The sequence below is a fragment of the Saccopteryx leptura genome, chromosome 3 (assembly GCF_036850995.1).
Source record: "Saccopteryx leptura isolate mSacLep1 chromosome 3, mSacLep1_pri_phased_curated, whole genome shotgun sequence".
NCBI lineage: Eukaryota > Metazoa > Chordata > Mammalia > Chiroptera > Emballonuridae > Saccopteryx > Saccopteryx leptura.
The window spans coordinates 270,749,891-270,894,069 of record NC_089505.1 but is presented as its reverse complement, the minus strand read 5'-3'; the positions used below and the strand labels follow the sequence as shown (position 1 = coordinate 270,894,069).

The 144,179-nt window shown below is 40.3% G+C and overlaps 1 protein-coding gene across 9 annotated transcripts; it reads left to right on the top strand.

Moving 5' to 3' along the window:
• Window positions 1-36,779: 36,779 nt before the first annotated feature.
• SOCS5 (suppressor of cytokine signaling 5) lies at window positions 36,780-106,226 on the top strand. Of its 9 annotated transcripts, none has more exons than XM_066378334.1 (4): window positions 36,780-36,952; window positions 55,462-55,537; window positions 67,482-67,561; window positions 102,458-106,226. In XM_066378334.1, exon 4 carries the CDS (start codon window positions 102,470-102,472, stop codon window positions 104,078-104,080), a length of 1,611 nt encoding a protein of 536 aa, XP_066234431.1. In that variant the 5' UTR covers window positions 36,780-36,952; window positions 55,462-55,537; window positions 67,482-67,561; window positions 102,458-102,469; the 3' UTR covers window positions 104,081-106,226. The 9 variants fall into 9 exon arrangements, with proteins under 9 accessions (XP_066234431.1, XP_066234432.1, XP_066234433.1 ...); XM_066378332.1 differs by lacking the exons at window positions 36,780-36,952; window positions 67,482-67,561 and adding exons at window positions 37,079-37,299; window positions 96,709-96,774; XM_066378328.1 differs by lacking the exon at window positions 36,780-36,952 and adding an exon at window positions 37,079-37,299.
• The last annotated feature ends 37,953 nt before the right edge of the window (window positions 106,227-144,179 follow it).

The window sequence follows — 144,179 nt, the reverse complement described above, 5'->3', positions numbered from 1 at the left end:
TGTGTGTGTGTGTGTGTGTGGATGTGCCTAGTACTTGATTTGGAGATGACCACCAGAGGCAGTGTTATAATACTTTCAGTCAAGTTTTCTTTGGCACCCGCCTGCATCTCACAGCTTATTCTCTTTGTTCCCATCCCAGCTCTCCTCGGGCACCTATCCAAGCTGCTCTGTGCAGTTCAACTAGATTTATAGAACACTCCTCCGCTCAGCACTGCGCTGAGGAATCCAGAGTCAGCTGGTACCTGGTCTGTTGCAAGCTCTGTGACCTTGAGCTTCTCAAGTGACTTTGTTCTTGCTCTATCTTAGAGAATCTGAAATGATGCAAGAAAAATGATGAGGAACTCATGCTCAAACAAAAAGCCCAAGCTTCTTATCAAAAGACTGGCAAATAAACTATATCTATATGTTTTAAGTTACGACACTTCAGGTTGGTGTTTCATTGTCTTATCAGCTCTAACCCATTTTTTCAAGTAACTGATCAACAATAGTTCTAATTACATTAGATGAGACCATCTATGATGATATCTTAATTTTTATATTTATGAACGTCCACAATTGGAACAGGTCTAAGAAAACACTGCTGGAGCCAAAGGGAGGCCAATGTGAAGGGGTGGAGTTTGGGTGGGGCTTGAGCCAGGCTGATTGCCACCAGGAAGGACCAGGCTGGGGAAAAACACAGGGCATGGACTCACGTCTGGCCATAGGGCCAGGGTCTGTGTCAGGACGGAGACAGAGTTGGCTAAAGCACAGGACTTGTGAGAGAGTAAACAATAGGACATGGGTTTGTATAGGTAGAATAGAAAAGAGAAAAAAAATTTTACTATGCACCAGTTAATGCATCACATGATTTCACATACTATTTATAAATTTACTTAATCCAAATATGCCTGGGAGTAGGCGGTGCTGGGATTCCGTGGCCTCTAACTAGGTCCATTAAAGAAGCTAACTTATTTGCTTAATCTCAAACAGCTAGTTAGTGGTAAAAGCTAGATTCTAATCCTCCTTTTCTATCTCCAGATCCCATGATGGCTTTTTTTTTATTTTACCTCTCCTACCTAGTTTCTACCATGTTAACTTTCTAAAAATATTATATGAAATGGACTACATTGCAAATGAATAGGAATAATATATGTGCTTTGTTAAGAATAAAATAAGCACTTGTGAACCCACTGCCCACCTTTGGTAATAGAATATTACCAATATTATTGAAGCCCTCATATGTCCTTCCCATCCCGACCCCAGAGATAACCACAATCTTCAAAGGTGTGCCAATAATCCCTTTGCTTCCTAGAATTTCACCACGTGTATTTTCTGTGTAATTTCTATTTGCCCCTCCAGAATCCATTCTCATCTTTTCCATCCTGCCCTGTTCCCCACCAGGGCTCCCCTGGTCCCTGGCTTCCCAATGGGTTTGGCCCAAGTGAAGCATGGACAGGAGATCTGAGGATGAGGAGAATGAGGTCAGGGTGTGTGTTCCCGTGCCCTCTCCCTGCTGGGTCACCCGCTGTAAATTGGTTGCTATCCTCTGTCAAAGGCAGAGCCCCCTCCATGCAGCTGTTCCCTTTCCGCCATCTCCTTGTTCCTTCAGGCCTGGGGATGGTAAAGCTTCTAGAATGTTTTGTTAGCCATAGGACATTGTACCATTCTTTGCTGGTTCCCAAAAATCTAGTATTTCTCAATCTTTTCATGATCACTTCCTACTAAGTAGCCTTTTCAGATTTTTTCCCCTACTCATCTTCCCCACTATGAGATTTTTTTTTTTTTTTTTTTTTTATTTTTCTGAAGCTGGAAATGGGGAGAGACAGTCAGACAGACTCCCGCATGCGCCCGACCGGGATCCACCCGGCACGCCCACCATGGGGCGACGCTCTGCCCACCAGGGGGCGATGCTCTGCCCATCCTGGGCGTCGCCATGTTGCGACCAGAGCCACTCTAGCGCCTGAGGCAGAGGCCACAAAGCCATCCCCAGCGCCCGGGCCATCTTTGCTCCAATGGAGCCTTGGCTGCGGGAGGGGAAGAGAGAGACAGAGAGGAAAGCGCGGCGGAGGGGTGGAGAAGCAAATGGGTGCTTCTCCTGTGTGCCCTGGCCGGGAATCGAACCCGGGTCCTCCACACGCTAGGCCGACGCTCTACCGCTGAGCCAACCGGCCAGGGCCTATGAGATTTTAATACCACAGAAAGACTGCTGTGCAACTTTGTAATGCTTTTTACATGAAAATAATATTTTTGTCCCCAAGAACCAATTTTCACCCCCTTGGGGGTAACACTGCCCTAAATGAGAATGCATGCCCTAACTAAACTCTAAACTCACATTTTTTTTTTGAGAGAGAGAGAGAAAGAGAAGAAGGGAGAAAGAGAGAGAAGCATCAATTTGTTATTCCACTTATACTATTGATTGCTTCTCATATATGCCTTGACTGGGGTTTGAACCAGCCGCCTCAAGGGTCAAGCAGGCAACTCTGGGATCAAGCTGGCGACCCCAGGATAGAACCGATGATCTTGGTCCTCTGGGCCAATGATCCATCTACTGCACCAATTGGCCAAAACTAAACTCACATTTTTGTAAAGCATGTCTTTAATGTAGTCCTCCAGCCCACTGGGAACTACCAATATTGTGTGGAAAAAACTTGCTCAAGACACAAACTGTTGTCAAAAGAAGAGGAGAGGCAGTCAAGAGAGACTAACCTCCTGAGTCTCCTTCTCCCAGAGCTTTTATTGTTCAGGAGCAGAACAAAGGTAACAGGATTGCAGGGGAGGGAGATCAGGTGAGAAGGGGAAAGAATGACTAATGTACTTCTTGTTGAAATGGAAAAAGGGCTAGTTTTGGTCAGTACATTCTTTTTCTTTTGCTAATTAACAAGCACAAAGGAAGGGGCAATCTATAAACCTCTGTGCTAATTTCCTACGGCCCATTTACATACATTCCCTTGCGTTTCACAAAGGTCACTCACTCACACAGTTTCCTGGTGTTTGCATCCAAGAAACCTATTACCCTGTGTTTGCAGCAGGGGATTATATTCACATCACCATTCACACTCAGGGCTTTTTAACTAAAGTTCCTTAACCCAAGTTATAGAGGGTCCAAGATCAGATAGGTGATTCCCTACACTTTAATAAGCTATCATAACAACTCAGTTTATATGTGCCATATCTTTTCTGCCAGAGCACGGTCTAAAATACATCTGTGACCCTGACAATATATTTTTAGTTTTTCTGGGTTTTGATCTTTACATAAATGAAACAGTATATTTTTCTTTGTCTTGTTTTTCTCAGTATTACTTTGTGAGATTCAACCATCTCAATGTGTGTAGCAGTTGTTCATTTTCACTGCTGTATAGCATTGCAGTGAAGCATTATATCAAATTTTTTAAAGACTTTATTTATTTATTTAGAGAGACAAGAAAGAGAGAGAGAGAAGGGAGAAGGATCAGGAAGCATCAACTCCCATGTGTGCCTTGGCCAGGCAAGCCCAGGGTTTCGAACTGGCAACCTCAGCATTCCAGGTCGATGCTTTAGCCACTGCACCACCACAGGTCAGCCCAGCAAAATTTACACGTTCATTTAGTGTTGATAGATATTAGGGTTGGCTATTCTAAACATGTGGTTTGAAACATTCTTATGCATATCTCCAGGTGTGGGTATGAATATGGATATGGATATAGATAATCTAGGGCAGGGGTCCCCAAACTTTTTACACAGGGGGCCAGTTCACTGTCCCTCAGACCTTTGGAGGGCCACCACATACAATGCTCCTCTCATTGACCACCAATGAAAGAGGTGCCCCTTCCGGAAGTGCGGCGGGGGGCCGGATAAATGGCCGTAGTTTGGGGACGCCTGATCTAGGGTATAGAGTAGCTGGGTTATAGGGCGTGCCTACCTTGCCCCTTACCAGGAAATGCTGAATTATTTTCCTGTACCTGCACCAATTTATACTCACACTGATAAGGTATGAGAGTTCTAGTTCCTCCACATTCTTTCCAACATTTGTTATTGTTAGACTTTAAAATTTTTGCTGACCTGATGAGTATGAAATAAGGAAGGATCTCATTGCCAAGCAAATGAAATGTTGAGCATCTTTTCACTCATTCATTGTCTATTGTGTTTCCTTTCTGTGAATGACTGTTTATGTATTTTGTCTGTTTTTATATTGGGGTGATTTTCTTTACTTTTGATTCTTTGGTGTCCTTCATATATTCTGAATGCTAATCCTTTACCAGTTACATATGTGGCAAATATTTTTCTGAAACTGTATTATTGTCTTTTTGCTCTCTTTAAGGTGAATTCTAATGAATATAAGTTTCAGTTTTAATGTAGAAAAATGTATTGATCATTTCCTTTATGGTGTGTGCCTTTTGTGACTTATATGAGATACTCTTTCCTGTCCTGAGTTGATAAACTTATCTTTTAAAAGATTTTTTAACTGTGCCTTTCACATTTAAATTTTTATTCTATGTATTTTTTGTATATGGTAGGGATCCATTTTTTTTCTCCCATATTAATTGAAACCAATTTTCTAGTACCACTTTTTGAATAGACCCTCATCTTCCTTCTCTACCTTTAGTGCCTTCTCTGTCATATAGTTACGTGTGTGTGGGTCTCTTTTTGGATTCCTTCTCATATTCCATTGGTCTATTAATATAGTCCTGCACCAATAACACAGTTAAAATTTCTATGGCTTATTGATGTCTTGATATCTGGTAAGATGTGGTACTTTTCTTTTTAGAAGTGTCTTGTTTATTCTATGCTCTTGGATCTTTCCTGTAAAAAAATTTTAATGGTTCATTGGGTTTCAAAAAGAACCCCCCCCCCCCAGGCAGTGTCATGGATTAAACAGCAGGGAGGGGAGGGGCACCCACTGCAGAGCCGCGAGGGCTGCTCAGGGCGGAGGAGGTGATGAGAGCTGGTGCCAGTGACCAGAGCATGTCTGAAGTCATCGAGCCGAGGCCTCTGGGAGCCAGAAACAGACCACCTGGTATGCGGAAGCTCAGCCGATGTCAGAAAGTGTCATGAGGCTACCTCTGCTTGTTTTTATCAGCTCAGTGGCCCAGGGGCATTACAAAGATACTAAACCTCTATCATAAGCCTGCTTTGGGGAGGTTTATTTAGGAACTGAAATTATTTATTCAGAAAATGAGAAAAATGAGCAGTGACTTCATTGTTGAGCACTGTTCTAGCCTACGTAGATAAGTGAAAATGGAAAATGAGGCCAGAGTTGGGCATTTGGCGCAAGGGCACCCGCTAGTCTCCCAGCGAGGGAAACCCAGACAAACCCACAGCACTCGCCGGCTTTCTCCCAGAGAGAATGGAGCTGGTTCCAGTCAAATCCATGTCCATTGCTAGTAGTTGTGTCTGTTTATTGGATTTGCTGACACTTATTAAGCATTTACTTCGGAGCTGGCTCTCTGCTAGGCACTTCCCAAGTACTAATTCGTTTAAATTCAGCCCTCCCAAACCAAATCAACTCAGAGAATGTATCCAGCTGATGAGTGATCAGTCAAATGGCGGGAAGCCGAAGAATTCCCCTTATGTACATACAGACCTTGGCAATCACTCCTCCAACTGAGCTTTTGAACATTTTCCTGGTTGATCTTGTTTATCTGCTCAAATGGGAAAACGTACAGCCAGCAGTCAGGTTATGCGGTTTAAGAACAAAAGGAAATGGGACCACAGGGACCACATTTTCTCTGTTGGGGGCAGGCAGAAGGAAGGGATGAGCAGGGAGAGAGGTGGTTTTGAAACAGACTGCCCGGAGGACCCTCCACAAAGGCTGTGTGGACAAAACTTGGCCCCTTGTTCCAGGCCAGGAAGTCCACAGTCTCCAATGCCAACTATTGGCATCAGGGGTTTTCCAACAAGAAGGCAGTGCCTCAAATCCTCTGTGGAGCAAGACAGGCTATAAATAGATCTATAATTTTTTTAACTAGAAGGCAACAGGCTTAGCACAGCTATTCTTCCCTTTTGGTTCTCCTCCCTGCGTCTCTTTGCCTATTATATCCCTGCTACCAGGCAGACCCACCTGCCTCGCAGCCAATCCGCTGCAGGAGCCTCAGGAGAGCGAGGATGGAAACTGGCTTCTATTGCAACTCCAGATTGTGACCTTGCTTGTGGAAAAGAGTAAATCTTCCTATCTTCTCTGGCTAATTGGGCAGGAGGTAGGGGAGACAAGAATTTATTATCCAATTTGCCACCTGCTGACTAGAACACTAATGCATCCATTTTAGAGGCAGGCTCTTGTTTTAGTGACAGGCTGAGGAGAAAAAGGACATAGACTGGATTTCTGGGACATGTAGTGAGGACATGCTGTGGGGCTTTTAACAACAAGGTCAAAAGACTGGTATTTTATAGGTGGCCAAGTTATATGTTGCTTGGTGTGTGTGTGTGTGTGTGTGTGTGTGTGTGAGAGAGAGAGAGAGAGAGAGAGAGAGAGAGATATTTCATCTCTTCTGACAGATCTGAAGGCATTTGAGCATACAAGGACTTAGAAATTATTTAGGCCAGTGCTTCTCAGACTTTGCTGTACATCACAATCACCTGGAGGTTTGCCAGCAGAATGTTCGGTCCCACTCCCAGACTTTCTGATTCAGTAGTTTGGGGATGGGGCCTGAGGATTTAAATTTCTCATAACTTACCAAGTGATGCTGATGCTGCCAGTCTGAGGACCACACTTTGAGAACTACTGATTTAAGTCAACCTCCTGATGTCACAGATGAGGAAACTGAAGGCCAACAGTTAGTGAAAGCACACGTCCAAGGCCCCACAACTAGTTACTGGTTAAAGCCAGACTAGAACAGAGATTCCTGATTCCTAATCTGGTGCTTTTTCTACCATTTCAGGTTGGTGCATGGCCAGAGTGCCAGGGAGGTGCTATCCTAATAATAAACATGTTACCCTTTATGGCTGAAGATTACAATCTACATTGTTTTCTCTTCCTCTGCCTTCCCCAGTCCGACATCACTGACCCTGCTGGTTCAGTACATAAATGGCTCAGCCCAGCCCATTACCCCATCATCCAATGGAATTTAGGAGCAGGTCTTCTTCCCATAGCCAGGTGCCCATTCCCAAATGTCAAATGCCTATTTTATATTTCCTTCATATCCTTGCTGATAAATGAACTAAAAGATCTGGGGCCTCTTCAGTGACCACAGGTCATACATATTGGTCCTGAGATATAGCTCTTTCTACCTGGATGTTCACCAGAGCTTTTGACCTTGCTGTCTGATATTTATCCTGCCTAGCACCTAAGTTTTCTTCTGAAGCTGGAGCTCCACCCTGAATGACCATCTAGTGGAGGGGGGACTGTACTTCTGTTGGTCCCATTCCTGGGCCGGAGAGTTGGCCTAAAATCTGGTGGCTGGATCCTGCAGCCCACGGGCAAACCTCCTATACTTATATCTGCCCACCCTGAGGCTTTCTGAGAACTGACTGCCTCTTGAATTCTTTAAGGCTGCACTCTGGTTGCCAAATTGGAAACCCCAAGCTGGACTGGTAAGAAATCAAAACTAAGATTTTCATGGCCCTGGGATGCTCAACTACCCATCACTGGGCATCCAGAGCCAACCTCTGCATTGGATCAGTTCCCCAGCCCCCATTCACCCTGCTCACATTCCCTCATTTGCAGTGAGATCCAGTACAGAGAGATCCTAAATGGGGCAAACACTTTCAGTTTTTCTCCAGAACGGAAGACCCATCCACATAGTACCTTAAAGGCCCCTTTTCATATGAAGGTGATGCGCCAAAGCATAGTCTGGAATGAGACAAAGAATTGGCTAAATTATCTTGCAAAAAGAATTACTAGGTCCTAGAGGTGAGGGAGCAGATACACAGAGGGTCCTAGAGAACGCTGGAGTAGTATGAATGACAAAACAAAAAGCTGGGACTCAGGAGAAAAGTAGCCAGTAAGAGATTCCCTACGTGGTGTGAACTTCTGCTGTTCATTTTTTATTTAGCTGCTGTGCGACCATCTGACCTCCTCTTTGCTCCAAATCTTGCTACACCTGTACAGCTTCTGTGGCAGTGACATGCAGCATGAGAGAGCAGGACAGTGTACAAAAGAATGGCCTGCTCCCCTCCCTTTTGCTGAGTCCTGTGCAGCTAGCAGCATTCTCTCTCAATTCTAGGCTGTCATCTCCTAGTTCCAGGTGGTCAACACCAGAGGGGTGAGCAGCGACTAAGCGTGGGGGTGGGAGAAGCAGGGAGGAGTGTCTGACCCAGAAACAACTGCCAGGCAGACGACTCAGGCAAGGATCTGAAACATTCTCCGTGTTTGGCAAACACACTGGAGGCCTCAAAGGCAACGCTCAGATGATGGTGCTGGGATTCGACGTCACTATACTCTAAGAGAACTAGCATGATATGAGGCACACTAGATTTTCTTTCATTTGGATCCAATTAACTTGGAATCTGTGTTCCCTCGGTCAGAGGGTTGAGCAAAATTCTCTTTTCCTTGCCTATGAAGAAACAAATCAGAAATAGAGACAAGATGGTAGGGAAAATGTTTAGCCTTTGCAAAGGAATAATTTAGTAATTCTTGCCTTCTAAGTGTTTATTGCCCTACAAAAAAAATAATTTGCAATAAAGGTGTTGACAATAAAGGGGTTTATGGTTTTAGAGGAAAATAGTATTTATAATCCTTGATGCTTTTTTTTTTTTTTTACAAATTAGTTTGAGGTGCATTCCAAACCTCTTCTTAACTACTTTTTCCCTTTTATTTCTCTCAAGCAGAACTTGTTTGGTGAGGAGACGATATGGAGAGCCAGGTTGCCATTTTTATAGAGACTTCCCAAAGCATCCTGGAGTGGGACAGCTTCCTTTCTCCTCTCCAAAGACGTGTCAGTCATCAGGGCTGGTGGCGGGCAGGATATTGCAGTGGGAACAGAAAGAAAGGAGAGGACAAGGTTCTCGTTGAAACCATTCCCTTTCTTTTCTTTGTTCTTTGTCCAAGATCTGCTGGAAAGTCTCTCAGAGCACACCTTGGTCCTTTTCTTGAGAAAGCCAAACTTGGGAGTGACTAGAAGGCCTAATTGTGCCTCTGTGGAATCCAAATTCTGGAAGGAGACAAAGAGGTCTGGAGGCCTCTGACTGGAGAGCCTGATGGATTAAATCGAAGCCTAGAGCAGTCCCAAAAAGCTGTCAGGGTGCCCGGGCAATGTGGAGCCGATCTGGACAATGCATACCAGATGGTTCACCTTCCTTCCTTGGGTTTGGGACCGGTTGGAGCTCCCGGGCGGTCTCCCAAGGTAGACCCCCAGAGAGCTCTGGGCAACCGTCCAGTGGGAGGGACGAGGCTCAGGACGCCTGTGGCAGGCTCGGGATTAGAGGAAGGGCCCCCTCCTTTATGTGAAGCATCTGGATATTATTTTTCAGGCTATTAAAAACACTAACTCTACTCTGGTAAATACAGCCAATTCATTAAAAAAGAAGAAGAAGAAGCGCTCAGGGGCAATTCCAGGCCAAGCAGTTGCCCCAAAACAGATCCAAATAATTTGGGGCTATACTATATGGTGAAGCTCAGAGAAGGGTTCCAACATTCTCTAACAGGCGTCCAAACACCACCCCCGTGCCCACCTCCCAACTCCACCAGCTTACGGGCAATGATGTCACCCACTGACCACAAAGACTATTTTGCTTTTTTGTTTTTGTTTTATTTTAGCTTGTGCAAAATGTACAAGACAGATGTAGAAAATCTTCCACATTCAAGGCTTTCCAACTAGTTTACAGAAAAAAAGCATGAGTTAGAGAGAAGGGTAGGGACCAAGAGAAGGAGGAAACTCGATGGATGAGCCACTTGACAGTTCCCAGTGGATTCCATGGTCTGTGAATTAGCTTTGGGTGTGACTGAATTTTTTACTCTGAAGAAAAGGCTTATTTGCCTGTGGTCCTGCTGCAACCATGTGGTTGGATGGTAATCTGAGGCCAGTCAGCTAACAGGAGCTCCTTCTCTCAGAAGCCTGGGGAGAAGACAGGAGGTGAAGAATCCCTGTGTGTGTCCCAGGCTGGATGCGAGGGAAGCAGTCCCTGCTCTGGGGAAACCCTGGCAAACAAGACAGCAGGTCCCAGTGCTGGGGAGCTTCTGGCTTACTAGAAAAGAATTATCACAGGGCAACATATGCTAAACCATTCCAAAGGAAATGAGTCCGACACTGAGGGGACACACACAGCACAGGAGTGAACAGAACATGGGGGTATCTGGAAGAAGAGCTGCTGAAAGGGAGTATCCTTTTCAATCCAATAGTCAGGCACAAAGGAAGCCCAGGGACAGGTCCTGCCCAAGCATTCCAGTGTCTGTGCCGTTGCTTTTGGAACTGTGCTTTACCCAAACTATTTTGAACACATTTCTAGAAGGTTAAGTATTAGAGAACTAAAATCTGACACATCCAATTAATCCTACAAAGTCACCTTGTTTGAGGCGTGGAAATGTCATATATATGAACTACCTCTCATGGTAAAAATGTGCTTCCTAAAATTTTTAGCATAATCTACACTGGGAGAAGATAACATTCAGTACATAAATCTACTGTAAATATATATCATTATACAAAACGTGTTATGATTGATCAAATACATAAATCTATAGATTGTGAGCTTCTGGGGACACAGCCCTACAGAGCATATCCATATGCTCCTCACTACTCTGTCTTACTACAACCTCAGGAGTCAGACAAGAGGATCCTTAGCCATATTACTCAGAGACCTCATTTGACCCTGGTCCACCTGGCTGTCTCAGCATGCAAATCTATAACCTGAGGCTCAGACCCTCACCTGTCCCGACAGGGCTTTTCTGGGCAGCTGAACAACACCCAGCTGTATTCCAGGATGTTGTTAATTATTGTTGGTGTGGCTCACAGAGCTCTGCTGTGAAATCCCAGTCCTGTTAATAGCTCCGCGCTGGGCTCTGTGCTTGTCTTCTTGGAGTTGAACCTCAGGCCTAACTTTATCTTCTTTTACAAAACAAGAACATTGACAGGCTCTCAAATGCCATAAACAATAATTTTCTGAAACTCATCCATCTTGTGGTAGCTGACACATGTCATGAGGACCCAGCCAGTCCTTCTGGAATAATATTGATGTAAGTGACAGGCACACAAGGAAATGACAAGTATTTTTACCTCCAGATTTAAATAGGGGTGTTTGACATTGCTTCCCAGACCAAGAGACTTACATAGTGGAGAACTGCCCTGGGCTGAATGTTTCTTGCTCACTTGAATTATCAGAGAAACTTTCTCAAGGGTCCACAAGTGTTGCTCTAATTCTTCACAGGAAGCAATGTCAGCTTTCATCATGTCCATACCTGGTAACCAGCAGCACTGCTCTTTGGCATGGTGGTAGTTTCCCATTATGGTTGGACTTCTCTCCCCCTTTTTTTTTTTTTTTGTATTTTTCTGAAGCTGGAAACGGGGAGAAACAGTCAGACAGACTCCTGCATGCGCCCGACCAGGATCCACCCGGCATGCCCTCCAGGGGGCGACGCTCTGCCCACCAGGGGGCGATGCTCTGCCCCTCCGGGGCGTCGCTCTGTCACGACCAGAGCCACTCCAGCGCCTGGGGCAGAGGCCAAGGAGCCATCCCCAGCGCCTGGGCCATCCTTGCTCCAATGGAGCCTCGGCTGCAGGAAGGGAAGAGAGAGACAGAGAGGAAGGAAAGGGGGAGGGGTGGAGAAGCAGATGGGCGCTTCTCCTGTGTGCCTTGGCCGGGAATCGAACCCGGGACCTCCACACGCCAGGCTGATGCTCTACCACTGAGCCAACCGGCCAGGGCCTTCTCTCCCTTTTTGACTCACGCTTCTCAATGTCAGCTTGAATGAAGGAGCTCAGGATTTTCCTTACCAGACATACCTGAGACATGCCTCCAATTGGCTTGCCTAAGGAACAGAAGCAATGGGTGCAGGGTATCTCTGCCCAGCTCCAATTGCATGACCACCTAGGCCTCATTTCCTTTCCTAAAACTGCCCATAAGCTCAATTTGAGGTGGAGGTTCCTGTATTTGCTTAGGAGGATGTCTTGGGGACTACTCCACGGTGAAAACCAGAGTCCGTGAAGCTTTGCTCTATAGGGATTTGGTCTAGATGTTCTAGAATAACTCACTGCACAGAGGGAAATGAGCTCATCGGGTCATGGACCTGACAGATGGCAATGACTCTGGTCAGGAGTGCCAAGGAAAACTCCCCAGAAGATTGCTACTCCTCCCTGTGGCGTTGGTGGCAGTGCCGCTTAGGTGGGTCTGTCCACTGGTAGCTTTCTCATACCCACTGAGTGTATACACCAAAAGAAGCCGCATCCCCTGAAATCTGCATAGGGGATGTCTTGGCAGGCATCTGACCTGATCTGAGTCGGCAGAGAAGACTCCGTCAAACCAAACATCACCGGGGAATGTGGGGCTGTTCCTAGACTCTGACTCGGTAGAGTCCACTCTGGGACCAGAGGCTGAGGAAAGTTGGCTGAGAACAGCAAGACTCATCCAAGAAGCAGGATGGAGGCACACCCATCCTGCCCTGGTGGCTGGCTGCCAAAGAAGATTGGCTCCAGGGAAGTCACTGGCAAAGAAAGGAATACTTCTCCCTGCTCTGCATCAGAAACCTGTGCATGGGTCATGAGCTGCTGGGACAAGGGCACGGTGTACAATTGGAAGGACACCAGAGGTTTTTGCAATCTGATGATATTCCTGAGGCTAATGAATTCTTGCGTCTGATCTCCTGCTTCCAGGAGGCTTCCTCCTCTGGCTTCTCTCGGATGTGGTGATGGGAGTTTAATTTGATATTGAGCAGCTATTTCCATATGGTCTGTCCATGCCTCCATCTAAGAGAATTTGTTGGATTCTTACTTGGCCCAGGTGATCACAGTCTAGGCTTCCCCCACTCCCGAGCTTCTTTCACGTGTGAGAAATGAGATCACCCTGCCGTAAGTATTTTAGGAAGAAAGTACACAGATTTCTTGTTACCAAGAGTATCTCAATTTACTTTAATTCATAGCAATTTTTGTTAGGGGGAAAAGGTACAGCAGTTTTCCTTTTCCAAAAGTTTTCCTTCTGATTGTTCATTTCTTGCTTGTAACTGTCAGAACCATGTCTGGACTAAACAAATAACCTTCTTTGGACAACTGAAAACAACACAGCCCTATAGTGATTCAATTAAGGGAGTCTAGAGAATTGGTGACAAAACTGATGTCTGGTCTCCTGATTCCCATTCTGGGGTTCTTTTTACCGGTCTTTCTTATTTCATTTATTCAGTGTAGCAACTAAAATGAAAAAGTGCCTACTACATGCTATGGAAGAAACAGCTTTCTAGCCTTATCTCCCACAGCCCACCAACACAAACCATCTGCCCGCCACACAAGAATAGCTGGTGTTTTCAGCCTCTGCACCCTTGCGCCTGCCATGTGACTTGCTTGAACTGCTTTCCTCCAATTCTCTGCTTAATGAAACTTAATCATCCTTTAAGCCCAAGCACAACTGTCGTCTCCCATCTTTCTCTCCTGATTATTGCAGCAGGAAGTAATTTCTTGCTGGGGATGAAGTTAATTTTTACAAGGCAACTTTGATCTACCATATACTGCTTCGGTTTATAATATTTTGCATGTGAATTTTATCTCCCCAAGTAAACTGTGAGCCTAAAGGAGGGAGAAACTATGTTTCACACATCTTAGTGTTCCCCACGGAGTCTTATTTATCATACGACTCAATATTTATCAACTAAGCAGAGACAGGGGGAGGCTAAGTGGCGTTTCTAAAGTTTCACTGTCCTTAGGTTTTAATTCAGAACTCCAGAATATGATCTCCACCAAGTCATGCTGAAACAATGAGTTTTCACTGTGATTAGCCTCTTCGTAGGTCAGAAATGTTTGAAAATAGGCTTTTTCATAAAGCTCAGTCTAATACAATGCATATTGAGCTGTTCAGAAAAATTAGACTAGTTTAAATGGTTGGGCTTGAAAAACTGAAATTCCTGTGCTGTTGGCTACCGTGAATGAGTAGCCCTCTCCTAGGGATGCTTCCTCCTTTCATAAACATGAATTGATTCTCATCATGAGTCAGTGTAATAACAAAGTGTGGTGGTCATTAAGGTGACTTCATAGGCCAAACAAAGAGAAGAATTAGAAAATGACCCAGTGTTTTCTTCCTTCAATCATCTATGCACTATTTCCATCAGCATTGAGTAAGCACACTCTGTTAGCCCACACTCAGTCAGATAATATTATGGATACAAAAGTAATACAAAATCTCTACCCTCATGGAATGCCAATCTGGTGACTATCTGTGCCTACTGCTATAGTAGTAGCAGCACTCTCCCATTTTGTTTTATCTGGAGAGTTGAATAAAGGGTAGAACTCCAGGCATCATTCTGTACATGAAATGTATACTCAATCTGCATACTGAATAAGTATATTGAAATGTAATGAAATATATACTGAAATATAATGAAAAAATATACCGAAATGTAATGAAATAGAGATGATCATGCTTACTAATACTCTTTCAGGAAGTTTCTTGGGGAGGCTCCAAAGAGAGTTGCTCAAGTAACAACAAAAGTTCACTCACCTGCCTTCAAGGAGGGGTAGAATGTGGTTAACTACCGAGGTCTCCTCCTGAGAAGAGGCACAAGTTTGGGTCAGAACTACATTGTTCAAGCCAACAGGGAAGAGACTGATCCTACCCGCTTTCCCCCATGGTTCACAGGCTGTCTTTAAATAAATATTAAGCACATATTTAAAGAATATGGGTTTGAAGCAATACCAAATTGGCCTATTAATGCAGCTGCCTGTCTTGGTCTAGCCTTGTTCATCTGTGTCATTTTACTTATCAAAGGTAATGAACCATTTCTTGGGCAATAGCAGAAGCCACAGTGGAACTGAGGAGTCTTAACTCAGTCTTACATCCTACACATTAACACCCGATTGCTATTAGCAATACATTCCATTTGTTTATTTATTAATGACAATTATCTGCATTGCTCAAATGACTTCCTCATCCAAATTAAATATTAAGATATTAAGTCAACAACATCAGTTTTCTAGAGACCACACCTCTCTGAAGTGCAAGAAGGATTCAACAAATCAAGCAAAGATCAACAGTCAACTATCTACTAGGTACTGTGCTAGGTGCTGGATGTCACAGTAGGTAAGACCTAGTATGATTCATTCAGAAGATTATTCTGATAGACAAACTAAGAAATGTTTTTGTAAAAGGATAAAAATAAATACATTATCTTTTCTCCCCCCCCCAAGTGAGAAGAGGGGAGATAGAGAGACAGACTTCCACATGCACCTCGACTAGAGTCCACCTGGTAACCCCCATCTGGGGCTGATTCTCTGCCCATCTGGGGCCATGCTCACATGAGATATTTTTAGCACCTGAGGCAGAGGCTCAACAGAACCATCCTCAGTGTCCAGGCCAATGAGCTTGAACCAGTCAAGCCATGGCTGTGGGAGGGGATGGGTGGGAGGAAGGAGGGAAGAAAAACAGATAGATAGTAGCTTCTCCTGTGTGCTCTGACTGAGATTCGAACCCAGGACATCCTCACGCTGGGCTGATACTCTACCACTGAGCCAACCAGCCAAGGTCAATAAATACATCATTTAAAAAAATTATAATAGATATATCTTAAATAGTAGTACTTAAACACCTATAGCATTTATTTTGTCCATGACTTTAGCACATCTTGGTATGACAAATTTATAACCCAAAGAGTAAAGTTGAATTTCCTCTTACATGTTCTAAAATTACTTCTTTCAAAGTATAGGTGCTCCTCCTCCCCTTTAATTGTAGTGTTGGATAATCTGGTGACTCATTCCTGATTACACAGTATACAAACTTCATATTTTCATAAAATTAGTCATGTTTTGGTTCAATTTTCTTTCCAAAGAGCTTTACTCACTACAGTAAGCCACCAGTCCTCGAGTCATTTCTGAGGCCTTTCTGGACATTTTCTAGTTCTTCATGTTTGTTTTGATGTGTGTATGGTTTCCAAAAGAGTAGACAATAAGCATGTAAGGTATAGATTACCATGATTCTTATATATATATCTAGGTTGATATCTACAGAAGTCCTGAATAATAAACAAGTCAGTATTTCATACAATCATTTGTCATCAAGCCATGTTTTTATCTAGACACTTTCATGCCGTTTTGAACTTCCTTACTGCAAAAACAAATGAATGAAACAGCCCTACTATAGCAAATACCTGTCTAGGATATCCCTTTAAAACTCCTTGCCTGCTACTGTGTTCTCTTCCCCAATTTTGGTTTTCTATACACACTTGAGCACTCATCTACGTGCTCAGAATAAAAGAAAAACATGTAAAAACCAAACCAAACAAACAAACATATCCCTCCTTTACTCCTGCAATATTCCAAACAACAAACCCTTTTCTATTCCCTACATACTTCATTTTCTCTTAACTCTGTCTACTCCCTCACTACACTCCGTGTGTTTTTCTGGCCTCTAGGGGCTCTTTCTCATCTTTTTTTCACAAGATAAAATTTAAAAATACAACAAAAAAGGAAAGACTTCTCATTCTCCAGCTAATGTGTAGCCAATGCAGTGAGGAGAAAATAGGTCTCTTGAGCCAAATAAACTTTAGCAATTAACAACACTGTCTTCCATGCACAGAACTTAAAAATACAGTTTTTGATACTTAATACTTCACGACTACCAATTGGGATACTTGCATTTAGGTAATAATTAACTGCTTTAAAACTATACTCCAATGTTGTGCAGTCTAATTTTAAAGTAGTTAATATTTTTGATGGATGGATGGGAATCATGTGATAGACTGATAAGGAATGGATGGAATGGATGGTTGTAATACTCCCTCTGGGACCTTAGAGATAGTCTGTGGGCCAGTATTCTGTGGAATTAATACAACTATGGCAGCAATATACATTTAAATAAATTAATTAATTCTAGAAACTGATGCTTTTTTAATGTTTCCTTGTAATATCTTCAAAATGGCAGCACTGTACTCATTCACTCAGGAAAAGGTGTTTTTGTTTTTAAAACACAGATGAAAATTGGTAGGATAAGTGCTCCAGGGTCTCTTTAATCTTTCCCTAATTGATCCGTTCTGAGTACTTTTCATCTGAGAATCATCATTGGCTTCAGAACTCCCCAAAGAAAGCCTCTACTGAGTTTTCATTCTGAATTTTCTAGTGGCAGGTTCAATGACGCAGGTCTGCATGAAGATGTAGGTGGATCGTCACCTTTACAAGAACAGGCCACTGAGTAGGCGGCATATTTTGGTAAATTGGGAGTGGGTATAAAATTCATAGGGACAAATATTGACTCAAGTATAAGAAAGGAGATTGCTGAGTCTAGTATTTTAAAATATGTAATTATTCAATGACTAGGAACTTTGCCACACATTAGCCTGGAAAGAGAAGTCAAAACAGAATTTTTCTGTTTCTACCTTAAATATCTGTACTAGATGACCAGCGTATGTCTATGTGAGTCGTTCATTTTAGAGGTGTTGGATTCATTTTCACAGTAGAGACATAAGCTAACTAAGATCTCCTAAAAAGCTAGTTTCCTTTGAGAATCTAACTTCAAGTCCTTATCCGAAGCTGCCTGTTGTTAATGAGAAGTCTGTTGAAATAGAAGAATAAAAAACCACTGTCTTTCCCAGCTGCTTTATATTTTGAAGAAACCTGGGGAAAAAAAACCCCAAACACCAGAAATGGGACCTATGGTTTGAGAGATGCCCTAATAAACTCTTCCAATATATTTATATTCAAACTTGACTCTGCAGATCTTCACTTTCTGTTTCAAAGATGCTGTGGTAATGGAAGGACTCATATGCATCTTCTTCCTGATTGGGCTTCTGAAAGTCAGTATGTTCCCCCATCCTCCAGCTGCATTAATCATCTCAGAGCAGCCCATAAACATTTTGTGAAGGTTCTACAGAATTTAAAGTCCCACCAGCTCTTATTTTCAAAGCTCTTTGATACCTAGTCACAGCCATTTGGTTCAGAATAAAAATACATAGGATGCATAGCCTCTTCCTAGAACATTCATTATTTTCCTTTTGCTGTTTAGGAATAGCAATATTTTAATTTAAAGCAAATGTTCACGGTAAGCACCTCATTTTCCAGGTAGTTTGGCAATATATACCAAAATTTTAAATTAGGAAGGGATTCTGGGAAGACAGAAGGGGTGGCAGATAGCTTTGGATCTCTCTGGATCCCTTCATGAAAACAGAGTACATAGTAAAACTGAAAGACCCTTGAAATATTTATAGAAAAAGCTAGGTGACAAAGTGTCATCATGAACTTCAAAATACAAGCAGAACAGAGTAGACATAAGACCCGCATGTTATCAGTACTTATGCAGAAAGAAGTGAAGGGAAGGAATAGTATATCCAAAAGATTTGAGAACAGTAAAGCTCAAAAACATCCACTGAAATATTTAGTGGGACAATGTGATTAACAATAGCTAAATCTGGAGAAATTTTGCTTCCTATAACGGGTCAGTGCATGGAGCTCACAGTATAAAGAAATAAAGGGTTTGAAGCTATGTAAACCCTATTAACTCTTGAGACTGACGAGCTAGGGCATCTTTCCAGGACAGGAATGCCCACTCTGAGGAGAAACTTTGTGTAGTAGCACTAAATATAATCTAGACTAGGACAATAGAGACAAAGGGAGAGAAATTTCAGATAAAAACGGGGAGAACACAGCCAGAAAATCTCAGAAAGCTAGCCCCACTTTTTTGAACACTTCACAAAAAATAACAAAAGAGGGAGACCACTGTGGAGTTAGCTTTTCTTACTCTGAGCCACACCTTTTTACTAAACCATATCTCCTTCTAAAAGTTCAAAAAAAACCTAATATTACATAGACATGAACAACAGAAAAGGCTGAAAGTCCAATCTTGTGCAAACATTACTAGAGAAAAGAGAATAAGGAGCAGAATAACATTCCTACAGTGAAATCACTTCAGTAAGGCAAGTATTCAAATAAGATAAAAACTAACTTACCATTTCAAAAAAAGTTAAAGACATTAAGAAAGTTACACATGGAAGGCTAACATAAATCAAAATTAGAACAATATCAGAAATAAGGCAGAACTGAGAAAAGAATTAGAAATAAAAGAAAATTTATTTTAGAATTAAAAAATTAAATTATAAGGAAAACAAAAGCAAATAAATACCACAATACTTTAACATAAATATAAAGGAAAAAAAGGGGGAAAATGTGAAATCTGTATAAGTGAATGAAAAATAAAAAGGTTGAAGAGAAAGTGACCAATATTGACAATAGGTAAAGAAGATCCAACATATGATAATGGGAGTCCCTAAAGAAGAAACTCAAAACAAGGTACCAGAATAAATATTTCTTTTAAAATGATCAAGAAATATTTGGTAGCAAACCTGGACACTTTGCTCAGTGGTAGAGCGCATGGAAATCCCAGGTTTGATTCCAGTCAGGGCACACAGGAGAAGCGCCCATCTGCTTCTCCACCCTTCCCCCTCTCCTTACTCTCTATCTCTCTCTTCGCCTCCCACAGCCAAGGCTCCATTGGAGCAAAGCTGGCCCCGGCACTGAGGATGGCTCCATGACCTCCGCCCCAGGTGCTAGAGTGGCTCCACTGCAATGGAGCAATGTCCCAGATGGGCAGAGCATTGCCCCCTAGTGGGCATGCCGGTGAATCTCAGTCAGGCACATATGGGAGTCTGTCTCTCTCTTCCTCCCTGATTCTCACTTCAGAAAAATACAAAAAATAAAATAAAATAATCCAGAAACTTTCTTCAAATTAAAAAATTTAAAAAGGTGCACCATGTAACTGAGAATATTGACTCAGAATGATGAACTATGACATATTCTAATAAAATTACTAAATTTTAAGAAAAAGAAAAGTCTTTTGGGCATATAGTTTTTAAAAGACAGTTTTATACGGGGGAAAAAATTAGGCTGGCATCAGCTGTTTCAACAATAACACATGTCTGAAAAAAATGAAGTAACATACTTAAGATTCATAATTAAATGTGAGCTGAGAATTTTTTTATTTAGAAAAACTGGCTCTCAGGTACAAAGAACACAAGTATTATCAGCATGTAAGAACTCACGGAATATTGTTTCTGTGAACAATACTAGAAAACAAGTTTCAGAGTGACTCACCACATCAATAGGAAGATTTGTGAGGGTTAAAAAATTATAGCTACTTGTAGAATCAGGATAAAGTGAGGGATAAAACAGATAAAGTATTGTATGCAATGGCTATATACTCAGACAATGTAGAGATAGTAGAAATTACTTTTTAAAAACAGAGGCAAATATCTAATGCAAATGAAAAAAATGTAGCTCTTAGCAATCATATTGACAGTGGTGGTGGTAGAATTGTTCTGAGCCTATTGTGTTTCTAAACCTGTGATTCCAAATTCAATTTAGAAGTATCAAAATAAACTCATCATGTATTTTCTCTTTAAAAATATATAGATATTTCCTAGCTCTGTTCACTTAATAAGGCCTAGAAACCGTGACTCACATAGAAGTGATTAACATACTTAGTGCCTATGTTGTAGTTTTAAAATACCATGTCTTACCAAAGGAAACCAGGACTTGTTGGAGAAATGGCAGATTCCAGTCTGGGGCATGCGATCTACAAGATGAACCTAGAATATCTTTTCATGTCAGATAGCAAGGAAGCTATCAAAGACCACTAAGGTCATGTCAAAAAGATTCAAAAGCCAATGGACGAGGTTGTCGCTGGCCAAAATGGGACAAATTGAGCCTCACTAAAGGTAATGTTTGCAATGACTTAAAACACGTTAAATATGAAGAATACATGAATTCATGATGACTAAAATAAAAAGTCACCTTTGTAGGATGACAGGAAATACTCATTATCATGAAAATTAGTAAATAAAGGGAAAAAACCAAGCATTTACTTTGCTTTTTCTATCTGAAATGGACCACCAATTAAACAAATAATAGATGAGAGGAAGTACTTTTTATAGAAATATTCCAGCTAATAAATGAAAAATAAATAACTAAACTAGAATATTCAACAGGCTACAATAAATTAATAAATCTAGGTATTGAGAATCAATACATGCTAAAGTCACAGAGAAACAGCCAGACATTGTATACTTCCTGATGTACCACTCATTATCCTGACAAAGGTGAGACTCAAAAAAAATATCCCAAATGAGAAACATGAAGGCCAGAAAGGACTGGTGCAGGAAAAGTATGACAGGGTAGCTGGCAAAAGTAAACCTTTGGTGAATTCAACCCCAAGAAAGTAGATTTCCTACTGTGTGCAATATTTGTTTAGGCTTGGTTTTTAATAAATAATGAGACACAAATTAAGTCATACCATTTAGAGTCTTCAGAATATGGTAATTTAGCTTGAACTTGGAGCCCTTGTGCTGTTGGGTAGACAGAAAATTCAACTTTAGTCGGTCTGAATTATCTTGTGTACACTCACTGAGGGCTCTGGCAGGGACCGGGCATATTAAGGAGCATAAGAACATCTGGAGGCCCTTCCCATCATACCTTTACATGGGCATACCCCAATCTACATGTACCTTTGGGTTCACGCCTCTCCTATTTTCTAGAAAAGAAGGACTATTTGAAAACATGACCTCCCGAGTGAGGTATACATAACAGGAGTACTGCCAAAAAGCAGGGTGACATCTTTGCTGCTTCTGGGAGATCAGATCTTGACAGTCTGGGAAATTCAGCTCTCCTCAAACCATAATTCACTTTGATGGGTTTATTCAGAACTAAAGGCTGGAGTTCAGCCACAAGTCTCTCCTGAGGCAAAGACATAGAACCAGTGGGAATGGGAGAGGGAAAGGGGAAAGAAACTATGGAGAGACAACAGAAATCAATATATTTCCTAAAAGCTTTTCTCACCAAATTCCTTTCATTTTAGAGTTGAGAAAACTGAGACATGGGCATAATGACCAAAGACATACAACTAGTTATCCAGAGAGCTGGCTCTTTCTGCTATAGCACAATGCTTCTTGGCTTTTTCTAATTTCCTACCTCTGTTCTATTCTAAATTGCCCTTGTTAATTGGCACATAAGTTTCTGCACCTAGAGTTTTAGACAGACAGTGTGTTTGGAAACTTCTTTTAAGCCTGTTGATCCACTAAGGGCTGAATTATTTGTGACGGCAATAATGGCTCCACTCTGGGGCACATCCAGCAGGATGAGGGATTCAGGGATAAATCATGTTATGTTCCATTCTTCCTGGCTCTTGTTATTTTCACACAAGAAAAATCAGATTCATGAGAGTGCACAAGCCCCCAAAAGCCATCCTAAGGGTTTCTGTGGAGAAAATCTCCTCCTGTGGAGGAAAAGGCAAAGTCCCATGTGTCCACTACTCTCCACAGACACCCTTAGGATAACATTGAGCACCTGATTTCTCCTGTGGCAATGATGTATGTGGATTGGGTGATTTGGAAGAGGCAAGTGAATGAGCTATATGTACGTAGGTAAGTCTTTGGTCCTTCTTAGCGACAGCTGACAAGGCTATGTCCTTTTCCTACTGCCTCTGAGAGTCACTGTTCACGTACTTGCATCTGGGCAGGAAAGGGAAGAGGAGGTGGTATTACATCTAATTGTGAGAGTAATCATTACTGTATCAGTGTGCAAAGGATGTGTTATCAATGGGCAGTGTAGCAGTGCACAGGATTGTCTAGCTATCTTATATATTATAGGCATGATCTAACACTTTCTCGTATTCTTTCTTCTAATAATAAATTCCAAAAGAACAGGATGTACTGTTGTGTTTTATAATTCAGGCAAACAATGCAGGTATTGGCTAACATGGTTTGACATGCTCTTTTTTGTTTTGTTTTAAGTCAATCTGGCAGAAAAGCTTGGGGAGTTACATTGGCCCTTCCAACATTTTTCTGTCCGGTCCATTAATCAGCAGCAGAATTCCTAAGAGACCACATTACTGCGCTGTAGCTCAAAGAAGTCTGTGGTTATGAATGGGTTGACTGGGAACAAAGTTATATCGTTCCAGTTCTGATTGATTAATGCTGAAGTCCTTGCTAAATGATGATTACCTGTCCCAGTTTCCACAAATCATTCAGTGGGTGAACAAGGACTAAGCCTAACAAGTGAATGCAAATTCTTGCAGTGGAAGCAGAGGTGTGGAGATGTAGGCAAAGGAGGGGAGAAAAACTAGCTATGACAATAAGCAAACAGAAAACAACCAGCGGCTTGGGTTCGTGCGGCGTGTTGGGCACTTCCCCTCTTCGTGTTGTTGCCTCTCCTGTCTGCAGCCCCCTCTCTCTGCAGTGCAGATTGCCTCTGAATGCTGCCACCACAGTCGCTCCCTTCTATCATCACCTCTGGCTCCCCCCGTTACAGATTCCTAGGACTAGCCAGATGGAGTTACTGCCTACTCAAATGATTTTAAACTCACCTCTTTTAAAGCTTTTCTACCCAAATTCTCCAGCTCCCCTCAATTCTTCCCAATTATTTGTTTCTAGCAAAAAAATAATAATTTTATATCATTCCCCCTGACTCTTTCGCTCTGTGTCTCTTTTTGTCAATCCCATATCCAAGTATTACTTGCACGGAAAGATACATTCTTCTACTTAGGTTAGATGACCTTTCAAAATATTTAGCGTATTTCCACTAAGCCTGAACACAGAGTAGGTAGGATATTAGAGTCACAAGAATGTTTTGGACAACAGGGAAATTTAAATCTTGTTTGTGGTTTGTTGAGACATATCTAAACAATTAATGGGGAAATTTTCTTAAGTTTTAAGTTAAGTTCAGGTTGCTTTGGTGTCAGCAACCTCTAATGTTGCTTCTTGACAGCTTTCTACTAGGTAGAAGGTGCTTCTAAAAGATGCACTTTTGGGAAGTCAGAACCAGCATAAACTGAGCGACATTATGATAAAAATTCTTGTTGGCTGCTCCTCTTGCCAGTATAGTTCTATATTTCCACTTGTTGGAAATATATTTGACTGTCAATGTTTGAGAACACCAGTACCTTTTTGAAATTACAAACACACAGTGTTCCCCTTCAAGAATGTCAGCATTCATAATTTTTAAGTCTCAAACTTTCAAGAAATGGAAGCAATTGGATTTCTCTGCAACTTAAAGTAGAAACAGTAACATTATATGGATTGGTAATAATGTTATTTATACTTGTGCCTGTGTCTCAGTAACAAGCTAATGTATTCTTTAACTTCAAACTACTTTCTTCCTTGTCCCAGAAATTCTGAATGATTGCTATAGTATGGAAATTCACAGAAGTTTGACTTGAAATGAAATGTTTCAAAACTCAGGTAGACATAAATTATAATTTATTAATGCGAGGAAAACACTATTGGTTGCAACATCTCTTATAGGAAAGTTTTAAAATATTCTAGATATGGCAAATAAAGATTTATGAGGTGTGATTTCACAAGTAGAAAAAGTATTTTGGTGGAAACTCCTTTTTTGGGGGGTGGTAAAATAAATCACACAAATAACTAGATGAGTCTGTGTGGAAATCATCTGTTAACTTAACTGAGCAAATGATACCATTCTTCTTTAAAAGTCAAACATGCATGTTTATTATTTAGTTTCTGGTATTGAGTTCTTTTTATTTTCTTACAGAGTTATTTGTGGGATATATTATTTTGAAAACACGCTATTATAGTTTAACATGGGTTGTCAATAACTTGATCCTGGTAATACAGTAGAAAGGAATTTGATTAGGAACCATAGGGCCTGGGTGTCATCTTCACTCAGCCATTTATCAGGTTTGTGACTATGGTCATTCCTCTTCTATACTTTGGACTTTCATCTTTTCCTCTGTTAAACGGGAATTAGGAATACCTAATTCCTTTGCCCCTTAATGTTGTTGTGATGATCAAATGAAGTCTTAAATCACTTTGAATCTATAAAGGACTATACAATATATAATATAAGACATTTTACTCATTACCACCTCAGAATTCCTCTCAGATTGCATTGCCTCAAATGCATTATTAGGAAAAGTATAAATTTGAATGCCATATTGAGTCCTTGTTGACACTGCAGATGTTGGTTAATTTTAGATTCTAAAAGAACAAAAGAACAGAAGCACAACCAAGCAAATTATCCTCTTTAGCTTTTTCTTTGAAATTTCCTATTATATGAATACCAAACTAAAAATGGCAGGCTAAATAGTATAGAAAATTACATCATTTGAAGCACTGAAACTCTGAATATCCAAGCCCTTTTGTGGAACATGAGTTTATTCCCTTCAAAACACATCACCAATGAATTTAACACCATAAGATTAATTATAGTTATATCTTCAAGTACCAAGTAAAAGATTTTAATCTTAAACTTTAACTTCAAATAACAGAGCTCGGGGGAAAAGTAAAAGTCTTAGAGGAGTCACAAAAAGATATGCACTTAGTTTTGCTGGTCATAGTCTCTCCTGAACTAATGGAAAACTGAGCTAAGCTCAGCTGGCCTGGGCCTCCAACTCTGAAGAGTCATATATGCGAGTGGGATTTCTTTGCAGAACAGGTGTGACAGACATGCACATACTCATGAGAACTGCTTTTACAGCCCTGTCAGTTTAGGAAGACCTGTCCTGCTCATGTGTGCCATCTGTAAGACATCTCTTTGCATCTTGTCAAATCCAACTTCCTTCTTACACATGCATAAACAAGAGGTGTTTTTGTAAAATATGTACATGGCATCTGTCATTCTATCTCTTGTTTGCATACCACCCACCAACAAAAAATGTCCTAAAACAAGCTGAGCATTTTGTCTTAAAATTATTTATATCGTATATATAAATTACCTAAGTCATAAGTAATATATTTTGATTACATTAGCTATATAAATATTAAATAGGTACATAATCAATATTATAATAAAATAAATGTATAGTTTCATTTATATATGAAGCAATAAAACAAAGGCTATTTCATATCAGAACATATCCATTAGATTACCTGAAGCAATATGAAAATGGTCCAGTGGACTTTCTGAGCCTTGATTTTTAAAATAACATTTTCCAGAGATAATCCTATTTCAAAAGTGCTCACTAAGTCTTGGTGTCTTAAGATATTGACAGAATATCATTCTGATAAGAAATAATTTCCTTGGGTCAGGAATAGGTGAGAAGGGTGAAGGGATTAAGCAAAAGAAAGAAAAGAGAAAGAAAGAAAGAATTAAAGAATTCTCAGAGGCCATAAATGTTTCACCTATGTTTCTCTGAAAGGAAGCAAAAATTTTAAAAGATGTTTCTATCTATATTTTAGAAATTTAGTAGATACTATATAATATATTTCAAAATGTGCTCTCCTGTGGATTATAAATATTAAAAGTAAATCCAAGGGTAGATTGTATGACACTGCTTATTATGGATACAGTCTAGGCTGCTTATTTTAGTATTAACTATACAATTAATCACCTCCCTATCCTGTCCATATGCCACTTTTGTTAACACAAAAGGTCTAATAAGACAGATACAACTTGATTCTGTGTTCCAGTTTGACCCAAATTGGTTCCAAAACTTAAACCCCCCCATAAAATTTCCCATGTGAAGGACTTTGAATTGTTACAGATGATGACAAGCCTGAACCAGAAATGGATTCAAACGACTTTCATTCATTGCCGAAACTGAACTGGAACTGACCCCCAAAATAAGTTGTTTTAATTCCTTGTAAGAGGAATATGAATCAGGTTGCCATCTGTTCCTTTCCTTCTTTAACATAACCAGTGGGCTGGGTTAAACATAAAACTGGAGGAGTTCTTGGAGGAAGGGGAAGAGAACTCTGGCTTGGTGTTGCAGATGGGTATGCTACAATGGTGGAGTCATCCCAAGTGCAGGAAGAAAAGAGTCTGGGAATTATCTGGGGAAATCTTGCAATTTGTCAACCATGGGAACAACATACATTTAATTTGCCTAATTTTGTTTGAAGATAGTGCATCAACTAAAGCTCCTTTGCTTGCCAGAGATAAAAAATGTAATCCGAACTAGCTTAATCAGAAAAGTAGATTTACTGGCTCATGTAACTGAATATTTTAGAGTTTCCGGTTCAGGGTTCAAAACACTGTGACCCAGGACTGATTTTTTTCTCTCCATTTCTCTATTCAGCATCCTCCATATGGGCTCCATCCTTGCGCAAGCTCACTCCTTGTGTAGCCAACATTGATGCAAACCACTCCAGGGAATACTTGCCTCTAGGTTCAAATCCAGTGTCTTTTCTAGTAGGTCTATGATGGATTACTAGGAATAGGATATACTAGATGAGGGAGACCAAGGTCACATGTACCCCTCCACCCCCCAGGAAGGTGGGGGAAAGGGGTGGAGACATCACTCTTCTCTCCAAGCCCATGGACTGAGAATTAGGGTGGACCTAGTTTCCAGAACAAAATGAGAGTGTGGTTAGTAGAACTAATGTTCTCTACGGATACTCAGGGACCAGATTCACAAAGAGTTTTGTCAAGTGTTGTTTTTAACTTAAGAAGGAATTCTGGCTATCACCTAAGGATAGTGACCAAGTCTTACCAGCTGATGGAGAATAAAAGGTAATGGCCAAAAGACAGATTATTGAGTCTTTATATGAGACATCTAAAAAATGAAAGATAGTTTCAACTAGAGCTGGGGCTAGCTACTCTTCAGAGAGATTAGACAGTTCTATAATTTGTAGATGTGTGATTCCTGAGGAAGAAAGCATTAGAGCTATGAAAAGCTTTTTGGATAGCTATTTGCTACAGTTTGTAAACCTCATGGTTTAGTTTAGCATGCTCTCTTTAATGCTAATTTTTTTTAAATCTCCACACACATGGAACAAAACCAAAGAGAAGTACCATGTGGAAAGATAAATTTATTTTCTAATAATGATAGTAATATGGCTGAGTTAGCTTAAGATGTGTATATATGTGTATGTATTTTAAATGACAGCTTTCACTGCCACATCACCTGTACATATTTCTGCATCTTTATATGTTCTTCCAAGTATCTCGTGTAAATTACCTGCTTTGGAATTCTTCCATCTTGCTCTCATGTATCTGGAATCTTATTTATTATCATTAATAATAATAATAATAATGAAAGACTTTGACAGGGGATGGCTAGTGTAAAGATGTAATACTTTACATGACCCAGTTATAAAGCACATTTACCAAAGTCTACCCATTTTACCAAGCCCTTAAACCTATTTTCCAAAAACAACTATGAGATAATAAAGAATTACTAAGAGAAATGAAAAGGGATGCTTATAAAAGGTAGCCAAGGGGTATTTGGCTTTGGGGAAACAGTAGCACTAGAAATGTTGCGGCACTGTACACCTTGCAAGTTCTAAACTCCAAACCCATCATTCTTATCTGAGACATTTTTCTAGAGATGTTTCTATATATTGAATTAAGAGTATTCTCTAGAGCTTGCAATCCATTAACTAGGGCAATGATCAAACTGAATTTTATTCTCTCTTCCTATTCTTTGTCTTCTTCTTTTTAACACAATGCCAACTATTATTCAGCAGTGTCAGATTAAATATAAAAAAATATTCCTCATTTGAAAAAATACAAAGACATAATTTACAGCCCAAGGAATGAGGGACTATTCTTAATGGAATGTGAGCGTTAATCCTAGGAAAGCTGAGGTGGTAATTTGGAAACTCAGTCACATCATGTTAGAACATTTCTTTGGAAGATTGTACTAAAGTGTTTAAGAGACTTCTGGGAATACCTGTAGACATATGTGCCAGGTTATTGTTTGTAATAAATAGCACAGGTTGGAAATGTCCCAAGTGCTCAATAGGGGAATGGTTAGATAAACTATGGCATTGCCTGCTGTGTAATGCTAGGCAGTTATTTAAAAGAACTAGGAAGGTCTCTTAGTATTGATATGAAAGCTCTCCAAGACACATTGTTGGAGGGAAAAGCAAAATACAATCAAGGCATATAATAGGCCACCTCTTGTGTAAGAAGGGGGAAGAGAAGAAATATAATAATTTCTTATTTGCATGAAGAAATGCTGGAAGGGGACATAGAGAAACCAACATAAATAGTTATCTCTACCTATGAGGGTGGGTTGGTGAGAAGAACTGGGTGGAAAGAGCAGGGTGGGCAGAGACTATTTATTCACTATATACCTTTGACTTTGCCTTCATTTTTGAAACATGTGAACATACCAACTGGTCAATAAATAATTAAATAAATACAGAAAGAAAAACGCTTGAAAAAGTTATTCAGGAATCCGAGGGTAATTTTATGGAAGTTACAGCTGCACTTAAAAATAACAAATAGAAAAGGCCTGAATTCATCCAGAGGAAAGGCATATTGTTGTATGGTTTGTGCAAGGGGCTGCAGTAGAAGCCATACCATATCGACTCACGTTTGTAAGCTTGGACCCCTCTCTGTTCAGTATCATCAGCTTCCTGGCTCTTTTTCCATATCTTTCTTTCCATCTGTTTCTTTTTATAACAAACTAGAGATCTTAGAAGATGCTGCTGACAGCTACTAAGATTCATTCATAAAGAATTAAGTTAAAGTTTTACCTAGCATTACTGCATATATTCACAAATGCTGAGGAGCTTCCGTAGTTATCTTCCTAAGACAATGAGACTCCTGATTCACTTAGCTGGACTGGCTAAAGGGCTCCTTCTTGATGTTGTCATTGCAACCTATGCATAGTTCTGTTATTGTACCTAAAACATCCCACAGAAATCACTGGGGCAGTCTTCTCCACTAGACTGTGAGTTTTTTTGAGGACTAGGACTGTCTTATTCTTTGAGCTTTGTAATATAAGAACCTAGCACACCACCTCTCTGTATAGGCACTGGGTTAACTCAGTAAGCTGAAACTTCATCTACCTAATTGCTTAGGCCAGTGGTTCTCAAACTTTTTGAAGTCGGGGTGCATTTAAAATCCTACGAATAATTGTAGGTGCACTATATATAAATTTCTGAGAAATATGTTATAATTTTTAAGTCAAATGTTAAAGAAAAAATATAAAGTCCAAGTGTGCTTTTATGGTAATTAAACAAAATAAATACGACAAAAGTAAATTTATTCTGGCATTAAAAAACATTTTTATGTTACATTTTTGAGTTATGCTTTTTAGAATTTATAAGAAAGGGAGGTTAAAAATTTTAAAAATTACAAAAAAGTTATCTTTTTATATATAGAGATACATTCTTAGTAAGATTTAGTAAATTCAGCAGGTCCTGGTGCAAATGTGTTAAGTTTTTTCATTCTTGTGTTTATGAGAAATATGAGCCTGATGTGTCCTAGTGATTTCTTCAATGTTTGGCATATATTTGAAAGGTAAACTCTCATTTCCTCATCAATACATTGAAGAATTCCTCTCTTTTTACTCTTAATTGTGTTGAGTGCAGAAAACCCCCACCATACATATCATCTTAACTTTACACCGAACAAAGGATAGAAGAAACTTGCCTCCCGTCTTTCCGGGGGACATGGGAGGTAGTGTAAACAATCCAGCACCACAGCTTAACAGCCTTTGCAACCTAATCAGGCAAGTGAGGTGGAGGGGTTGGGCACACTGTCAGCTTTCAGCCAATTCCCCACACCTCTGTCCCCCAATAATCTAAACTCCAAAAACCCTGTTGGTTTTTTGGTCCCCAACAGGCACATATTTCTCTGGAATACCACAGGGCGCACCTGGAAATCTTTTAGGGCACACCAGTGCACTCTGGTGCACACTTTGAGAACCATTGGCTAAGCCTTAGACCATAGTCCTAGGAGTCTTTTTAAAAAAATTCATTTTAGAGAGGGGAGAGAGGAAGACAGAGAGAGAGACAGAGATAGAGAATGGGGGAGGAGCAGGAAGCATCAACTCCCATATGTGCCTTGACCAGGCAAGCCCAGGGTTTCGATCTGGCAACCTCAGTGTTCCAGGTTGACTGTCTATCCGCTGTGCCACCAAAGGGCAAGCCAGGCCTAAGAGTCTTTAATGTCTTTCTCTCACTCACTGTCATTAAATCTATCACTTCAACTTGTCAGTTCTCTCTGCCAAACACACTCCAAAACCTACTACTTTTCGCCATCCTTAGCACGACCAGCCTAATCCAGACTACCAACGTCTCTCTATGGACCAAACAACTAGCTTGCCTTCTGTTCCTCTCTCCCACTGCCCCTAGAATGCATTCTCCATAAGTACTTAGAGCAATCTTTTTCAAAACAAGTCAAATCACAATGCACTCCTGCTTAAAACCGTTCAATGATTTTCATTACAATTAGAATACAATTTACACTCTTTACCCTGAACTTCCAAGCCCTACATGATTGAATCTGGCCCCTGTGTACTTCTTTTACTCTACCTCCTACCTCTGCCCCTCACTCCCTCCACACCACATAGGCCTTATTTCAGTTCTGCCATCTACTTTGCCTGCCCCTGCCTCAGGGCTTCTGTCTGTGCTCTTCCCCCCACCCTTCTTTCTGTGTGGTTGCCTCCTTCTCATCACTGATGCTCAAACGCCGCCACTTTCCCAGGGAGGCCACTCTGACCATTCCAGTTACATCAGCCCGGCACTCAACATTGTTCTATTTGTAGCATCTTTAACTATGTAGATTAACATCTTTATTTGTTGATTTGTGCTTATTGTTCCCATTATAATGTAAGTTCTAAGATTACTCTTGTATGACTGGTGGCTAGAGCAAGGCCAGGCATATAATGGTTCTAAAAATTTTGTTGAATAAATGAAGAAATTTAAAATTAATCGTAGATAGAATATTCATTTCATTTCCTTAGAGACCTTTTACTGTAACTAATTGTAAAGGCAATACATAATTATAAAAAGAAATCAGGATGTCATGCCTGGCTTTTGAAGAAATACTGTAGATAATAGGCTAAAAGAGTTAACTGCAAGAATGTAATTCCATAAAAAAAAAAAGTAACTTATGGCATAAACCAATCTCGGAGACAAGCAGGCCTGGACACTATGTTAGGTGGAGGGATATAAAAATGACTAGACATTGGTTTTGTACTCAAAGAGCTCAAAATCTATCAAAATTAATACTCTGTAATTATCTAATATCTACATAATACAAATCAGGTTCACATTTATAATTACTTCATTTGATTACCACAAGAGTCCTATGAGGAAGAGTATTATTATATTAATAATTGTTATTATTACAATTTTATAGATTAAATAACTAAGGCCCAGAGTGGTTATGTGACTTGCTTTGGATGACACAGCAAGTATGGATTTTCAAGGTTAGCCCAGATATTTTGACTATCTCTCCTGTTTCACCACTGTGTCTACTCATTGTGATAATGTATGCACAACATCTACGAAAGGTAAAGTATAACAAAGAGACTTTTTGTCTGGAGAGGTCTGGGAAGTATTTATTTATACTAAGGAAGAGCAATATAAATGGAGCTGTGAATGGTGCTCAGGAATTTTCAGGTGGAGGAGGCACCTTTCAGACACAGACCTGTTAAAAAGGAGAAAAAGATGAAAACATATAGCATGCTTCATGTGGTGGGGAGCAGAGGCATTCAGGAGGAGAGGTTAGGGCCATCCTGTGAAAGATTTTTAGTACCATTTTGTTTGCAGTTGGGTATTCAGTCCTTGAATGCAGAAGATTGAGTCAAATCTGGGTTTTCAAAAGAAAATCAGAGTGCCAGATTGGTGGATGAATTGGAGCATGAAGAAACAAGTTAGGCATTTTTTTTTTTTTTTTTTTGGTGATTGTGCAAGCAAGTTTAAGCATCTGAGGGAGGATAGTTGAAATGGAAAGGACAGATTATAAAATATGTGAATTAGAATCACTTCCTGGGAGGTGGAAAAAAGGGAGGAGTAAAGGTTATTTTTAAACATTTTTAGCTTATATGACTTGGTAGATGATTCTTTTCTTAACCAACTTAAAGAATATAAAAAAATGACTTGAGGAGGGAGAGGGAGGTTTTCCTGTAGTTACGATTTATCTCTTATTTATTTTTGGTTTGAGGTGCCTGTTTGTAATATCCAGTTAGATCTGTTAAGTAGGTAACTATAAGTATGGGCCTATTGCTTCTCAGCCTTTTGGCTAAGATCAAGTGTAAAATTATGGGCTTAGACTTTGAAAGCTATTTTGAAGCTAGAGATCTAGTTTTTGGAGTCATCAAATTACAAGTTGTATAAACATCCCTGTTGCAAAAGGGGCACAAGGCAACTTTTTGACATGATGGAAATGTTCTATCATCATGGTTACAAGGGTATACATACCTACAAAGATCAAACTTTACACATAAAATGTGTGTATTTCATCTTAACTATTTTTAAAAAACTAAAAATAAAAGTGAACTGCTTTATACAACATAGTAAGTGATAAGAAATTGTGTTTTTTTAATTGTCAATCAATTGTTTTTAGGAAAAAGAAAAGAATGGAAAATTGTTCTATAAACACCAGTTAAAAACAACTGGTTGGCAGCACAGAACGCTGTGGTGGTTTCAGGTGTTCCAGAACCGGTGCTAGATGTGCCCTTTCATGGGCCATATGGGATTTCTCCATTCAAAATTGTATTCCCTCCACAAGCCACCCTTCTCCATCCTCAGCCCACCTTGTACCACCTAAGGTGACTTCTATATTTGGAAGAGCTGAGACAATAAAGGTACTTGAAGAATGTAACATAATACTGAACAAGAAATCTTTCCTTATTGATTGATTTTAGGCATAAGGCCAAGTTGGCCTCCTTTTATGGCACTGTTCCCTCAGCATCACTTCCAAATTGTCCTTCCAGTGCTCAGCTTAAAATCTACTTTATACAAAAAAAAATTTTTTTTGATTCGATAGAAGGAAGTGAAGTCTGATACCTATATTCAGCCATGAAGATGGACACATCTACCACGAGTAAACAATTACCAAACCCTTATCTTCATGTTCACATCTCAGTTCTGTCATTTACGGCATCTCTGAGGCCTGGGAGAAAGTCAGGCTAATAAAAGCCTACCTTGCAGGGTGGTGTGGATTAAGTCAGCCAGCATAAGTGAAATGCTGAGTATGGCATTGAGTAGGCACTTAATGAAAGGAAGATGTCTTGTCAGCCTGACTATACTTTCTGAATTATTTAGTCTGTATCATAAGTTTTTTGAAAGTAAAAGCACTCCTACCTGTGCTTTGTATTCTTATCCTAACTAATACAAACTCAGAAAACATTAGGGAATGATGTTTAGGGTGCTGGCAGTTCAAGGATAAAGTTGGAAAGGATTTACACAATATATACATAGATGGGGAGATGGGGGAAAAAAAGAAACTTGATTCAGAGGTGGTGGCAAAAGGTCTTTCCTAAAATTTCCTCTTTCCATTTATTTAAAATTTTATCTTGCTAAAAAGAAGGGACAGAAAGACTCATCTTAATGAGTGGAGCTGCTAGCCTGTGTGCCAATACACCTGGTATTGATTCATGCCAGCTGGGAGAGGAGTTTGGCTTCTCGGTGTTTTACTACTGTGGTTTCCTGGGCAGGGCAGCTGGATGTCTAATAATGATAAAAAAAAAACAAACCCATAATAATACTTCATAAATATGTACTGCCCTCTTCCAGAATTTGGGTTTAATTACAATGACTATGCTGGAACTGGCAACATCTCCCTCCCTGTTGGGGTACAATACCCAAGGGCCTGGAAATACAAAGTGAAGTGGCAACTGCAACCTTCTGCATAGCCTATCCTGGTAAGTCAACCAAAGTGCTCTGGGTTGGAAGCTCATCACTGGAAACAAAGAGCACTTTTAAATTGCCCACATGTACTTGGTACTGTCAAGTAAATAGTGGTTTTTTGAAGCAACTAGTGCCACACATGGGGCACAGCATCATGGAATACCAGGCCTGAAGGGACCAACACAGATGATCTAATTCATTAGTACCCTGTCCCTTTCTATGAGGCATCACTGCTACTAGACTTTAATAGGTGAGTTCACTGACCTTCTGTTTTGATTTGGGCCAGAGATACTTTTGTGGCAGTGTGCTCCAGGTGTCAGTGGATTCACCAATTAACACTCATTTTATGAGCACCTATTCTGACCAAGGTGCTGAGGAAACACAAAAATGTATAAGGTAAAGTATAATCCCTACCCCAGAGTTGGGGGATTTGTGTGCAAGCAACTGTAACATAAGTTCTGGAAGATGAAAGGAAACTGAATCAACACTCTAGGTGAAAGGATCTGGCCTTATTCTCTTTGAGAATAAAAAGAAAGAATGAGTGTTGGGAGATGAGGAAAACTGAGGTGAAGAGCTGGACAACAACTTCAGGAAGGTTTTGCAGGTGTCCCCGTCTTTTTTGTTGCGACGGTGGTGGCGGTATTTATTTATTTATTTATTTGGTTTGTTAATTTTTTGTCTTCATAGCACTCGGCACCCCCTAAATTATCTTGCTTATTAGCTACTTTATTGATAACTCTTGTTTATGTCTCACCCTTTTCAGGAACCTTTTCAGTTTTGTTTGTCACTATGTCCTAAGGATCTCAAACAATGCCTGGCACATAGTACAGTGCTTAGCAAATATTTGGCTTAATGACTAAATGGCCCAGGTGAAGCAGTGGCTGTAGAAATGGAGAGAAAAGGGTATTTTGTAAATATAATGAACAGGACAAAATTAGAAGGGGTAGGTAGGTGTTACACAGTGAAAGAGTAACATGGATTACTCCCAGGTTCCTGGGTCTTAGTTTGGTTAAGTGAATGAAAGCTGATGTTATCAAAGAAGATAAGGAACAGAGAAAGAATAGATTTTGTGGACTTCTGAAAGATTTGTGTTCTAATGACAAAGCTCAAATGGAGATGTCCAAAAGCACTGGTATATGCAGATAGGGACCTCATTAAAGGTATACCCAGTCATCAAAATGGTTAGATCACCTAATATGCAACAGAATGAGTATGTACCACTAAGGAGAGGGCTAAGATCAGACCATGGAGCTCTCTTAAAGAGCTAACAGAAAACAGATTTAGGGTAACTGAAGAGAAAGACAATCTGAGGGTTTATGGTTTCAGGAAAATGAGGGTGAGGGGTGCATTGGGGAGGTCAAAAAGCTTCAAGAAGGATGTAGTTCGCAGAATCTACTGCAACAGAGACCAAAAGAAAACTAAAAGGTGACCCTTGAAAGTGTCACTGGTAGCTTTAAGAGGAGCACTTTCAGTAAACTAGCAGGGAGTACGAATTGAAATAAGGATGAAAGCTAGACAGGGTCTCAGAGGCAATTTTATTTTTGGTTTTTTGGAGTGTTTGTTTTCTGTTTGGAGGCATTGGAACAAGATCATGGGTATACCTAACACAGAAGTGGCTGGTAAGTTTCTAAGTTTGTGAGAAAGGCTAGATGGAAAGAGTCCTGGCAGCGTCACAATACCTCAACTATGGTGCTCTACCCTTTCAGCCATTTCTTGGGCGGGTGCCCTTCCATATAAAGTGCAGGCAAAAAGTGGGAGACAAACACCCCTCCATCTGATCTGTGAGTCATGTTTGTGACAGCTGAGATTAGTGATGGCAATACTTGAATTAAACGAAGTGCTCAGTTTCCAGCAGATCTTGTAAAGTAGTACTGTAATGAGGAGGCTCCACGCTAGAAGCTAGGGAGATTCATTCACATTTTCCGACCCAGCGCTCACACTATCCATTCATCATTTTTCCTCTCCTTTTCTTTAACAGAGTTGAAACCAGGGCAAAGCTCTTTTGCTTCCTCCACCTCAGATTGACCTTTCGCCCCTAAGCCCACCAAAGACCCTACTCCGACCACGTGACCCTCATAAATCCCCGTGACTCGCCACCGTCGACCCCGCCCCTCGAACGGCAGCGCACTTTACCCCACCCTTCAAGATCACGTGACCACCTCTCTCCCACATGACTGGCTCCTCCTTTTTCCCTCGGGCTGGACTCAGCCGCCGTCGCAGCTGCCCGACTCCAAAATGGCAGCCGCGCACAGCGCGCATCCGAGTGGACAGACCTCGGTGACTCCCGGGCCTCCCTCTTCTCGCTCCCTGCCTCCCTCCTCTGGCCTTCACCTACATGTCTCCGGATTGGCCGCTAGGAATCCCGCCCCGTCAGAGCCCCGCCTGCTATTGGTCACGGTAGGCTGCCCTTCAGAGAGGCGTGCCCCCGCCGCCCCCCACCCCGGGAGGTATTTTCCATTCCGGTGGGGGTAGGGTGGGGGTGGGGTGGGGTGGGGGCGGGGGAGGGGAAAAGGGTGTAGAGGGGGAGGCGGCCGGGGAACGGGGTGGGGGCCTGGCGAGGGCATCCGGCGGAGCTGGGGTCCCCGAGCTCCCTCCGGAAGGAGCAAGACTGCGCTGGCTCGGACTGTCCGAGGGGACTGGACCGGCGGGCGGGCGCACTCGCCCTCTCGGTGACTGCGCCGTCCTGCCCCATCCTGCCTGGTCGCAGGTGCCCCTGGATGAGGCCGCCCCGCGAGCCCCGACCGGTGAGTGTCCCCACGGCCCGTGCCCGGTGGGCATGCGCTCCCTATCCCCCGCGCCTCCCTTAGCGGCCGCCTCTACGGTCCCCGATGCCCGGTCCCGGCGCAGTCCGCCTCCGGTAGGCGCTTCCACACCCCAGGCGGAGGCAGCGATGTCCCTCTAGCCGCAAAGGAGACAGCGGGCGTGGGACTGAGAACCCCGTTCAGACTGAGCTGCCTGTAGTGGGAGCTTGCGCTTAGTAGGCTCTCGATGCATTTCTGTGAAATTGTTTTCTGGTTGCAGGAACGTGGGGTGCCTAAGGGGAAGGGGGTCGCCCCGGTCTAGTAGGAGGGCGTTAGTAATCCGGGTCGAGGTGGATGAGGGGGAAGCCACCGGATTGTGGGGCAATGCAAGCGCTGCAGGCAAGGGGCCACCCTTCTGCTCACTTGGGGCTCTAAGGCTCTGATCCGGGGGGTTCCTCAAGGTCGAAGAAAAGAGGTCCACTGGGAGGTGAGAGGAGAAACGGGCGCTTGGATGGGGGAAGTGACTGGAGCACCTCCGGGGTTTACAACCCGAGGTGGAAAGGGATGCGCAGGCGGTTTGCATGAAGACCCCTTTGCAACTGTTTGGGGTCCTAAGATTTCTTCTGGGATTTGGGCATTCAAGAGCTGAAGCTTAGTAACTTTCTGGAGAGGGAGTTGCCTGTAAAGGATGCTAAGAAACAATTTAAGTATACTTCTTGGCTTGGGTCTCAACTTTGAAGGCTGGGGGATTGGAGTCACGAGGTCATTTTGACATTTTCTTTTGGCATTCCCACCAAAAGGTGGCTCGCAGCTGGACCTTGTCAGTTATCCGTTATTTTAAAATGTACATAAATGTTTGATGGCGTTTTACCAGTTATTCGTTTTGCTGGAAATTCTCAAAACTGCACCTTGAAATTCTTGTAGCAGCCTCTCCATCTGCTGAAGATCCTTTCTTCACGTCTCTCCATCTATAGCAGTGGCTTACTTCTTCCCTGTTTAACATTTAGATTGGATTGTGCAATTATAGTTTGCTACTGACTTTTATAATGCAGAATTAAGTAATTCGCATGCTTTCTTTCCCTTGTTTTAATTGTTTCTTTACCAGGTCACGCAAAATTGAACCACAAATTCTATAGAAGCTTTCAGATATTTTAACTTTAAGTGTTGAACCGGGAAGATATTGATAAGCCAGCAGTCTAGAAACCAATACTAAGATCATGTTGAAATTTCTAACAGTTGGGAATCTTGATGTCAGATGCTTAGTTTAATTTTAAGACTTTTTTATCTGCATACACTCTTGAGAATGGGTTAGGAACATAGAAAACGCATACCAGGGTTAGGCAGTGGCAATCCACAGAATCTACCTCTCTGGCAGTCCATAGATGTTCTGTCACTGGGAAGCAGCAGCTAAGCTAGATCTTTGATCTTTTAAATATGTATGTATGTATGTATGTATATATTTTTAGATAGATAGATAGATTTTTTTTTTTTTTTTTTTTTTTTTTACATCAGTGAGAGGAGGGGAAGCAGAGAGGCAGACTCCTGCATGTACCCCATCCTGGATCCACTCCATAAGCCCACTAGGGGGCGATGCTCTGCCCATCTGGGGCCATGCTCTCTACCAAGCTATTTTAGTGCCTGAGGAAAGGCCGTGGAGCCATCCTCAGTGCTTGGGGCCAACTTGCTCCAGTTGAACCATGGCTGCAGGATGGGGGGAGAGAGAGAGAGAAAGAGAGAGAGAAAGAAAGAGAGAAAGAGAAAGAAGTGGGAGGGGGTGTGGAGAAGCAGATGGGCACCAATCCTCTGTGCCCTGACTGGGAATTGAATCCAGGACATACACTCTGGCCGATGATCTACCACTGAGCCAACTAGCCAGGACCTTAAATATTTGCTTAATCGTGTATGTTATCTTACTAATTTCTCATAATTTATAAAACAAAAGATTTTATAGGAAGTACTTAAAGATAATTTGAGAACGTTTTGCCTTTTAATGCAATTCATCGGACAGAGAAAATATTCTGCAAAAAAGTTAATATTTTCAGTTGGCACCTCCTTAGTTCTTGAATAATTAATGGATAATTACATTTTTTTCTTCCTGTTGTCCTTGAATTTTACTGTTTGTCCTTAGGGAGAATGTACTGGCACACAAAACAGTAGACTAAAATTGAAACCTAACACCTTTCAACACTATGAAAACTTGTACATTTTTCACCTTGAGACTCAACTGTAGCAAACCAATGTTGGAAAAGGTTATCCCCTGTCACATTTGTTTAGAATGGGGTGTTTTCTCCATTTGTAGATCTAAGGGACAATAATGCAGTAATAACTAAACGATGAGAACGAGAGGCTTGGAAAAAAGATGTGTATGAGTCACGTTTCTTTTAGAGCTGGGAGAGTAGAGCGTGGAGATAATTATTTTGCAGATCAGGAAACAAAGACCCAGAGCAGTGGAAGGATGAACTTGCTAGTTAGTAGTGAAGCCAGGACTAGGGGCAGATCTCTAGACTGTAGTTAAGGGTTTTTCTATTTTATCATATTCACAGTATTTATTTTGTTCTTTTTTTCCATTGAGGCATTTTATTTGCACATATGTATTCTATCCCTAGGAGGAAAAAATTGCTGGATTTTCCCGTGTGTGTGTGTGTGTGTGTGTGTGTGTGTGTGTGTGTAATTCAGTGAGAGGAGGGGAGGCAGAGACAGACCCCTGCATGCGGATATACCCGGGCAAGCCCACTACCGGGCAAGCCCACTAGGAGGTGATGCTCTGCCCATCTGGGGCGTTGTTCCATTGCTCAGCAACTGAGCTCTTAGCCCCTGTGGTGGAGGCCTAGGAGCCAGCCTCAGCTCCTGGGCACCAGCTTGCTCCAGTCCAGCCATGGCTAAAGGAGGGAAAGAGAGAGAGAGAGAGAGAGAAGTGAGAGGGAGAGGGATGGAGAAGCAGATGGTCGCTTCTCCTGTGTGCCCTGACTGGGGATTGAACCAGGACATCCACATATCCACAGCTAGGGCCCCCCCTTGTGTGTTTTCATTTTTTTTTCATGGTTCATGATGTCCACTGAGGTTGGCAGTACAGTGAAACTAAACTGACTAGATGGAAGCAGGTTGTTCTTCCATTTTTCTAGGCCTTTGAGTTGCCCAGCAAATCTGGGGCTGATCACTCCACAGTTGTTTACCTGCCCATGAGATTCACAACAATTTTCCCAGCTCTGTGATCATCAGTGATTTCAGATTTGCCAGTGTAGCCATGCTTTAACATCACGGTTAGAAATCGGATGACGACTTTGGAAAACAGCCTAATAAGAACCTGGAGTTTGCCTCTCTTTTCGGCATTGTTGATGCTCATGAGCCTCATTATGGCGCATAGAAAGTTGAAGGAAAAGCACAGTGTTTATTTCTAAAGCATTCCATTGACAGCTATAGATAATTTGGGGATTATTTGTGATGTTGTTCCCTTCCAAGGATGGATATGTTTGAGTTGACTACTTTTATATGTGAAAAGATGTAAAACTAGATGAGCTTTTACTGGAAATATTAAAACAATATTGTTAGTGGAAGTGCTGATCTTTGTCTCATTGGAAAAACAAAGTGTCATCTAAGTCTAAAATATTAGATAAACTTCTTATAGTAGGCTTGCATTCTATAATTGTTATGGTAAAAATTAATTGCTTAAGAGATTTTCAGATTTCAAAAGGCTCATTTTCAAAGTAAGTTCTATATTTAAAATATTTTTAGTAGGTGTGGGGATTTTATGCTAAAATGGTTTCCAGTACCTTTTCAAAAGAGTAGTAGTAGAATTACATGATAATTATGAAAGCATAATTGCTATCACAGTTGTAATAGAGAAAAATAAACTGGATTTGTATTTCAGCTACTTAAGAAAATTATGTTCTCTGGCAAGTGATTTAACCATCTGTACCTAGATCTCCTCATCCATAAATTAAAGGTAATGAAAGTACCTGCCTGGTAGGGTATTGGTGAGGATTAAAAGTGCTCCCTTAGTACATGGTAAGGCTACAACAAATATTAGGCCTCATTCTTTATGGTTCATTAAGTATATACAGACACTTGTAGACCCACTTGGTTCCTTGCTGTTAATGAAGTCACTTTGAGGCTACAAAAAAAAAAGTATTTCTAGGTAAATATATACATGATCAATAATAGTCTACTGTAAAGGCAGTTAGTGTGAATGATGCTCTTACTTATTTTCCTCCTTCCTCTGTTCACCTTGGACCTTTAATTAGATGTGCATATTAAGTTAGACTGAATGTGGCTTTTTTTCTGAATGTCATTGGGAGCAGTTTCATTATTCTAAACCAAATGTTAAAATTGACTTGCAGGTATTCTACTGAGTTCTAGAGGCCTATTGGTTAAGCTTAGATAAGGAAACCAGGAATTTATAAAGCCTGTTATTAATTGTAACCCCTCTCTGCCAATGGAACCATGAGAAGATCATTGAACCTTGCTTTCTATTAATTGAACATTTTGATAACTTCATTCATCAAACTGTTAGTTTTTATTGATAAAATTTATGTAATACACTTCTGTCACATTTTGTTCTTTTATAAATTGCTGTAATCCAGGTCTTGTTAGTTTAGTGAATGTTTTTTGTGGTGACAGTGGTAAATTTCTTTTGGATATTTTTTGGTTCTGCTTTAGGAGTTTCTTCTATTGCTTTTTTTCTTCTTCTTCTTCTATTACTTTTATAGCAGCTCTTCTTCTGTTTATAGTCCTCTTAACTTTGATTCTCAAGCATCTTTGAGGTCTTTCCTTCTCACAACATCTTTACCTCCTGTAACAACACGTAACTTCTTACCATCTGTCACACAGGAGTTTATTTTTTATGTCTCTTTTTAAGCATTAATTTCAATTATTTTTAAGAATATTTCACATAATATTTTTAATTGCTCTTATGTTTAGAGTTCATTAAATTGAGTTTATTTTACAGGTTAGAGATTAATATCAGAAACAAGTAATAGTTCAAAAGTCTATTCGTTATGGCAGTGGTAGGTTCTTGCTTTATTGTTTTAGACCTTAGGCAGGCATTCTGGTGGTGGTACTTCACATGATAAATATATGGCTCATTCCTTTAGTCTAAAATAATGCTAGCAGAGCTAACAGAGTTACAAGGAGGCCTCAGAAGTTTCCAGAGTTGTATTGTTTTTTAACTGATAGAAAGTTTTAGCCTGACTGGTGTTGGTGCAGTAGATTGAGTGTTGGCCTGGGATGCTGAGGGCCCTGGTTCAAAACCCCAAGGTCACCAGATGGCTTGAGCATGGGCCTGCTGGATTGAGCATGGGATCATTGACATGATCACAAGGTCGCTGGCTTGAGCAAAGGGTCACTGGCTCATCTTGACTCCCCCCTCATGATGGCATATATGAGAAGCCATCAATAAACAACTATAGTGAGGCAAGTATGAGTTGATGGTTCTCATCTCTCTCCTCCCCCCACCTCTCTCCCTTCCTCTCTCCCTCAAATGAAATAAATTAAATTAAAATTTTAAAAGGTTTTAATATCTGAGAGTGACCAACTCCTAATCTTCTTTTGATGAACGGTTATAATAAAGATTATAAAATTATTGCAGTTTATTGTACATTTTTGGAGTCATAACATGCTTTTAGAAATTTTATAGATTTTAAACATACAGATGTTTTGTTCAGTTCTATTATATAATTTAATTATATGAATAAGATATTTGGTTAAATATGGCTTTAGAAAGACATCAGAAATACCGTGTTATAATAAAATGCAATCATTGCTCAATTTTTCATTAGGTTGGAATTTTTTTTATATATTTAAAAATTATTATGGCATTGTCAATTGCCTGGTACTCATTTAAAATTCATGGATTTGTGGACTGGGTAGATATGGACCATGCAAACTGTTTTCTTAGCTTCAATGTAGATGTTAGAATATGAAAGAGGGAAAATATGAATCATTTGCCTTGCCCAACCTAATAAATTCATCCGTGTTAGCCATTATCCTACTTTTAAGGGGGAAAAGGACTTTTGAATCTGTTTAGAGCAGAGGTAATCTTGAGAAAGCGTAATTGCTGAACTGTTGATTTATGTTAATGTTAGGTAAATTTAAATCTGAGTGCTTTAACTGAGAATTAGCTGCCTGGCTTAATTCTACACGGAGGTGGTATATCCTAAGGAATGACTTGAGGGAGTTCATAATTACACCATTGCCACATACAGTCGAGTGAGAATATATTTTCACAGGCTCTCTAATAGTTCATAAACATTTTGTTTATATGCTGTTTAACACCAAAATTAAATTAAATTTACCTTTACTTTGATGAGGTAGCATACAGTAATCTTTTATCAAAATTAATAAGAGGAAGCATTGAAGATAATTTTGAAAAATATTTTTGAAATGGGCTTATCTGCTCTGCAATTGTCTTCAAATTATGACTTTTTTATTTGAAGACTATCATAACAAGACTAATCTCCAGACTTTTTATTCTGAGCAAGTTGCTCCAGTTAGAGGTGGTAATCAAGTATATGGTATGTTGTATTTCAAAGAATTGAAAAGGATAGAAGCTTACCTAAATAACATCTATACTTAAAATGGAACATGAAAGGTAAAATGGAAATTATTTGGGAGCTGAATGTTAAGCCTACATGTAATGGTGGGTAGCTAAGGAAGGAATCAGAGGATGGCTAGAGAAAAATGTTGAGGAAAACCAGGATTTTGTAGGAGTGTAGCTTTGGCAGAGCTCGTGGGTTAAGGAGATTAGCATGTCTTTGTATTAAAAAAACTGCTGAAGTATATTATAAAGCTAAAGGATAAGCTTACTAAGCATAAATATAATCTGTTGGGAAAAGTCCAAGTAATTTCTTAAGGTTAAAATATGTCTGTGGTGCCTGATCTGTGGTGGCACAGTAGATAAAGCATCGACCTGGAATACAGAGGTTGACAGTGTGAAACCATGGACTTGCCTGTCAAAGCACAAACGGGAGTTGATGCTTCCTGCTCCTCTTCCCCTCCCCTTCTCTCTCTCTCTCTCTCTCTCTTTAAAATGAATCAAGTCTTTAAAAAGGAGAAAGAAAGAAAGAGAGAGAGAAAGAAAGAAAGAGAAAGAAAGAAAGAAAGAAAGAGAAAGAAAGAAAGAAAGAAAGAAAGAAAGAAAGAAAGAAAGAAAGAAAGAAAGAAAGAAAAAGAAAGAAAGAAAAGGAAAAGAAAGAAAAAGAAAGTCTGTGGCTAAGGGGGAGCTGATTTATCTATTTATTTAGTCTTTGACTTTGATTATTAACATGAGACATCAGTTCAACCTCATTAACCTTCAGGTGGTCAGTGCTGTGACCAATTTTATTTAACATTTGTTAACAAATGATTTAAAAAACAGACTGGCAGTAAAAGTTGCCAGATTTGCAGCTGACTCTGTGTGCTGTTCCAGGTAGTTAAAAGTCAAGCCAATAAGGAGAAGCTACAGTAACATCTTTTGATGAGTTTTCCTGTGGCAGAGAACAAGATAATGCATTTAGAAGGAGATAGTCCAAATTATATTTCTAGGACCTGAGTTATGACCCAGGAAGGGGATCCAAAAGTCATGGAATAACTTCCTTGAAGTCATTTATTGTAGTTGCTGCTGGACCACAAAGTCCAAGAACATGTTAAGGGTTGTTGAGCATGGTTCTGAAAACAAAAATTATGTTGTATATAAAAATAATTATAAAGGGGGTTATCATTTTTTGACTATTGTGTTCCCAGGCTAAGTGATATGCAGTCATTCTTTCATTTAATTCTCTTAACAGTTGTGAAAGTTAGATGGCATTATCCGATTTTATTAAAGTGGAAGTTTGACTCAGAGAGGTTAAATGACTTTCTTAAAGTCAACCAAATATTTATGTGGTTGGAGTTGGGACTATGGCCTTGGACTTTTGAGTGTTAATTCTAAACATTTTCCAGGATATTAAGAGGCATCTTTTAAAACGTGTAATAGTTTAATTTAGGGTTTATGAAGTGCTGTTTTACTCCATTGCTGTGTCAGCTTTGGATTTCATTACCACAAGAGATAGTATCCCGATATTTTCAGAGGATTTAGAGACATTCCTTAAATTCCAGATTTTTAAGGAAAGTGAAAGATGTTTTGATATACAGTTTTACCCTCAAGATTGGTAAATCAGTGCTGGCTGCCCATAAAATGTTTCTCCTTTTGACTTTATAAAATGCTGAATAATTAATGGGCATTAATAAAGGTAACATTAGTTAATAAAGAAAATATTTTTTGGTAGAAAAAAACACCAGAGTAGGAGTTCAGAGACCTGGATTCTTCCAGTGATGTGAAAACATTCTGGTAGCATTGAAACAGGCCAAACATTCTTGCTCTGGGAGGAAGAGAGGGCAGAGCTGTGTCTTCAAAGAGGAGCAAGTGAAGAGTGGTTATGGAGTTCTAGGCGGAGGGAATAGCAAGCAGTATGTTAGATGAATCACTGAACTTTTTGAATTGAGTTAAAATGTAAGAAGAGTATCTTATATTTTATAAGGGCAGCATCTTCTGTATATAATATTATACACATACATATATTTTATAATTGTTGATTTTGGAATCCCCAAAACTGAGGTTGTCAGAACCAAGTGAGTTAAAGTGCTTTGTAAACTTGTAAGTGCTGTACTATTAAAAGTGATAGAATAATACGGATGTTCTTGTGAAGGGTGGACAAAGAGGATGTTGCAAAAGCTTAGCAGGAGGAGAAAAGTACAAGAGGAGAAACAGAAGTGGAGAAATTAGGTGTTAAAGATGAAAGAAAGGAAATGGATAGATATGGAGAAAATGGAATTATAGTTCTCTTTGTGTCTGTGCATCAAAAGGAGGGTGATAAGTCTGTAACAGAAGACTTTTAACATTAATTTACTCTAAGGAAGACGCTCAGCAGGTAGTTGAAACATTTCATTCACTTTTCCATTTAGTCTGTACTGACTATGTTAATAAATAAGCTAACTGAGAGTTGGCTGTATCATCTGATTGTTTCTTCAGTCATTGCTGCTGTACAGGTTTAGCCAATGGCTTTAAATAGTATAAGGGTGCTCATAAAAATAAAATAAGATGGACTAGTTACTATTTATTCTAGATTACTAAAAAGAACAGGCGTAGTGTGTTTAAGGAAAGGGCTGAAGTTTGATCTGATGAAATGAGTGCAGAAAAAATTTGGAAATCAGACTAGAATTAAGGCAAAATGGAAACAAATTATGAATAGTTTTATATTGCCATACTAGAAGTTTGGATTTTTATTTTGTTTTATAGGTGGGGAAGTGTCAAAAATAGTTTGGTGTTTTAGAAAACTGATTATCACAGTAATAAAGAGAATAGTCTGGAGAAACAGAGATTGGAGACATTTATTCATTAAGGTGAGTGAATGAGGCAGTCTCTTTGGCCTCTGGTAGGTAGATCACAGTCAAGGATGTCATGTAAGGCTCTGCCCTAGTTAAGGAAAGAGATAATGATAATTTGAATTAAGGAATTTGTAGCAGGGATAGAAACAAGAGCACTGATTTCAGAGACAGACGTTTTAATCTTCCAGACTTGGTTAGTGTTTGGAGGTGATAGAGATAGTTGAGAGTGAGTCTAAGGATCTTGACTTGGCAGTAGAATAATGTGCAAATTTGACAGATGGGGAATACTGAGTTTGCTTTCAGATAAGTAGTTACGCTTTTTTAGATAATAAATAACATGACCAAGATATCAGTTGGAAATATGAGTGTAGCTTGGGAGTGTGGTCTGGTTTATAGATATGATTTGAAAGGCATAAAGTTTGCAGTTGCAAGTTGTGAAATTAGACAAGTAATTCCTAAGTAATAATGTATGCAGAACCAAAAGTACTGGCACTTAGTTTGAGAGTGAAGACATTTTTTAATATTTACCTTTTGCCCACCTCCAGTCAAACCTCCACCCTCTCAGCCTTATCTTTATACATAGAAATATTTGCTGCCAGAAAGACAGAAAAAATTTAGAGTCCTTGAAACAGTGCACTGCATCCTGTCTGGCCATCCAGTACAACACAGGGAATTTGTAGACAAAAAGACTTTCTTATTCTTCACCTAAAGTCTCTTTTTGGAATCCAGTTTGCTTCCTTGGGCTAGCTAGCAAGGTAGCTGAATGGATATCTGAAGCCTAAAGGCTTTTTTCACCTTCTTTAAAGTCTAGTCCAGAGCAGCCCTAATCAACCATCACTTTGCCTCCCTTCCAGTCCTATAGAGTTTAAGCCTCTTGCAAATAGAATCTCAGAGAGAAAAGTAAAAACAGCACAAGAAAATGAACCTTTGCCCTGGCTGGTTGGCTCAATGATAGAGCATTGATTGGCCCAGTGTGTGGAAGTCCTGGCTTTGATTTCTGGTCAGGGCACACAGGAGAAGTGACCATCTGCTTCACCCCTCCCCCTTCCCTCTATCTCTTTCTCTCCTCTCCTCTTCTCTTCTTTCTCTCTTTCTCTCTCTCTCCCTCCTGCAGCCATGTCTCAAACAGTTTGAGCAAGTTGGCCCCAGGCACTGAGGATGGCTCAGTTGGCCTTGCCTCAGGTGCTAAAATAGCTCTGTTGCCGAGCAGTGGTTCATGGTGGGCAGAACATTGCCCAGTAGGGGGCTTTCTGTGTGGATCCCGATTGGGGCACATGTGAGTCTGTCTCTGCCTCACTTAATGATTTTTTTAAAAAAGGGAACCTTGAAGAAAACTAATATTTTTAATACATTGAACCCAAAGGTTCTACTCTCTAAGCCAGGAGATGGAGTTATTATAATAGAAGAAGTGTCCAAATTCAGTAAAATAAATACATATAATAGGGCAAGATCTTTGTCAAGTGCTGAGATTTTTTGGAAAGAATCTGAGGTAGTTTTGCACTTAGTGGAAAAGATGAGTTTTTGGTTCAGTTTTAGAGGAGGTAGAAAGACAAGTCTGTGCAATGAAAAGTAAGAATAACACTATTAAAGAGATGGGGAAAACAGTACCAAGGAAGTGGAATGTTAAGGAAGAAAAAGTAAAGGAACTGGTGAACAGGATTCCCTATCTAAAGCACCATATATTTCTTCAGCCAGGTAGTTCAGTTGGTTTAGAGCAGTGGTAGTCAAACTGGTCCCTACTGCCCACTAGTGGATGTTCCAGCTTTCATGGTGGGCGGTAGCAGAGCAACCAAAGTATAAATAAAAAGATAGATTTAACTATAGTAAGTTGTTTTACAAAGCTTTATTCTGCCAAACTTAGTGAAAATCCAACATAAAGTACTTGGTAAGTGGTTATTATTAAATGCTTTAACTTGCTATAACTCTGCTTTATAAATATTATAAAGTAAAGTTACTTCCCTACTTTATAAATCACCATTACTGTGGAACCAGTGGGCGGTTAGAAAATTTTACTACTAACAGAGATATAAAAGTGGGCAGTAGGTATAAAAAGGTTGACTACCCTGGTTTAGAGCATCATCCCAACATGCTGAGTGTGTGGGTTTCATCCCCAGTCAGGTCACATACAAGAAGCAACCAATAACAGCATGAATGAGTGGAACAACAAATCAGTGTTTCTCCCTATGGCTCTGTCTCTGTCCTTTCCTCTCTGAAAATCAACAAATAAAAAAGGAAATAAATAAAATGCACAATATGAATTGGGATTATGAGAAATTCTGGTAGTTAGATGATAGAAGACTAAAAATTGGAATTGGAGCTCCTTGAAGCACATAAATAGAAAATTGAACATGGCTAGAGGAGTATTGTAACATGATTTAAATGGCAATTGAGCATTTACAGAGGATGACAACTGTTACATATACTTTATGATATTTATGGTACTGATTAATTTATAAACTACCTAAATCATTTATATTTTCTCTTTTTGTTTTCTTATGTACTTCATGCTTCTCAAACTCTCCTAGGCATAAAAATTATATGAAGCTTTTATTTAAAATATAGATTCATCCATGTTACATATAACTATAGTTACTTCCTTGTAGTTGCTGACTAATATTCAGTTATGTATAGATATACTACATCTATAATACTAATTTGTTTTTTTATTATTGTGGAAAGGGTTGCTGGGTTATATATTATTATGTGTATATTTTACATGAGAAACTTAATAGAACAAATTCCAAGGTGGGTTTACCATTTTACATTTGTACCAGCAGTGTTCCTTCGTTTGGGTACAATTGATGTTCTTCCTTAAATGTTTGATAGAATTCACAAATGAAGCCACCTGGGCCTGCAGTTTTCTTTGTGGAAAGGTTCTTAATTAAGGATTCAGTTTTTAAAAGAATGGATATAAGACTATTTAGATCTTCTATTTCTTTTTATAACTGTTTTGGTAATTTCTGTCTTTTGAGGAATCTGTTATATCTAATTTATCTAATTTATCAGCTTGAAAATAAATTATACATTTTATGAAACATTTCTTTTTTATGTTGGTGGGATCTGTATTGATGCTCCTTCTTTCATTCCTGATACTGGATTCATTTTCTCCTTTTCTCATTGATTAGTCCAGCTAGCAGTTATCAATTTTATCAGTTCTTTTTTTTTTTTTTTTTTTCTTTTTTCATTTTTCTGAAGCTTGGAAACAGGGAGAGACAGTCAGACAGACTCCCGCATGCGCCCGACCGGGATCCACCCGGCACGCCCACCAGGGGCGACGCTCTGCCCACCAGGGGGCGACGCTCTGCCCATCCTGGGCGTCGCCATGTTGCGACCAGAGCCACTCTAGCGACTGAGGCATAGGCCACAGAGCCATCCCCAGCGCCCGGGCCATCTTTGCTCCAATGGAGCCTTGGCTGCGGGAGGGGAAGAGAGAGACAGAGAGGAAAGTGCGGCGGAGGGGTGGAGAAGCAAATGGGCGCTTCTCCTGTGTGCCCTGGCCGGGAATTGAACCCGGGTCCTCCGCACGCTAGGCCGACGCTCTACCGCTGAGCCAACCGGCCAGGGCAATTTTATCAGTTCTTTAATCAACTTTTGGTTTTGTTGATTTTTTTTTCTGTGATTTATGTTTCCTGTTTTATGATTTGAGCTCTCATTTTTTATTAATTCTTTCCACCTTAGTTTGGGTTTAATATGCTCTACTTTTTCTAATTTTTAAGGTGAAAGCTTCGATCATTGATTTTAAAACTTATTTTTTAAATATCAACCTTTAAAGCTATACATTTTCATTAGCATTCCATTCAAAATATTTTCTAATTTCTCCTGTAATTTTTTTTCTTTAACCCATGGGTTGTTCTGAAGAGTGTTGTCAAATAATTTTCAAGTATTTGGGATTTTCCAGGTATGCTTTTGTTACTGTGTTTTCATGTAATGCTACTGTGGTCAGAGAACATATTCTTAAAACAGGGTGGGACAAAAGTAGGTTTACAGTGTATAAATCAATATTTGAGACTAGACAGAGAAAAAATTAAAAGAAAATAACAAATACTGAGAATCTTTAAGCCAAACAACTCCCCGAGTTCACACAGTATCAGAATCATTCAGTTTCCACCAGTGAGGGTGAATAAATGGGGCGGTCAAGTTAGACACACGTAGGGACCTACCTCAGTAATGGGCCAGTACTAGCCCCTAAACTGAAAGCTATTCTAGAACTGCCCAAAACAAACAAACAAGTAAAACCCATGAAAACAAATCAAGCTGATCCACAAATAAGTTAACTGCCTCTCAGAACAAAACTTAATATTCAAGAAAGGAAAAAAGTTTCAAGGACTCAATATAGTAACTCCATAAAAATTACTAGACATGAGAAAAAATAAGTTGAAACCTATAATCAAGATCCAGAATTGGCAGGAATAAAGAGAATTTTAATACAAGGACTTTAAAATATTTATTAGAAAAGAATTTAAAGGCTTAAAGGAAAAGATGAGTGTAATGAAAATAATAGAAAAATCTGAACAGAGAAGTAGAAATTAGTTTTAAAAACACCAATGGTAATTCTAGAGCTGAATAAAAATATCAGATAGAAAAACTAACTGGATGGGCATAATAGTGTATTAGATAAAGGAAAGAAATGAGACAAGACAGTAGAAACCTTTAAAAATAAAGGAAAATAAAAAGATTGAAAGAAAATTGTACAATTTCAGTGATCAGTAAGTTAATATTAAACTTACATATGTTGGTCAAATATATGTAAGATTAGAGTTTGAGAAAAAAGAAATACTTGGAAATTAAAAAATTTGAAGATAGATAACTAAACATTTTACAAATATGCTGAAAACAATACACAGATCCAAGAAGCTCAATAAACCCCAAGAATACACAAGGCTATTTGCATTTAGCCAGAAGCTCAAGTAGACAGACACCTTCTGCAGATTTTTGGAGCATTTCTATTTAGTTTCTTTCTTTGTAGTAATATGCCCTGAAAATTCTAGCTATCTCAGACTCCACAAAGTCTAATAATAAGCTCTGTCACTTCAACTCAGTGAAACCATGTTCTATTTGGGTTCCCCCTCCCTGTATTATAGTTCCAAACAAATTGGGACAGTCCTTGGGGGTCACCACATTTGTCTTTCTTCTTTCAGGGATCATGTTTCCACACTACCTGTCATCCAATGTCTGAAAAAGTAGTTTCCTATTAGTCTAGTTTTCTACTTGTTTTTGTCAGGACAATCCTGAACATTATTATTCCCCTTTGTCTTCATTCTTGAAGGATATTTATACTGGATATTGAATTTTAAGTTGACAGCTTTTCTTGTGCCACTTTAAAATCATTTCAGTATCTTCTAGTTTAAATTGTTTCTGATGAGAACAGTGGTCATTCTTATCATTGAAAATATGCCTTCCCACTTCCCACCCCACTCCCCCAACCTCCCTTGACCCCCAGCTGCTTTAAAGATTTTTTTTCCTTTTTATTTTTAGTTTTCAGCAATTTTATTCTAAAACTAGCTTAGCCCTTATACAGTGGCGTGGTCCTTCTTGGATCTCTGTCAAATGCATGTAATATTCAGTGAGGTCTCTCCACTCTAGCTGCCAAGAATTTGCATAGTTCCCAGACCTTTGCAAGCTCAGGTAGATAGTTGTTCAGCTCACATTCTCTATTCAGAATCAGGATGCCAGCACGGCTGGGTTCTGGTGGGGGCCTCTGCAGGGTTGCAGATTGCAGATTTCGTGTGTTCTCACTAATGGGCACTAATCCCATTTATGAGGGCTCCACTCTTGCCCCACTTCTAAATACCTTCACATTGGAATCAGATTTCAATATGAATTTTAGGAGGACACAAACATTCAATCCACTACAATGGCTATTTGACAATATTCAGAATCCTTAAGAATGGTCATCCCCTCTGTCCAAAATTCTATCTTTTAGAACTTATTTAGAAAGAAATACACAAATGTATATGTGCATGTGACACTTACTGGTAACAGTGCTATTTATAATGTTAAAAAATTGGAAGCCTCTTAAATGATTAAATGATGCTATAGCCATATAACCAAATACTATAAAACCATTATAAATTATGTTCTTAAAATTTTTGTTTAGTGTAGTGATGATAATAAAAATAATTGACAGGTAGTAAAAATCAAGAGCTTCAGGATATTTAAGAGGATACGGTATAAGAAAATGTTTACAATATAGTAAATGAAAATAATAGGATGACACTTTTGAGTTTCATAAAAAGGAAACATTTATCTAAAAGATAGGATATAATATAAAATATGCTAACTTCCAGTAGTTAGATTTCTCAGTCTTCTCATAGAGCAGGAGTCGGGGACCTATGGCTCGCGAGCCAGATGTGGCTCTTTTGATGGCTGCATCTGGCTCACAGACAAATCTTTAATAAAAAAATAATGTTAAAATATAAAACATTCTCATGTATTACAATCCATTCATTTCCTACGGCTCATGTTCATGGTTGCAGGTGGCTGGAGCCAATCATAGCTGTCCTCCGGGACAACACCAAATTTTTATTGGATAATGCATAACGTACACAGGTTGTTGTATGGCTCTCACAGAATTACATTTTAAAGTATGTGGCGTTCTTGGCTCTTTCAGCCAAAAAGGTTCCCGACCCCTGTCATAGAGGGTGGGTCAAAAGTAGTTTACAGTTTGTATAGAAAATAATACAATAATTAATAATACAAGAATAAACTCGTGTTTCACAGACTCACACCGCAAGTTTTTCTCCTCTTAACCATGCCTCATTGCCATTTTTGCAGGTACTTTAACTTAAGCTTTTCATCAGTATAAATTTAGTGAAGGACACATTTATTCTTACACTATATGTATGATACAGGGAGTCCTTGGGTTACCACATTCTCAACATACAACATTTTGAGTTTATGATGCTCACTCCCATAAAAACTTTAAGAAATTGAAATGTGAGTGTTTCAGCTTAGACCGTTAGCATCATGCTTACGGACTGTGTGGGCAAACTAGTTGGGTTGTGCGCAGAGAAAAAATATTCAGTAATGCATACAGTACAGCAGTGGTCCCCAACCCCTGGGCTGTGGACCGGTACCAGTCCGTGGGCCATTTGGTACCAGTCCACAGAGAAAGAATAACTTACATTATTTCCGTTTTATTCTGAACGATGTTTTATTTTTTAAAAATGACCAGATTCCCTCTGTTACATCCGTCTAAGACTCATTCTTGACGCTTGTCTCGGTCCCGTGATACATTTATCCATCCCACCTTAAGGGCCGGTCCGCGAAAATATTTTCTGACATTAAACCGGTCCGTGGCTCAAAAAAGTTTGAGGACCACTGCAGTACAGTATATTAATGTACTTTTCCTTTTTCGGTGGCTTAGTTGTGTTTTTATGTTCTAATTATGATTTTATAACTGTGTTAGGATAGGTAAGTGACTTTGGCTAGGGTGTGTTTTGACTTACACCAAAATCTGGGTTACATCACTGTCATAGGAACCCAAACTGTGTCGTAACCCAAGGACCCCCTGTATATATCCTAAACTTTTCCAAACTAAGGCAGTGTCCCATATTTCATAGTTTAAAAGTATGGATTTCCATCAAATATTTCTTTGTACATTTTAAGATATTAAAGATAATCTTTTTTTTTTTTTCAGAGCAGGTTTTTAAAGACATTTTTTAAAATTAATTTTTTTTTAAAGACATTTTGTCTTGCTTTCTCAGCCACTGTTACTCAGGTGTGGATGTCCTTATGTTGAAAGAATGAAAGTCATAGTCTTTAGTTTTCTTAATAAGATATTTTATTTGCTGTCTCTGTCCCAGGCATCTTAAGCATATGACCTGGTACTCCTCAGGAACCCATTCACGTGACTCAGCCTCACATTTTTTGCTATATATAGAACATGTTAGCAATCCAGTGGAGAAAGTTAATATTCAAAAGAATAGACAAAGAATTGTTGTGGTTAATGACTGAAGAAATAGACATGTCCTCCAGGGAGGTGCCATTCATACCAGACCTCAAAGAATGACCTTAACTTGAATAGTTTATTGTGTCTGTTCCTCAGCAATTATAGATCTAGAAACTCAGTTTTATCTGGGGAACTGGTTTCATTCTAAGTAAATTTACTGAACACTCACTTGGAAAACAAAGCTGATTTTTTAATTTACATTAAGAAATAATGTCAAGCCATGATGACTTGATAGTCCATATCTTTATTATTGAGCTACAGCTACATCTACCAAAGGTATATGAACAGTGAGATCTATTGATCAGAGTGTTTTCCTGAAGGCTTAAGACAGTGGTACATTCTTTGATTACCTTATTTTCAGGCTTTGTGTATGTGCTCTGTAGATGTGGGCAATTTTTTTTTGAGAGAGAGAGACAGGAAGAGAGATGAGAAGCATCAATTCATAGTTGTCACTTTAGTTATTCATTGATTGCTTCTCATATGTGATGTGACTGGGGGTTGGGGATGAGGCTCAAGCCAAGCCAGCAACTTTGGGATTATGTTAATGATACTGCGCTCGAGCTGGTGACCTCAAGCTCAAGCCAGATGAGCCTGTGCTCAAGCTGGCAACCTTAGGGTTTTGAACCTGGGACGTCAGGATCCCAGGTCGACATTCTATCCGCTGCACCACCACCAGTCAGGCAAGTGGGCAAATTTCCTAACCTACTGAGCCTAAATTTTCTTATCATTATAATTGTGATAATAACTAGTCATCTTACAGGATTGTTGTGAGGACTAAATAATATCCATATAAAGTGAGTAGGACAATGCCTAGCATATAGTTACCATTCAGTAACTGTTAAGATGATCTGTTTTCTTCTACTTCTGGATTTTAGGTCTGGAAGTTAAGAAGGGCATTCTTGACCTTTTCTTGTTACCTGCTGGGAACTGCACTGCACTTGGTGTTGTGAGGTACTAACACTACTTGATTTACAAGAATATTGTTCTGAGTTGTAAAAATTAACTTGATCTAGTGAATGAATAACTGTAATAAATCTTTGCATTGGTTTGTTTTACTGTGAGATCTAGCCATTTTAATAATATTTTAAGGTAAGAATAGTTCTTTTAAAGACTTCAGTAGTAGTCCTGGCCGGTTCACTCAGTGGTAGAGCGTCGGCCTGGCGTGCGGAAGTCCCCCTCTCCTTCCTCTCTGTCTCTCTCTTCCCCTCCCGCAGCCAAGGCTCCATTGGAGCAAAGATGGCCCGGGCGCTGCGGAGGGGCAGAGCATCGCCCCCCTGCTGGGCAAAGCGTCGCCCCCCTGGTGGGCGTGCCAGGTGGATCCCGGTCGGGCGCATGCGGGAGTCTGTCTGACTGTCTCTCCCCGTTTCAGAAAAATACAGGAAAAAAAAAATTCAGTAGTGTTTGCTTTTCCTATTTGGCATTTCTAAAACATTTTGGTATTTCTTGTAGAACAAACAAGTAAAGTCCAGATTAACAAACTTAATAAGCTGTTTTACTCATAGCTGACAATTTAGTAAGGTTTGTGTTATTTGGTTAATATGGTATTTCTAAATTTTTATATTCATAGATTGTGATGTTGTAAAGGACCTGATCCAATTCCCTCTAACATAAGCTTACTAAGATTCAGAGAACCAAACTGGAACCAAGCCAGACAGCTGATGCATTCATTATAGGCGTCCCTGGGACTTTGAGGTGCCAGTGCAGCTGGGCCCAGGACAGTGAGGCCCTTGATATAAGAGTTTGTGCTCTGGAAGAGGCACGAGAGCAGTCAACTCCTTCTTTTGGGTGTCCAGCATCTTTTCTATCACAGGGTTATGAGAAGGCAGTATTGAATTCAAGCAGCAAGCTTGCCATAGTCCTCAGTTGGAGGCAGCCTGAGTCCCTTCAAGAAAGAACGCCTGCCTGCTCTTCTTGCTTGCTTAGCCTATCCAAATCAGCATGAATGAACAAGTGTCCTTTTTGTGTCAGGTACTATGTCTACTAACTATGCACTGTGGAGCAGTTGAGATTTAACCCGAGTTTTTAATGGCAGAGCTGAGACAGACCTCGACTCCATTCTTCTTCTCACTGTGTTCCACTGCCTCTCGACATCAGATGAAATTATTTTCTGAGTTATCATTTGACTTACAGGGAAATCTTGTTAAAAAATATTTTGATGTCTATTTAGGTGTTATTCTCTAATTGTTCTACATAATACTTTCTTATTTAGAGTTCTGGTGTCTATCTCATGGGTCTGTATAGTCTCTTCAACTAAGTCCTTGAAGACCTATAGCATTTTTATCTGTTTTATATGACACTGTGACTTGGAATATTTAAGCACTCAGCAATTATTTAACAGTAGGTAAATATTTGTTGTCAATGTTTTTCTAAAATTTTTAAATTTACTTGTTGATTGTAGAGAGAAAGAGAGAGAGAGAAACATCAATTTGTTGTTCCACTTACTTATGAGTTCATTGGTTGACTCTTGTATGTGTCCTGACTGGGGATTGAACTCACAACCTTGACATATCAGGACAATGCTCTCTAACCAACTGAACTACTGGGCGCCAGGATTTGTTGTCAATTTTTTAATTGTCCCAAACTTTACATATTAACGTACTTTCATCTCTAGAAAAAGCTGAATTTGCTACTTAAGGCTCATAGCCTCAGAAGATTAAAGATTGAAAAGTTATAAAAGTGCTGTTGTCATTTGGAAGGAATTCAGTGCTCTCACAGATGACTTACATTTAATGCTTTAAAAGCAAGGACACCATTGGGGGTAATGAGGTTGATTACTTATTTAAATGAATGGCTTTTGTCATCTGGTTGTATTTTGTTTCTTAAAACTCACACTCTAAGATCTACTGACATTTATGGCAGCCATCCAAAAGTATATATAGTTATAGAGAATAGCTACCTTAAATTATATTCCTTTGTGTGTGTTTGGTGGACTGGTTTATTTCTTGGGATAAAAAAGAGAAATATTTCATGCCTTCTTAGGATGGTTTACAGAGTGGTATGATTATAGCCAGTCTTGGTACTTAGTCCTGGTCAGCAATCTCCCCATACCCCCACAGCTTTATTGAGATGTAACTGACAAATGAAAATTGTGTATATTTAAGATATACAACATGATGATTTGATACACATGTGTGTTGTGAAATGATTACCATAATCAAGCTAATTTACATAGCCATCACCTCATATAGTTACCCCTCCTTTTTTGGAGAGAACATTCAAGATCTGCTCTTAGCTAATTTCAAGTATACAGTACAGTAACTACAGTTAATGCCATATATTAGATCCCCAGAAATTATTCATCTTATAAGTGAAAGTTGGCGTCCTCTGACCAATATCTCCCCACCTCCCCTTCTCATAACCCCTGGCAACTAGCATTCTACTTTCTGCTTCTGTGAATTTGACTTTACAGATTCTGCATATAAATGGGATTACACAGTACCTACCTTTCATGTCTTGCTATTTCACTTAGCCTAATGTCCTCCAGGTTTATCCATGTTGTTGCAGATGGCAGAGTTTCTTTTTTTGTGGTTGCATAATATTCTATCTATGTCTATAGTATATAATTTTCTTTTTTGTTTTTATAATTTTTTAAATTTTTCAATGTCAGTTGACATACAATATTACTTTTGTTTTAGGTATATAACAGCGATTAGACATTTATATAACTTATGAAGTGATTACCCCATAGATCACATTTTCTTTATTCATTCAGTAGAGTGTTTTTTGTGTCAAGGATGAAAATATGGATAAACCATTGTAAATCTGTAGTGGCTATTACAAAAAACAGCACATACCATAGTGATAATGGACAGTAATGTCATTTCTATTCCAAGGACCAAATGAATATCTAGTAAAAATGTGGAATCCTCATCTAGATTTCATTTTCATTTGGTTCATATTGTATTTGTTTTGTCTCCCATTATCTTTTTAATTTTTTTATGTGGTGATGTTAAATATTTGTGTTTAGTTGATATTAGGTATTAATAGCCCCTGTGGTTGGTTGAAAGATAAAATTGTTTCTGAGCTAGAATTTATACCTATGACATACCTTCATAGGTAATTTTATTTAAAATCTATGTCTGCCAGCTGTCTCTTTATGCTCCCATTTCACTGATGTACACATACTCAAAGCATTTACTTTTGAGCCTTCATTTGTAAAGAATTAGAAAGTTCTAAGGTGATTTATCCTATATATATATATATTTTTTAATTTTTTTAAATTTATTTATTCATTTTTTTAGAGAGGAGAGGGAGAGACAGAGAGAGAGAGAGGAGCGACAGAGAGAGAGAAGGGGGGAGGAGCTGGAAGCATCAACTCCCATATGTGCCTTGACCAGGCAAGCCCAGGGTTTTGAACCGGCGACCTCAGCATTTCCAGGTCGACGCTTTATCCACTGTGCCACCACAGGTCAGGCGATCCTATATATTTTTAAAGCTTACAGTTCTATAAATTTTAACTCAAATATTGATCCATGTAACCACCACCACAATCAGGATTCAGAACAGTTTCATAACCCCTAAAAGTCCCTCATGCTGTCAGTTTGTGTCACACATGTAATCCCTGACTATCCCATCTTAACCCCTGACACCACTGGTATCGTATAAATGGAATCGTACAATATATAACCTTTTGAAACTGGCTTCTTTCACTCAGCATAATGCTTTTGAAGCCCATCCAAGCTGTTGCATGTGTCAATAATTCATTCATTTTATTGCTCAATAGTATTCCATTGATAAATTGCACTTATAATTTGTCTAGTCACCTGTTGAAAGTCACTTGTATTCTATCCAGTTTGGGACAGTTATGACTAGAACTTTACAAGTTTTTCTAGGAACACAAGTTTTCATTTCTCCAGGATAAATACTAAGGAGTGGAATTTCTGGGTCATATGATAAATGTATATTTAAATTTATAAGAAACTGCCAAACTTTTTTCAGAATGGCTGTCCCAGTTGCATCCCTATTAGCAATGAATGAGATTTGTAGTTGCTCTGTATCTTCTCCAGCACATGGTATTACCACTTTTTAAAATTTTTTTTAGCTGTTCTACTATCATTATGTCTTTACTTTGGATTTCCCTGATGGCTAAAAATATTGAACATCTTTTCATGTAGTCAGTTGCCTTCCATCTATTTATTCTCTTTGCTGAACTCTTTGTTCAAGTCTCTTGACTATTTTTTGATTTGAGTTTATGTTTTCTTACTGTTGAGTTATATTTTTAATTGATTTTTATTTAGAGAAGAGAGAGAAAGAGGGAGGAGAAGCTGAAAGCATCAACTTGTAGTAGTTGCTTCCCGCATGTGCCTTGACCAGGCAAGCCCCAGGGTTTGAACCAGCAACCTCAGTGGTCCACATCAACACTTTATCCACCACACTACCACAGGTCAGGCTTTTTATTTTTTATTGATTTTTTTTTTTTTTTTTTTTTTAGAGAGAGGAGAGATAGAGAGGAAAGAAAGTCTTACTGTTGAGTTTTGAGAGTTCTTTACATAGTCTGGATACAAATTCTCTGTCAGACCTTTTGTAAATATTTTCTCACCCCAAGGTGTAGTATCAGGACCACCATCATCAGATTTACATGAGAACTTGTTAGAAATGCAAAATCTATGGGCCCACTCACCTCAGACTTACTAATTCAGAATTCTGGAAGTAGGACCCAGTAATTTTTTTTGATAAGCTTCTGTTATCTTGATGTATGCTAAGTTTGAACATCACTTCTTTATGCTGTAGTACTTCACAAGCACTAGATATAATTTAGTTTCTTAGCAAAACTTTAATATAGTTAGCTGAAGTAACATTGTTTTAGACATCTGGGAGTAGGCTGAATAAGAACAAAATTTTTTTAATGAAGTTGCTAACATAGCTTTAAAATCACACTTTTTAATAATCAGTTATATTGAATATATAATTATATGTCATATATAAACATATATTGAATAGTAATTAAAATATAAATGCTATGCGTTAAAAAAAAATTTTAGTTGAGAGGAAGAGAGATAATGAGATAGACTCCTGCATGTGCCCAGACCAGGATCTACCCCCAGTACTCTCGAGCACCATTATTTTTAATGCCTGAGGCTGATGGGCTCCAACTGAGCTATCCTCAGTGCCTTGGACCATGCTTGAACCAATCGAATCACTGGCTAGGGGAAGGGAAGAGGGAAAAATGGGGGAGAGGGTAGGGAGGAGAAACAGATGGTCGTTTCTCCTGTGTGCCCTGACTGGGAATTGAACCCAGGACATCCATATACTGGGCCTACATTCTATCCACTGAGCCAGGGCCAAATTAAAATTTTTTAAGTATTTCTATGTATACAGGTTTGGGCAAAAGTAGGTTTACAGTTGTAATACAAATAAATAATACAGTAATTAATAAGTAATATAAGAGTAAACTTAGTTTTGTGTACACAACTGTAAACCTACTTTTGCTGCTGCCCCCTGTATAGGTAGGTATGTAAAGAAATCAACTTAGATGTGGTTTTTGGCTAATAAATTACTTAGCCTCTGGTAATTACTGTGTTATACTATATATTTTAAATTTCAAGATATTAATGCTGTTTGCCCTAAATTTCAGGGTAACTTTTGATGTTGGCTTAGATTAAGATTGGCTAGGGTAAAAGAGCCCATATTTGGAGAACAGGTCCTAATTTCTGTAGGTTTTTTTTTCCACAAAAGATTGAATATATAATTAAATTTAATTTGCATACCCTTGTAAGACATTTTATATAAGTTTACTAATCAGGAAAAAAATCTATTAGATCACATTTCCAGAATCTATTTTTTTAATTAGTCTGTAATTCACATGTATCTTGAAGTATGTGTAGATTAGTAGATTAAATTAACAGGTATATGTAGGTTAGTTATGGAGCATTGTCTCTTGTAATAAACTTTGTTGTTAAAAACACTGTTTAAATTCCATCTCTCTTACTTATAGGATGCTTGGGTGTTGGGGTAGATCAGATATTAATTATCTATTGTAGAAATGGGTTTTATAGTTATCATTATTTATATTAGATTTTAATTCTGTTATGGTATCTGCATTAGCAAGATACATACTAACTACTGAGTACTATTTAGGGAATGTCAGTAGTAAGGTGAAAAGAACCTTGCTCTCAGGGAGCTTACTGTCTATTGAAATAAATAGGAAAACAGTTACTATGCCAAAATATCATTGTTGTAATAAAGATATGTGCTGACCACTGTGAACATGGTACTGTTGGAGCCAAGTAGGACCAGAGAGACCAACTATTAGTATTTGAAATAATCTGTGGTGGTATGCATATCGTTAGTTCTGCTGTAATGGTCCATGTGCATTTCTAAAAATCACTAACCTTAGGGAACATTGGGATTGGACACAGCACTCAAAAATTTATTCAGGAACACATTTTTTTTAAAGTTAGAAACCTAATAAAAATGGTAGCACAGTTTACCTATTAAAATGGTTAAGAAAAACACAAATGTTATAATAAATATGGTGGTTTTGCCTTGAAAAAGACTTGAGGTTTGCTTGTGGAAGTGGGTGTCAGAAAGATTGTCTCTTGGGAGTTACTGTGGAGTGGTGGAAGCAGAGTGTCTGAAACCTGAGGGCTGGGCGTGGCTCCTGAAACTGGAGGTGAACTGAGGTAGCCGGCATGCTGAGGTGTGCGTGCGCTGTTTATTCCTATGCTCAGGGCTCAGTGCAACTGGAGACAGTTTTCTTTGTTCATCTAGCATTTAATGGCACATTAATAAATAGGATTATGTTGTGCTCTTGTGGTTCCCTAATATGACAGGCACACTGAAACAAATTCAAGTTTTCAAAATGAGTTACAACAAAACTGACTGAGGGCTTTTTCTCCCTTTTGAGAGCAAAGTTTACCAACACACCACTGGGGGAGCTCTTTGGCCAGCTGGGAGGAGTCTTGTAGAACTTGACAGAGAAGATGGCAATTGAACTGAGACTTGATGAATGAGTATAGATTTTTTCACATACAGTGTAAATAAAGAGAGGGCATTCCAGTTAGCAGCATTGTGAAAAAGCATGCAGATGTAAGCCTGGTGTGTTAGGCAACTCTATGTAATTCAGTGTTTTAAAAGAAGGTTAGAACTTGGAAGGAAGGAAGAAAGAAGGAAAAGAAAGAAACTGAAAAATAGTTTGGCCAGGGCCAGATTCTCAAGGGCCATATATGCCCCTTGAAAGAATTGACATTTTAATCACTTAGGGTATAGAGAGTGCTGGAAATTTTTGAACAGAGAATTATCTAACACCTGATTTATATGGCATTCCCCAGTGACAGTATGGAGGATAGATTGAAGGAGACCAGACCTGGAGTCTGGGAATCTAGTGAGGTTAGGAGGAACTGGTGTGGATCTTTCGTATGCTCATTGACACCCTTGAGAATATTACAAAGCTGTAGATGTTTACGTGTCCTTTCTGTGTTTCTAGAAGTCACTATTACTATTTCTTGATTTTAAGGACTAGGGGCCATGAGCTAGTCTTCTACAGTATATAGTGATGAGCCAGGTGATCTTTCATAGTAACTAGTTTCACTGTTAGCATCATTTTTACAATGTTTAAAAATGGTGTGGTGAATCATAATTGGAGTTTTATTATTGTAATGTACATTCATTAAGAAATAATTACATGAGTCAAAGGTCTCTTTGCTTACTGGATCCATATGTTTATCCAAATTATTTTATAATATAGAAGAACTATTATGTAGGATAAATATCAGGTAAGATTTAGGGATTCAAAATTATAATAACAGTCTTTCAAACAGAAGTTATATTAGATTATTTGAATAACAAGTTTAAATTAAGGTAGCCATCTAATCCACCCTTTAAAAAAATTAAATCTTTCCTTAGCGTTCTTTAGCAAGTGTTTTGATGCCTGTTACCAGAGGTAGGGCACTAATAAAACACATAATCTGGTTGAAGATAGCAAAAACACTTTCTAAAACTAACTGAAAATGAGTATCAGGATAAAACATTAGAAATCAACTTTTATAGTTTTCTAGTTAATAAAGCCCAGTATCCCACACAGTATTTAAGGTCTGATCAACATGTAATAAATATTTGTTAAAAGGATAAAATGCAGTACTTAAGTTTAGGAAGAGCTAGAAACAAAAATAATGAAAACATTGTGAAACTTTTTAAGATTCCTCTCTCAAAAGTTCTAATCTTTTCTTTGTGCCAGACATTATTTCTTCTAGTCCTCAGCATTTACAGAAATACTATTGTACCTTTTTCTTATAGAAATAAGATTTATTTTTCATACCTTCATTCAAACTACGATTGTTTTGTGACTGAGGCACTTGACTCTTAAAATATGCGAAGGATCATCTGTGAATTTATAGTCATTTAGTGTGACCAAGCCCAGGAATGAGAGCATCTTTTTTATCATGGCATGGAAGAAGACGCTTTAGAGTCTGTTCTGTCCAACTTTCAGGTTGCTTTCTCACTCCACCTGTCTTATACTTCAGCCACCTGAACCACCCTCATCCTTTGGAAGGATAGACTCTTTCCTGAGTCTGTGTCTTTGCATTATCTCTGCCTGAAATACCTTTCTCCACTTGGCAAGTAAATTCATTTTCAAAACTCAGCTCAAAATCACCTTTTCTGTGAAGCCTTTCCTGACCCCCTGCATTCATTACGCTTATGTACAGAGACAAGTGAATGAACCACCGAAATAACAATGACCTAAAAACAAGAGAGAACTTATTTTTCTCCTATAAAAATTTGGAATTTGCAGTGTATGGCTGAAATGACAACTCTTCTCCACAAAATTGCTAGGGAAGCAATTTCAAGCTCACCACTTCAGAATCTCTCATCTCTTTCATACCTTTGACCTTACTTACAGTCCAAAATTCAGGTATCTTTGTAAGCAGCATGAGTACAAAGGAACAAAAAAGGAATTAAGGTCATATGCAAGCTATTTCTTAAAGTTTTCCTAAAGCTCCCAATCAACATTTCTGCTTCCATCTTACTGTCCTGAAGGAAGGCTAAGGAATATGTCTTTATTCTTGGTGACTGGGCTAGCTAGTTATATTATTATGGAAGAAAGGGAGAACTGGAAGAGGGCAGCACAACTATAGCAGTCTGACTCACTTCTCTAGCAAGAGGGAGTTGCTTTGCCCTGGCCGGCTGGCTCAGTGGTAGAGCATCAGCCTGGCGTGCAAGGGGTCCCGGGTTCGATTCCCGGCCAGGGCACACAGGAGAGGCGCCCATCTGCTTCTCCACCCCTCCCCCTCTCCTTCCTCTCTGTCTCTCTCTTCCCCTCCCACAGTGAGGCTCCATTGGAACAAAGATGGCCCGAGCGCTGGGGATGGCTCCTTGGCCTCTGCCCCAGGCGCTAGAGTGGCTCTGGTCGCGGTAGAGTGATGCCCCGGAGGGGCAGAGCATCGTCCCCTGGTGGGCAGAGCGTCGCCCCCTGGTGGGCGTGCCGGGTGGATCACAGTCGAGCGCATACGGGAGTCTGTCTGACTGTTTCTCCCCGTTTCCAGCTTCGGAAAAATACAAAAAAAAAAAAGGGAGTTGCTTTGTGCTTGGTGTTTCTGACACCATTCTAATTACTTAGCATTTAGGTGGTACTCTAATTTGTTCGCCTGTGAACTTCTCAGAGATTGAGTATGTTTGCTTTCTTTTTTAATATCCAGCACCTTAAATAAAATTTAGCAAAACCTAGTCTGTGTTCATAAAGTATTGAGTGAATGGATAAAGATATTCAAGAAGATAGCAGCAAAATTAGACATAAGCAGGCAATGATATTTAAATACCCTTGTAAATTGCTTATGTAGACATGGATTTCTTAGACTTAACTTTTTTTTCCATTTTCTCTGTTACGTGGAGAGAAGTGGACACTGCCAGTAATAGCATAACTTCTCCTTTTCAGTAATGCCTCAAAATTGATTGACCACTGAGGTAGAACACAGGTATTTAAAAGGTTGTGTATTCTTCCCCGTGTTATACTGTTTTTTTCATTGTGGTACAATATACAGGAAAGTTAACCATTTTGACTGGTTTTAAGTGTATCTTTCTGTGGCATTAAGTGCATTCATGTTATTGTGCACCAGTTACCACCATCCATCACCAGAACGTTTTTCTCTTCTCTGGGTACTGAACTCTGTACCCAGTAAATGCTAACTCCCCGTTCCCTGCTGTCCCAGCCCGGCAGTTATCACTCTACTTTCTGTCTCTTAATTTGACTACTCTAGGAACCTCACTGGGTACATATCCCAATTAGCAATCAAATTCTTTTACTAAAATTCTCTGACCAAGCTTTCAAAAAAGTATTTACCTAGACTACATGCACATGCCCAGTGGTTTAAACGGAATCTCATAGACTTCCCCATTGCAGCTAATTGTTCAATCCGCTTAGTAGAATGATGAGTCATACTTCACTAGCCATCTTACAGACCAGCTGTTGATTTACTTAGTTACTTGAGCCAAGACCCAAGCACCAGAATAGAATAGAACACCTTGGCTCTGACACCTTTTTGACTTTTCCTTAAAAATCTGCATGTGAATTTCTGTTCCTCCCCTAGGTGCTCTGTTAGAGAGATAATACTGACATGCCTGAAACCATCTGAGAAGGAAAGTACAAATTGTAGTGTTAGCAGTAGACCCTTTTAGAAAAATTAGAACCTGATGTAGACATTAAAAAGGAATTGAATGGTGAAGGACAAAGTAGTTTCAGAGTAAAGAGAATGAAGTTTGGATAAATGACGCCTAATTATGGATGGCAGTCAGTACAGGTCAGGTTCAGGATGTGTGCCACTATTGAATGTACCTGAAGGGAAATGAGTCTGGTGCTGTTATGAGTCTAGGAAGAAACGAGAGACTAAAGCAGGCATGGCCAACATACGGCCCATGGGCCGGACCCAGCAGTGTAGAGTTTTTGCGGCCCGCAATTAAATTTTTAATATTCTTCACTACTTTAAAATCTCAGCTACTCAGAAGCGGAAACGTCTTTGATTATTGAAAATCGGGATATTTAAGAAGATAGTGATACGCGGAAAAGAATTCCGCGTGTGACTAATCTAGGGTTAACTTCCAATAATTGGCCAAATGGATTAGCAATACTTCTTTATTTTTTTAAAATATTCCATTATAAAGATTTACAACTTTAGTACTCATCTGTACTCGATATGAATTGTTTGACATTTAGCGGCGATGTGAAACCCATATTCTTTTAGGCGGAGTTTGCCAGTGTGCACCTAAGGTCAAACAATTTGTTATTTTTGTGGTCAAGTGGCATTGTAGCATAGACAATAGCTGTAGTTGATAACTGAAAACATGTCCAGGCTGTTTGTAAAACAAAATAATTGTTTTATTTGCGATATAATCCTTCAAGCTCATTCTATTAATTAAATATTGTTTTGATTGATTGCGATACAGTTTGGATATTTATACGGCATGTAATTATATTTTTATTAAAACAATATTGTATATTAAATTTTTTTTTCACTCACACTTATTCATAAACAAATTACATAATAAAATTTTGTTTACTTAAAGGAATTGTTTTTGTATTTAACATTTTTTAATTTTAATATTTCGTCCGGCACTTGAAAAAAGTTTTCTTTCTAATCTGGCCCAGAGCAAAAACTGTTGGCCTCGCCCGGACTAAGGTATTGTAGAAATGTAGGAATGTAGCAATAGAAATCTGGACAAGTTCACTGGCAGTGAAAGTACAGAGAAAAAGTCAGTTTGAGAGCCATTCTAGAAAAAGAAACTGTTGAACTAGGTAACATTAAAGTAATGGTATTAATTAGAAAAAGTAAAATAAAAATTTTCCAAAAAATTTCATAGAAACGTGGTACTGATATCCCACTTTGGGGAGAAATCTTCAGGAAATTGTAGATTTAGTGAATTAAGGTGCGATGTGGGGTAGCCTAATTGAGATATATTTTTTTAGGCTATAAGTGGACTGAAAAGTGGGTGGAATGTGTGGACTACAAGAGTGCTTCCCATCCATGTCCAGCTGGACTCGAAGAGGTAATAATTGGTTCTAAAATATACCTGATTATAACTGTAAAAGCAATGTTCTCATAAACTGTAAAAGCTATGTTCTCATAACTTCTAGATATATATGTAAAAACTCTTAAAAAATCAAATAAGAAAATTTCCCATTAGCTCCACTTCAATGGAAGGGACTAGGTTAGTTATAGAGATGAAATTCATAAATTACATCTAGGAAACTAAAGTTCGTCCACACTACGTATTAAATAGGAAAGTGGAACCAAGTTGCCTTACATGGCTAGTAGGATGCAGAACTGGGCAGAAACATATTCTTTCATAAAGGACATCTTTGACTAGAAATTGTGGCAGAAAAGTGTCACCTGAAGGAGAATTATGTTCTTAAATAATGTAAGTTATGTTACTGAATTAACTACTTAACATGTAGCTTAACTTCATAACATTTAAAGGAAATCTACCACTGTGTAATTGAATGTTTTATGGGTGTTTTAGCGGAACATTTAGTTGGATCTGCTGTGCCAAATGTTTATGGCTTTCTCTCTTGGAATGGCTCTTTGTGTGTATAGCAACCATATGGAGTCAAGAAGGGGAAAAAAAAACTTGGCAAAGGAGTGTTTCTCTTATAATTAGATTACAAATTGTTTTAAGATATATGTTACAGTAATGATAAAGGTAATATAATGAAAGAAATAATAGTCTAGTACTGTATAGAGATGAACTATTATCTGGGTTTCACAGATACCGGATGAGGTTATTAAATAGCACTTTGCTAGTACCTATTGATACAACAGATACTGCTTTCTGCTTTCTTTTTCTCTCTTATGTATTTTTTTGTTTTTTTATTTCCACTTTTTATGATGAAATTTAACATATTAGAAAAGTAAGTATAATATAAAGGAACAGTTTAATGGGTAACTATAAGGCATATTCACCACCGAGATTAAGAAATAGAACATTACCAGAATAGAATACTACAAGCATGCTGTGTGCCCTTCCTAGACGAACCCCACCTGTCTCTGCCCTATCTATTCCCCAGAAGTAACCATATTTTTACTTTGGTGATAATCATTTTCTAAAGTTTACCACTTATGTGTGCATCCCTAAAGATGTACTTTACCTTTTTCTCTTTTATACACATATATACAGGCATATATATATATCCATATATACATATATCAATATATGTCAATATATAATATAGTCTTATGTATCTGACTTTATTTTTGTGCTATTCATTCATGTGGTGTGTGTATAACATTTTCATTTTTCTAATCCATTGTACAATACTATCCTCCCATGTGAATACATTATAATATATGTGTATTCTGCCATGTTTCATAATATTGAAAGACTCAGCCATGACCATTCTTGTGTATTTTTATTGATGTGCATGGCACTGGTATCTCAAGGTCTATACTTAGGAATGGAATTGCTGGATCATATTAAACTTATATCTTCCAATTCACTGGATAATACTAAACTGTTTTTCTAAGAATGTAGTTATACCAATTTATTCTCACCCAATACTATGAGCATTCCTGCTGCTTCACATTCTCACCATCACTTGGTATTGACGAGCATAAACATTTTGAGCAAAAAAATGGTGACTTGGTTTTTTTAAGGCAGATGAGCCCCTTTTATATTTGGATTTCTTCTTGTAAAGTGCCTATTAAAGTCTTTTACCTATTTTTCTACTTGGTTATCTGGAGTATTCTTACTGATTTTTAGAAGTTCATATTTTCTGGATTTTAGTCTTTTAGTCTCTGTGTTGAGAATTTTTTTTTCTACCTTGTGTTTTTGATGAATAGAGTAGTTTCTAATTTTAATGTAATATAATTTATCATTCTCTTCCCTTACAGAGCATGCTTTTTTAAATATTCCAGTAAATTTGCAGATCTTTTCTTGTTTGTCCTGAGTGCTTAATAGCCTTGATGGTATTGCAAATGGTATATATCTTTCATATTTCATTTTCTCTTTGTTGCTGACATATAGGACATGAATAGATATTTTATATACTGATTTGTATCTGTCAATCTTTCCATATGCTTATTAATTCTAATCAGTTTTTATTGATAGTTTTGGATTTTTGAAATGCACAATTATTTTATCCAAAAATAATAACTGTTTCTTTCAAATCTATTGAGCTAAAATTAATCAATGCCTTTTATTTCTTAACTGGCCTTATTCTGCTGACTAGGGCCTCTGATCACAATGTAGAAGTGATGATAATAAGCATCTTGTTTTACTCCAATCTCAGCATTTCATCAAGGACAGGGCTAGTTGTAGTTTTTTGGAAATGCTCTCTATCATGTTAGGTAATATTTATTGTTTATTTTTCACTTATTTTGGTAAAAAATTTCTTCACAAATGGATATTGAATTTTATGAAATGCTTTTTCTGTATGTAATGAGATATCACATTTTTTTATCTGTAACTATCAGTGTGATAAATTATACTAATTGATTTTCTAATGTTAGCGCAACCTTGTATTTCTAAGATATATCTAATGACCATTTTTATTTACTGTTGGGCTCAGCTTGCTAATATTTTGTTTAAAAACATATCTTTATTCATGACTGAGATTGGCCTGTATCTTTTTTCTCATATTGTCCTTGCTAGGCTTTGGTATTAGGTGTATTAGCCTACAAAAATAAGTTGAGGAATGTTTGTCTCTTCTGATCGCTGAAAGAACTTGTATAAGATTGAAATTTTTTGTTTTTTCTTAAATAAAGATAGAATTAACCAATGAAGCCATCTAGGACCAGGATTTTCTTTTTAGAAAAAAATTTGATTACTGATACTTTTATCTCCTATGGGACTCTTATTTTCACTCATATCTTCTGTGTGCTTATATTTGACTGTGCCTACTATTTATTGTCCTTAAAATTACTTGTGTGTATTCTTTGAGGGCAAGGATGAAGATGTCTTCCTATAGTGAAGATTTATCTTTCCTTTTAAGATATATGAAGGTATCACTAACCCAGTGTAAAGCCAGTAGCCACAACCTCCATCACAGCCGCCTGGCCCATGCAGGTTCGCATTGGATTCGGACAGTCGGTAAAGAAACAAAACAACGGAGCCAAAAGCTGGTGGGCCATCGTCTTTAATTCTAGCTTGCATCCGGCAGGCAAGTAAAAACACACACACTGGGCTCCAAAACCCACTCATTCAGTGCTCTCAAAGGTACTGACTTATCCAAGTTTCCTAGAATCAAAGGTTTCTAGCTCACCAGACTTACTCACCTCCGTTCCCCATCTCCTTCCTTCTCCCTGCACAAACTCTGCACAAACTGGCCTCTCACTCAACACTCCGCCATCTTGGCTGCTTCTCCTGGCCTCCTCCACGTGGCCTTTCTCTGCTCTGCTCTCTAATGCTAATCTCAGGAACGGAGAGCACAAGCTCCCGTTCTGCCCCCATTTCATAGTGTAGAAATCAAAACCTTTAATCCAGTATACAAAATAGGGAAGTCTCTAATACAAAGTCACTTATACCACCCCTCATCAAAAAGGGTGGGAAAGGCTTAGTCCTAAAACCAAGCCCCAGGCTACAACGAACCTGCCTGCCCACAGCCCGCCCCCAACACACATTAATATCACCTGGGCGACGGTCTTCCATGTGGACAGCACCATCTTTAACAAAGTGAGCATAATATATTTTATCTGCCCAACACCCAGGAATTTTTTTATTTTAGTTTAGTGAGAGGAGGAAAGGCAGAGACGGACTCCCACATGCTCTCAGACCGGGAATCCACCTAGCAAGTCCACTAGGGGCGATGCTCTGCCCATCTGCGTCTCTTGCTCCATTGCAAGCTGAGCCATTTTTTAGCACCTGAGGCTGAACCATCCTCAGTGCCTGTGGCCAACTCACTCTAATAGAGCCATGGCTGCAGAAGGATAGGAGGGAGAGAGAGAGAGAGAGAGAGAGGGAGAAAAATAGAAGGGAGGGGGGAGAAGCAGATGGTTGCTTCTCCTGTGTGCCTTGACCAGGAACTGAACCTGGGACATCTATACGCTGGCTGACGCTCTACCACTGAGCAAACCAGCCAGGGCCCAGGAATATTTTTACAGCGTTTCATAGTTTGAAGTTCCCTGAATTAGGAGTCCATGCAAACCCTACCTAAGCTGGTCAAACCTCTTCTAAATCTATGCCCACCATTTTTTCCTCCCACTTCTCTCTGGGCTGAAACAACCTTCCAGACAGTCTCCTGGGGGTGGGATTACCTTTGAGGGTATATCCTTTTGGGATCCTATGGACTCTCTACTTTTTGAGGAATCTGTACTTTGACGTTAATCTCCTAACCCTGTAAGGTCACTGAAACCAAGGACCTAATTTGCTGAACTCAGTCTGCAAGTCCCTCAGGATCAGTGTCTTCAGGCGATTCTTACTACCTTTCTGGGTTCCCAGATGTCCCTAGAATTTGGTCTAGCTTTTTCTCCCCATCTTGTCAACTTTTTATTTTATGGTGTTTTGGGCAGTTATTTTTTTTTTATCTGAGGATTTTGAATTGTTTTCAACAAGGAGATAAGTCTGAAAAATTCTAGGTTCTTGATTTTTGCCCCACTTACTCTTTTATTTACCATTTTCTTCTTCAGCCTTCATGTTAATGACTTTGTTTCACAAACATTCATATATTGAGCATTTAATATGTACCAAGCATGGCACAAAACAAAGTCCCTCCCATCTTGAAACTAACATTGTAGTACATAGTATCTGGATTGTGGGGAAACTTGAAGTACAATAGGACCCAAGCTTATGCTGTTGTAAAGTATTTAATTCACAATTCTGTGGGTTTTTTGTAGAGGCATGTATTCCAAATAAGTTTTGAGAAGTTTTATTAGAGGAGGTGATTTATTAAATGTGTTGGCTGCGTATGGCTGACACAGGGCAACAGACCCAAATTGTGTGCGAGCCCAAAAATATTTCAGGGGCTGCTTATATACCCTTGATTACACACGGGTGGGGGAGAGCATGACATCATGGCACAAGCTGACAACATTTGTTTAGGGGATACACAGAAACATTAAGACTTTTAAGGTAACACAATCAAAGATGTTTACAAATCTTTCAGGGTTCACCCTGGCTGGTTGGCTCAGTGGTAGAGCGTCGGCCTGGCGTGCAGGAGTCCTGGGTTTGATTCCCGGCCAGGGCACACAGGAGAAGCACCCATCTGCTTCTCCACCCCTTCCCCTCTCCTTCCTCTCTGTCTCTCTCTTCCCCTCCTGCAGCCAAGGCTCCATTGGAGCAAAGTTGGCCCGATTGCTGAGGATGGCTCTATGGCCTCTGCCTCAGGTGCTAGAGTGGCTCTGGTTGCAACAGCAACACCCCAGATGGGCAGGGCATCGTCCCTTGGTGGGCATGCCGGGTGGATCCCAGTCGGGCGCATGCGAGAGTCTGTCTGACTGTCTCCCCGTTTCCAACTTCAGAAAAATACAAAAAAAAAAAAAAAATCTTTCAGGGTTCATTTTCCCTCACTAGCCTAGAGGTATTTTACCCTCAAGATTCCAGGGAGGAGGAGGAACTACAGTCAATGCAAGGTGGTATGTAAATTCTGCTTCTTATTGAAAGAGAAGTAGTTTCATGGTTAACCTTTATTTTAGATTTAAAACTGAATGACCCATTGTTCTTGCAAGCCAGAAACTTCTACATTTTTCTCCCTTCCCTCCCCTCCCTAAAGGAGGGATGGGACAGGAAAGCCTGACCTTTCCTCCCAGAATATCAATATCAATTTTCAGCTGTTTGGTACCTTACAACAATCCACAGAGCAATAGTGTCCTGGGAAATCTTAATCAGGTTGCCATTGTCGGGTAAGTTTGAGAAATAATGCTGATGAGGATGTCATTTCAGAGAGCTAAGGCATTAACTTAATTGAACTGAAACTTTTATTTGTAGAATATCTCTTAATATCCTGTAGCATATTAGAATTCTAGCGAACATGATTTATGAAGTGCTGGAGTAGGACTGAAGCATTAAACATCTCTGCATGATTGCACGTTGTCACAGAGTAATTTCAGCTCCTGCTTTCCCACACTCATGTCTGAGGAGAACATGTGATGAGGGAGCAGTAAACCAAGGCAGCTGTGCCCCACATTATGAATGACCTTCCCTTACTTGTCCATAAGTGGCTGGAATGACATGGACACCCACATCAAAGAAGCCAGTCATAGGATAGCCACTGGTCACCCAGGTACGCTAGCACAAAAATTTTGTCCAAATGGGAACAACGGAACCAACCAAGTTCTTGATTTCATGGGCTGGTACGAGAATTCTGGCTCTTGCTCTTAATTTTCTGTTTGGATGTATTCAGTGTTGACAAGTAAGGGCGAGTGGTGGTTTCTTTAAGGATACTCGTGATGATATGGCTCACAGAAGGAAACAAGTTTGGCAGTTCTGCAGTGGAAGAAGCAGAATTTATAAACTTAAGAGAAAGAGATAAAAGGGACCTTTGAGAACCGAGAATTAGCCCAAGGGGCAGCTAAAAAGAATAGTGTAGGAGCAGAGGGACCAGCTGATGGCTGGAGGCAAATCAGATACCAAGTTGCAGCACCACAATAGTGGTGGGAGCACTAGGATGAGGATGCACCAACTCTTGGGGCTTGGTCCCCTAGAGCAGTGGTCGGCAAACTCATTAGTCAGCAGAGCCAAATATCAACAGTACCATGATTTAAATTTCTTTTGAGAGCCAAATTTTTTAAACTTAAACTATATAGGTAGGTACATTCCTTACCGAGGTAGTGCCCGCATGTGGTATTTGTGGAAGAGCCACACTCAAGGGGCCAAAGAGCTGCAAGTGGCTCGCGAGCCAAAGTTTGCCGACCAGGGACCTAGGGCAACCGGGGATTCTGACCAGGCGCTCAGTTATGGTATCCTTGAGGCCTAGCCCACTTGTTACTGATCTGTTCTTGGATTTCAGTGAGAATTCTTACTTCCCTTATCAAATTTATACTTATAACCAGTACTTCTCTCCCACCAAACACACCTACACTTGCCAACCTGTCAGTCACAGCAATGAGAAGAGACTTAACAATGAAGTACCCACTGTTCCTACCACTGCTTTTTCCCTTCTCTCTTAATTATATTTTGGAAACTAATCTAAGCTCAGCTGTACTAGAAAGTATTAATGGTATATGGCATCACACAACCTGTTTCTGTTGGTTATCTTATAAATAGTATCACCATATGCAAAAAATATATACATTTCTTATTATTGGTACTCTTTTGGAAAGGGTATTTCTTCCTTCCCAACCCAATGTTGCTTACTATGTATCTCCAATACTGTTTGAGAGAATCGGGCTGGCTTAGTGGCGATCTCTGTTTGTTATTCCTTTCTCCATGGGTTGTGTTCGTTTGCCTCTCTAACCCCCAATTTCTTTGTGTCTTTTTCTTCCTTGCTGTTTCCCTACCTTTTCTTAAAAAGTTTTTCTAAGTAATTCATTATTTATTTCTTCTGCATGTTATGCCTAATCTTGGGTTTATAATATGAAAACAGGTTGGCCTTTTTTAAGATCTTCTTTTTTAAATAGCACTCTTTTCCAAGTCAGAAATTAATACATTTGAATGTAATGTTTTAAAAAGAAAAAAGAAAAAAATGAAATTCTAATAAAGCATATGTTTGTATATGTATGTGTGTTGAGGTCAATTATACATCCTGTTTTAAAACCATATTCATTTAACATCATGAACACTCCAGAAAATTAAATGCTTCCAAAAGCATGGTTTTTAATGTCTTTCTATTTATTTCAGCATATGAAGTACCACAATTTATTTAACCAATCCTCTATTAACTGAAAAATACGTTATTGCCAAATTTTTTTGCTAATTAATGCTATAATGAATAATCTTTGTGTCATCTATTTTTTTGGAATAAATTTCTAATTACAAAATCTTGGATCAAAAGGGATACATCTTTTTAAAGCTTTGATATGTAATATAAAATTTTTTTCTTGAAATGTCACATGGATTTATGTTCTCACATTAATATGTAAAAATGCTAGTTTCCCTATAGCCATGCTATGATATTACCTTTAAAATGTAAAAGAAAAAAAACAAACACTGCCAAATTGATAAGTGAAAAATCTTATATCACATTTTAATTTGGTTAGCTTTCGTAAATTCCAGGAAAGACCTTTTTTAATATATTTATTGGCCATGTATCTGATTTGTGACTTTTCTGGCCACATCCTTTTCTGTTTTCTTTTGTTGTGTTGCATTTTCTCTTTTTCTTATAGATGTATTAATACTTTGTCATGTTTTATCTAGTTTATAAGTTGCCCTTTAATTTTGTTTATAACATACTTTTTGACATGCAGAAGTTTAAAATTTTATGTCATGAGTACTTTGACTTCCTTTTGGTTTCTTTCTTTAGCATTTTGCTTAAATAGGCTTTTCTGTCTTCTTTGAGAGGTCACATGGTTTCTTATAACTGACTTTTTAATGGTGGGTATGTCTGATTTATAATCCATTGAAAATCTCACCCATTTCTCTAAAGAAATATTTGAGGTTACTTGATTTTAGACCCAGAAGTATAGAGTTTTCAAGTGTCAGAAAATTTGACTTAACTTCATTTTTATTTCCACCTACTTCCAAAGCGAAGGAAGAGAAGAAAAGATGATTAAGAATAAACTCATACTTGGACATTTAGCATAATGATAACTGATACAGAATTATACAAGGGAGTGGGAGCCGTATCTCCCATTCTATCAGAAATTTATAAACTAAGGCCTTCCATTTGGATTTCCTGTTGATAATAGCAACAGAAAAGGGGAACACCATGAGTTATGTTTCTCACTTCTGCTTAAAGGAAGTATATCATTCTTTTAAAAGAAAAATCTTGGCAGTAACGTCAAATAGGAATTTTTTACATGGGTCTATATATAAGGAATGATGTTTTTGATACCATTTTTATGAAAGTGGACTGATACAAGGCCATTTATTTTATAAACTCAGTAAAAGTGAAAGGCATAATATTAAGATGTAATTCTGGTAAAGTACTTTAGGAAAGTCATAATAATAACCATATATATATATATATATATATATATATATATATATATATATATATATATCTTTCTGGTGGAGTAATTTTATAAGACTTTATGTTGATGGTTAGCTATTCCTTAAAGTAGCTTTCAGCATAATAATTGAATTTTTTCTAATCCGAGTTTGGTTTATAACGGTTTATGATTTCTAGTTAGAAATAGCAGTTGTGGAAGGTTCATCCACATTAGATCCACGTGTTTAACTGAGGAGTTTGACATTTTGTTGTGAAAACTAGGTGGAGAATTATATAAGTGGGTTTCCAGGATTACCTGCAAGCAATAACAAGACTACTTTTACCTGCTACATTTGAAACACTTTTGATGTGAACTGTTGAAATAAATAGTAAATCTGACAGAATGTCTTGAGAATTTTTCTGAGGTTTCATGAAGCACTATTTCCTTCATTATCAAAGAATATTGAAAATTAACTGTACTTTGCTCAATTCATCTTTGACACTAAATTAACTTTGCTTTATCTATAAAAGAATCTTCATTTTAAAGCTGTGTCTATGGGAAGTAACTATACCTTAAACTGTGTAGGAAGTATTAAGGGGAGACAGGAATGAGAAAGTTTGTGTTGAAAGAACAGTATTGCTTTTATTAGTAGTTTTTGTAGCTGGCAGTAAACTTGCAGTGTTTGGCTTAAACTTTTAAGTTAGCACCTGGCTAAAACATGACTAGCTACAGAGCATAAAATATAAGACGATTTAGATCAGTGTGTCAGACATAACTATATTTTAGTTTAATTAGACAGTAGTATAGTTGGGATCAGAGTTGTAACTATTGTGCTACTGCTAGACCTTTAAATAACTTGGGTCTGTTTGTAAAATGGTATGCTTATTTATTAAAATTCTAAATTTAAAAAACATCACAGATCTAGTTAATTCAGTTACTTGTATAGGAAGGACTACCTGGGCTGGTGAGAGACAAAGGGTTGCTTATCCTCCTTAACCTCTCCCATGAAAGACTCCGTGCAGAAATCTCTTAGGGTTGTTTATTTACATTTTTAACTATGTAAAATATTAATGCTTTCTAAGAGTTTTTTGTTTTGTCTTTAGAAGAGTGACCAGTCAGAATTCTCTTTTTTTTAGAGAGACTCTAAATACATAAAAACCATTTGCTCACCTTTGTTCTCCAGGTGACATAATTCCAGCTGTTATCTTTGTATTTCTAATAATACTGAGAACTGTTGTTTTGTTGCTCCTATCATGCCGAGTTCTTAAAGTAGAGCATGTAGGCAGACTCAGAGTCTCTTGCCTTTCTTGGCTACTTGAAATCTCGGGATCAGTTCTAGAGAGGAAGTTCTAGATGTTCTAGAGAGGAAGGAGAGTAGAGGAAGGTGGACTTTGAGGCAGCTGTTACAACTACTCTGTACTGCTCATGATAATGAGGACTGAATGGGGAGAGGGGCTAATGGAAATAGATAGGTGGGCTCGATCTGATATGGCTTGGTTTTTTTATTTTTCTAATTTTTTAAAAATAAAATTAAGCTGTGGATTCAATCCCAGATCAGGGCACACACGGGAAGCAACCATAATATTCACAACTGAATGGAACAACAAATGCTTTCCTTCCCCTCTCTCTGTCTCTAAAAATCAATAAAAATTAAGCCCTGGCCGGATAGCCTGGTTGGTTGGAGTTTGTCCAAGAGCAGGGGTAGTCAACCTTTTTATACCTACCGCCCACTTTTGTATCTCTGTTAGTAGTAAAATTTTCTAACCGCCCACCGGTTCCACAGTAATGGTGATTTATAAAGTAGGGAAGTAACTTTACTTTATAAAATTTATAAAGCAGAGTTAAAGCATATAATAATAATTACTTACTAAGTACTTTATGTTGGATTTTCGCTATTTGGCAGAATAAATCTTTGTAAAACAACTTACTATAGTTAAATCTATCTTTTTATTTGTACTTTGGTTGCTCTGCTACCACCCACCATGAAAGCTGGAATGCCCACTTGTGGGCGATAGGGACCAGGTTGACTACCACTGTCCTAGAGTGTGGAGGTTGCTGGTTTGATCTGTGGTCAGGGCACATACAGGAGCAGCTCCATGTTCCTGTCTCTCTCTCTCTCCATTCCTCTCTCTCAAAAATAAAGAAGATAAAATAAAATTATATGTTATTTGGTAATATATAATACAAAATGTAGTGTTTTACCTGGAGTTCCTAGTCTGTAATTTTGGTCAAAATGCTTCCGTTGGCATTAGTTTTCTTAAATACAAATATTGATTGACTTATGACCTATGCAACTTACGACCATTTGACTTTACGACCACAATCGCTAGCCACGACTGCTCCGCGTCTGGCAGCACAAGCGTTGCCCAGCTGGGCATACGACAGTGCGGACCAGCTTCTGGCAGCACTACCATCTCCGCATGCACCATTTCAGCTGTTATCCCAGACTCAGAACAGCAATTTGTGTTTTGTGTCTTGGATATTTTTCATCAAACCCCTCCCAAGATGTCTACCAAGAGGAAATTGTCTTTGCAAGTATTAAAACCAGTTGTACTGGTAATGCAGTGTTTTACTTAAACCTGATGAATGTAAAAATAAGAAACAAAATGATGTAAAGATGATACAAATGACGTAAAATGAACAAAGAAAATTATGATATATAACAATAATGAAGGAAAATTATGCTAAAATATGACTTAAAGATTTTTATAACATCATTTCACAGTACTGTACATATAGCCTACTCAACTTATGACCAAATCATGTTACTACCGGTCTGTCAGAACCAATCGTGGTTGTAAGTCGAGCACTAGCTGTAGTTAAAAGGTATCCTTATTTGCCTTTACTTTTCCCAGTACCCCTCCCTATTGTCTTTCTAAAGAATAGACAAATTTTGAAATGTTTAAATTTCCTTTTTTTTATGCTGATGGAATACCTAGCTCAAAAAAAGAGAAGTTGTCCTGATTTTATTTCCTTCTTTTTTAGATTCACTACAAGCTGCCAAATTATTTAAAGACATTTATTTTCTTCAATCCTAAAATTTGGCATAGAAGAGAGTAGTATCCTTTAGTTTGTAAAGGATAGTAAATGTATTCTAAGATGAAAAGGAGAGTATTGCTATAAAAATTATTTTAGTCCATAGAGTCTTTGTATTTCTTGTGATACAAAACTGCTGGGGTTATAAAATGGTTATCCTTCCTAGAGAAAGAAATGGTCCAGGTTATAGTTGCTCACGAACCATTGGAAACTGATTATTCCTTTTTTTTTTTTTTTTTTTAGCGAGAGAGACAGAGACAGAGGGACAGCTTATAGGAGGTGGGAGAGGTGAGAAGCATCAATTCTTCGTTGCGGCACCTTAGTTATTTATTGATTGTTTTATCATATGTGCCTTGACCAGGGGGCTCCAGCCAAGCCAATGACCCCTTGCTCAAGCCATTGAGCTTGGGCTCAAGCCAGCAACCTTAGGCTTCAAGCCAGCGACCCTGTACTCAAGCTAGTGAGCCCGCACTCAAGCCAGTGACCTTGGGGTTGCAAACCTGGGTTCTCTGAGTCCCAGATCAATGCTCTATCCATTGCACCACCACCTGGTCAGGCAGAAACTAAATATTCTTTATAAATTACAGTATTAGCAGGATCACAATAAATTCATTGTTAAGCATTTCTCCAAATTAGAGATTCTTTTCTGGATTAAGGCTAGTCGTATACTTACTATCTTGATCCACTAAATTCCTCAACTGAGAGTTGTTTTGTCTTGTTGGTTTCTGTTTGTTGAGGGAGATCTGTGGTAGGGTTTAATGCATCATGCTGTATGAAGTGTGATCCGCAGAGGCAGTGCCCACAGTACTAATCATATGCAGTTACAATGTTTTGTTAAATTGCTTGATTTGCCTATCTGAAGTAGCCTCCCTTGAGGGGGGGTGATAAAGGCAGAACTAACTCACCAAAAATCTCTCTCCAGACATAAAACAGCTTTGCTTTTTGCTCCTGGCACCACATGCTCCTTCCCCTGCCTTGGCTTGGCTGTATAACAGAAGCTTCCATTTTTGAGCTGTTCTTACCTAAGGTCATGTGATCCTCTTAAAAAGCCTTGTAAAAGAGGAGTAATTTTTCCTATTTTCTTAAGTGGAAAGGCTGAGACTTAGGCTTCACACAGCTAGTGAGTGCTGGAATTTGAATTTGGAGCCCTGGGGAGCTAAAGCATATGTTCCTTGTGTTCCTTCCCAGTCTGCCAGTAGTACTGGCCAGATAAGAAACATTTCAACAAATGGTATAGTTATTAGTATAGTCATAAGGTAACTTTCTCCACAAAAAAATGAATCATAACTTATTAAGATCTTATGCTTCACTAGTATACAATATCTATAGCAGGGGTCCCCAAACTTTTTACACAGGGACCCAGTTCACTGTCCCTCAGACCGTTGGAGGGCCAGACTATAAAAAAAACTATGAACAAATCCCTATGCACACTGCACATATCTTATTTTAAAGTAAAAAAACAAAACAGTAACAAATACAATATTTAAAGAACAAGTAAATTTAAATCAACAAACTGACCAGCATTTCAATGGGAACTATGCTTCTCTCACTGACCACCAGTGAATGAGGTGCCCCTTCCGGAAGTGCAGTGGGGGCCGGATAAATGGCCTCAAGGGGCTGCATGCAGCCTGCGGGCCGTAGTTTGGGAACCACTGATCTACAGGGTAAAATTTAAATTGTGGCAGTGTTTTTATAGACTAAAAACAAATTTAGAAGCAAAAGAAAAAAAAAAGAATGTGAGTTCTATGTTCCTGGACCTTTCCCAGTACTCTACAGATTAGCCAGGCTTAGTTTAAGGCTGTAGATGAGCTGTAGCTTCAACTGCTAAGGAACATTGAAATCCCCATGGTGTTTCCTAGGAAATAACATAGAAGTTTAAATGATTAATAAAACTTGCAGTCTGGCAGATATTGTACATAAGACAATACAGTATTGACATTTAAGAGATGACCCACAAGAAGTGAAAGAATTATTTTATTTTTTATGTCCCATTTTAATGTTTTTTTATTTGTTTTTTTTATATTAATGGGGTGACATTGATAAATCAGGATACATATGTTCAGAGAGAACATCTCCAGGTTATTTTGACATTTGATTATGCTGCATTCCCATCACCCAAAGTGAAATTGTCTTCCATCACCTTCTAACTGGTTTTCTTAGTGCCCCTCCCCTCCCCCAACTCCCTCCCTCTCTCCCTCCCCTGCCCCATAACCACCACAGCTTGGAAGTCTTCCTTCCTCTTGAATTTTTTGAAATAACTTGAGAAGGATAGGAGTTAGTTCTTCTTTGAATATTTGGTAGAATTAACTTGTGAAGCCATCAGGCCCTGGACTTTTCTTTTTTGGGAGTTTTTTGATAACTGTTTCAATCTCATTTGTTGTAATTGGTCTGTTTAGGTTTTCTGACTCTTCCAGATTGATTTTTGGAAGATTATATGTTTCAAGGAATTTGTCCATTTCATCTAGGTTGTCTAGTTTTTTGGCATACAGTTCTTCATAGTATCTTCTTAAAATATTTTGTATTTCTTGTGTGTCAGTTATTTTTCCACTCTCATTTCTAATTTTATTTATTTGAGTCCTCTCTCTTTTTTTCTTGGTGAGTCTGGTTAAAGGTTCATCGAACTTGTTTACCTTTTCAAAGAACAGCTCCTGGTTTCATTGATCCTCTGTATTATTTCTTTAGCCTCTATGTCATTTATTTCCGCTCTGATCTTTATTATTTCCTTCCTTTTGCTACCTCTGGGCTTTACTTGCTATTCTTTTTCTAGTTCTTTTAGATGTAGGGTCAAGTTGTTTATTTGAGCTTTTTCTAGCTTCTTAAGGTATGCCTGTAATGCTATAAACTTCCCTGTCAGGACTGCTTTTGCTGTGTTGTCCCATAAATTTTGAGTTGATGTATGTTCATTATCGTTCGTTTCTAGGAATTTTTTTATTTCTTTGATCTCATTGTTAACTCATTTGTTATTTAATAACATGCTATTTAGTTTCCAAGTGTTTGAGTATTTTTCAGTTTTTCTGTTGTGGTTGATTTCTAGTTTCATGCCATTGTGATCAGAGAAAGTGCTCAGTATGATTTCAATCTTCTTAAATTTGTTGAGGCCGCTTTTGTGCCCTAACATGTGGTCTATCCTAGAGAATGTACCATGAGCACTTGAAAAGAATGTATATTCTGCTGCTTTAGGGTGAAAGGTTCTGAAGATACCTATTAAATTGAGTTGATCTAGTGTGTCCTTTAAGTCTGCTGTTTCTTTGTTAACTTTCTTTCTTGAGGATCTATCTAGTGATGTTAGTGGGGTATTGAAATCCCCTACTATTATAGTATTGTCCCTCAGACCGTTGGAGGGCCAGAGTATAAAAAAAACTATGAACAAATCCCTATGCACACCACACATATCTTATTTTAAAGTAAAAAGACAATATGAGAACAAATACAATATTTAAAATAAAGAACAAGTAAATTTAAATCAACAAACTGACCAGTATTTCAATGGGAACTATGGGCCTGCTTTTGGCTAATGAGATGGTCAGTGTCCGGTTCCATATTTGTCACTGCTAGCTGTAACAAGTGATATGACGCACTTCCAGAGCCGTGACGCTCGCCTCCCATGTCACTGGAAGTAGTACTGTACGTGAGTGACGCCGTGCTTTGCAGTGCCACCACATACAGTACGCCACATACAGTACTCTCACTGACCACCAATGAAAGAGGTGCCCCTTCCAGAAGTGCGGTGGGGGCTGGATAAATGGCCTCAGGGGGCCACATGCGGCCCGTGGGCGGTAATTTGGGGACCCCTGTTTTAAGGTGTGTCTCCTGTAGACAGCATATGTATGGGTCCTGTTTTCTTATCCACACAGCTACCCTATGTTTTTTGATCAGATCATTTAATCCATTTACATTTAAGGTTATTATTGATATGTAGTTGTTTATTGCCATTTTATTCTTTAAAACTGTGTTCCTCTTTTGCTATATTTATTTTCCCCTTTGATCTGTTTACAACAGGCCCTTTAACATTTCTTGCAACATTGGTTTGGTTGTAGTGAATTCCTTGAGGTTTTTTTGTCTGGAAAGCTTTTTATTTCTCCTTCAATTTTATTTTATTTTATGTATTTATTTATTTTTTCTGAAGCTGGAAACGGGGAGGCAGTCAGACAGACTCCCGCATGTGCCCGACCGGGATCCACCCAGCATGCCCACCAGGGGGCGATGCTCTGCCCATCTTGGGCGTTGCTCTGTCGTAACCAGAGCCATTCCAGCGCCTGAAGCAGAGGCCACAGAGCCATCCTCAGTGCCCGGGCAAACTTTGCTCCAATGGAGCCTTGGCTGCGGGAGGGGAAGAGAGAGACAGAGAGGTAGGAGAGGGGGAAGGGTGGAGAAGCAGATAGGCGCTTCTCCTGTGTGCCCTGGCTGGGAATCGAACTCGGGACTCCTGCACGCCAGGCCGACGCTCTACCACTGAGCCAACCGGCCAGGGCCTCTCCTTCATGATAGCCTTGCTGGATAAAGTAGTATTGGTTGTAGGCTCTTGTTCTGCATTACTTTGAATATTTCTTGTCATTCCATTCTGGCCTCAAGTGTGTCTGTTGAGAAGTTGGAAGTCATCCTTATGGGGGCTCCTTTGTAGGTGATAGCCTTTTATTCTCTAGCAGCTTTTAATATTTTCTCTTTATCACTTAGCTTTGGTATTTTAATTATGATGTGTCTTGGTGTAGATTTCTTTAGCTTTCTCTTTACTGGAATTCTCTGTGCTTCTTGAACTTGTGAGACGTTTTCCTGCCTTAATTTAGGGAAGTTTTCAGCCATGACATGTTTGAACAAAGTCTCTATCCCTTGTTCTTTCTCTTCTTCTTCAGGAATCCCTATGGTGAGGATGTTATTTCTCTTCATGTTGTCACAGAGCTCTCTTAGAGTTTCCTCAGACTTCTTGAGTCTCTTTTCTTTTTTCTGCTCTGCTTCCGTGCCTTCATTTATCTTGTGTTCTAACTCACTGATTCGATTCTCAGCTTCATCCATCCTGCTTTTAATTCCTTCCATTGTGTTCTTCATTTCTGATATTGTATTTGTCATTTCTGACTGATTCTTTTTTTTTTATTTCAATGTCCTTTTTTATATTTGCTATCTCTTTATTTAGGTGTTCATAATGACCATCTATTGTTGTTCTAAGATCTTTGAGCATCCTAACAATCGTTATTTTAAACTCTGCATCTGGTAATTTGGTTATATCTGACTAATTCGGGTCCTTTTCTGGGGATTTCTCTTGATTCATTTGTGTTGCATTTCTCTGCCTTCTCATTTTGTCTGTGTAAAAGAAGGTTTTGGCCACTGGAGTCCACTAGGTGTGGCCTCTGTTTTCTAGGTGTGGTCTGTCTGCAGGCCCGACACCCCCTCCACTGTTGCTGCCTAGGGCGTTTGGGTTTGGGCGTTGCTGGTGCCATCCCACTGGGGCTGTTGCTGTGGTTCCTGCCTCTCCTTCATGGGAGTGGCTGTGATCACGTGCTCGGGTGTACAAGCCTCAGTGGACTTGGCCTTCACCATGCCCCTGTGGGTGGCGTTATGCTCGGCCCTGAGGGCAGGAGTGAGCACCTTTGCTCAGCTGCGGGTTTCTGCCTGATTCCAGGCTTTCGCCTCTGCCCTGCAGGAGGAGCCCGCTTGTGGGACGGCTGCAAGCCTTGGCTCCACAGGCCGGGCGGGACTTCGTGCCCACGCTCAGTAGCAGGACTCTGCTTGTTCTGGGCTTTCGCTCCACCCCCGCGGGAGGAGCCAGCTCCCACGTCAGGCCACAAGCCTTGGTTCCGCGGGCAGGGCAAGGCTGCACTTATGCACCCTTGCTCAGGGGTGGGTCTCCACCCCTTCTGGGGCTTCTGCCCTTACCCCGCAGGCTGTATTGCAGGCGGCCCGCAGCTGGGCTTGACCACTTTTGCACGTCCTCTCCTCCCCAGCCGGGCAAGACTGAGCTCACACCTGAGCCTCAGTGGTGACCAGCCTGCTTCCGCCCTTGCTGCCAGAACCGCGCCTCTGCATCCTGCCGCCGCCTGCCCTTGGGTGAGCCCTCAGCCGTGTGGGTGGGGGCGCTGCAGCTCAGACCCTAACACTCACTACTGTAGCCCTGAAAGCTCCCTCCTTCTAAGCAACTCTGCTCTAAGTACAGTGGGGGAGCTTGTTTGGCTGGTGTCCTGCTTCCCTTTGCTGGTATTGCTGTTTCCAGGGGAAATATTCACTTCAGATTTGGGGAGTGACTCAGCCCAGGGGTTAGGGTGGCTGCCTCTCAAAGTGCTTCTCCCTGTGCCTCCTAGATTACACTCTCTTCCTGCTACTCCAGTCCTCTCCTCTCTTCTGTCTCCCAGAGCCCTGGGTGAGTGGTTGTGAGAGAGGTTTTTTGTGTGGTCCCTTTAAGAAGAATCCTGGGTCTCAGAAATCAGTCTCTTTCTCACAAACAGTATCCTGACTTGTTTCCAGCAAAATACTGTCCATATACCTCTTCTAGGCTCTGGGGCTGCAGGCTGGGGCTTTGTTCCTGGGGCTCAGGACCCTCCCCTCTCCACTAAACTCACTTCCCACCACGCAAGTCTCTCTGGACTGCCGTTCGCTCCCGGAAGTTGGGCAGCCCTCTCTGCATTTCCGCTTTTCCTACCAGTCTCAGTGTGGCTTCTTCAGTGTTCCTTGGTTGAAGAGTCCTCTTAGTTTAGTCCAAAGTTGGTTTTTCCAGATGATAGTTCTTAAAATTAAGTTGTCATCCAGTTTGGTTCTGGGAGGTGGAAGTTGGTATGTCTGCCTACCCCATCACTATCTTGCCGCTATCTCAAAGGGAGAATTATTTTTAAAGGAAAAGAAACTAACACTGTATGTTAGATGATACTAATAAAGTTTTGCCACTGTCTTGAGTGTCTCTGTGAAGCCAGTATCCACGAACACCATCACAGCTGCCTGGCCCATGCAGGTTCGCATTAGATTCGGACAGATGGTAATGAAACAGTGGAGCCAAGAACTGGTGGGTCATCAGCTTTAATCCTAGCTTGCACCTGGTGGGCAAGTAAAAACATACACTGGGCTCCAAAACCCACTCATTCAGTGCTCACAAAGCTACTGACTTATCTGAGTTTCCTAGAATCAAAGGTTCCTAGCTCACCAGACTTACTCACCTCTGTTCCCCATCTCCTTCCTTCTCCCTGCACAAACTGGCTTCTCACTCAGCACTCCACCATCTTGGCTACTTCTCCTGGCCTCCTCCACGTGGCCTTTCTCTGCTCTCTTCACTAATGCTAATCTCAGGAACCAAGAGAGCAAGCTCCCGGTCTGCCCCACTTTATAGTGCAGAAATCAAAACCTTTAATCCAATATACAAAATAGGGAAGTCTCTAATACAAAGTCACTTATCTGAGGCATGATGGGATTGTACCACCCTATATCAAAAAGGGTGAGAAAGGCTTAGTCCTAAAACCAAGCCCCAGGCTACAAGGATCCTGCCTGCCCACAGCCCGCCCCCAACACACATTAGTATCACCTGGGCAATGGCATCCACGTGGGCAGCGCCATCTTTAACAAAGTGAGCGTAATATATTTTATCTGCCCAACAGTCTCCTATGAGCCAAAGGCTTTTTAGACACAGTTTCTAATCCTCATATTCTACCCATAAAGTAGGTATTGTCTTTATTTTACCAAGATAAAGTTAGGCTCAGAAATGTGAAGGAATACATTCAAGTTCACAGTATTCTTAGGTGGTAAAGCCGGAATTTGGCCTCCTCTCCGCCCCTGCCCCAAAGCCTGTCCATACTTTTGCCTGAAGCAAAGCGCAGGCAGTGTCTCCACAAGTGATTTGGTCTTAAGAAGGGATTTTGACAGTCTGGAGCTACTTCCTACAGGACACTGGAAGTTAGAACTATGTGAATAAAATTTAAGAAATAGAAATGCAAATTTTTATACTTGTTTTTATTAAAAAAAGAAACTGCTCTTAAAATGTCATGGGAGGGTAATCAGAATCTATAGAACATTGTGACTCATAATTTGATTTTATGTCCTCTTTCTTTTTTCTTCTTTTTAAAAATGTACTACTGCCCTGGCCGGTTGGCTCAGCGGTAGAGCGTCGGCCTAGCGTGCGGAGGACCCGGGTTCGATTCCCGGCCAGGGCACACAGGAGAAGCGCCCATTTGCTTCTCCACCCCTCCGCCGCGCTTTCCTCTCTGTCTCTCTCTTCCCCTCCCACAGCCAAGGCTCCATTGGAGCAAAGATGGCCCGGGCGCTGGGGATGGCTCTGTGGCCTCTGCCTCAGGCGCTAGAGTGGCTCTGGTCGCAACATGGCGACACCCAGGATGGGCAGAGCATCGCCCCCTGGTGGGCAGAGCGTCGCCCCTGGTGGGCGTGCCGGGTGGATCCCTGTCGGACGCATGCGGGAGTCTGTCTGACTGTCTCTCCCTGTTTCCAGCTTCAGAAAAAAAAAAAAAAAAAAAAATGTACTACTATATTTTTCTTAATAAGCAGGAAGAAATAGAAGAACTTATTGAACATTATTCCTTAAATTAGGCATATGGCTTCAAACCCATTCTTAACTGACCATGTGGGTAAAAGTAGTAGTCAAACAAAGAAATAGAACTTAGTCATAGATTCATTAGTTATTATAATATCAAAACATTTCTGAGTGGGATTCAAGTCTACACAAAGAGTGACTTTCATAATAGATAGGCATAGAGTATAGACACCAAAATATTCACAGTAGGCTGTGAGTAGAGCTTTTACTCTGGACTCTTTTAGTCAAGAGTATTGTTTCACACATTATAATAATAAAATGTAACAAACCAGTAATATTCTTATGAGCTTGCATGTGCTACTTTTTCAAATTTTAATATCATTTTTCATGATTTTTTTGCTCTGGAGTAGTTTAAAATATATAGAAATTATATTCCGTGAGGTTTTGACTTAGAGACGTTAATACTCAGTTGCAAAACTGAGTCAAGAAGAGGTAGAAAATCTGAACAGAGTAGTAATAATGGAAGAAACTTAAGTTTATGTTATTATTAATCTTTCAGTTGTATCAGTTACTAAATCTGTAAAATTGAGGTAATTTTTACTCATATGGTTATTGGGATAAATGTAATGTGTGTGTCAATGTAAAACAATGTCCAAACCTATAAGAATTTTTTTATGAGTTTATTTGAGCCAAACTCTCTACAATTGCCCGGAAGCAAAGTCTCAACGAGTTGAGAAAGTGCTCCTGAACGTGGCAGTTTCACCACTTATTTTTATACATTGGAATCAAAGGGAAGACATAGAGGGTTACATGAAATTGACTGGTCATAGATTAGGAAGGCAGGAGAGGCAAAATGAGGAAATCTCTGGGATTGGATAAAAGTGAAAATATATGTTGTTGAAACATTTACATAGGGAAGAACAGAACAGCTAACAGTTAATGGTTCACATAACAATAACAGTGAGGGGTCTATTGGCTTCTGCTCTGGTGGGATGTCTGGCCTGATGGAGAAGGAAGATGATCCTTATTACATTCCACAGACAGGTTGAGTAAAATCAAGCATTGAACTTTGTTTAGAGCAGGGGTCCCCAAACTTTTTACACAGGGGCCCAGTTCACTATCCCTCAGACCGTTGGAGAGCCGGACTATAAAAAAAACTATGAACAAATCCCTATGCACACTGCACATATCTTATTTTAAAGTAAAAGAACAAAACGGGAACAAATATAATATTTAAAACAAAGACCAAATAAATTTAAGTCAAGAAACTGACCAGTATTTCAATGGGAACTATGTATGCTCCTCTCACTGACCACCAATGAAAGAGGTGCCCCTTCCGGGAGTGTGGTGGGGGCCAGATAAATGGCCTCAGGGGGCCGCAGTTTGGGGACCCCTGGTTTAGAGAAAGTTATTCCCTAGGACATGACTACCCACCCTAAACTGCTTTTAGTTAGAAAAGTTTGATTTAGACCATCCTGTGTTTACCTTAGTTCCCTGAGTTCACAAGGCCACTATGTAGGCTTTTCCTGAGCTTGTCAGGTTCAATTCGTGGTCACATCTTGATTTATTTTAAAAAAAATTTTTTTCAGTGGCTGGCTCATGGTTAGCATTCAATAACGTAAATCGTCATCACAGCCATCATTATCATTATTACTCTTTTTTCAGCTTGAAAAGGTTTGTCTGTTTGACCACTTACTTCAAATACTCTTGGTTTTGTTTCTCAATTAAAAAAATACAGCTGTCAGTGATTTTTGTCTTTTATTAGTCTGGTCCCATCTCTGAAAACACTATTCAAGAAATGAGAAGGGTTATAGTCACAGACATGAATATATTTTGTAATAATAAAAGAAGATTACATACAGCTTTTTTGCATAAAGAAGAATGTATGGGAAGATGTTCACCAAAATAGTAACAGTGGTTAACTCTGCGTGGTAGGATTTCAGGTGAGGGTTAGACTTTTATTTGGTATGTTTATATAGTATTTTACTTCTATAATATGTATGTGCTTCATTTTTACAAGAAATAGTTTGTAAATTTTCCACTTTTCTCAAAGGACCATCCATATACCTTTATCGTTATGCACTTAAGATTATCTTCTTAAAGTATTATTTTCCCAAATTGTTCCCTAGAATGAACATTAGTTTTATTAAATGTAGTACTTTATTGGAGTTTGGCAAACTAGAGCCCATAGGCAAAATCTGGCATGCTACTTGTTTTTGTACAGGCCCTGAGCTAAGAATGGATTTTGCATTTTTTTTTTTTTTTTATTTAGAAAATTATATTTAATGGGGTGACATTGATCAATAAGAGTACATAAGTTTTAGGTAAACATTTCTATAGTACTAGCACTGTTGATTATGCTGTGTGCCTATCACCCAAAGTCAAATCATTTCTGTCACCATATATTCAATATTTATCCCTCTTTACTGCTCTTCCCCACAAACCCCTTCCACTGGTAACCACTTCACTTTTATCTATGATCATGAGTCTCAATTTTATATCCCACGTATATGTGAAATCATATAGTTCTTAGATTTTTTTAAATTTTTTGAAGTGAGAAGTGGGGAGGCAGATAGACAGACTACTGCATGCACCCGACCAGGATCCACCCGGCATGCCCACCAGGGGGCAATGCTCTGTCCATCTGGGGCGTTGCTCTGTTGCAACCAGAGCCATTCTAGTGCCTGAGGTGGAGGCCATGAAGCCATCTTTAGTACCCTGGCCAACTTTGCTCCAAGGAGCCTTGGCTGCGGGAGGGGAAGAGAGAGATAGAGAGAAAGCAGAGAGGGAAGAGTGGAGAAGCAGATGGGCGCTTCTCCTGTGTGCCCTGGCTGATGATTAAACCCGGGTCATCCACATACTGGGCCAACACTCTACTACTGAGCCAACTGGCCAGGGCAGTTCTTAGCTTCTTTTGATTTGCTTATTTCACTTAGTATAATGTTCTCAAGGTCCATCCATGTTTTCATAAATGGCAACATGTCATCATTTCTTATGGCTGAGTAGTATTCCATTGTATATATGTACCACATCTTTATCCAATTCTCTATCAAAGGATACTTTGGTTGTTTCCACATCTTGGCCACTGTGAACGTTGATGCTTCCGCTCTTCCTCCCCTTTCTCTCTCTCTCTCTCTCTCTCTCTCTCTCCCCCTCCTTTCCTCTCGCTCCCTCTCTCCTTTCTCTAAAAAAAAAAATCAATAAACAAAACCATAAAATTTTACATTTTTAAATGATTGAAAAATATCAGGAGAAGACTTTTGTGACAAATGTAAATTATATGAAATTTGAATTTCACTATTAGTAAAATTTTACTGACAGTTGTGCTTATTCATTTACATATTATCTATGATTGCTTTCAGATTACAAAGGCAAAGTTCAGTAGTTTCCACAGAGAACATATAGCCAGCGAAGCCTAAGATATTTACTTACTATATAGCCCTTCTCTGAAAAAGTGTGCTGATCTCTGTACTACATTAGAGAAACTGGTTTAGTTTAGTGTTTTTATAGTTGTTGCTTTTGTTATTTTTTTTAACTTTGCCTGCTTTAGAGTAACTATGTAGTCTAAAAATGTGATTGCCAAGTTAAAGACTAAGAATGTTTTGGTAAATATTCCTAAATTGCCATGCAGAAAAAAATCTGCAGAATATTGATACACTATTTTCTAAGCAGTCTATAATTTTCAGTTTTGAATTTCTTTTTTACCTTAGAGTTCTGAGTGCTTTTTATTTCCCCTGATGGCTTTTTTTTTTTGTATAATACTTGGCTATTAATTCCCATTGTGGTCAAAATGTGGCCTGTATAATTTTTTAAATTTTATTATGCAATGTATCATGTATAGGAACAAGTGTATAAAATGTAAGTGCAGTCTAAAGGATAATTAATAAGTATAAACCATGTCCCTATTACCCAGGCTAAGATATAGAAAATTACCAGTGTTTTTGAAGCTTTTTGAATACCTCTCCCTAATTCTATATCCCTCCCCCAAATAGCCTAAGATATTTACTTACTATATCTTCATTTCCTTTTTATATTTTATTATATATATATATAAAAACAACATATTTTGAGGTTTGCCAGTTTAAAAGGTAAATGAATTTATAATGTGCCTATCATTTGTATAATTTATTTCTCTAAGCATTATGTTTTTGAGTTTCATGTATATAGATCAAGTAACTGTAATTTGTCATCCCTGCTATATAGTAATCCACTATATGAATATATGCTGAGGGACTAATGAGGCTTCACTTGGATGTCTCCATGACAGTCTCAACTGCAGTTTTTTCTAAATTGAATTTATTAATTCTCTCTCACCCTTCACTTGCCAGACCTGCTCTCTTATGTTTCCTGTCTCTGAAATAGCATCTCTATCCACCTGTTTCCCCACATCAGAAACTTGGCATTTGTTTTTTGACACTTCCTTCTTCTTCGTTACACATTACTAATCAATCATTAATCCTGTAGATTTGACTTAACATTTCACATCCATCCTTACTGTCACCACCCTAGTCCAGCTTTTACTTGGGTCCCTGCCGTTGTCTCCAGTGCAGTGTCAATATCCTCTCTTGTTCTCCTATCATGGTTATACCTCTTAACTTCATCTTGCCATGCTTCCCCTCACTCACTAGTCTGTGTTATTACCATCAGCCATTATCCATGCCATGCTCATTCCTGCTTCAGGATCTTTGCAAATGCTGTTCCTTCTGCCTATAGAACACCGGCCTATTCATCGTTTCTCATCCTTCAGGACAAAATTTTGAAATATCACCTCAGAGAGAGGTCATTCTTGCCTACTGCCCCTTAAATTAGATCATGTCTCCCTGTTACCATTAGGACTTTGTACTACTCCCTCCTTTTGTTTGTTTGTTTTTTCTGAAGTTGGAAACGGGGAGGCAGTCAAACAGACTCCCGCATGCGCCCGACCGGGATCCACCCGGCACGCCCACCAGGGGGCGATGCTCTGTTGCAACCAGAGCCATTCTAGTGCCTGAGGCAGAGGCTACAGAGCCATCCTCAGCGCCCGGGCCAACTCTGCTCCAGTGGAGCCTCGGCTGCGGGACGGGAAGAGAGAGACAGAGAGGAAGGAGAGGGGGAGGGGTGGAAAGTAGATGGGCACTTCTCCTGTGTGCCCTGGCTGGAAATCGAACCCGGGGCTCCTGCACGCCAAGCCGATGCTCTACCACTGAGCCAACTGGCCAGGACCACTATAAGTTTTAATTAAATGGTTATTAAGGAAGACCTCTGATATGATTCAATAAGGACCAGCAGTCTACAAAATCTAATAAAGCAAGAAATCATAAAAAGGATACACACCCTAAATATTTTTAAGAATAAGACTAAGTCCATTTGTCAGTCTTTTGATTAAGGGGCCAAAGTCTTTTCCTTAGGAGAAGGTCCACTTATTGCAGTTTCATACTGTTTGTCTTACAGAAACCATACCCGTTTGTATATCTAAGATTTCCAGTTTGAGTTTTTTAAATAGAGCAAGAATTTAGACTCTTTTGATGCATTTTGAGTTTAGAATCCTTATAGATCTTTGCAATATTTTTTCTAACTTTTTTTTTACTATTTCTTGACTATCCTTAATTCAACAGCATTAAGTATCTTACTAAGTCTTTCAGAGTCATTCAAGTCAGCATTGCCCATTCTTGCCACGGACCAGCGCGGCTCATAATTCTGGGTCTTGAGGGAGAATGGTGCGGAATTAAGAAAACAGACTCCTTGAGAAAAAAGGATGGGGTTGGGAGGCCTCTTCAATGCTAATGACAATATCCCAGTGCCTCATAGCCCCAGTTTATTATACAGCCATATGCAAAACAAGGAAGTCCTTGATACAAAGTTACACATCTGAGGCAAAAACGGGAACTCTCCCAAGGCATAAACGGGAATCCCCCCACCACTCATAAGCGAAGTCAACCAACATCTTAACAAACAAAGAGAGGAAGGGCATGTAAATTGCTTCCAGCAACTTAAGCAAGCAAGTGAAGTGGGTGCAAATACTCAGCTTCATAGCCAACGTGGAGGTGGTGGGGGGAGAACTTAGTTTTTTGCTAAGCTTCGAATCTACAAAAGCTTTTGCCACTTGCAGTCTACTACACACTCTTCCATGTTTTATTAAGTTAATGAATACTTAATTAAATAACATAATTACAATAATAAGTATAAGTGGCATGAACAGGTGTGGAAGCTAATACAACTAACTCAATAAAACTATAACTCAGCCAGTGGGAACCGAAGTGTCTGAGTATACTGGATCAGCAGGCTCCACAGTTTTTGAGTGCACATGTACATGTAATATCATCTCCTGCAGCAATTTTCAACCTTTTCATGTCATGGCATAGATAAGATAATTACTAAAATTCTGCGGCACACCAAAAATTTATATTTTGCTGATCTGACAAAAAAAAATAGGTATAATTTTGATTCATTCACACCAGACGGTATTGTTGTATTGGCTATTGTCTTTTTTACTCAACAGCCTAAGAAAATACAGGTCTGTGCCCCTGACTAGTCAGGTTTTACGTGTTTTAAAGATTCTTGCAGCACACCAGTTGAAAATCACTGGTCTGTGTATAAATGTTATGTATATTGTAATAGCAGAGCTCTGAGGTTGAATTATGTAACCCTTTATTACCCATAAAACAATAATTTTATATGGTTGGACATAATATAAGTAGAATTATAAACGATAAATAGGCATCCAGTTGGATAGTCACAGTAAAATATGTAAATAATGATTTAAAAATAAATTATTATTTTTTAAATATTTTATTTATTGATTTTTAGAGGGAGAGAAGGGGGAGGAGCAGGAAGCATCAACTCCCATATGTGCCTTGACCAGGCAAGCCCAGGGTTTTGAACCGGCAACCTCAGTGTTCCAGGTCGACGCTTTGACCCACTGTGCCACCACAGGTCAGGCCAAAAAATAAATTATTTTTTTAAAAACCCATAGTTCTGTGTTTTAAGGAACTATAGCTATGACAGCCATTCATCCTGAGATTTCTGGGACAGTAATATTTAACATTGCATTATCATTTTTAAAAAAATTATTGAAATGCCATCAAAGTATCAGTCAGAAACTAAAACTCTTAAACTGCTACTTGTAACCTAAATTTGGCACAGAAACACTTTCCTCAATCCATGTGTCCCAAGTTTTTGTTACTGTAACTGAAAGACTCTCTGTTGGAAAGGTATCATGACTAAGAAGTCTAGATAGACTAAACTGTAGAGGGATTTGAGTCAAGTCATAGTCTTCCTCTAACCCAGCGGTTCTCAACCTGTGAGTCGCGACCCCAGTGGGGTCGCCTAAAGCCATCAGAAAATACATAATGCATATCAGGTATTTACATTCCGAATCATAACTGTAGCAAAATTACAGTTATGAAGTAGCCACCAAAATTATTTTTTGGTTTGGGGTCACTGCAACATGAGGAACTGTATTGCGGGGTCACGGCATTAGAAAGGTTGAGAACCACTGCTCTAACCACTTTGACATGCCATGTAGTCTTAAAACTTGTTGAATTCATTTATTTCTATAAAGTATGGATTATGTCCCTCCTGAAAACTATTTCAATTATTTTGTTTTGTGGAAATTTTGTAATAGATATAATTTGGCATTAAGAGGGCCATTGACTATAGTTTTTAATATTTTTATGTATATAAATTTTTCTAGTAATGGAATTTAACCTCTAATTTTTCCATAATTCTGGCTTATTGCTTATACTGTTGCATATCATTTTTCAACAAAAGCTATTTAACTTCAAATGGCATTATAAAACCAGTTTTAAATTATGATTGTCCTTGGAGGAAGAAATGAGTTTTTAGAAATTTGTTTTGGACAGTGTTTTTCTCCTCCCCCCATCCCAATTTTAAATCATTTTTATTTTTCAATTAGAGTGGACATACAATAGTATATTAGTTTCAGGTGTACACCCCAGTGATTAGACATTATGTAACTTACTAAGAGATCATCCCGATGAATCTCACAGCCACCTGACACCATACGCAGTTATTAGACTATTATTGACTGTATTCCCTATGCTGTGCTTTATATCTCTATGATTGTTCTGTAACTACCAATTTTTGTTTTGTTTTGAGAGAGAGAGAAGCATCAACTCGTTGTTCCACTTAACTGTGCTATTGATCACTTCTCATATGTACCCTGACCAGGGCTCTAACCAGTGACCTTGGAGGTCAAGCTGGCGCTGTCAGGATAGAGCTGGCAACCCTGAGATCCGTGGCCCAAAGCTCCATTTGGCAACCTTAGCACTCTGGGATGATGCTCTATTCACTGTGCCATAAGCCAGGGCATCCAATTTATACTTCTTCTTCCCTTCACCTTTTTAACCTAGTCCTCAACCCTCCTCCCATCTGGCAACCGTCAAAATGTTCTCTGTATCTATGAGTCTGTTTCTGGTCTGCTTGTTTATTTTGTATTTAAGATTCAATTGCTGATGTGTATTTATTTACTTTATTTATATTTTTTAATCTTTTTATTCCTTTTCTATTTTTTTCTTCTTCTTAATGCAATATTTATTTGGTGGTGAAGATCTCCTTTAGATTTTTCTTGTCTGGGAAATTCCTTATCTGTCCTTTGATTCTAAATGATAGCTTTGCTGGGATAGTAATCTTGGTTGTATTGTAGGTCCTTGGTTTTCATCCTTTTGAATATTTCTTGACAGTCCCTTCTGGCCTGCAAAGTTTCTGTTGAGAAATCAGCTGACGGTCTTATGGGAGCTCCCTTGCAGGTAACTGACTGCTTTTCTTTTGCGGCTTTTAAGATTCTCTTTGTCTTTAACATTTTGCATTTTAATTATGATGTGTCTTGGTGTGGACCTCTTTGGGTTCAACTTGTTTGGGGCACCCTGTACTTCCTAGACTTAAATATCTATTTCCTTTACCAGGTTAAGGGAAGTTTTCTGTCATCATTTTTTCAAATAGATGTTCAATTTCTTGCTGTCTCTCTTCTCCTTATGGCACCCCCATGATGTGAATATTGGTCTGCTTAAAGTTGTCACAGAGGCTTTGTACACTACCCTAATCTTTTTGGATTCTTTTTTTTATTTTTGCTGGAGCTCAGAGGGAAAGAGTCTGAGTAAGTCCATGCTCAGGCTCTTTAAGAGGAGCTGCCTGGGACTCCAGCAGCTCTCTGTCCCCATCAGCCTCAGTCCCTGCTGGTTTTTACAGCCAGAAGTTACGCACTTTTTTTCCTGGTACTGGAACCTTGGGCTGAGGGGCCTGGTGTGGGGCTTGGGACCTCTCGATCCTGATGGGGGACTTCTGTAGCTGAGATACCCCCCAATTTTTATCTGCCACACACAGTATGGGACCAGCCCATTCTGTGTCTCTATCCCTCCTACCAGTCTCAGTGTGGCTTCTTCTTTAATTTCCTAGTTGTAGGCCTTAGTTTCAGCAAGATTTCAGGTGATTTGGAATGGTGGATGTTCTATAATTTACTTGTAATTTAGATGTGGTTGTAGGAGGAGGCAAGTATTGCAGTTACATAGCTGCCATCTTGACCAGAAGTCCTGTATTGGATAGTTTACAGGATAGCTATGCAGGCGTGGAAATGTAAAAGATTGTAATAGATAAGTAACTTTTATTCTACAATCAATACAATTGAAATTTAACACTTTTTTAGCCATAGGTAACATTATATATAGTAATAGAGTTTTAATTTAGGTCTAAAGGATTTCAGCTAAACATATTTACTAAAATTTAACAACAAAACAAAGAACCTCAAAACTGACATTGTGAATATTAAAGTAGTTGAAATGCCTTCCTGATTCTTACATGGACTCTTCTATGAATCATTATCAGAATTTTTTTTATTCCCAGTGTTACAGCCACCCACATAGAATTTCCCACATCAAGGAAAATTCCACTCTCTATTCCCAAGGGATGTGAAAGCATAATAGTCTTTCTTTAAATTAGAATATTTTGTCACGATGCAATCTATCAACAGTATTCACATTAGAAATTCTCTATAAAACTGAGTCAAGTTTCAGTATTAGAAACTGCCTTTTATAACCTGACAAGCCTACTTGTTTTCTGCATGTCCCACTTGTTTATTCAACTCGCATACAACTGTATAAGTAAATAAGTGGTTTTAAGTTTGGTTATCTAAAAAAAGAGTCATGGCCCTGGCCAGTTGGCTCAGTGGTAGAGTATCAGCCTAGCGTGTGGATGTTTCAGGTTTGATTCCCAGTCAGGTACAAAGGAGAAGTGCCCATCTGCTTCTCTCCTGCTCCCCCTCTCGCTTCTCTCTCTCTTTCTCTCTTTCTTCCCCTTTTGCAGCCATGGTTTGAGTGGAGCAAGTTGGTGCCAGGCGCTGAAGATGGGGCTCCATGGCCTCCACCTCAGCCCTAAAAAGAGCTTGGTTGCTGAGCAACAGAGCAACACCCGAGATGGGCAGAGCATCACCCCATAGTGGGTTTGCCAAGTGGATCCTGGTCAAGGTGCATGCGGGAGTCTGTCTCTCTGCCTCCCCTTCTCACTGAACAAAAAATAATATTAAAAATAAAAACGTCATTTTTCAGGTATAATTTGTTTGTCAAAGAAATATTAGATAACTTCACAAATGTATATTGTAAACATGGTGAAGAAAGACTCTGGACTTCTTGAGTATTGCTACTCTAATGTCTACCATGGTATGGTTTGTAATCTTACATACTGTAGACCAGGGTCAGCAAACTTTCTGTAAAGGGCTAGATGGAATTATTTTAGGCTACTTGTGGTCTTTGTCACTGTTCTTTGTGGGGGAGTTTACTATCCCCTTAAAAATGTAAAAATTATTCTTAATGTGGGTTCGTACAGAAATAGACCACAGGTCATATTTGGTCCTCAGGCTGTAGTTTGCTGACCCCTGCTCTAGATCAGTACTGTCCAAAAGAAATATATATATTTTTTAATTTAATTTTATTTTTTTTATTTTTTCTGAAGTTGGTAACGGGGAGGCAGTCAGACAGACTCCCCGCATGCGCCCGACCAGGATCCACCCAGCACGCCCACCAGGGGGCGATGCTCCGCCCATCTGGGGTGTCGCTCTGTTGCAACCAGCGCCATTCTAGCACCTGAGGCAGAGGCCACAGAGCCATCCTCAGCGCCCAGGCCAACTCTGCTCCAATGGAGCCTTGGCTGCCGGAGGGGAAGAGAGAGAGAGGAAGGAGAGAGGGAGGGGTAGAGAAGCAGATAGGCACTTCTCCTGTGCCCTGGCCGGGAATCAAACCCGGTACTCCTGCATGCCAGGCTGACGCTCTACCACTGAGCCAACCAGCCAGGGCAAGAAATATATTTTGAACCATATATGTCCACCTGTATTGGACAGCACAGCTGTAGACAAGAGCTACTCAAAGTATGGGCCATGAATTGATACCAGTCTGAAGTTCATTACCAGTCTCTGACAAGTTAGATATAAAAATTAAAAGGAAGCATTTAAAATGTTTTATAGCAATTTGACAGTTATGTCTGTTTAATAACACACTTGTATTTCATCTTTTTTTTACATTTTGTAATTTATTCTTATTATATCTTATAAAAGAATTAGTCTGTGAAATTAAGGAGAAAGGGACTCTTTTTTACAGGTAATATGAGTCACTGCTCTAGAAGGTCTCTCCTAAAATTCTGTAGGCCTCTTCTATACATGGCAAAAATAAAAAAGATGAGAAATGAGGATGAGATTGTGGCACTTACTTTATTTAGTATTATTCACACCCCAATACAGAGAGCATTATCCTTTACTCCTCTCTTTTGAAGCTACCATTGGAGCATCACCCGAAGCTCATTAAAAATAGCAATGTCCATGCCCCCTCCAGACTGATTAAATCAGTCCCTTGGGAGAGGAACTCTGCTCTGTATCATGTAGTTTCTAGGTGACTGTGCAGCAGTGTCATTGTGTGGGTCCCTCATCCCAGAAATATCTATTTTCCATTTGGAAAGAATCACTGGTCTGGGTGGCAGATTATATAGTATCATTTCTCTTTAACAGTGCACAGGGGACTTTTCAAGTTAAATATGTCAGGTTGAACATTGGCATTTTATCTTTAATCCCTCCTGGAACCCTACTAAAACTAAAGAAATTAAAAAGGCATAAACTCACAAGTACTATAGAAAGCAAATGAGAGAAGCCAGTAGTAGGCCTGATTGGTCAAGTTTTTGGTAAAAGCAGGTAGCTAGAAATGAACAGAACTGAGAAAAGTGATCTAAGTGCCTGCAAACGAGTATGTTAAAAAGCAAACCAGTTTACACTGCTGGCTTAGAAATTACAAGAACCAGTCACCTCAGAAGGTAAGGGTGAAGTATGGAGTTGAGAACAGGAATGGTTGAAAGTCTGTATGGATCGGACTCCCACTGGGCCTCCTGTACCCTGAGTGGCCAGAAGGCTGTTGTTCCTTTATCTGGCATGAAACTAGAGGTTAGAGCTTGGAGAAATTCAGTCTAAGAGGTTCAGTCATAGCTGAAGTTGGGATATCTTTTATAAATAAGGACACTTTTTAAAAAATAGGGACTTAAGCAAAAGTCTAAATATTAAGATTAAGACCCCTTATTCCCTTGCCCTATGGTAGTTGTGAATACACAAAATACAGTTTAGAGTTTATTCTTGTATTATTTATTTTTATTATTGTAATTATTGTTATTATTATTATCATCATCATCATCATTAACCTACTTTTGCTCACCCCTGTATGCCCCAGAGAGGAGATTGGATCATTTCTGTCTGAGATGAGCTAGCCAGCAGACACACTTATAGATACTGACTTTTGATAATTCCCTAATAAAAAAACTCTTTGCCTCATGGCCTTGTAGTAAAGCCAACCAATTGACAAGCAACCTCCCCCCTCCCCCCTCACCCACCGCAAAGCAGACAGAGCTTCTGATTAGCAGATTAGTGCTGGTGGATAGCCAGGGATCATCAGACACTTGTGGAAAGCCCCTAAAATAAAAAAAGAGAGAGAGAGACCTAAAGACTTAAGGATGGTGCTAAGAAGAAACAGATAATAATATTTTAAACATTGAAAGAAAACATTGAAAAATATTTGTATCTTTAGCAAAATGAGATATTAGAATAGGATGCTTCTAAAAAGAACATTCAAAGAATAAGAAAATGGTCTTGGAAATTAAAACTGTGATCAAAAAGATTGTAACTGAGCTAGAAGTGTTAGAAAGTGATGCCAAAGAAATCTACCAGACAACAGAAAAGGAAAATAAATACAATATTGAAAAGAAAATATGTGATAATCAAAAGATGAATCTAAGAGGTCTAGTATCTAATAGAAAGCACTGTAAAGAGAGAGGCAGGAGGGCGGTGGGAAAGGCACTGAAAGGACCTTATGCCACGAATGTAAAAAAGACCCACTCAAATTTTTTTGAAGTAAAAAACAGGCCACATTAACATTAACAGGACTGGGAATTGATATGACACTTGACTTTCTGACAGCCACACTAGGAGCTACTAGAACAGTGGAGTAATGCCCTCAAAATTCTGAGGGTAAATAATTTTCAACCTAGAAATTTATCAGCCAGTTCAGGTTTTTCCATTTCCTCTAACATTGACTTTTGGGTTCCTGAGTGAGACACGATTTGCCTGTCAAAAATTGTAGTCTTAAAATATTTGTAAAGTGCCATAAACTACTTTAGAGTTTTTTAAAAGAGCAAGAATAAAGATGCCAAATTGCATATTTTTTTTTATTTTATTAGTTATTGCAGTATCATAACTTTTTTCTATTGCTCTATTTCTTCCAAATTCTTCCAGGTTAAGAATTGAGAAGCTTAAAGACACCTTTCCATTTAAACCAAAATATTTTGTTCTCTTCCTTATTTTCCTTTCTACTTAGACTGCTTCTTCAAAATCATGGGTAAAATTTGATACATTGTAGGGTGGAGAGGGAAGATTGAATAAGCTTTAGATTGCTAAATGAGTGGAGTAGCAATTGATAAGTGAAATGAGGAATATTGCTACTTAAAGGTTTTTTAATTCTAATGTGTAACAGATAACGGTACTGCTTGTAACTTTTGAGAAATTGAATACAGATATGTTTCAACAATTCAGAATATATTTTCCCTTTTCATACTTGAGGCAAGCATCTAAATTATTCTGAGTAAGGAGATGATGTCATAATGCAATTAGATTGGTATATGGGAAAAAGAAACCAGAGTTTAATTAAGAGTTGATTTCCTTTCCCTGAGTTCTGAGTGTTCTGAGAGGAAATGGAAAGTGAGGACTAGCTTGAATGATAATGTGGTGCTACAAAAGGGCCTGGTGACCTTACAACTACCAGACAGAGTGTTTGCCTCATCCCTTTAGCAAAGTAAGGCAAATTCTTGACCAGCATGGCTGAAATTTCCAGTATTGAGAAGGGGGTTGAAGTCTGCCTTTTCTGTTTTCACATATCACTTTAATTTATTTTTCTCCTTTTCCTGTTTTGTCTTTAGATCTTATAATCAATGGATAAAGTGGGGAAAATGTGGAATAACTTCAAATACAGATGTCAGAATCTCTTCAGTCATGAGGGAGGAAACCGTAGTGAAAATGTGGACATGAACCCCAACAGATGTTTGTCTGTCAAAGAGAGAAACATCAGTATAGGCGACACAGTTCCTCAGCAACAAAGCAGTCCCTTAAGAGAAAATGTTGCCTTACAACTGGGATTGAGCCCTTCAAAGAATGCTTCAAGGCGAAACCCAAACTGTGCCACCGAAATTCCTCAGATTGTTGAAATAAGCATTGAAAAGGATAATGATTCGTGTGTCACCCCAGGAACAAGACTTGCAAGAAGAGATTCCTACTCTCGACATGCTCCATGGGGTGGGAAGAAGAAACATTCCTGTTCTACAAAGACTCAAAGTTCATTGGATAATGATAAAAAGTTTGGTAGAACTCGAAGTGGATTTCAAAGGAGAGAGAGGCGATACGGCATGAGCTCCGTGCACGACATGGACAGTGTTTCCAGCAGAACTATAGGAAGTCGCTCTCTGAGGCAGAGGTTGCAGGATACTGTGGGCTTGTGCTTTCCCATGAGAACTTACAACAAACAATCAAAGCCTCTCTTTTCTAATAAACGAAAAATACACCTTTCTGAATTAATGCTTGAGAAATGCCCTTTTCCTGCAGGCTCAGATTTAGCCCAAAAATGGCATTTGATTAAGCAGCATACAGCCCCTGTGAGCCCACATTCAACATTTTTTGATACATTTGATCCATCCTTGGTTTCTACAGAAGATGAAGAAGATAGGCTTAGAGAGAGAAGGCGGCTTAGTATTGAAGAAGGGGTGGACCCCCCTCCCAATGCACAAATACATACATTTGAAGCCACTGCACAGGTTAATCCATTATATAAACTGGGACCAAAGTTAGCTCCTGGAATGACTGAAATAAGTGGGGACAATTCTGCAATTGCACAAGCTAATTGTGACCCAGAAGAGGACACAACCACACTGTGTTTGCAGTCCCGTAGGCAGAAGCAGCGTCAGGTGTCCGGAGACAGCCATGCCCATGTGAGCAGACAGGGAGCTTGGAAAGTCCACACACAGATTGATTACATACACTGCCTCGTGCCCGATTTGCTTCAGATCACAGGCAATCCCTGCTACTGGGGAGTGATGGACCGTTACGAAGCAGAAGCCCTTCTGGAAGGGAAACCCGAAGGCACGTTTTTGCTCAGGGACTCTGCTCAAGAGGACTACCTCTTCTCTGTGAGCTTCCGTCGCTACAACCGATCCCTGCATGCCCGAATTGAACAGTGGAATCACAACTTTAGTTTTGATGCTCACGACCCGTGTGTATTTCACTCCTCCACTGTCACTGGACTTTTGGAACATTATAAAGATCCCAGTTCTTGCATGTTTTTTGAACCATTGCTTACTATCTCACTAAATAGGACTTTCCCTTTTAGCTTGCAGTATATCTGCCGTGCAGTAATCTGCAGATGCACTACATACGATGGCATCGATGGGCTCCCTTTACCGTCGATGTTACAGGATTTTTTAAAAGAGTATCATTATAAACAAAAAGTTAGAGTTCGCTGGTTAGAGCGAGAACCAGTCAAGGCAAAGTAAATTCTCCCGTCCTAGATCTGCTTGTGTATCAGACAGTACACCTATAGCAAGCACACATATCAATGTTAGGTTTTTTTCAGTACAGTATATAAGCTTAGTGTTAGTATCTGTCAGATGCAATCTGCTGTTACTTACTCAGAAAAACTCGGTGCCTATTGAGACAAGAGGACAGAACTACAGGTGTTCAGTAAGGCTACAGAGACATTTTCCAATCTAGCTAACTGGTTTTGAATGGCTGTAGTAATAGAGTGAGGCAGTTCTGGGGCATTTGCTATGAAAAATTCTATTTCTTACTGAAGAACAAATTGTTAATATTGGATGAGTATTTCAATAGTGTGACTAATGTTTGAAATTTTTATTTTTTCTAAGAAGTTTTCTATAACCTTCCAAAAGTAGTGATGTTTGTAGTTACTATAAATCAAGCTTTGGAAGTCCAAAAAATAAAGACTGCCTTCCTTTTAGGAAAAAATAAATGCAGTTTTGTGGCCACAAGGGCATAGTGCAGTTCACTTAAGTGTTGACAGTTTATAGTTGGTCTCCTTTTCTCTTCTGCAAAAGGTACTGTTAAGTAAACCAGTTTTTCTAACTAGTAGTTCTTAAATTTTCAGATATATAAAGTTGGTAGGAGAATTTTATTTAAAGGCCTTAGGTATTAATTTTTTTAATGAGTGCTCTAACTTAAAATACAGTGGGAATAGCTGCTGCAAGGTAGTCCTGTGTGTGATTTTTAAAGTTGACATGTGCAGTCTAATTGTTGATTTATTACTGTTGGATCTTTTCCTATGCCCATGACGAGTTTGTGATCCGTGAAGGAAATGAGACTAGACGATGCCCAAACAAGTCATAAGTAGTAACTACAGTGGTTGCTGATGTTGAGATTATTGTTACACTGTAATAATTTGGATGGCAGTATTTATCCTTTTGTAAATGCTCATAGATGAATTGCTTAAATACAATTTATAGAATTTCAGTGCAGTTCATTTTTAATGGAAAATCTGAACCCTAAAATTGCAGATTTAAAGGATACTGTACAACCTTTGTATCTGTAAATAACTTTACTTAGCACCTTTTTGTCACTTAGAATAGTATGCAATACTACTTGAGTGAGCTACTTTGGAGGTAATACCAAGTTCTAGTGTTTGCTTCTTAGTATTGAACTGAATTTACAGTTCTGTCCTAGACATTTGCACTAAAGTAGTCGAACCCATTCTTGTGTCTTTGTTTATGTGCCCTGTGCCACTGGTGAGTGCTCCTTAGTTTCCTTACCTGCTGCTACAGAAAGTTATTTTACATCCTGATGGCTATTGCCAAGGCTACAAAAAAGAAAAGCTATATTTTATATTTGTATGCAACACTAACCCTTTGACTGCTAATGTATGTTTCTGCTTGCTATGCCTTGTATGGCTGCTGTTTTGTGCTAATAAAGTATGTTTGGTGTTCTTGTATATGTGCTGTTTTATACATTTGCAACAATTTTTCTTGTAAATGGAATGGTTTGGGGTTTTTAAATAAGCTTTACCTAACAACCTACTAGAGTCAATGCAGAATTACTGTACAGTCTAATACTGACTTATTCTGAGTAAGCTAACTCTAAATTTAATGCTATACATTTTAACAATCATAATCACATGTCCTGTGGAACAGTATCTGTAGTTACTGCAAATTACTATACAGAAAATGAACGGAGAAATAATGACTAACCCTATTGATTTCTCTGCTTATAAGTGAAAAATTGAAACTACCAATGATGACATGTCATAGTAAATGAGTATTTGTAGCCTCCTATTGCACCAGAAACAGGTTAAATGAAGTCTTGTGAACTAATACATCAGCGCCATTTGATGGTTTGGGGACCATTTTAATTAACAAATGCCCAAAATGTTGAACTTTAACCAAAGATTTGTCCATTTTAAAGCAAAATGGGAATTAAAGGGACTTAGAATTCCTGTTATTTTTAATGGAAGTCCCTGAAGATCATATACCAAAGTGTTTGAGAACTTCATCCAAACCTACTTTAAAGTATTATGTGCAATTAACTTGTTATGACATAATTATATTGCATAATTGTTGAGTTCGTTTTCTTGAGCTTATAATGTACCTGGAAGGTAAACCTCTTGGAAATAAAAAGTCCATACTGCTTTTTGGAGACAGACTATATATGCAAGTAAAATCTTGTTTTAAAGGGGTAACTTGAAACTCCAAGAAAGCACTTGATGTTTTATATGCTTGTAGCAAATGATCTAATTGTAGTTTTATAGAAAGTATTAATGCTTTTATGTATTTCAGAATTTTCATATGTTAAATGGATATTGTTTTAAATATGTAAATATTTGAGTTTCTGTAAGCATGTATACACTGTGCTAAAAGTCACTTATGTTTCAGTTTGTGTGTAATAATAATATGCAACTTTTGGTTTAAAATTTTCTTTAAAAATTAGCAGCTTACATTTTAAAAAAGAAAAATCACCAGCATGAATTGCACCTAAGTCTGTATTCACTGTGTCTTCTAAACCCTGTTGTAGTCTGTCAACTAAATTTTGTTTGTATGGTCTTTTTGAAGTATATTTTAATAGCAACCAAAACATTCTTCAGAGGTTTGGGCACAGCCTCATAGTGAAGTCAAGAATCCAAATACAGGTTGCTCTGTTCATATATATTCTTACTCTTTCACTCACTCATTTATTCTGTCTATATATGCATATATGTATACAGACGCACATACATTTATTATGTTAATACTACTTTAGACAATAATATTGCTATCTGATTTAAAATCAGATAAGGGGCCTTATTCTATTATATATATATATATATACATATACATATACATACATACACATACACATATTTTTGTATCATTCAAACTTGGTTATCTGTACCTAAAGTTTAGTCTTGCTACTCTTAGTCTTGTTTATACAATCACCTTACAAAGAGAATGCATTCATCAGTATTTTCTAGTTAAACAGTAAAAAAAAAGAAAGAAAAAAGTTTTTGAAGACAGAACTGCTTGGTATAAATAGTTATTAACTCATAATTAAATTGATATATTTTAGACAAAAATTTAGCTCAAGTAATTATACCCCACAACTGATCTTTTTTTCTTACGGACTATTAGAAGGTTTTTATAAGATTTATAATGGCTTGAACCATAAAAATTGATACTTAACTTTTGAGCTTCCTTTTGACAAAATTCAAAGTTTATGAACATTTTTGACATTTTGACCTGGTTGCTATCCATTTTTATCCCAAGCTTTCATTGTTCCCTGGTACTAAACAGTAGTTTGGTAAGTTTTATGGAGATTAGTCCTAGATCACTCATTTTGGTGGCAAAGACAGCTATAAAATTGTTTTTCGGTAGTGGGAAGAGGTTGTAAGTGAGTCAGGACACTCTCAGGAAAGAGATGGAGACAGCATCCTCCTCCTGGGAGTGTTTTAACATGGGGCCAGTTACACCAGTTCATTCATTTGCTCTACTCCCCAACACGTACACTTTTACTAGATGAACTTAGATAAAACTGCACACACAGGGCTGATGAAGGTCAAGGGTTTCCGAAGGGGACAAACTGGATGCATAAAAGTTACATATCAATGAGGCTCAGGTTTTATTTCATATATTTTGCAACAGCTGCTACAGAACACGGACTTTTCCAATGGTATGGTCTAAGGAGTTTGGGATGGGATTTCTGTGGGAGATGGTTGGTTGGTTTGGAGATAGGTGAAGGGTTACTTGCTATTGCAAAGTATGGATCAGTTGGAACAACTGTTTTGGTGCCTGGGAAGCTTGATTGCATATTTAGACTCTTTAGAGAGTCTAAACCAGGGGTCAGGAGCCTTTTTGGCTGAGAGAGCCATGAACGCCACATACTTTTAAATTAATTCTCTGAGAGTCGTACAACGACCCATGTACGTTACGCATTATCCAATAAAAATTTAATGTCCTGGAGGACAGCTGTGATTGGCTCCAGCCACCTGCAACCATGAACATGAGCGGTAGGAAATGAATGGATTGTAATACATGAGAATGTTTTATATTTTTAACATTATTATTTTTACTAAAGATTTGTCTGCAAGCCAGATGCAGCCATCAAAAGAGCCACATCTGGCTCGTGAGCCCGACCCCTGGTCTAAAACTCAACAGATTCATTCAACAAATATTGAAGACTCATGTGCCAGTCACTGTTTTAGGTGATGGCTCTACATTGAGCTATAAGATAGCTACAGGGTCACCTTGAGTGACCTTGAGTGGTGAGAAGAGAATGACCAGGATCAAATAAAGGAGCATTTTGATGAAAGGAACAATCAAGTCTCAATACAAGAATGAGCTTGTGTGCTGAGAAAGAAAATGTTAAGTCTGGAGTCCAGTGAGGGGGTGGGGAGGAACGGTAAGGACCTGAACTGAGGTTGTGGAGGTTGGCAAGGACCTGAACACAGGACTATGAATCCTTAGGGATTTTAATTTCATTCTGAATATGTTGGTCAACCACTGGAGGATTTTAAGTAGGGGAGTGACACGGGCTGCTTTATATTCCTCTGGTAACCAGAGCAAGCTATAGTGGAGCAAAATAAGGGAGACTGCTTTTGTTTTCTGTACACATATCTTTAACATTTAAAAGAGTCACACTCCTTCTGACACTATCACCAGGCTTGCTACCCAGTAAGTTGCACACATACTCAGGTTTTGGGAAAGTTACTGCACAGCTCTTGCACTGATCGAGTGAAGGCGAAGGGGCCAGTTTGCCCACAATTGGCAGAGTTCACCTTCCACAGGATACCTTTCCCAAACAGGCTGTGGGGCAGCTGCACTTGAACCTTGCTCAGGATTATGAAACCAGTGAAGGTAGCACGATTCTCATGGCTACTTTCACTTGAAAGTGTCATATTTATGAAAGTGGAACTTGGTGACTAGGTGAGAGAAGGCGGGAGCCTGGACTGAGGTGCAGTCAGAGGGAAAACTCAGATTCAGGATGCCTTTTGGTGGTAAAACTGAAAGGATTTGGTGATGGATTAGATGTGAAGCAGAAACCAAAGACCAATTTTGACCTGAGCAAGGATGGTAATCTCATTACTAAGATTTCAGAAAACTAGTGGAGGAGCACATCCGAGGGTGTCAGTTGACTCCTGCCTTGGATAGTAGATTTGAGTTTTGAGATTCCTATTTATTGTGCCAATGGAGACATTGAGTAGGCAATCGAATGTATGAATGTGAAGTTAAGGGGAGAATGTAAAATACAGGGAGTCACTATATGGATAGTATTTAAAACCATGAGACAGCTAGGGACTTTGCATGGAGTAGAGCATTCCTTTGGGGGAAGTTATGGCAACACTTATCTTTTTGTCAATTCAAGATTCTGCATCATTAGGGTTTTTTTTAAGCCAACCTTTTTTTTTTTTTTTCCAGAGACAGAGAGTCAGAGGAATAGATAGGGACAGACAGGAACGGAGAGAGATGAGAAGCATCAATTATTAGTTTTTCGTTATGACACCTTAGTTGTTCATTGATTGCTTTCTCATATGTGCCTTGACTGTGGGGCTACAGCAGACCGAGTGACCCCTTGCTCGAGCCAGAGACCTTGGGTCCAAGCTGGTGAGCTTTACTCAAACCAGATGAGCCCGCACTCAAGCTGGCGACCTCGGGGTCTCGAACCTGGGTCCTCCGCATCCCAGTCTGATGCTCTATCCACTGCGTCACCGCCTGGTCAGGCTAGGCCAACTATTTTTAATAGGAGATTTGCCTTTCAACAAGTTTTAAAATACTGGAATCATGAACCTTGTACTCAATTCTAAAACTTTATTCATGTCATATTTGCTTTTCATGCCTTTCCTGTCAAGTTTACTTGTGTATTTTTTTGGTACAAATTTTTATATGAGAAATGCAAGTTAATTATAGACGTTAGAAAGTATTGAAATTTTAAGAAATCAATACCAAAAAAGCAAAGTCCATATCGCTTTCTCTACCATCACCAGCCCCAACCCTCTCACTTCCAACTCCCATTTTGTCATCTCCCAGCGGTAGCTGCTGTTAACATTTATTCCCTTCCATATTTTTCCATGCATTTTAACAGTTAAAAATTCAAAGTTTATAAAATATAGATGATAACATGCAGAGATGGGAAGAGTCTTAGGCCTCAAATCACTCTTAGAAAGTGTACTCAGATGTGCTCCAAACCCTCCTCTTGGCCTGATTCAGTGTGGACCTCAGTTCCTTAGGTCATTTCAGACTCTGAAGCAGGTCATTCAGTGCATACAATAACCAAAATTGCAAAGGCTCCATCACTGATGGTTTCTTGAAATAAAATTTCAGTAGGAGATGAGAACCCTTAACTCACGGATTTATAAACTAGTGAGAAGACAGGCAAATATATGAATGTGTAATGATGCACCTATATGAAAAAAGACCAAGCAAAAAGCAATTAAGAAAAAATTGGTTGCATGCCTGATAAGGAAAAACAAATATGACTGAATTGAAGGCAGGGTGATTTGGTGTCTTGGATTCATTTCATCACGAGAATGTCTAAGAATTTGACTTGGCAGAAGATGGTGGAGAAGCAAGGTGGGGATGTACAGTGGTAAGTAGCAACTGAAGAGGGACAGAATTTCCATTGCTTGTAACATTTAAACATGCAAGACCGAAGAGTCTGGACTCATCTAGGTTCTTTTTTTTTTTTTGTATTTTTCTGAAGCTGGAAACGGGGAGGCAGTCAGACAGGCTCCCGCATGTGCCCGACCGGGATCCACCCGGCATGCCCACCAGGGGGCGATGCTCTGCCCATCCGGGGCGTCGCTATGTTGTGACCAGAGCCACTCCAGTGCCTGGGGCAGAGGCCAAGGAGCCATCCCCAGCGCCCAGGCCATCTTTTGCTCCAATGGAGCCTCGGCTGTGGGAGGCGAAGAGAGGGTGGAGAAGCAGATGGGCGCCTCTCCTGTGTGCCCTGGCCGGGAATCGAACCCGGGACCTCCGCACGCCAGGCCGACGCTCTACCACTGAGCCAACTGGCCAGGGCCGACTCATCTAGGTTCTTAAGCTAGAAATTAGAAATTAAGGCAAAAGTTGCTAAGTGGATTCTAACCAGCAGAGACTGGAGGCAGGAAACCCTGTGCAATTTGGCTAGTGCGGATCAATAGCCCTGAAACTAAACTGAAAAGTAGATCTGAGAGAAGTTGCAAAAGAAAAAAACAGCACAATCTGGGGGAAGGAAAAGCAAGCAATGTGCTTGCCTAGGAAAGGTTTCATTAAATATGTCATAGTTTCTCCAAATTTAAGCAAATCCTAAGAAAGCCAAACTAATATTTCCCATTTAATATAAGTGTGTATTCTGCTTTTAATGCAGAAAAACTAATATTTGATCAAATAAGGGAAATATAACTCCCAGCTATACCTACATAGAGAAAATAGGAAGATGAGGTGAAAAAAAAAAGTCAAAAAATTTACTTGACAAAATGCTGAGAAAAGGCAAAATAAGATTTAAGAGAGAGTTATTGAATTTTATCCCCCCAAACCTATTCTGATTGATGTACAGTAAGTTGTCACTTGTAAGGGCACCAATTTGACCACAGGCTAACTGATAAAAACAAGAGTTAAGGTCCTACAGCATCTCATCAGTGTTCTAAGAAAATGTTACTTGAGGACCTGTCATTGTTTTCTCATTTCTTAAATTTATTAAGTGAAAACTGCATTGAATTTTTATTTAGTAGCCAATATTACTTTTGGAAATGTATTGCTACCTGATACTATTCTTTCTCTAGACATTTGCTAACCATCCCTTTCTAAATAGAAACCTAAGATTTTAGGGTATTCTTCAACTTAATGTAAATCTACCACCACACTGAATTGTCTAATCTTTTCTCATCTGTCTTCAAATACATACAGTTATGCACTTAATTCTACCTTTTACTTCTATTTTTTAGGGTGAATTATTTTAAATTTATATTCCTTTTCTTAAATGCTTTAAGATATTTTTAAAAACTGAACTGGAACAATTTAAATCTCTGTCACCTAATTTTATGAATATTTTAGGTGCCCGTGGGTATAATTGAAATAGATTAAATTTTTATATCATTACAGGAATAGAGAAATATTTTGGTATAGTAATTCCAACTCTGTGAATGATACAAATTTATAAATTGTATCTTTAAAATATATTGTCTTTTAGCAATGTTTTTCCTAATGATAACAGGATTAGAAGACTAAAGTTGATTTCTAAAGTTTGTCCATGCTAAATTTCTCATTCTTCAAACAGATAATCTGAGAGGCAGTGTAGTTTATTGGTGACATGAATGAAATAAATGTAAGGACCAACATTTGATCTATTAGCAATTCTGTCAGAGGCTGGGTGATGTGCCTAAAATAATGGCTTCCTGGCCCAGCAAACAAACCATATATATCACAATGTAACGGATGGATTATTTCATACTACACAAGATTTACCTGAGCTGCCTGTGTCTAATCATCTCTTTGTCTTTGAGATCTGACTTAGAGGGTTGAAGTAACTTGTCCAAGGTCACAGAGAAAGTGAGTATCAGAGGTAAAATTCAAACACAGATCTGAGGCCAGAACCTAAGCTCTTACCCACTATACTTGTTGGATCCTAATTTTGTCAGCCAAGTTAATATTTTTTTGACACTTCACCCTTTTTTATTACCTCCAGATGACAATAGGTTGTAAACAACTGATGGAAATAGATTCTAAACCATTGATAAGTGTTGAAAAGAACAGGCCACTAGAGTCTCCTTGACTCATATTCTTCAGTAACCTGAGGAGTGCCTCTGCCTGTTTCTCCCACCTGGTCGGCACTCTCTGCCCTTGCTCACTCCTCTCCTGTCGCCCTGGCCTTCGTTCAGCGGCTTCCACACTTCAGTATCCTTCCCACCTCTGGGCTTTTGCCCGTGTTGCTCCCTCCCAAAATCTCACCTTCCCACTCTGTCCACGACAAGGTAGATGCTGCTCATTCTCTATTCCTCTGCTTAAATGTCACTTTAGAGAGACCTGATCATACCACTTAGAGATTTCCCCCTTATTATTCTCTCCCTTTGCTCCTTGACTTTTTTTTTTCATAGTTTTTATTACAAAAACTTGCAAATATTTATTTGGATTTTTGGTTTAGACTTTCCCTCTTAAGAAACTCTGAGAACAGAGATCATGTCTGTCTTGTTTGCTATTTTATTCTCAGTGCTGAGAAGCGTGCTTAACACAGAGTAGAGACAATATTTGTTATAAATGAAGGAATTAATAACCCACTTGTATCTGTTTATCCATTTTACTAACAAAAATATGACAACCCTATTGCATGTCAAAAACTAGATTGCCCTACCTAGTATCATAATTTCCTGTTTAATTGTTTTGTCCTATGCCAAAAGATAAGGTTAATTTGACATGAATTGTTCTTGGTGAGCTCATGGTGGTTCCTGGAGATTGCCACTTTCATTTCTAAATTCTCACAAGCCCTGCCTTTAGTGATCCATCCCAGAATGTTGCCCAAAATTATGCCAAGTTCATTGGTCTGCAGTTTGTTGAAACACCTGCTTTCCCGTTTTTGAAAAGAAGACTCTCGCTAGTCTTCCGGCCTGAGTTCCATTTTTCTCAACCCCCCTGATGACTCAGCCTTCCGAGACCTTCACTGGAGACTCTCAGTTCTCAGGAAAACACTAATAGGCCAGGATATTTGCACATGTTAATAGCAGCTATCCTTTTTCTTCTAGAATCTCTCCACCCACTTGGACCATCGATTCCTTCTTGCCAGCATTTGTTCTGCCCCTTTCAGAAAAGGTAGAACTGTCATAGGAATTGGGTAGCTAAGTTTTCCCATCGTTCATTAACATTATACCATTGACTTTTCCTTTATTCCTCATCTACTTAACTCAAATGTAACAAACTGTGTGTTTGTATCAAAGTACTCCCCTCATAGTAAGCTCAGCTATCTTTGTCAATTTGGATCAGCATCCTTAAACATGTCAGCTGTGTGGCAAAGAGGTCACTAGAATAGTTTTTCTTGAAAAACTTGCACTTTAAATGAAATACTCTGCTGTAGATGCTAAAAGTACACCTACATATAGGTTTCCCCCGCTGCCCGAAAGCACAGCCTTCCTATGAAACCTTTGGTAAGCTGAAACGGGGAAAGCAAAGAAGCAATTACTTTAGCACACATCTTGCTAATGGATGCACAAAATAAATCAAGACGAAGCACAGATGTTCACAGACACAGTCCAAAGCTGCGGCAGCTTGATGCTGAGGTGCTGAATGTAGTTCCCGGGGAAGGAGCTTGGGGGGCCCCCTGTCACTGCTCAGGTGCGCGCTGCCTCCAGGATGGCTCACTGCAAAATAAACGCTGAGCGCTCTTCCACTTTTTAACTTTTATCGTAAAAGCGAAAATCTTCTTTGGATTTATTTCACTTAGTGAAAACAGATACTAATGTAGGTCTCATAAAAGTGAAGTGGTGTAATGTGAACTTTTGAAAATACCTGTATTTAAAAGAACCCAGAGTTAGATCTTTTATTAAAAGCAGAAAATTGGAAATATGGCATATCTGGGACATTTGAAAGTTGTTTCAGAGTAGATTTCCTACAAAAAAAATATAGATTGTATTTTCTTCCTAAATATCTGGTACGCAGGGCCCTGGGGGTGATAAAGTCAAATGAATGCATCTCTACCCGCCCCCCCCCATGTTTCCCCAATCTTATTTTCGTACATAGTGTTGAAATCATCTTCCTTCTTTATATGTTGATATTTTTTAAGCCTGCATTTTTTTTTTCAAAGTTCTTTGGATAGTTTCTAGTGAGTGCCAATATTTAAGAAGATAGGTAAATAGATGATTAGATAGATAGATAAAAGTAATTTCTTTTATACTAACACCTTAAAGCTATTTAGAACTTTTAGTAAAAATGCTGCTTTGGAAATGGATAAATATTCAAAGTATGGTATCGTGTTTTCAAGTGGATTGTGAATACAGCCTCAGTTCACTGCACCGAACCTCTAGTAGACAAGTATAGGAGTACTGTTTCTGTCTACGGCCATACCACCCTGAACGCGCCCGATCTCGTCTGATCTCGGAAGGAGTACTATTTCTTCAATTATTAAATGAGAGAAGAGACCCCAGGGGACTCATGATCATGTTTGAATGGATGAGATGGACACTGTTCTCTCTTCTGGTTTGAGCACAAAGCAGTCCATCCAGGTAGCTTTAAATAAAAGATAAGGACATAACTACTATAATAGGGCCTTCCTTTGGTGAATGGAGAAACCCATGTGTAATACACAGAGCAAATGAATGCCGTAGGAAACACTAAGGCAATAGTCTCACGTCATTGGACGTAAGTATGTCTGTGGAACTTCAGGTCCTAAGGTAGGTGGTACGGAGAGTCTTTTTTTTTTTTTTTTCAGTCTAAAACAATGACCTTGAAGAAACATTGTACGGGATTCTATGAGAATTGAGGAGTGGGAATTCAGAGGACGTAGCACACTTGGGTTCAGGTTAGAAGACTTGGCCGCCACTCACGTCATCTTGGTCAAATCACAGTATCTCTTGGCCTTCGATTCTTCTTGTCAGAAAAGAAAATATCTGCCTATCTCACAGAATCGTATTTTGAAAATCATGTCAGATAAGAAATGACAGATATGGCACTGATCATTTTCAGAACTATGTGGCATTTGGCAAAATGAACATTTTGTAATTTGCATATATGAGTTAATATAAGACAAAGATTTCCTTACAGTCATTTTTAGGTTAAGGAACATAACATTTTTCTTCTGATAAACTCCAGTTTCATATCTGTGTAGCTATTGTCAGCCTGCTTGGGTTGTCCCTCAGGTCAGCTCCCTGCTGACCGGTAGGTTTCTTAACTCTTCTCGCCCCCTCGTCTACCTGCCTCACTGCGGTGTGCAAATGCTCTACTGATTAACCCTTGAGAAGTGCATAGCAGAGGGCGGGCACCCAGCAAGTGTTCAGTACGTGTTGTCATTTTCTTTATCCTCACTTACATCCATCATGCGTGTTATTCCATTAGCAGAAATGCAGAACTGAAATCTAGAACCTCTGATCACAGTTGGTCTTTTTTCTTCTGAAAGCTTGACTACAATGTAAATTCAGACAGTTCTTCTGTATTCTGTTGGTTTATGTAGCTTTTTATTGAAGGACATAGTCAAAATGTTGAAACATTATCTCTAAATCTTCATGAAGAATAAATCTGTAAACCTTGCTCAGAAAATTACTTGGAAGCAGGATAAAGCCAACCATAACTCTATTCAGATTTTTATTTCGATGCCATGAAATGTTTTTTAGTTTTTTCCATAAAGTGAAAGAATTTATCTCTGGAATCAATAGAAGTATAGTTATTATAAATTTAGTTCACGTTTTTACATCGTGGTAGAAATGTGGCAATCCACATAGAAAAGTTTTATTAAAGTTTAATTATTTTACTCTAAATGCATCTTTGTATTTTATAACCTTGGCTATGACCATAGGACTGGAATACACACACACACACACACACACACACACACACACACACACACAGCACAGCATGGCACAGGACTGTTTGTAGCCATCTCGTATCTCCAATACAAATTACTGCAACTGTGTCATCCTGTGGGAATACTACATTGTTATCAATTACTGGCTGAGACTTTGAAAACCAATGTGGCTCCTTTTATGATTGAGATTTGGGAAAAAATTCCCTGTATCCCTTTACATACTATTTGTCTGCCACTCACTGTTTTATACACAAAATCATTGCCAGGTTGTTCCTGTGGCCTCTTGAGGACAGAGACCCCCCAGTCCCAGCTATGTGTCTAATGCCCAGGCTTAGCTCATGGCACGCACTCAATAAATATTGGTTGAAAGAATTATTTTCAAAAATAAAATAATTAAATATCTATTGAGCATATATTTTAAAAGCGTAAAACATGGTCTTTTGGGCTAAAACCCAAATCTCTTTGATTTGAAAAAAAAAAGTTTTTTTTTTAAAGAGAGCATTGTGTAATTGCTAGTTTTGCCTAGGCTTGTGTCAAAAACTTTAATAAAAAGTTACTGTACTTTATTCTAATCTTACGACTCAATTAGCTGACCACCTTATAGTTAAAGTTTCTAACTTTGGTTATTTTGAAATTGAGACTCAGTTTTTTTAGGCCTTACTGCATCATTCTGCTGATGATATAGCCTAATATTTAAGCCATAAAACAGACTGCCATCATGTCTGATTCTAGACTGAGGGAGGTTTAGAAGGCGTCAGTTTTGCACTGAAGCTGAAATGCCTACCGTCTGTTGAGAAGCGAGGCTCGGAGGACCTGTGCGTCAGTAAAAGGAGGGAAGTGCTTCTACCTAATTAATATAGTTTTTTCTAAAAAAGAGACAAGAGACAGTGGGACACAGATAAAAGGCCACATAGCTGTCAGTCTTGAATGTATTTATTTACTCCAGTGGGTACCAGAGTGGTACTTTCATTCTCTAAGACAAAGTGTTTAGGATCTTGTCCTTGGAACCTGCACTGGAGTGGTTTCCAACAGTATGTTCTGAAAACTATATTACCCTTTTAAGGACTGTCTCTAAACACCACAATATAGATCAAGCCAAAGAAAGTGGTCTTTTAATTTTAATGGTTTGTGACTTCTCGTGCACATCTTATCCTTAGACCCTGGTTTGAGTAACAGTGTATGTGCTGTCCAGTGCAGAGGCCCACATTTTTCCCAGCTCTGACAGTGTGGGACAAAAGGTCAAGGTGAGTAACAGGAATTCCAAAACAAACTACTCTGGCCATGTCCTTAGAATTGACACTCAATTCTACTTTTATTTGATTCTTCTTTAAATTAAGTTCAAGAAAGCTAATACCGTGTGTGTGTGTGTGTGTGTGTAGATAGATAAAGATAGATATAGATATAGATATAGATATAGATATAGATATAGATATAGATATAGATATAGATATAGATATAGATACATAGACATAGACATATAGACCAGTGGTCCCCAACCCCCGGGCCGTGGACCGGTACCGGTCCGTGGGCCATTTGGTACCAGTCTGCAGAGAAAGAATACATAACTTACATTATTTCCATTTTATTTATATTTAAGTCTGAATGATGTTTTATTTTTTAAAAATGACCCGATTCCCTCTGTTACATCCGTCTAAGACTCGCTCTTGACACTTGTCTCGGTCGCGTGATACATTTATCCGTCCCACCCTAAAGGCCGGTCCGTGAAAATATTTTCTGACATTAAACCGGTCCGTGGCCCAAAAAAGGTTGGGGACCACTGATATAGACATAGACATAGATATAGACATAGACATAAACATCAACCAGAAAAATTTTGAGGACAGCATAGTCCCGATCCCAGTTTACCACTAATCTGTTGTTTGGGTGATTCTAGTTCTTTTAGGTTTAAAAGATTTACAGTTTTTCATCTTATGATTATTTTATTCTGTTACTGAATGAAGGATAAACTTGAACGACCCAAATATAATTAACTTGATGATTTTGCTCAAATATATTAAGTGGTTAAAAATAACAATAACTGCCTGACCAGGTGGTGGCGCAGTGGATAGAGTGTCAGACTGGGATGTGGAGGACCCAGGTTCGAGACCCCGAGGTCACTAGCTTGAGCACTGGCTCATCTGGCTTGAGCAAAAAGCTCACCAGCTTGGACCCAAGGTCTGTGGCTCGAGCAAGGGGTTACTCAGTCTGCTGAAGGCCTGCGGTCAAGGCACATATGAGACGGCAATCAATGAACAACTAAGGCATTGCAACGAAAAACTGATGATTGATGCTTCTCATCTCTCACTGTTTCTGTCTGCCTGTCCCTGTCTATCCCTCTCTCTGACTCTCTTTCTGTCCCTGTAAAAAATAAATAAATAAATAAATAACAATAACTATCTGGGATATTCCAGCACTACTTCTTGGTAAAGGAATATTCTCATACCAGGACATGGCCCAACCCTACAAAAGCTGTGCTCTAGTCCCCACCAGACATTCAAGCACAGCCTTCTATATTTGTCTATGTTCTCTTGTCTCTTTCCAGAATTAGTTACCTTAGGTCACTTGAGTCCATTTCCCAACATTTCCTGGGACCCTTCTGTTTAGGACAATGGTTCTAAGACTTTTTGGTTTCAAGACTCTATTATAGTCTATAAAATTATTGATGACCCCTAAAACGTTTATTTTGTGGCTTTATTTATCAATAGTTACCATATTAGAAATTACAACAGAAATTTAAATGTATATTTCTTTTTAAAATAATGATAAACCCATCATACATTAACATAAGTAACATTTTTTTTTTAAAAGCTGTATTTTGAAAATGAATTCGGTGAGAAGAGCAGCATTTTTAAAATTTTTGACAGTCTCTTTAATATCTGGCTTTAATAGAAGACATCTGGATATTCTTATCTGCCTCTGGATTCAGCCTGTGGCAATGTGTTGCTCTGGTTAAAGAATATGAAGAAAATCTGGCCTCACATGGATAATGTAGTTGTAAAATAGAGGCGTATTTTAATGGACTTTTCAAATAATTATGGATACTCTTCAATGATACAAGAACAAAACTCAGCAAATGGTAGTTTCTTGAAGGCTCGTTGCAAAGTAGAATCTGAAACTCTATCAATGAACTTTTAAAATTACTACAGTAAAATCCAGTGCTTCATCTTACACTCTGAATGGATTTTGTAGCATCAGGCATTGGTCATTTGGAAAATATTAGTTCACCGACTCATGCTGTTCTTCCAAATGTTTACTCATTTTCATTATACAATATTGGGAGAAAAAAATCACATTTGGTAACAGAACCCCTGACCTTATTTTTAAGTATTGGCCAACTTATAATATTGGATACAAGTACTCCAAAATTCTAATTTTTTGCTTGAGAGCTTGAATTTAACTGCCACACACTCAAGTCTGAATAACCAGAGTTTGTCAGTCAAATAAAAATGGTGTTCCATTAAAAAGGAACCAGTTCGGCTTAAAACTCAAAACAGTCACACAAGTGCTTTTCTGGGAGACAGCCGCTGACTTCAGGATGCAGCAGAAAGCCTTGGTGCCCTTCCAGTTTTGTCACACAATTTTCAAAAGATGAGTCCTCAAGGAACTGAAATTTAATGAAGCTAATCATTTGTATTGTTTCATCAAGGACATTCTTAGCTGAAGCGGGCGGGTTTTGTTTTGCAGGCCTGTGGCAGTGAAGGAGTCAGTAACTCCCAGCACAAATTGGGGCCGGGGTGGGTGTGAAGACACCATCTTCATCCACCATTGCGTTTGTACCCTCAGTGCAAATTTGGTGACAGTCGTGTAAGATAAACCCTGAGATTCAAAAACTTTGACTATTTCAGCACATGTGTTTGTTTCCAAGTGTTCATATAATAAAAGATCTTCAGTGACTCATCAGGACTGACATGAACAAAATAGCAAATCCAGCCCCATCTGTGCATGTTTAAGGCACAAGTGCAAGATATTGACTTAGTCTCCAGTTTGCAGTGAAATCTGTAATTTAACAAATTATTGCGTCTTTGGGAAGGGGCACCGGTTTGCTTGACGAGCTTTTCATCCAGCTATGCAAGGCTGTGTTTCTCTCTCAGCTGTTGTGTGTACTTCTCCAGCCACCGCAACACCATAACTTACCCTATAAGTTCGAGTTCAGGCTCTCTTCTATTTCTAGGTTGAAAACCTGGAACAATTTTTAGCAACTTTTAAAAAGCACATCATGTCTACATTTAAACTGTCATTTTTTTCTTCGAACTCTGATCAGTCTCAAGATGACAACTTGAAATTGTTTTGTTGCATAAGATAAAACAATTTGTAATAATGCAAAGGTTAATTATTAGCATCCAGAAAAGTGAGCTTTCATTGTATTTTCATTTTGTATCAGTAGCTTCATCCAGTTTCTCTGAGGTTGATTCTTCCATGAGTCAAGGAACTCGGACATTTCAGTCTCATCTTCTTTCGCATCTTTGGACATCGGTGCTGCAGGTGTGGATGAAGAAAGCAAGTCTTCTTTTCTCTTACATTTAAGCCAATAATCTAGCTTTAAAGAGAAGAAGATATCCTATAAATCATTTCTCTTTACTTTAGAATAAAATAATGAATTCTAAAGTAATAACAGCTTTAGATACACTTTTTAAAATTTGAAAGTTTTGGGGGAAAAAATTAAGTTATTGCAAAAACAACAACACAAAAGACTTATTTCTTGTTGAGTTTCCAAACATGCAAGGAAAACTTGGCGATTTCAAAACCATATATTGGGCAATAATGAATTTACAGAAATTATAGCAAGTATAATAAAATATAGTAAGAACATAGTTGAAGCATTAAGAACAAATTGAGTGCAATCTCTAAAAATGCAGATATTTATACCTTAAACCTACAACCTTTGAAAATTTTGAAAACAGAGGAATTCACAAAACATGCATCCCATTAGTTGCAAGAATGATGATGTCTTATGCCATGTGCCTCTGGAAAATTCCACTATATACTCGTGAGAGAATGCAAGTGAAGAAAGGGAATAATGACTTAGTATTATTATGAAATAGTTTTGAACTCACAGACTTCTTGTACTGAAGAGATAAAGGTCTGGAATCATTCTCTTCTCCCCACCCTCTTAGCCTTTGCCTTTAGCTTGGTTCAAGGAGGATAAAAGGTGAACCAAAAGAAATGGGACAGGCAGCAGAGGGGGGGGGGTACTCCAGAGCAACTTACAATCAGCCGTAAGAAGTTGTGGGAATAAAATGACCAAAAGGATCAGGACCCGCTGTCTGCGGTAGATGTGGAGAGGCCTGGCCCAGGTCCCCACCCCTGCTCCGGTCGGCAGGAAGCAGGAAGCGTGGGCAGCAGTCTGTCTCCAGCTGTCAGCTCCTTCAGGCTTGGCCTCAGCTGCAGGAGCCACCTCACTCCAAAGAGCTGCTTTGCTCAAGGTCAGGCTCTTCCCTGGGCAGTTTGCAACCTGTAACAGAGAGGCAGGGACGCAAAGGCACAGCCATGTCAGACAACAGCAGAGCTCCCTGGTGGAATGGCTGAGGCCTCGCTGCAACTCCACTTCTCCCTCTGTCCCATTCACTTTTCTCTCTCTTTCCTTCACAGGTGTTGACCCCTAAGAAAATCTTGTATCCCAAATTCTGCCTTAGTATCTAATTCGAGAAAATCTAACCTGTGACCATTCTCTTATTCAAAGTTGAATATATATTAGGTGCATAAGTTTATATGTTTATGTATACATATAGTATTTATTAATTCGCTTCCCCTGTTCAATTATCAGTGAACTATGTTTTCAACCCGTTGGCTTATTTATTCTAAACATAGCTATTATGTTCCCCTATTGAAAATCTTAGTTGCCAAAAACATTTTATAATACCAAGTTAACTTATTTTCCCCACTAATCAAATGCAATTTTGACCATTTTTTAATTGATTGCTTTGAGAGAAAGAGGAAGGAAGAAGGAGAGGGAGAAACATTGATTTGTTGTTTGGCTTATTTATGCATTCATTGGTTGATTCGCATATGTGCTCTGAGCTGGATTGAACCCCAACCTTGGTGTGTTGGGATGATGCTCTAACCACCTGAGCTATCTAGCCAGGTTTAATTTTTCACATTTTGATATATGAAGATCCTAGTATACATCATTTGTTCAGAACTGTGGGATGAGACATTAACAGGTACAATCAACTAATTTACTAATCATGGTGGGCATTCGCTGCAACTTACAGATAATATAGTGAGGACATCGGTAGCAGGTTCTGGAAAGCAGACCGGAAAGTGGAATAATGCTCACTTAGAACAGGGCTCCCGGAATTCATCATCAGCTCTGCTCCCTGCTCCCAGTGTTACTGTTCTGGCCTCTGTAATGTTCATCATAATTATAAGTTCTAGGTAAGAATAGAAAATATTCCATTTGTAATTCCAAGACTAGGATACCTGGAAGGTCAAAAGCCACTTTCTCAACAGTACCTCGTGTGTCTCTTGAGTTCTGCACCTTCTGTTCACTCAGTCCTGCAGCCTCGCGTGGGCAGTGCAGAGGCCCGTGGTCTGACTGCATGGATCTGTTTGCCAGAAACTCGAGCAAGGCCAGACTGTTTCTGGAAGACCTGCCATCAAATAAGGAGTTGGACTCACTAGAGGATCCCTAGTCCATCTTATTAAGATGCCTTCTTATTCCAACACTCCAGGCCCCAGGTCTGCGCTACATTGCCACATAGGTTATTTGGGGTTCTGAGAAGTAGATTAAATTGTGATTTTTAAATTTCATTTTAGGCCAGCCTTTATATATAAAAGAACAACAAGCAAATGTGACATACCTAAAATTCATCACGGGAAACAAGCACTGTCTTCATGAAACCCAGAAGGGGCTGGGGGCATCCGGGGCTTGCCTGTAAGGCACACAGGGGCTTCTGCGGTGCTCTTCCCACGTCTCCTTTCCTTGCCTGGCCCTGGTTACTCAGGCCTGTCCTTCTCAACACAGCTCCCGAACATCACTTCTGCAGTTCACTGTTCCACTGACTCCCCAGGGCCATGAATGCATCCCAGATCCCTTAGGCTGATCCCACACAAGGGCTTCTGTGGTCTGACCACTGACCAGTGGCCACCTTCCCAGGCTGGCTCCCTCCAGCCACTTCCCCAGCCATGCACTCTGTGCTCTGGCCGCTCTAAAATTCCCACAGTCCTGGGACGCACCAGTCCCTCTCTCTACTCTCTGCCTTTGGGCCAACTGTTTTTCTCCTCAGACTGCTGCCCTGCTCTCTGTCCATCTGCCTGGTCAAGCACTGCTCAACCCCAGGCCCTGTTATCTTCTCTCTGTAGTTTTCTCCAACGCCTCCCACCTCCTCTGGATTCTGGATGTCCTGTTCAGACCTCTAGCATAACTGGGGTTTTGTTTTGCATTAAAGCCTATTTATTGTTGGCCCTGGCTGGTTGGCTCAGCGGTAGAGCATCGGCCTGGCGTGCGGGGGACCCAGGTTCGATTCCCGGCCAGGGCACATATGAGAAGCGCCCATTTGCTTCTCCACCCCCCACCTCCCCCCTTCCTCTCTGTCTCTCTCTTCCCCTCCCGCAGCCAAGGCTCCACTGGAGCAAAGATGGCCCGGGCGCTGGGGATGGCTCCTTGGCCTCTGCCCCAGGCGATAGAGTGGCTCTGGTCACGGCAGAGCATCGCCCCCTGGTGGGCAGAGCGTCGCCCCTGGTGGGCATGCCGGGTGGATCCCGGTCGGGCGCACGCGGGAGTCTGTCTGATTGTCTATCCCCGTTTACAGCTTCAGAAAAATATAAATAAATAAATAAATAAATAAATAAATAAATAAATAAATAAATAAAGCCTATTTATTGTCCACACCAGACACTTCACCGGTGTGGGTGCCCGAAGAGCGAGAACAGCACCGGGCCCATCCTGGCGTCACCAGCGCTGTCACGGAGCCAGTCACGTCGTCAGCCTCCGGACACGCTGCAGGTTGAGAGGCAGTGCACAGCTTTCCTGCACCCCACCACACCAATCCCACTGAAAGAACTGTTTTTGTTTTGTTTGCTTATGTGAATGTCTCATTCAGTGTCCAGTACAATAAGAGGAGAAAGAAGAAAGCCTCTTGACTTTTCCGCAGGGCAACGCCAGGGTGAAACTGCACTTTAGAGACTTCTCCATGTTGAGAGGGTGCAGGATGTACTGGTAGGAAAGAGGGAAAAGAGAGGGGAGAGTAGGAGCTAGAGGCTGATCTTTTGGGATCAGGCATGAAAGATGTAGGCAAGGGGCTAAGCAGCAGGAATACACCGGTTCTTATTAGTATTAAAACTTCCATAATCGTTGGTCAAGAGTATAACAGCAACTGCATGCAGCATGTGGCAAATGAACCAGATAATATATATTTTAGCATGTGTAATTCATCTCAAAAACTACAGAGCAGTGCCATTTTGGAATATTTTTTCCGGCATGGGCAGTGGCGTTCAGAGCTGGGGCCAAGGGTACAGCATGGAAGGATGGTGGGCATCCTGCTGTTTGTTTCAGATGTTAGGGACCTGAGAAATGAGGCTTAGAGGTAAAAGTAGCTGCTCAGGATTGGCTCTGGCTGCAGCCAATCCTCCTGGGTCATCACACATGACGTTAGCACCTGCCGGGGGACCTTGGTCAGTGTGGCATGGTTTGTGTCCCATGCACATACCCTGGGCCCACCAGAGGTCACCAGCAGGCTCCAGGACTGCTCCTGCATAGGCATACAGATGGCTTCCCACCCTCGTCACCTGAGAGTCTGCCTGAGGCCTTCTCAGGTCCCAGGCGCATGCTCCGTCCTCCGGCAGGTCAGACTGAAAGTTTGGGGGAGTTAATAGCTAGCAGGGACACCTCTAAAACTACAAGGGACAAGAGAGGGTAGAAATGCCGCAGCTTCCTGCTTCTCCAGCCTCCTTGCCCTCAGGGAGGTGCCTCCCAGGCGCCTACTGCACTGACCCTTGGCAGCATGGCCTGTTTGTCGCCCAGAGCTCACTGGTGTGTCCCGCGCGGGCTCCTCTCCATTCTGGCTTTCCCTTGCTCCCTCTCCATGTTTCTGGGTATAAGTGGAGTGGGCATGGCGTTCCAGATCCTGGTGTATGACAGCCCCCCCTAGTCAGTCCCCAGCTGGGGCCAGTCAGCACAATGGCAGCAATGGGCAAGGCTGACCTTTGGGGACAAAAACAACAACAACAACAAAAACCAGCTCCTGGATTCAGATATGTGAGTCCTGCTCACCCTGCTTTCCCGGCACCTGCCGTCTCCGACCCCCTGCAGCCAGCCTTCTAACAGAAGGCTTTCTTTCCCTAGCAGCTTTTCAAATCCTAGTTCTTGCAAGTGGTTCTAGAGATGGCAATGTTTGGATAGAACACTAGAACTTGGCGGTGTCTGTCTGGCCTTGCTGAGTCAGGGTAACTAGCGACAAGGAATTGAGCTGAGGATCGAGTAGGACAGGTCTCAAGTCCCCCTGAATCTCTGACAGTGCAGACAAGGGGCCAACGCTTTGTAGATTTTGTGTTTTTATAACCTCTTGTGGCTTCCAAATATGTGATCTGGGCTGTAGAAAGTGTTTTTTATTCCTTGTGTTAATACGATGAGAGCAATAATAATAAAGTATGGTCTCTCAGAGGCGACGTGAGCAGGGCTGGGCTTCCCGCTCTCCCAGCCTCGGGTGAGGTGGGCTGCTCTGTGACCATGTCAACTTGAACTCTGGCAGAATCCTGTGCCCCTTCCAGCAGTTTTGACACCCTACCTCAGAGCTTTACGCCTGGTGCTTCCCAAGAGCGGTCCCAGGCCAGAGAGCAGTTCCAACCCCACAGGGCCGGCTGTGGAGCTGGAAGTAAGAGCCCTGCCCTGTCCCCACTGACGACAAATCCACATGGAGTGGGGGCCTTCCTCCTGGATGAGGGAACTCAGAACCCCAGAGGTGGCCTAGGTCTCCTGCTTGGAGAAGTGAGGCCAGAGGAGGCATGTGTTGATCAGTGCTCTTTCTACTGGACACCTGCCTGTTTGTCATGTCCAACACCTTCAAGAATTGAATATCTTGACCAGCATTTCACTCTACCCTTCTCAGTTTCCTTCCAGGAAAGTGAGGCTTTAACAAAGCAAATTTATGAAACTCCTCTGCTGGAATCAGACAAAAGGGAAGATCTTTAGTAGGAGAGTCAGTTATAAACGTTAAGCTTGCTATGCTTAGTCCTCCAGTGGGGCAACAATGAGCTAATGTTCTCTTAGCGCCTTTCAAGTCTTCACTGTCTATGTCTAGCTTTTGCCACGCAAACTTTTTTTCTATGATTTCTCAAACATTTCAGTTGTCACAGAATTACCCTGGACCTTATAGATGACATTTGTCTTCTTTTTAGAGAGTATTGTGAGAAAGTCATTCCTCAATCCTCAAAGGAATGGCTTTTGTCTCCTCTGTTCCCATTAAGGACAATGATGTCAGATGAGGGACCACCTTCCTATACCCACTCCCATGAGGGCCCGTCCCTGCTCCCATCTCAGGTGCAACTAACTGGACCAGGTGAGCCTCTGCCCTAAGGATGCTGCTCCCAAGGCCACTGAGCTGTGACTTGGTGAAAAAGTTTATCTGGGGCCCTGGCCGGTTGGCCCAGCGGTAGAGCGTTGGCCTGTCATGTGGAAATCCTAGGTTCAAGTCCTGGTCAGGGCACACAGGAGAAGTGACCATCTGCTTGTCCACCCCTCTCCTTCACACACCTCTCTCTCTGTCTCTCTCTCTCTCTCTCTCTCCTCTCCTCCCCCCTCCCGCAGCCATGGCTCGAGTGGTTTGAGTAATTTGGCCACGGGCTCTAAGGATGGCTCACAGTCTCAGCCTCTGAAATAGCTCTGCTCCAAGAAGCTATTTTGAAGCGGCCCCAGATGGGCAAAACATCACTCCCTTTGGGCTCTCCAGGTAGATCCTGGTAGGGGCACATGCTGGAATCTGTCTTCTGCCTCCCTGCCTCCCCACCTCTCAATAAAAATAAATAAATAAATAAATAAATAAATAAATAAATAAATAAATAAAAGACTATCTGGGCCACTGCTGACATTTGGAAACAGGAGCTGAAGCAGAAGGTTGTGGTACAGCAAGGGGAGAGGAGTATGTGATCACCATGCTGTCACACGTGGGCAGGGGACATGAAGAAGCCAGAGGCAGAGATAGGAGTATGGAGCAGACACTTGGACAACAGCAATAACTAGAGGCCACAAGTTCCTGGAAAAATGTGGAGTGTGGACTCAGCTTGGAATGGCTTTTCCCATCTCAGACCCAGCTCCCACGAGAGCCAGCTGCATCAAGGCCCCTGTCCTAGAAGTCACCATTCCTTCCACACAAATCCTTGCACTAACCCTTCCCCCTTCCCTGAACCACCTCAAGGGGGAAGGGAGGGGGAGGTCCTCTGTTTCTGAAACCCATCTGCTCATCAAGGGAAGGTGTTTAGACATTCACCTTTAAAGTAATTATTGATATGGTCAGGTTTACATCTACCATCTTGCTACTTATTTTCTGTTTGACTCATCTGTTCTTTATTCCTTTTTCATTCCTTTGTCTTTTATTTTTTTTCATGAACTGTGCATATTTTTAGTATTCCATTTTATCTCCATTCTTGATTTGCTAACTATATCACCTTGTTTTATTTTTTTAGTAGTTGCTCTGGGGTTTAAAATATGCATAATTGATGAGTCACAGTCCACTTTTATAGAATATTATACTACTTCCATATAATAGAAAAACCTTCCAACATATACTTCCGTTTCCCCCTCCTGTATTGTGTGCTGTTGTCTTACATTTTATAGCTACATACGTTATTAACACCACACTATATTCTTTTGCATTAAATCATTATTTTTTAGACTTTTGAATGAAAAAACAAAGGACTTTTGTTTTCACCCGCCTACTTGCCCTTTCCCGATCCCTCTGCTCCTTCGTGTTGATCCAGGGTTCCGTCTGGCATCATTTCCCTGCTGCCTGAAGAACTTGAATATTTTTTAGTCCAGGCCTACTGGCAGCAAATGCTTTTTCTCATCTTTTGTCTGTCTGAAAAAGTCATTTCACTCTCATTTCTGAATTATATTTTTGCTAGATTTAGAATTCTGGGTTAATTTTTTTTTTTCTTTCAATACTTCAAGATGCATTTCACTGTCTTCTGGATGCATTGTTTCTAATAATAAGTCTGTGGTAAGTTTTACCTTTGTTCCTTTGTACAAAATGTGTCTTTTTTTTTCTGGATGCTTTAAAGATACTCTCTTTGTCACTGTTTTTCAGAAACTTGATCGTATTGTGGCATGGTGTAAGACATTTGGATCTATAGGTTTATAGCTCTCATCAGATCTGGAAAACATTGGCTCAATTTTTTCAATTTCTTTTCTGTTTTCCTCTCCTTCTATCTTTCTGAAACTCCAATTTAATGATCACCAGACTGCTTGACATTATCACACAAGTTCCTGAGGCTATGCTGTGCACTCCAAACATGTGCATTTTTTATATGTAAGTGAACATTAAATAAAATTGAGTTAAATGAAATAATTTATTCAAGCGCCCAGCACCATTCATAACACAGAACAGGTTCTTAATGAATATTATTTCTCATCACTCCAACCTCTTTAATTTCCCTCTGTGCCCTGTTCTTTTGACACACTCTCAACCTCTTATGCTCACAGCCCGCTGCCACTCCAAATTCCTCCCGTCCTTCAAGGTGCAGCTTCAAAGCCTCCGTCCTCAACGTGTTCCAGGTTACTCCAGGTCACGGTAACGTGTTCCAGGTTACTCCAGGTCACGGTTTGGAACTCTTAACACACCACTTGCTCCTCCAGAATCAGATGTGGGTTGAATTTTTTTACATTTTCACATTTTACGGATGAATCTGTGTCCTGACTCACTTTTGGTTTTAAATTCCTCAAGTGAGTACTCTATTTTCCCCTCTGTAATCTTGTCACTACCTGCTCCTACCCCACTGGGAGGTGTTTCTCGCTGCATGTTATCTGGAATGAAACCCCCACAGGTATCCTCCCTGGCCAGCTAGCTCCGAGCTCTGAGAGGAAAGAGGCAGGGCCACAGAGAGAATGGGGGGTTCTGAAGGACAGTGGGCTCTGGAGCCAAGTTGTCCTGGTCTGAGTCTTAGCCCTGCTTGCTGCCTACCTGTGTGACTCTGACCAAGCTATTTAGCCAAACAGAACCTCAGTTTCCTCATCAGCTTCCTGGGTGTGATTGTTGGAGTGAGATGAGAGAGAATTGTGTCAAGGGTCTGGCTAGTGCCTGCTGTCCTTGACAGCTGGGTGAATGGAGACAGAACCAGGCCCTTAGCCTGGCACAGGTACATGAAGCTGGACTCCCATTACAAAATACCTAGACCTGTGGGGTTTTGCCAGTCATGAACTCATTTCCCAGGAGAGGAGAGAAACAGGCTGTATTTAAGGGCTCCGCAGCCCTCACAAAAGTTTGTTGTGTTTCTTCAGCCCCATCCAACACACATCTGGTTGTACTTACTGATCTAAAAATGCATCCATCCTGCTTGCCATGTTCACGTTTCAGAACATGGTAAGCCCCAGGGGGGAAAAAGCTCATAAATAAATACCATGCATTAAAGAAAATAAATAAAAAGCAGTGTTGTGTATTCATATACTCCCAAAAGATAAAGGTCTGGGACAAGGATCATAGCCTTCCACCAGTAGCAGTCACCCTGACAGCTCTGCGTGCCACTGGCTGACGTGCCGGGGTACTCATGACTTGAGGCTGGTGGTCTTCGGCTAGGTAACCCTTCAAAGGCAGCAAGAACTCTCTGGCTCAGGGAACCCAGAAAAGAAAGGGTTCTTTTGACTGCCTAGTAAAGGTTCACTTACAAAGATGGGAGAACTAGTAGGGAAGGGCCAAAAATCAGGACATGTGGTTCAGTCTTTCAATTTTCTAAGTGTCTCAGTGTCTTGGGCAGGGGTCCCCAAACTATGGCCCACGGGCCACATGCGGCCCCCCTGAGGCCATTTATCCGGCCCCCGCTGCACTTCTGGAAGGGGCACCTCTTTCATTGGTGGTCAGTGAGAGGAGCCTAGTTCCCATAGAAATACTGGTCAGTTTGTTGATTTAAATTTACTTGTTCTTTATTTTAAATATTGTATTTGTTCCCGTTTTGGTTTTTTACTTTAAAATAAGATATGTGCAGTGTGCATAGGGATTTGTCCATAGTTTTTTTTATAGTCCAGCCCTCCAACGGTCTGAGGGACAGTGAACTGGCTCCCTGTGTAAAAAGTTTGGGGACCCCTGGTCTTGGGGCTTCTCTTACTCATCTGTGGATAATGTTTTCCTCTCCACTGCGGCGTTGATTCCGTGAATGTCTGTGAAATGAGTGAGGTAGAGGTATTTGTCTATGTGTTTGGATTTGTCCATGTTCTCAATGCTGTGAACAGTACCTGGCGTGTAGTAGATACTCTGCAAATATTCTTGGAATAGATATTACAAGGTTGAAATCCTAAGACTCTGCTTACATAGGAGCTTTGCCCTTGACTGCTATGACATCTGGCAAGTGACTTCACCTCTCAACTCCAACTTCCTCACCTGTAGACTGATAATGAGGCTATACATGTTGATCAAATGAGATATTTGTAAAGTTCATAAAGGGTGCCCCATGTAGAGTGGGTGCTCACTAACCAGGAGTTATCGTGGTCATTGTTGCATCTACCGAAATCCTGCTTGTCAGTTTAAAAACGGCAGTAGGAATTTCTCCTCTTCTGGGTTTTTTTCCTCACCCCAACCTCCCACTCCCAGTATAATGGTACAGAGCCTGGAGTCTCTCACTCCATGCACTGTCCCTGAGGCAAGAACTGGCTTGCATTATAATAGATTGGATTCAGGTTAAAGCTGAATAAGAAATGTCAACCATTGAAAGAAGTAATGAAAAGAGGTGGGGAACCTTTTCCCAGGAACTCAGTTGGAGTACAATGGATGTTTTCATCAGCAACTGGCTCCTGTGTTACTCCTGACAGCCCTATGGGCTACGTGACCTTGTACTTGGTAGCCTCTAAAGGCCACGAACAGCTCAAGGACCTTGTGACTAGGCCGTGGGCTCAGCCAGAAATACTGTGAGTGTGATCTGCTCCTTAGCGACCCTCAGGTCCTTGAGGTCAAAGAGCTGCAGAAACGCCTTAGTGCTGCCCAATGACAGAGTGAGAAGTAGAGCCCTAGCCAGTGCCCAGCCAACCCAGATGCCTGGCTCTGATCTGAGCTGAGCTGAGCTGAATTGAACTAAGTTGTGAGCCGGCTGGCTGGCTGGCTGGCTGGCAGGCTGAGGGGAGCAGAGCGGGGCTGAGCTGAGCTGAGCTGAAAAGACAGGTCCCACCCCCTTAGAATCTCCTGGAGTGAGGCATTCTTTCTGTGTTGAGATGAGTTTATTTTTCTCATAACCGCTGCTGGCAACTAAGGAAGGGAATGCTTCACCCGTGGACAAGACATAGAGGGGGATCCTCTCCAGGTGCTCTCTGGGCCGAGGAGCGACACTCCCACAGGTGCCCCGCGGGCTCCTGCCTGCAGCCAGTCCTCGGCTGCTTCGATTTCCACGGGCTTGTCCATCCCTGCTCCTCATTCCCATACTTCCTGTCCGCTCTCACTCCTCTTCCCTCAGGAGAGTGACTTCCTAGAGCCTTCCCCACGGGCCCTTCTGGAATACCCCTGCTCCATACAGCGTATGAGCACTTACCTGATCATATATTTCTTATACTGACTCCTGTTCTCCATTTGCTGTGTTATTCTGGGTTCTCTCCCCTGAACAATTGAGAATCCTACAAAAGAAGGACTTGTAGTTCTCTGGTGTCTCCTGGAGTATACAACTCAGTATACAACAGGTGCTCAATGCATGCTCCTTGAATGAATAACTGAAAGGCTCTATTACCTCATAACTTAAGATGCACATTTTCAAAGTTTGTGTCATAACAGGTGTGTACACTCAACTCACACCTTACCATGTGTTACTGAGGACTCTGGGTTTCCTCTGGCTCCAGGCTCTGAGCACTCTGAGGTTGGGAAGAGCATGGGACAGGCAGGAGACACCGAGGCTGTGTCCCAGCCCTGCCGCCAGTTTGTGCGTGACCCAGAGCAAGTCACACAAACTCTCTCCGTTTTCCTCCCTGTGCAGTGAGTCACTGCCTACTCTTACAGAGTGCTGTGTGGGACAGAGTTTTGAAAGAGGTTTGATAAATGCTGAATACATGAAGGACGTTATTTCTCTAAGGGACTCATGAGGGATTCATTCAACAAACCTTTATTGGTAATCTGCTCTGCATCAAGTATTAAATATGGAAATATAAAAGCACTTCAGAGCTTGTCCCTGGGAAGCTGGGGAGAGAGACTCCAATACAACCTGGGATAAATGTTATACCAAAGGAACGCAGAGGAAGAGGGGAGGAAGGCGTCTGGGGGTGTGCAAGAAAATGGCACTTGAACAGACCTTGAAAAAGACATCAGATGTCACCAGGAAGCACGGCAGACAGGCAGTAGCCCACTCCCGACAGTGGGTTGAACGCTGAAGGTGCGGACGTGAGCAGTGAACAGTGTGCCTGTGGCTACCGCAGGAAAAGGCAGCGTGAACGGGCTGCAGGGGAGGTGGCCAGTGGCAGTAGGGCCGGCGAGCTCTGCCACTACAATGGGAGGGGCAGGAAAAGACAGGAGTGTGGACGGTGGGGAGGAGGTTTCAGAACTCTGCCAGGGGCAAGCGCAGGCAATACCTGGAACTACCCAGTGAGCAAGGATGCCAGGCCCTCCAGGGAGCTCTTCCAGGGATGGGCAGAAGCACACGGTCTGGTTCTTCCTATTTTTGAGAAGCCCCAAAGATAAAGAAGGCCAGGAGGGGACCCAGGGTATTGCAAGACGGAGGTGGGAAGGAGGCCCAGGGCCAGAGTAGTGTCCTGCTCAAGATGTAAAACCCGCATCTCCATGACTGCTCAGACCTTCCCTCTGCGAGGAGTGTGGTGAGTGCCTTGGCTCCTCCAGGTCCCAGCTTCCCCGTCACTCCCAGAGGGTCCCTGCCCGCGGGTCCTCCCTGCCATTCTCCTTTCTCTGTCACGGCACTCAGTCTGTTCCTTTCACAGCCCCTAGCACCATCTCTCCTTCCTGATGTTTCTTGCCTGTCTCTCTCCATTAAAGTGTCAGTACCATCAGGGTGGGGACTCTGTCTCTCCATCCAGATATCACTGGTGCCTGGCTCGCATCTCTGGCACATAGCACAGTTGTTTTCAACATTTTTACGTTTGAGGGCTGGTGAAAATAGGAGAACTCTTTTGGGGACTGCTAAGGCAGAAATCACCCTGAGCATAAGTAAATTCAACTAAGATCACTGGGTCTATAATCTTCATACAACATCAGGGTGGTTAACTCTCTTGCGGACTGGCACAAAATTTCTGGTGGATGGGTCCGTGGACGGGTGGTTGAAAAACACTGACGTATCAGGTTCCAAAGAACTGACTCAATTCGCCTGACTCCACAAAGTGACTTGAAGAGCACTGCATTTAAACATACAGCATCTTCCCTGGGTTAAGGTAGGGCTCCACATCCTCCATGGTAGAGATCAAGAAACTGGGGTCCCACTTTCAGTCTTAAAGATGTGTCACATAAGTTTCACAAGTAAGTGACAAGAAGAGTCAACAATGAAGCCCCAAGGCTGGAATTCTGGGTTTGCAACCTCCCTCCCATTCAAGTACAGAGCATCAGGTCCTAATTCTTAGATCCAGCCAGAGTGGATAGCCCAGGGTGGACCCAGGTCTAAGTCCAACCTGGTCGTGGGACATCCAGGAATGCACGCCAGAGTCTCCCATGGACCACAGACAGCTACGGAGAGTGGAGAGAACAGGCTTCAATGGGCAAAAGCTGCCACCCCCTTACTTAGCAATACATGTGTCTTTTTATATAACAGATTTAAATAAGTAATGCAAACTGTGAAACTGTGGTTAAAAATGAATGGGGGGGGGTGGGAATAAAGAATCTAACAGAAGGGGGTGCCAGCCGTGCCTCTCTCTGAGACAGGTGGGACGGAGTCATCGGCAAGAACACGTCTCTAAAGGTCTTTTTATTGCACACTTTTTTTTTGTATTTTTCTGAAGTTGGAAATGAGGCAGTCAGACAGACTCCCGCATGTGCCCGACCGGGATCCAACCGGCACGCCCATCAGGGGGCGATGCTCTGCCCATCTGGGGCGTCGCTCTGTTGCGACCAGAGCCATTCTAGCGCCTGGGGCAGAGGCCACAGAGCCATCCTCAGCGCCCGGGCCAACTTTGCTCCAATGGAGCCTTGGCTGCGGGAGGGGAAGAGAGAGACAGAGAGGAAGGAGAGGGGAGGGGTGGAGAAGCAGATGGGCGCTTCTCCTGTGTGCCCTGGCTGGGAATCGAACCCGGGACTCCTGCACACCAGGCCAACGCTCTACCACTGAGCCAACTGGCCAGGGCCCACACTTACTGGCACACTGCAGAATGAGTCCTGCACATTTAAACTGCACAGCCAGCCTAGTCAGCCACAGCAGCTCTGGACAGGAGGACCTTGGCCCTGGCTGTGCCTCTCCTATGGCTGGAGTGCCCCTCACCAAAAGGAAAAAACAGAGAAAATCCTACAGACCTAGTCAAAAGCATGGAGATCTGATGGAAGGTGGGGAGGAAAGACCTGACACTTGCCCTTGGGGTGGCGTGTCGCATCCCCTTTCCCCGTGCTGCTGAGCTGACCCCTTGGCCTTCTCCTTGCTCCTGTGCCCACACCTGCTCTCTGACAGCCAGCGCTGCTGGGCCCTTGGGAAGATCCTGCCTGGTCCACTAACTGGTTTGTGTAGGAGAGACTTGCCCGCACTTGGGGACAGAGACTAGCCTGTGTCCTCCAGCATCCCCGTGGTCAATCACAAGCTGTTCCCACGGGCCTGGCACAGCCATCAGTGTGTGGCCAGGCTCCGTGGGTGAGGCCCCTTCTCATCAGCATTCTGCCTCTCTGTGCTTGCACTGTGTATTGTGTGCTGGCCTCCTCCCCAGGCCTCCAGGCTCTGCATGTCTGAGTGCTAAAGGCTAGACTCTGGTGTTGAGTCAGCATAAGTCCACAGGGCATCCATGAAGCCCACGGGATGGCGGGAGCTCTCCCGGGAAGCAAACTGTAGCACAAGAAAGCCTGCCATTTGCCAAGCACTTGCTGGACCAGGCCACGGTGCTAACCCCTATTTATATGCAGAATCAGATCAAATCCTTACAACTACTCTGTGGGGTATGGTAGTTGTCATCATCAGCATCAATTCTCATTTAATATATAAGGAACCTGAGACACAGAAAGGGCAAAAGTCAGTAATGGTGAGCCAGGGTGCACGCTTGGCAGTCCCACCCCCACTTTCTGCTGTCTGTCAACCCCACTAGTCTGCAATGGTACTGCCCAGCCCACCCCGACCCAACCTGTCCCGCAGCTGCACAGGGACCATAGTCACCTGCAGGCTCAAGGGGGAGGCTGCCTCTTGGTGGAAGCACTCTGGGCCAAGTCACTGCCCCTCTCTGAGCACCTGGTTTCTCACCAGTAATACTGGGTTTGTGGTAGAGCATACCTCACAGAGTAATGGAGGACTCAATGTGCTAATACATGGAACACACTTAAAACAGTGCCTGGACACTCTCAGTACACATGAGTCTCTATCATTATCACTAAGGATAGGATTGTTTCAAATGGAGCATTCCAGGTCTCTGTCTGACCCTCAATCTCTTCTCTCTAAGAGATTCGTGTATTGACTTTCAATGTCTAGTTTCTTTTTAACTTATCCCTCCATTTCATTTTTCCACCCTCTTCTTTTCTCCTCTTTCCAATCCTGACCTGCCATTGAATCTGATTTATTCATTTTTATGCTCAGATCCCTGAATGTGACAGATCGAGGGGGTGAGGATGGAGGTGGAAAATGGAGGCGCTTGTGCAACAGGACATAAATAAACTTGTCACATGCGTTTCTTTTTCAATTTCAGGTTTCCTCCCCTCACAGGGCATTTTTGCTGTCTTCTCTTGACTCAGAGGAAAGGTGTTTCATTCATGCACATCTCCTAGCACCCGGACAGCAGGTGCTCAGTGTGTGTCGGCCCCCTCGGTTCTGTTTGGGCCAACATTTACGCCAGATGTTGTTCTCAGAGTCTCACATGCACTAATTCTTTGAATGCTCTCGTACCCTCTTAAAGTCCCTGTGCTTGACAGAGAATGAGCACTCAGATACCTGGCTAATGAAGGAAATGTGGTCAGTTTTTACCCTCTTAATGGACACATCATTTTAAACCCTCACCTTGATCTTGGCATCATTCCCTCATAACATGTGGGAAGGGAGTTCCAGCACAAACTTTCACTTTGGTGGATGGCAAGGCCCAGGTGACAATGACAAAGCTGAGCATATACCTGGAGAAGCTGGATGTTTTCCTCCAGGGATTGATTTGAGCAGCATCCAGAAATTCCCCCAAACCATCTAAAAAACATCTCCCTGGGCCTGGGAACAGCATTCCTTTGTGTTACCCCTCAAGTATCCCTCTCTAAACCACAGACCATGAAGACTTAAGATGCCACATCATGTCACGGCCAGACAGGCCCAGGTTCAAATCCTCGTCCCATGATGCATGGAGCAAATGCCTTACAGTCTCCTCTTCAACAGATCAGGGCTCTGGGGAGAGCACCAAGTTCAGTGTATGACACTTGTGGGCGCCTTCCTCACCCTAACAGCCTACTGAGCACAGACCACTAAGGAGAGAAGAATTTGAAGGAGACAGTGGAGGGAAAAGAAAGGAAGGAAGAATGCTTCCAGAGTCTGTCGCCAGGCCGGTTGGGACAGGGTGGGGGTGGAAGCTGGGAAGGGAGGGAGCTGTTTACCGGCACCCTTTGCAAACAAGGACTGAGACTATCAAGCAAGGCATTGTGCTGAAGGCTGAGGAAGTAAAAAGGAATTTTTATTTATAAGTTATAGCCACCTACTTCCAAAGAGAGTTTGAAGGTGACTCACAATGAAAACCACATATGCAGCAAGATCACTGAAATAGAAAAATCATATCCATGGAATTGGAGAAAAGAAACCCACATTTGTTACCACCATGCGCCAAGTTCTTGAGTGCATCCTTTAACCTGGCATCCCCCTGAGGACGACAAGGGCAAGCGCAGGCACCAGGGACCCTCTGTTGGGCACAGCAGGCACAGGGCCTGATGCTCACAATACTTTCAGGAGCCCAGGAAAATGTTTTAAAATTTCTTTTAAAATCAGAAGAAGAAATAAAGGACATTTAGGTTGGAGGAAATGTTTTAATATAGAATATTAATATATTCTTCTTTATACCGACATAATCATAAAATATAATGTTTACTGTATTTTTAATAGGGGAAGGGGCTCACCCTGAAAAGTCATATTGTAGCCCAGGGCCACCAACTCCACCTTCCTAAGTGAGAATATTCGCTGTCATTGAGTACAACATGCAAGTTGGCTCTGAAATTAAGAAGAACCTATGATGAGATAAATAATTCTCAGTTTCATAAAAATGATGTTAGTGGGGTACATGTACTTACTTTATAATGTGAATGTGAAAAAGCATAACTTTCCCATTTACTTTATAACCAATCTACTTTTTCTTATCAGTTCCACTAGGTATCAGGAGGAATAAAACACTAAATTTTGTCCAATTTGGTAAACTTCCAATCTGACTCAGTAACCAAACTGTCTTTCTAGGTAACTTGTATGATGCAGGTGAATCTCAACCTCTGGGAAATTGCTTTTTTGGCTTGCAGAGCCAAATGCGGTGAAAAATTCTGACCAGATTGTCCTGGCAGTCCAGAAGGTCCTTGGATTCCTGTGGTATGACCTGGATTCTCACTGCCCTTCGCTGCTGAGGGCTGAGCTGGCCTACTCCCTGAACTGACGACCACTGTGGTGGGATGGGCCATGCCTTGCTTTCCAGGGTGCTGTGCCGGGACCAGGTGACCACTTGGTCCCTATCACCAGGCCGATCCTCTGCCATTCTGCTAGCTCTCAGCACCTCTCAGGTGCTGTCTTGGGCTTCCCTACCTGCTACTCCCAGCCACACCCCTATGCCATGGTATAGGTGCTTCTCCTGGACTTGCAGTCTCCCCTCATCTGCCTAGGTGAGGACACTCTTAGCCAGACTCTCATTACCCTCTTAGTACTTCTCTAGATGTTTCAAAGCTCCTGACATGCCAGGTTGTGCCCTGACATTGGTGAGGAAGGAGGAAGAGGTGACAATGGCAGTGACAGAAAAACCCTGGTGCCTGACTACCTGTTGCCCTTCTCACAATCTGTCAGAGTGGAAGGAACAGGCTTTCCCCTCTTCACTTTCTATGATCAAGTCAGGCAGGCCTAACTCTTGAAATGTTAAATGGGAATTCAAAAAATTTAGAAAACCTTTTCTCCTAATAACGACTAGCTTTCCATCTGAGAATCTTGTTACAGAACCAGACAAAGTCTAATCTGAATTTGTTGATCTAGTATTCTCTCTGCTTTCCTCTTAGCTCCTGCCCTGAACATTGCTTCAATGAACAAGAAACCACAGAACAATAAGATTTACAGGATATGAAAATTCATCTGAAAATATTCCAAAAAGAATTCCAATAACTATTTCATGGCAGAAACATGTTTGTTCAACAGGTGAGACTAACTATAACTGATATGAATTTTAAAAGAAATGTATCCTGTGGTCCTTATACCAGGAACATTGACCAACATGGTGAACACTACCTTTAATACTTATTTGACAAACATTCTTCCAATAACTGCTATATCAATCCTCAATAACTGTAGATTAGAACATTAGGCATTTTTCTGGTGAAAGGGGGCTAATCTGGTGATTTTGAGGGTGGCATTTTTACTGCTGGATATTGCTTAGACACACAAAGAAAATAGCATAGCCTAGCACACCTCAGTTCTTTCAGGCAGGGTTTAAATGCAGGAGCAAAGACACTGTCCACCTCTCCAACCCTAACAAAGGTCAGGGAGAGTTCCCAAAAAAGGAGATGGACACAGCCAACCCCTCAGCCGTAACAGTGTTTCTAGAGATTAGTCATGATTCAAAATGTAAACCAGAAATGGTCTGGGAGTTTGGGGAAGAACTGAGTTTCAGAGGAAATGATTCAACAAGTATGAACTGTTGGAGAAGAAGAGGTCAGACTCCAGGATCTTCTAGATTGAGGCCAGAGATATGCAACTCTCAAAGGTCTGAATACAAATTGTGACTCTTTCTCTAGACCAGGAGAAAGATGAGAAAGCTATGAGTAAAACTACGATCATGGGAAAAATCAAGATCTTGACATTGCAAAAGATTACCTTGGCCTTTGAGATGGAGAACAAGACAAGAATGGTTACTGGCACTACTTCTATTAACATTGAATGGGAAGTCCTGCCCATTTCAGTAAAAAAAGAAAAAGTAGTAGGGGTTACAATTGAGAAAAAAGAAACAAAACTTTAAAAATGTACAGATATTATTAAATATTATTAGACCTGGTAAGAAAGTTTAGCAAGATTTTTCAATATATGAAAAATAAACATGATAAAAATGCAATATTTTAAAAGTAATTATTTGCATTTGCAACAAAAATGAAGTACTTATAATCTAACAAAATTTATGCTAGACTTCTATAAAGTTACTATACTTTATTGAAAGACATTAAAGAATGCTCTAAGAAATGCAAAGGTGTACTATATTCATGGTGGATGAATCAGCATTGTAAAAATGTCATTTTCCCAAATTTATATAAAGATTCAATGCATCCCAATCAAAATCCCAATAAAGTTCTACATGTAGAGTTTGTAAAGTTATTGTAAAATTCATATGAAAGTACATAAGAAGAAAAACAAGGTGAAGGAATTGTCCTACCAGGTATCATAATTTTTATAAAGCCATAGTAATTAAGACATGACATTGGAAAAGCATAGAGAAATGGGTCAACACAGCAAAACAGAGAGCCCACAGATAGACCCACACATATATAGATACTTCATATATGATAGAGGTATGATTACAAAGCAGATTTTTTAAAATGATGCTGGTAGGGAGAACTATGAGGAAACGTATTTGATGGATACATGAATTTACCAAAACTTCCAAACTGCCCTTTTGCTATTCTGCTTGGCTATCTGATCTCACCCTTACTGGACTATCGCCCCTGAAACAGAAAAGTTCTAGGAAGCTGGTCAGCCACCCCAAGGAGAAACGTTCCAAGAAGCCATTATTGTAAAACTACAGAAGGGAGCATACCAGAACAGCTGACACAACACACACTTGCTCAAAGCTCTCCCTTAACCCTATAAAAAATTGGCCTCAGAATCTGTTTGGGTGCACTTCTCCTGGAAGAGTGCCCTGGCAGGTCTTTCTCCTCTAATAAAGCCTGCACACCTGGTGTTCGAGTGCTGTCTCATTCTTACAGTATTGTAAATGGGGGAGTAAACCACCTGGGGTCTTTAAGAATCACTCAAGAACAGCCACTGAAATTACACTCAGAGAAGCATATGAAATGAAGGAATTTGTTATATTCATAAATCCTAGAAGAGGAAGGTATGGAGGCTACACAGAGTTAATTATATCTCAAGCTAAAAATAAAAGGAAAAGAATACATACTGTATGATACTTATGTACCAGAATTAAAAATAAACTAAATTACTAGTTTAATCTATATGAAATTGCTTATATTCAATCATTTTTGTTTCACAAACATGGCAGTTTCTTACAGTCCACCCTAATATTGTTTAGGGCAGTGGTCCCCACCCCCGGGCCGCAGACCGGTACCAATCTGTGGGCCATTTGGTACTGGTCCGCAGAGAAAGAATAAATAACTTACATTATTTCCGTTTTATTTATATTTAAGTCTGAACGATGTTTTATTTTTTAAAAATGACCAGATTCCCTCTGTTACATCCATCTAAGATTCACTCTTAACGCTTGTCTCGGTCACGTGATACATTTATCCGTCCCACGGTCTAAAGGCCGGTCTGTGAAAATATTTTCTGACATTAAACCAGTCTGTGGCCCAAAAAAGGTTGGGGACCACTGATTTAGGGTGCATACATAAATAGTAAGAGCATAAGGGAAAGCAAAGTAATGATGAACAGAAAAGTCAGGATAGTGTTACCTCTGAGGAGGAAGGAGGCAGTTTCAATTGGGAGAGGTGGAGGGGGTAGGGAACTTCACAGGTTCTGGAGATGTTCTGGTCTATTTCTTGACCTCATGATTGGTTATAAAGATATTTGCTTTATAGTTCTTTTTAAACTATGAATACACTTTATGCATTTTCAAAATGATATAATATTTAAAAGGAAGAAAAATGTAGATGCCAATTCTGAACTCAGGTCAGGCTAGCCCAACTAGCTATGTATGGTTGAGTGTCAGAGAGAGCAGGGCGCCTACTGCTGGAAGCCAAGGAGCCCACATTACAGAGTCCCTGAAATAGTTGTCTGCTGTGGTAGACTGTCTTGTTTTGTTTTTCCCAGATAACAATGGTAATATTTTTATTAGTCCACTTATAATGATACAGTACAATAAATTATTTTTGTGTTTCCCCAATAGAGGGTGTGCCCCTCAAGGGCAAGGGCCGAGAAGGTTTGTGGTTGACTCAGTAAAGCAGAGTGTGAGGCAGTGTAGATACTCGACTAAAAATCAGCTGAAAGGATAGGCTCCGGATGAATGGATGGAAGGGTAGATGGATGGGTGGACATCTTAATGGCTGCAGGTCTTTAGTAAATAGGGGATTTCATTTTTAGAACTTGTGAAGAGATTTTGAAAGTATGTTTAATGATTTTAGTGAATGGAACAATACTTGCTGTATTTTGAATATTCACATACGTCTCCATCTAATTATGCTATCAGGACCTGCTTCTGGTTCTTGCCAGCCACGCTTCCTTGCACAGCTCCGGCCTCTTACTCACTTTGTGTTTAGGTCAAAAGTGCTCCCAAAATTGTGCGATGAGGTTTGGAACCTGCCTTTGTTAGGGCACAGTGATGACCCAGGACGGGGTGTCAGAAAGTCACCCCATGTGCGGGCTGCTTCCTGTTGGGCCCTCCCCAGCCCTCTGTCATGGACCCTGGGCACTCAGATGATATGGGTAGGGATATTTTGTCCTCCCTCCCTCTGTTTCCTTCGTTTTTCCTTTCTCTTGTCTGCTTTTCTCTCTCCCTCCCCTCCTCTCCTTCTCTCCCTTCTCTTTTCCTCTCCCTCTCTTTTTTTCCCTTTCTTTCTCTTTTCCCTCTGTGCTTCTCTCTTTGTCCTCTCTGCCTCTCTCCATCTCTGCCCTTGTCCCTCCCTCGCACACTCTCTCCTCTCCCAACCTCTGCACTTGGCAATCTTTTCAGTCCCCTATTTATATCCCCCTCTGTCAGTGTTAAATAAACCCAAACATTTTAGCTATCCTCCCCTCCTCTCCCCTCCCCAGGAGATCAGTCTGACTGTGGCGTTTAAGGGCTGAATTCTCTTTGGGCCCTTCATCCTGGGTGCTCTCCCCCACCCCTCATTCCCCCTGCAATTGCAGACCTTCTGGGTGGCCTGGAACCCACACTACCAGGCAACCACAAAGCCCCCTTGAGCTGGCCTAGGACCCCTTCCCAAAGCTGCAGCCAGAGAAGGGGCCATTTGTTACTTCTAAATGTATTTATCCTTAGCTCCATGCGCAAATACGGCCCCCGCTCCCCCACCCGCTCTTTCTGGACCCCATAATAGAAACACAGATTTTGGCTGCCCTTCTCTTTACCCCAAAGAAGGGCTACTTGTGCAATAAGGGGCATTAGAAGATTGTCGTCTGCTGGGAATGCATAGATGTTTTCCTCCCCAGTCTCTGCCCTGGGCTGTTCTGAACTGATTGACAGGAGAGATAGAGATTATAGGAAGAGAAGGAGAGGGTGGGAAGGGGTCTGGAGAGGTGGAGTCTGGGAGGGTAGAGGATCAGAAAAAAGGAAAGAGCTGGAAAGAACTGGAGGAGATAGACGATCATGCAGTAGCATTACCCCTTCTCTCCCCACACGCACCACCCATTTTTCATAGGAGACCAAGGCCTCAGAGACAAGAAGCAGTTTGCTCCTTTCCGTGATGGTAATTGGCAGAGTTCAGACCAGCAGGCAGTCCTCCTGACTCCAGTCCCAGCCCAGCACTACCCTCCGCCTGACTCAGGCAGAGAAAGTTGACTGTGTTGGCAGCAAAATGAACCCTTTGATTTACGAGGAATTCTGAGATATCTTCCAGTTGACAGTCTTTGGAGAATTGCATAAGCCCACACTTTTGTGGGGGCAGCACTTAATGAAATGAACACATGAGTTATTCATTTTTCATTAAGCATGACATGCAGGGAGTCCATATCTAAGGATGAAAAATAGGTCCCAGGTTGAGGTTTGTTGGTCCCAGCGAGCACTTGTCTCAAGACACGGGGGAGGGGCGGGTAACACCTTCCAGACACTTACTGTCATGTTCATTATCTCATGTAATTCTCACAGGGCCACAGAAAGCTAACTGTTATTACTCCAGTGTTGGAGACAAGAGAACGGAGGTTCAGAGAGAGCAAGTAACAAGGCCAAAGTCACCCAGCTAGTGAGCGACAGAGCCAGAACTTAAACTCGGCTGTTTGGACTCAGCTTCAGTAAGCTGTCTGTGCAGGAATGGGAGGCCAACTGTGTAGAGCCCGGGGTCCAAGTGTGCAGACACACACTCCAGCTGGATG

Coding starts and splice junctions, on each gene's coding strand:
- SOCS5 (XM_066378336.1), top strand. CDS start 102,470: ATGGATAAAGTGGGGAAAATGTGGAATAACTTCAAATACAGATGTCAG.